Source organism: Lasioglossum baleicum, chromosome 1 (genome assembly GCF_051020765.1).
Source record: "Lasioglossum baleicum chromosome 1, iyLasBale1, whole genome shotgun sequence".
Taxonomy (NCBI): domain Eukaryota; kingdom Metazoa; phylum Arthropoda; class Insecta; order Hymenoptera; family Halictidae; genus Lasioglossum; species Lasioglossum baleicum.
The window spans coordinates 7,771,508-7,915,686 of record NC_134929.1 but is presented as its reverse complement, the minus strand read 5'-3'; the positions used below and the strand labels follow the sequence as shown (position 1 = coordinate 7,915,686).

Genomic DNA, 144,179 nt, shown 5'->3' with positions numbered 1-144,179 from the left:
ACAGTGCTGAGGACCACGAGGGTTACAACAAATCGCCTAATGCAGGTAGGTGTGCTCAAACTGCTTCGAACGTGGCCAAACAGCCTCGCACAGACACCAAGCTATAGACAAAGAGACTATACTATACTAAAATTATACTAAGTACAAGCTTTTTACGCTATATTATATTATTCTATACTGTACAAGCTTTCTGTACTATGTATATTGTATTATACTATACAAGTTTTCTACACTATATTATATTATTCTATACTATACAAGTTTTCTACACTATATTATATTATTCTATACTATACAAGCTTTCTGTACTATATTGTATTATACAAGTTATCTACACTATATGTATAATATCATACTCAGTGGCGAACTCAGAATTTAATCTTGGGAGGGGCCGAGTTGAACGGATAAAATTTTCTTTTAGCCGGAGTATGTGGCAACGGTACCCAGGGCTGTTCCACGATTTTAATTTTGGAAGCTACCAATTTTCCACTGTTCTATTTCCTTTCCTTGGGGGGGGGGGGGGGGGGGACTTGTACAAGTTTTAAAACTCTTTCAATCTCTGGCTACCACCAGAATTGGGCAAAAATTTAATCAACGATTGACGATTAAATCAATCGATTGAATCAGTCGCCAATTTTTCGACGTTTTCTTCATTTAATCAACGATTGACGATTAACTTCATTAATCGATTGAATTAATCGCCGATTTTTCGACGATTTCTTTTTTTAATCGTACACATTAATCAATCAATCATGATTAAAATGTTAATATCGATTAATGCCCAACTCTGGCTACCACAACACACATTCATTTCGATCACCCTTCCACCATAAGAAGATGGTGAGCCACGCGCAAAACAGCATCTAAGGACATCCGCCGAACGGATTGCCTAGCTAGGGAATTTTTTACCTAGATTAATGCAATCTAACAGGTCCAGCTAATAAAGCGAGAAGGAAAGAACGCCACAGGTGCGATCCTTTGCGTTCACCTTGGAGCAGCTACTCCCAGTGCAACCATAACTCAGCTTATTCCGCGACGACGCTAACTGGTAGCCGCCGCCGGGACCAACCTCAGCCGTATTTTAATGGTGCGGTAATTTAATTTCCCCGGCGAGGGAATGATTCTGAAATAAGAGAGTTCGCGAGACGGGAAACCGTTGGGGATCGACCGCGATATAATTGATACGGGATCCGTTCTGCTCACTGCGAAAAATTCGATAACCATGGGGGATGGAGGTTGACTCAGGCCAGACGTTTCCATTCAAATCGAGCAGGGTCTGGAACAGGGGTCGATCTGCTCGGGACGTATCTTGATCGGTTAAAAGTTTCGGAAACACGCGCCGAAGAAGGAAGAGCGTCTGCTGGCGAAGAGGAGAGCTGGTTATCCAGGTTCGTGGGGAGCGTAAGAAAATGAAGATCCTCGAAGGCTGGGTAAATATCGAGTGGTCTAGTCGAGTACACTTTGCATCTATAGTTAATACGAGGTCTGTTCAAAAAATCCGTGCACTGACGTCATAAAACAAAATGTGCTTTATTTAGTAATTACATGTGTGGGTCCCCTTCAAAGTACTCTCCTTCCCGACGCACACACTTATCCCTACGGTGTTTCCACTTGTTGAAACAGTCTTGGTACGCTTCTTTTGTAATATCCTTCAGCTCCTTCGTCGCATTTGCCTTAATCTCGGGAATCGTCTAAAATCTTCTTTCCTTCAAGGGTATTTTGAGTTTTGAGAACAAGAAAAGTCGCAAGGAGCAAGGTCAGGTGAGTAGGGAGGCAGGGAAGAACAGTGATTAAGTGTTTGGCCAGAAACTGACGAGTTCTGAGGGCTGAATGGCACAAATTTCGCAGCAACGCGGTGCATCTTCAATTTTTCGGTCAAAATCTCGTGACAAGATTCAACTGATATCCCACACTCTTCAGCAAGCTCCCTGATGATCAGACGTCGATTTGTCCGCACCAGGGTGTTGATTTTGTCATCGTTTGGGTCGTCAGTTGACGTGGAAGGGCGTCCAGGATGCTCATCGTCTTCGATCGACTGTCGACCATCTTTAAAACGTTCCTGCCATTTGAAACATGCCGCACGCTTCATAGCAACATCACCGTAAGCCGTGTTGAGCATAGCAAAATTTTCAGTCGCAGATTTTCCCAGTTTTACACAAAATTTCACAGCAACTCGTTGCTCCTTTAGGTCATTCATTCTGAAATCCGCTAAACGAAAAAAATTGCACTTGACTAAAAACCCAGTAGCTATTCAAAAAATGAAGATATCTGCAATCGGAAAACGGCGTTATAACCAGCTGATATGTACGAACACATCGACTCCAAGCGTATTCCCCTGGAACCAACTGAGTCCGCGCAATTCAAACAGTGCACGTATTTTTTGAACAGACCTCGTACAGTTAACGCAGGGTGGAAGTTAGTCGCCGTGGTGGAATCTCCAGTGCTAACACCGTAAAAGAAAACTGATAGAGCCGAATAGCGCAATCTCAGGCCCGGATGGAAGACTGAGAGTAGCGCGAGACGCCGGATTAGACGATCGTTTCAGCGAGATAATTATTCGGAGCAGGCTCTATGATCAAATTACGGTAATAATTGCGCCATACCCTCGGGAAACGAGACTAGGACCGTGTTCATAGAAGCGATGCGACGCGGCAGTAACATTAATCAGAAACAATTCGTTTCAACCCGGCGATAAAGTCGAACCACCCTCTAATCAAGAGCGGGAACAAGCTAGCCTTTGCTTCAAGCCGGTCCCTGCCCCGCCCCGGCGCTAACGAGTTTATCGGGAAACACGTAAGGCGGTCGATCTAATTAATTAGGCGGAACAATTTCCCACGAATATAAGGAGGGAGAGCCAAGGGACCACAATGTGTGTACGCGGCCGGCCAGACCTAGACGTCAGCCGGTCTTCTTGGACCGGCAGACCACGTGTACACACGCGCCTGATGCTGGTCGATAAATTATTCAGCAGCAGGACGAGCTGGCGACAGGCGTCGTCAGCTAATTAACCTCGTTATCGCGTGCGCACGATGGACCAGCCGTCCACTGATCGGACGTGTCCTTCTGTAGCCCATCTGGTTTGATCTTCCGCACCGAGAACCCTTTGTGGCCCTGCACACCAATACCATTCGATAATATTGAGGATCCCCAGCTGCGTTATTGTTCGTTAATACGATTACCGGTTAATCTGCATCTACGCTGAGAAACTTTTTGATTGCAAAACCACGCGGATTCTATGCAGCTTCGGAATATCTGATACAGAGAGGATTGACGACGCAAGTCTCTGCGCTTCTACGTTATATGCATCGGATTGCGTTGGGTTGTTGGAAAACATAATCTCGCTCAAAATAAAATAAGCATTTCTTCACTGTAATTAAAATGAGCAGAGTTTAAAAAGCAGAAAATAATTCCTAATGTTCGCAAATTTGGACGGTGGACAGTAGTATTGTTCTGGAATGTTAAAGCTTTTCGCAGTGCTAGAGTGGAACTCTCTCCGGAAGAGTTTATAAAAAATTATGAAAATTACACATGGAATAATCATCATTTCGTGTTTTCGTAGACGAACCTCGCGGTTAATAATTTCTTTCAAGTTCCACTTCGTACGGAATGGTTTTCCGCGTATTCGAAAAATATTTGACGTGAAAATATTTATCCGTTCGAGAGCTATCATGTCCGGCGTGATTAAGAGTGTAGTTTCCAGCTGAATAATTGTCAAACTGTAATTGATGCTTCCTGTAATGTACGGGGTAAAAAGTTTTCAAACAGCTTTCATACATTTATTCTATTATATCATACATTTATTTATTATACATTTACATAGAATTGAAATTCTACATGTAAAATGAGAAAATGTGATTTCTCCAGTACCACGCGTGGAAAAATTTTTTTTTAACATGCTACATATTATTTCCCGTAGATTGTTTCACGCTCTGATTCCAATTCTGCTCTCAAAATTTGTCTGCGACCTTAGTATTTTGCAAGAAATCGATTTTCGTGAACAAAACTAATGTGATCATTTTTTCGTTGAACAGATTCGATAACCAGATTTGAAATCAGCGTGATAAAATCTACGGAAAATGATATATGTATAGCATGTTAAAAAAAATGTCGCCTCAGAGTCACCATTTCGAATGCTAAGGGCTAATATTAGAATATACAAAAAAAAAATTGCAGTTACTGTTCCACGGACTCGGTACAACCCCGTGTGAAGGAATTCCGCGGCGACACCAGAGGCCCGCTTAATTTTCGGGTGAGGTGATACCGTTCAAACGAGGAATGGTCGATGAAACGCATGATTCGATCCGCAATGAGCCCGCCGTTCGTCGAGCGAGTTTCCGTGCTAATGGTCTGCTCGAGGATCATGAACAACGGGGATCATTAACGTGTATCTCGCGGGTGTAGAGTCATCGGGCCCGATGAACGTCGATTATTACGGGGTTGCGTGGACAGGGTGGGGGTTAGGGGTGGTAGATTAGGACGAGACTGTAAACGTAGGTGTCTTCCATTAGCTCGATGGTGTCCGCTCGCGTTACGTCGCCGGCAGCAGCGGTGTGTCCCGTCAGGACGGCCGAAATAACGAGGTTAATTAGTTCACCGTCGAGGAAGGTCTACTCGAAATCCTTCTATTACCGGCGTCAGCTGCGAATCCTATTATACCGTTGCACGGTCGTTCCGCGATTCGTCCTTCATCCTTCCTATATCCCTCGAATCGCCGACAATTAGATCACTTACCGTCGGAATATTCCGTCGACGCGCTGGTCAGGGGGCCGTCGTGCTTGGATAAACGGTCACGTCTGGTCGCGTGTCAATTCGGTAACGAATTTAATTAGCGACTCGAGGACGTTCCACCCCGTAGATCCCTCGCCCTGCATCGCGTTCGATGTCCCCCAGCCCGCGATCGCGGACAAATTCGCTTTTAAACTCGTCTAGCGCACGACTGACTTGCCGTCACCTGTGGTTGTTCTTTGACAGAGAACAATTGGGCCAATCGTAATCGGATTTTATGCATTTATAACAAGCGTGTGGCAGTCAATATTACAGTCAGTATATCAAATACTTATCTTCAACAAAATGGTAATTAAAGAATATATGCAAGCTTCCAGCTTGATTTCATTGTTTTATTTTGACTAGATAATATATGAATGGAAAATTATATATGTATATACAGTGCTGTGAATAATTATAAACTCACACTTATTTCCGGTATTTTTTCGTTATTATTTCCAAGAATCCACTAAGTAAGTTTTGCAACATTTATGATGAGCACTGTATACTATACGTATACTGTTTGAATAAATGTTGGAAACAAGAGATTGAGGAATTGAGGGATGATTATGGACAACTCTAGAAGCGAAATTGGAAAACAATTACCCCACTTAACTTTTAAAGATTAGAATATATACGAATAATAATTGAAATTTAGAGAATATAGGATACATTTTTTATTATCTAAATTATTTATTGGAGAATATAGGAAAGAAGAGACAGCTGAGAAAAAGATGCTTGCCGTATATCTTTTTAGATAGAAAACTAAGGTGAGAAAAAGAACCGTTTATTTTCGTTTAAAAATAAAAACGTCAGTTACACGAGTGGGAACATGGTCAACCACGCAAAACTCGGAAGCTACGAGGTCAGTTCGCAAAATAGAAAATAACGATTCGTAAAAAGACAGGGTCGAGGTTCACCGTGTCCGGGAACGGGAGAGGCAACCTGCAGCGTGTCGCGCGTTTAAACAGAAGTTAACCCGAGTCCGTCCAAGGAACGGGATTTTCAAACTAACATTCCAGTCGTTCGTAAAACAGCCGATGCGGTGGAACGGGAACACGCGGACGACTGTCGCTTTTCTCCGGAATAACCCAAACACCGTGACGGTGGTGGTCAGTCTGTACGAACACTTCCGCTATCATTCCCATGCAGCCTCCGCTTCCTCGTTAAAACGACACGTTTCCTCGTCTTTGCAGCTCGCGAGAAAGCTCGTGCGCGGATGTCGAACTCGCCCAACAGCACACAGACACCAAACGAAAATTTTGCTCAAAGGATTCATCGGACGAGCAAAACCGAGATAGGATTGCCCCAGCCCTTGGCTTATCGTCTTTCGGAACGAATCTCGATGATTAGACTGACTTCTCGAGTTTCAAACCCCGTTCCTCGAAAGTTTCGTCCGGCAAGAATCGCCGCTATACCGTACAGTTGGAACACGCAATTACTCTGGTCGATTGGCCCGAGCGAATTTTTATTGAATTTTAGAACTCTTCATCGATTCTTTTGAAATTCTAGCGTTCAAGTAGATATGTACTTGTACATTGGGATGTTTCGGTCTTTTATTATCAAAGAGGTTAAAAAATATTGATATATTGGTAAACATTAATTTATAGATTATCATTTTCACTGAAAATTCCACTCAATTAAAGAAAAATACTTCATTTTAATTTATCTCTTTTCCTTTTAGATCTGACTAACGAATGGCAATCGACAGTCACTTGATCAATACAATAAATTATAACACTTTTTCATTTTACTATGATTCAGTAATACATAGTCTGTAATTATTAGACTGCGGATCTTTATGCAAAATAAGAATTGTCTGCATCGATTGCAAGAAATAGAAGCCAAATTGAATGTTATTTCTTCCCTTAATGACTTCAATAGAGGAGAAATCATATATTGACATCATGAATTTGGAAAATTGTTCAACAATTTTGAATTCCATCTACCCAATTTTGCTATAAATGCATAAAGATCCGCAGTCTAGTAATTATAGTGCAATTTAGTGAAATAAAATGAAATCACTCGCGAAAAATTTGTGGATCTTCCAGACAATTTATGTACTCTGTTATGTAACAATATGTTTAAGGTAAACAGTAAACAGACATTATGATTGAACAGAATGAATTTGAACTTAATCAAACATTGTGTTGTTCACACTGTTAGAAAAGTAGCTGCTGTTTTCAATTAAATCTTTATTTCGTCAGTGTCAATCTTCGTTAGCTCGCCGAAACGCGAAGCGCGTTGCTGGGATTGAAATTTTGAAACCTTCGAAAACCACAATCGATGCAATCCATCATTTACAATATGTCGATTCCTTTACGTAAATATTTTTTCTCGGATTTAGGATGCATTTTTACATCATTCACGATATGTCGATTCCTTCTGTCCAATACTTTTGCTCTGATTTGTAATGCCTTTCATAAATTTAATGTGGAGCTATTTTGATGACAAAACGCTATCTAAACCTATTATTTCATTTCTGTATTATTTATGTTCATTATTAATGTTTAGTAGTAAAAGATTTTCTACCTGATTTGCAATCAACTGAAGTGAAATGAAAACAATATAACAGTATTTTTAAATTCTTCTAATGTTTTCAATTAATGTTTCGAATTACACCTACTCATTTTTGTCATAAATGCATACAATCCACTGTCTATTGATGTTCATTCTATTTTATTTTTTAAGAACATCGAAACAATATTAACTGATGCATTATTTGAATTTTTGGAAACTAAAGTATAGAATTTTTATTTTGGTTAAAGATCCGCCCTCTAATAACAATATTCTAGAAACATTGCAGCTCCAGAATGAATGATAAAACACTGCATTAAAAAGGGAACGAGAAAACTGTTGAATGAACAGTTTTGGTTTAAAAAATGAAGTATGAGAGTGCTTATTCAGTCTTCGAAAAAGTAGAAACGGTCAGCCACGTACAGACACGCGTTCCCCGATCCCCGTTCAATATCACGCGCGACCAGCAAACATTCAGATTCTATTGTCTCGCGAACGAAGCCGTCGCACGAATGTTGTTCTGCCTTTTCGACTGATTTTTGCATGCGAGATATAACCAGCTGTCGATCGCGATTGCTCGACCACGCTGTATATAATTTTCTTTTAAAGCGGAAATCCGAGATTCACCGAGGGAATAACGTTCCGCGGATGCGAAAATCAGAGACGCGTGCATAAAGCGAAATGTACGCTGCACCGAGTCAGATTAACCGTGAAACGAACTGTCCGGGGAATATTAAATCAAACGTGAAAAACGTTCTTCGACGGCTTCGATCTCGAAAACACCGACGAGTGGGTTTGCGAGTAGGGTTGTCAGATCTTCTATATTTGAACTGGATCTCCTATATCATATTTGAATAGCACATAATTTTTAAAAATCTTTGTTTGAATAAAAAAGTTTAAAATGTGCTGTGTACCACTAGTTGCGAGAATGATTCGCAACAGGCTCGCGATATATGACTCCTCGATGCGAATATTTCGAGAAAAGTTGCAATAGCGTAAATGCCTATAAAACAGCATTCAAACAATTTATTTAATAACATTCTTACACCTCGCAGATCCCAATAAAACTTCGTTTACTTAATTGATGGTAGTAGAAGTTGTTAAAAATTTAGTGAAAGAGTCTAAAATTTTGGCTCCTCGAGAAAATTAAGAATGTTTTTTTTAGAAAAATGTTTGCATGAATTTACTTTCAAGTTAAAATTAAAATTTACTTCCAAGTTAAGTAAAACGATTGTTAAAAATTTAGCCGAAGTGTTAAAAATTTCCTTGAGAAAATGAAGGAAAAAATATATGCGTCAAATAAAACAGTGACATATCTCTTTTTAATATACCAAGAAAATAAATAAAATAGGGGAAGAAATTCTTAGATTGATGGGAAGATTTGTTGTAGTAAAAATGAAATAAAATTGTTATTGTAGTCTAGTATAATAACGAGTTAATTGACAAGGTAACCGTTTGATAACTTTGCTGAAGATCTCCTTTAAGAAAATGGCCGAGTTATCAATTTACATCAGCGACAAGGAAACACTCTGACACAATGACGTTCCTGCACAACTATTATCAAGGAGTGGTTCCCAGATTAAGGTTCTTGTTGCGGCACGATATCGGGGAAACGTCGAAACAGTGCGCGACCGTCGTGACTCGGGAAGTAATTACAGGATAATTGTGACTGGATCGCAATTAACACCGGATATGCCGGAAATCCGTTTAATTGGTCACGTGCCTTCGGAAGTTCAGGGTCTGTCTATATCTGTCGCGAAACAATTACACTTACCACGTGGATTTCCTCTCCCAGATCGAATTATGTTATTCGTGGAAGTGGACAAGTTGGGAACCATCTTTACCCAATATTCGTCCCGGATAATGAAACTCGATGGGAGCTATTCCAATTCCGCCTTCGATTACCTGCCTCAGTATGCAGCCTACTCGAACTGGCATCTTCAGTTGATGCGGATTCATCGTTTTGCCATTAGAATGCGGATCTTTGTGTCCAATAAAAATTGTTTGCATACGGGGTCTGTCCGGAAAGTAATGCGACCACTTTTTTTTTTAAATCTACTAAACATATGGGTACAAACCTTTAAATTTCTTCAAAGTAGGATCCTTGGGCGTCGACACATTTTTTCCAGCGCGATTTCCATGCTTCGTATGCTCCCTGGAAAGCGTTATCTGGAGCCTCTCGTGTAGTACCCTCGTCGCAGCCTCGTCGAGCACTTCCAACCAAAACTTTTCCGTAGATTACGGGGAAAACAGTAAACGGTACTTCTTAGTTGGATCACAACACTTCCTCAACCCCCGTACAGTCCTGACTTGTCTCCCGCCGACTTCTTCTTGTTTCCAAAAATTAAAAATGTGCTAAAAGAATGCCATTTTGAAAGTGTGGAACGCGTCAAAGAGGCTGTGACGAAGGTACTACGAGAGGTTCCAAAAAACACCATCCAGGGAGCATACGAAGCATGGAAATCGCGCTGGAAAAAATGTGTCGACGCCCAAGGATCCTACTTTGAAAAAATTTAAAGGTTTGTACCCATATGTTTAATAGATTTTTTTTTTTAAACGTGGTTGCATTACTTTCCGGACAGACCCTGTAAATTGCAGGACACGGGAACCAAGTAGGAATTTATTTCTATTTTTAATTGCATTTTGAAGATGCAATGAAGTTGTTTCAATTTTCATATTGCTTGAAGTCGAAGACTGGTAAGTCCAAATTTTTGAAAATTTTAACAAGTAGGTTTTCACTGAAAATGGACTTGCTTCTGCACCAAAATCTTCAATTACATCAGTGTCGTCAGATGAGGGGAAGGAGCACGAATTTAGGGGAATAGTTGCCCTATCTCTCTCTCTCTCTCTCTCTCTCTCTCTCTCTCTCTCTCTCTCTCTCTTTCTCTGCCTGTACCGGACACATGCACGACAAAGACGAAGCGTGTCACGTGACCGGAATAGACACAAGCCTTGATCCGGCGACATTGAATTACACCCACCCATTTTGTCATAATCATTTCTCCAGGCACCATAGAACGAGAAATGGAGTTTGTTATTACAACGAAAGGACAGAGAGCGGAAGGAGAGCTCGCATGACTCGAATTACAGTAAGTATTAGTTGAAGGAACAATGGAAACATGAATATCAGCCTCAAGGAGAACAAATATCTTCGATATTTTATAATACAAACGAGAAATAAGATACGATCATGCATTGTGCATCGGTAATAATTATACTGCGGATTGTTATGCGAATATATATTTTTCTTATATGAATGTTAATGATGTTTCCCTTAAGAACTAGATGAAGTTGTCTGTTTTGCCTCCTTTGAAGTTGTCCTTTACTGTTGGCCAGATTTTCATGCAATCGGAACTTCTATAGAGCTTTGTTCTTTTTTATATTTTATTTGTAGAACACTGAAATTATTGATGCAGGAAATAAAAGTCTGTATTAATGCGGTTGAGCAACATCTGGCGATAGAAATGTAAATATTTGTAGTCCTGTGGTTGTAAAAAGCACGGTAAAAACGTGGAACATTTATTTGTAAAGCTCGCGAAACGAATGGGCTGTCCTTTGTCGAAAATAAACGTGACGTGCCAAATTTAGTGCAGCCACCGCTCATAATTATTCGAAAACAGAGGTTTCAACTTCAACATATTTCTTTTTCTAAAAGAACCTGTAAATTTTGTTTACAGTATTTATTTGAAATATCATTTGAAACATTCCAATTACTTACCTTAAAACGTTAATCAAGAAAATAAATTCGGTGGACGACGAAATGAAGCAATTTGATTTTTAAATTCGCATGATATGTAGCTGATTTTACAAATTCCAAAAGAGGTGAAAAATTTAGTTTATCGCCTGAAACATTCCCTAAAATAAAAACAAAATGAAAATTTGTTAAACGGTCGTCAAGGTAAAAGTTGTATCCGTCTCACAAAATATTGATCACAATAACTGTTACTCTTCGTGTGATTAGCATCGTCAGAAACACGTTCTACATCCTATATGGAAAGCGAAGAGTCCGAAATCCTCCAAAATGACTTTATCGCACACTTTCAGTGAAAATCCGAACGCCAGGAGCACGACCATAAATTCTCCTAACGGTTGCACGACCACTCGACTTCAGCTGCGTCCTCTGCCACCATTTTCGAATTTACTTGTCCCGTAGGAAGGAACTAACAAATAAAAAAAACTCGTCCAGCAAGAAATCCAATCTCATCCAATATGGCCACAAAAATTAGATAAATCACTGTTCAAATTATTTACCATCAAGTGACTTATAATAATTTGATATTTTATTGCCGGCGGAGGGTTAACCCTTAACACTAAACCAACCGAGCTTTAAACGTACATAACTGGTACATGTTTCCTTATAAAAATGACAGGATTCATATTATTTAAACTTTGTGCTGCTCATATTATAATACGTGCTACACTAGAAATATTTATATAATCAATTCTTATAAAATCATTTTTATTATCTCAATAATTGTAAATTAATCAATCGGGCCTGACCTGAACAGAATTTCTGTACAGTTCCGCTAGTATATTCTGCGATAACTGTAAACATGAAGGTTTTCAAACTGGTTTAGAACATTCGGATTGTTGAATCTTAAATTACATAGAAAAACCACATTTAATTTCGTTATTCCTTAAATAACGTTCTTCCTTTTCGACAAACAGTTCCCTGATTCAGCAATTTCTCTGCAACGCTATTAGCTGAATAGAGCAAACCATCCCTAAACAAACGCACGCATACTCAAACGATCGAGCAGCTCGAACTGTTCCAAACACCCGATTTTCATCCCTCGAAATCCCTAAATTCGCCGGTGCATTCGCGACCGAATAATCGCGAAATTACACACAGATATGGAGCGTTGATTGACAAAGAGGCAGCCGCGCGCTGGTTAATGCACGAGTGCCGGTTCACCGTGGCAAACTCGACTGCAGACATCTTAATAGGAAGTGGATAGCGGATCGGAGCGAGTCCGATGGGCTCGATTAATGGAATCGGTGCTCGCATCGGTCACTCGTGATTCGATCGGCAATTCTCGCGACGGGGGTCGTCGGCGCATAATGCGACAACGGATGGAACGGGCAACTGGCGGGCGGACGGACGAAATTCCGGTAACTCGACGTCGGTAATCGCGTCAAGAGCGTCGTGTTTTATGCGCCGCGACAGAAACGGGACGGCGAGTCGTGTCGGCGACGAATCGAGCCACGAGCTGCGAGATAGGATTACGTTACGGTTCGTCGGCCCCGAACACCCGGATGCGGAAGCTGCTGCAACCCGGCCGTCACCGTAATCTATGTTCCACCGAACTTAATCTGGACGCGTGGAAAATTGACGAGAGAGAGAGGGAGGGAGACCCGCGCCGCGCCGCGATCCGAACGCCGATTTGACCCCGATCGCCGGAAACGATCGTCCGTTATACGCGACGAATAATTACGACCCCTCCCCGGTCCCATGAATTGCGAACAGGTTTATTTCGAACCGCCATCGCGCTCGCGGCAGGCCCTTGTCGCTGAGTTCGATCTCCGACGGAACTCGTGCTGATGCACTCTGCGCCATTTTGGTCTCCCCAGCGCCCATACTTGTTCTTTTCAATGACGGCAGACGAAAATCAAAAAATTAACTTGGTTAAGGTTGCTCAAGTCGTATCCCTAAAGGAAAAAATCATATAAAACTTATCACTGTCACATCGTTCCACTTGCGCGGGTTGTTTTATCGCTCGTTTACACGAGCCCGTCTGCCCGTCACAGCTTTTATACGCGTTTAATAATCGACGTCATGTCCCACCCACAATTTTTATTGATATTATGTGGAAAACAATGGTTTTAGATTAGTTTTAGGTTGAAAGATAACCCCCTAAAATTTTAAGTCGCTAACCCTTCGTATAAGGATGATACGAGGGTAAATACCCTTAACTGTATCATTTTTTTTCTCGGTTGTTAATTAAGATATTCGGATAAAAAAAAGCGAAAATACTCGAAATTACCTCCTTCATATCATACATTTCTTTCACCGTCGTGATCAAATTATTAAGGATAGAAAAAAGTCATTCAATTTTTTAGGGACAGAACAAAGGGTTAAAACACGTTGTCGCCACCCTTGAAGTTATTCTGTCCAATTTCTACAACCACCAAGCTGAAACATAATAGGACAGTGACCTTGGGACAACCTTCGCAGAACAAAGGGTTAAACCACGTTGGCGCCACACTTGAAGTCATTCTGTACAGTTTTTACAGCCACCAAGCTCTAATAAATAGCCCGGTTCTCACTTGCCAGTTTCCAATTCCACTCCGAAGTTCATACAATATTCAACTGCCTTGTCCCCAGCGAGCTGTTACCTCCCGCCCGTGTCAGACTGCAACAATAGTCGAGCCGAGTTTACACTGTTTTTCTTTTCTTTAAGTCAAGCCTCGAACTCCCGGTTAAAGGACGTTCCAAGATTGTTTTCAGGATGTGCTTTGGAATTTTTTTCCCCGGTCGTGTCGAGAGCAGGATATTCTCGTGGAAGTTGTGGGTAGGGTAGGTTGCAGGGGGTGCGTTTAGAGCGGGTTTCACAGTTTTTGTAGGCTAATGTTGTCAAAACTGTGGTAATTAATCGCGGGGAAACCGGTTATAGTGCTTTAGTGGTAGAGGATAACTTTGGACTTAGGAGTTAGCGATTCAGTATGTAGGTGGTGCGAATTTCAGCCCTTAGAGCGAAGCAGAGCGTCTAACGAGTAATAGTTTACAGAGTCGCGGGGCGTGGGGAGCATTGTTCCCGTGGGAACTAAATTTTCTGATGTGTTGGAAACCTTTCTTTGACAAAAAAAATACACAATACAGCACAAAAAATAATATTTACTCTATCATTTTCTATGGAATGTCTCTAAAATTTCAATAATTCACAAATAAAAAAACCGATTACTTCACCATGGCAGATTTCATGTTAAAGATTGTTTGAGTGAGCCACTGCGGATCATTTTAGGCAGGCTGTGTGGATGCTATGGAGGTATATAATCACGAAATCGCTCTCCCTAATTAGAATAGAGCCCACCCCAGCGACGTGTGCATAACAGGGTCCCAAAGAGCTGTAAAAACTGTCCCGCCGAGTCTGCGACGATAGACTTCACGATCGAGCGATCGGCCTAGGGTGATCGACCTTGAGCAAGCAGTAGCTTTCGAACCCCGCGCGTTTTAACGAGGCGCTCGATCGCCAGGCTGAAAATATGGGTCAAGCATGGGGTGGCCGAGGGCGGCATTAACCCCGGGTCCCGAGGCTCGAACAGGAAAATAAAAAAAAAATAGCTTTCTTGCATCGAGTGGCCGTCGTTTCAGCAGGCGCCTCGCGCCATTCGCTACTTATCGATCGCGGCCCCGTCGAAATTGAATTAAGCTTCCGGAGCAAAAGGACGAGAAGAGCGAAGAGGAGCGAGAAAAAGGGGATGAAGGGGACGCACTGGCGGCGAAGACCGAGGAGGTCGGCGTTTGAAGGAGAAGAGAGAAAAAGAGAGACAAGACAGTCGAAAGAATCGGAACGAGAAGCCAGGACCCGGTGGCTTAGCCCGCAAAATCCGCCGCGTTGCGAGGAAGAGACCGTCTAATATCATCGACACCGAGACTTCAATTAACCACTTTACCGATTTCCCCGAGGCAAGATCGAATCGAGTAGCTTCCGTCCTGTCCCGCGCGCGAGAAGGATTCGCCAAGAGTGGTCGTCCGTCTCGAGGAATCATCCTCTTCCCGAGGAAATCTGATCGGACATCGAGCCATCCTTCATCAGCGTCTCATCGCGGAACAGTATGATTCCGTTCCCCGTAGGATATCTGCTAGAGATACATAAGTTTAGACAGGTTTCCGATGCGGACGTAATTTCTTTGCTATTTTTCAGCGCACGTTTTCTGGCTCTCAGCTCTTTATTTTTGCACGTGCGGAACAAGAAGAGCGCTGCGATATCCTCTTGCAATGCAACGGCGAGTGATGTATCATCATTCTGCAATTATGCAAATACGCAAACTGTGTGCGCCACTCCGGTGCCCTATTTGCCAACCCCGTGGGCGATCAATTCGGGATGAGCTTCAGTAAATCGTGAAAACGGCGGGGGCTATCTGAAACTGCCATTAGCGATGTTTCTCTGACGGTTTTTAAGGGACGATATTGTACCTCAAATTTTACATAAATTGTAAAATTTTTGTGGCTTGAGTTAGTTGAATGTCTGAGGAACAATCTCCCATCATTCATTTTCCCATTCGTGTATCCATTAAGCACTGAAATTTGTCGGAAGTTGAAGTTCCGTTAACCCGCCTTCATTTCTCAACGAATTCACCTATTAGTAATTGTTGCCTTATTTACATACACTAACAGATTTTTGTTTTGTAGAAGTTTTTTTTAGCTAATTGTAAGTATAGGGTATACTTTTAAGAGAAATTCACTTTTGTACCATATACGTGTTTGTAATTATTAATATTACTAAAAATAATTATTAATAGTGCGACATGTAAAATAAAAAATATAACGCCCCGTAGGATCTCCACCACATGTCTATCTCAATTGCAATGTCCCCAACCTTGTACCCATTTCTCCTCGTACACTCCTGCCACCATTCTCTTCTTTTATGCACTAGTAAAGGAAGTACATAATCAGTTAGGGTACAATGCCGGTAACCGTCCCGACGTTCCCCGTTTTACGCACGGTCTCGAACACCTCGGAGCCATCCCGAGTGATTAGCCCCCGAGCTGATCAGCGTGTGCAAGAGATGCAAATCTCTTGGCGACGCCCTGCGCCCGGATATCCCTCGCAATAATCGAGTCGCTCGCTGCCGGCAGCCATAGCGCGCACGGCACGAAGGGTCCCGGCCTGTGTGCGCCGGGAACCTGTCGTGGTCCTTTGACTACGTGGAAGGAATTTCCCTGACATAGCTGGTTATCGACGAAATGCGCAGAATGTCGAGGCACCGGTAAACTTTCGCCCGTCGTCGTTGGCGTGGGAGCCTGCGTAATAATAAAGGAGGGCGCGAAGAAAGGGGATCTCTCTCGCACGACGCTGAGAGAGAAAAGACAGGGACAAAAAGAGTAATCTTCCACTCAGCCTGGAATTTCATCGAGCGTGCGAAACACAGCCTCCTGCTGGAAGTCTGATTGATAATTCAGAAGATTGTGATTATTGAGCGTAGCGGAGTGGATCATCAAACGCCGCTAGGCCGGAGGGCTTTGTGACAGGGTCTACGAAGGATGTCTGACCCTTCCGTGCGCAACAATTGCCACTTGAAGAACCGGGGATGAAGCGAGAGAACAGATTTTTCAAGGGCGTCTTAACAATTCTTCTGTAATGGATTCTCGTATCAGTTTCAAGCCATCGCAGCATTAGCGCGTCCATTTACCGCGAGAACTTGATGGTACAATAATTTGATAAACAGATTGCACGTGTCTTGTGCAATATCTGAGTGCCCACAGTAGTTGGAAGCTAGTTATCGCAGTCAGGTGTCACCTAATTACCCAGATTTCGCTGACTGAGTGCACAAGGCTGAGAGATAGAACGAAAGATAAGTAGTACAGCAATTTAATACCACATTCATCATCGTGAATCATATTTTTCTAGTCTATGGAAGAAGATCTACGCTTAATTGGAATACAGATACAATTCGTATCCCAGGAGTCTGTGCACAATTACTATGTTTGTTGGATGGAACAAGATTGAACCAATTTACGATTCGCTGATGACCACAATGTTGTGCTTCGTGCAGCAGGATTGGTCGAGTCTACGGATTAACAACTGAAGTTTGTATGGCAAGTCAGATAGCGCAGGGATTACTACGTTTGTTGGATAAAAGAGGATCGCTTGAACTTATTTACACCTTATCCTGTAAGCTCTGTAGGGTAAAGGAGTTGTCGATGAACCATATTTGCACTACGTACAGCAGGATTGGTCGAATGTGCAGATTAACAGTTTCAGTTTGTACGGCAACTTAGATAAGGCCGGTATTAACATTTTGCATGCTCCCAATGTAGCTGAAGCTTCCCGCGGGAACCTGCGATGGTTCCCCATGGAACTTTCGAGTCAAGAATTATCCTTAAGTGCCGATGTTCTTTCGAGATTACATCATCGCCGGTAAGAAGTCTGGTAGCAGACGAAGTCCTTGTGCTAAGCTTGAAAGAATTTGTTAAATCAAACGAATACTGTAATTACAGCAAGAAGTCACTTTTTGCGCTAATTCAAAAGTGAAATTTCGCTACAATTTTATCAATAAAATCGTGCACGCCACCCAGAGACCCTCGACCAGCAAGAAGAGCTGCGATACCACAGACGTTTGGCAGAGCTCCCGCCGTTGGAAAATTAATTATGCTCACTAACAGACCGAAGCTGAAATCCGCGCGCAAAGATTGAGCCGGGAGGACGACTCGCGGGCGAGAAACTTCCGGGAGAGTTGAACTCAAACAATTCAGGGGTTCGAGGAACAGTTCCGTGAACGGCGGTAGCCGGAAAGCAACGGGGGCTGTTCTTCGCGCGCTTAAAGAGCGAGCAACTGCTCTCGTCAGAGGTGAATCCGAGCGAGGAAACGATTCGAAGGAGTGAACAGCCGGAATCTCGAGGCGCGGGGTTGATATTTCCGAAGACCGAAAACCACACGCAACGTCGATAGACGGGGGGAGCCTACACACATAACGTTCGCCTCGGATGATGGCGGCTTTACGCCGGTCTTGGCGAAATTAAAAGCGAGCAGCAGTTCCCTCCTCTGTTTTTACGGTCCGGTGGCCTCGGCTCTGCCAACGGGGAACTCTCTTTGAAGATACTACCCAGAAACCTTTCACCGAATCAAAAGGAGATCCGCCAAGTAGCCAACTTCCTCCGACTTTCGTTCTCGTTCCCGGGTTTCATTTCGCTCCGTCGAACCGAGGAATTCGTTTCCAAAGGAGCCCTGCTTCCCGAATTTCGCGTAAACTTTCGAACGAGAGACCACCTTCTCGCGAACAACGAATCCCTCTTTTTTTATCGTCGCCGATTGTCAGAGAAATGATCTATCGGAGAGAAGCTAGTGTAAATTGATCGGCTGTCCTCCAGTACGTGGTCCGATCGGGATCAGGACCAGCCATGTGATCTTGATTTTGCTTGACTATCTTTAATCCTTTGCACTCGGAGCTATTTTAACTCGGAAACTAGACACTTCTCCCGACTTGGATGTTCATTGTCCATTCACAATGATGTTTTAAATTTGGTGGGTATGAAATTGATATAATACCTCAAACCAAGGATACAATAAATTAACGAAGGTCCACTAATTATTGCATTACCCCCAAGAACTGGATGAAACCTAGGCACCCGAATAAGAACGAGCCGTGGATCCCTAACGAGGTCCCGAAAAACTATCGGGACCGTAAATCGTTCAATTTCCTGCGAGCAGTGTAGGGAGCAGACAAGGTTTTTCCGCGGTGGTGATCGACGTCGCGCCGGCCAACTCCCAGGATATCCTGAACTGCGTGTTGCCAGTCCGAAATGATAATGATGCCGGTCAAACCCGAATCTCCGAGGCCAGCCGGCCGGAGAATCGGAAGTGGATGCTGGAACTCTGCCAGATCGTAGCCGGGATTCACTTCTGGCCAGAGAGCCAGACGGTCCTGCCGAGGGAGATAGACAAACCGAATTTAGTTTCCGCGCATGCAAGGATCCTCCGGAGCCGGTTGATCGACGCCCGTCCGTTGGCCCGATATCCCGCCACCTGCTGACCCGTCAGTCCGGCCAACTTCATTTTCTCGACGAGACACGTTGACTCGACAAGACGTCCACGGATATTAATCCGCCGCGATAGGAATATGGCGGCCAGCACGGAAACTCCGCCAGCCAGTTTCTTCCCTGTGTCACGTGCAATTTCACCGGGACACCAACCTTTCTACCGAGGCAAGTTTACCGCCTCGCTCGCACTTTGTTGAACCGATGCCTCATCCGTGAGATACCGTGGCACGTGTCCGACTTCGCGGCGAGGTAGAATATGTACCTCGTTTCGTAGTCGAGCAGCTGGCTATATTGAACTTGAACGACGCGCGAAGATCTTCGGAATTGTAGACGATTAAAGGTGACTCTACTGACGATCGAATTTCTTACTCTAATTTTACGCCGCACTGTGGTAAAATGTCTAATTCTAGCTGGACAAAAATAATTATTCTCAATTATTGAAAAAATATATTATTAGACATACTGAACCAAATAATTCTAACAATTATATCTCTCATTATTTCCATTTTTTATCAATTAACGACTCGTTGAATGTTCCGAAACTGCGGTGAATTGTTGTGTTGTGCATTGAAAAATGGAAATTAAGTACATATCCAACTGATTTATATTTTCTCGTTTTAGTTTAAAACTAAAAGAAGGAAGTAAATAAAATGAACCATAATCAAAAGCGTTTTTTTATGAATGAGTTAATAAAGTAAGGTTATATTTTGACTCGAGCATAGTCAAGCTGCAATATTTTTGTATATTTTATCTATATGAATTACTTAACATTGTCGAAGAAAAATCAGCTGCTACAACCTGTTACTTAGTGAGAAATCCGATCCGATTAGATCGCTTAATTACAGTTTTAAATAAAAATGGGCTGATTAGGACCTACGAAAGTAATGAAGGACAGAGACCGCGATCGTTATCTTCGGATACCATCGGAATCTGTATCGGTTGGAAACCGTAGCAGTGATTCGGATGACGGATAATAAAGAGGAAGCATCTGCGACGGGACACCCTCTATCGCCGGCTAAACTCTGTCGTCGCTAATGACTGTTCACGGAGCACGACTCCGTGAACTTGTAGAAGCAACGCTAATAATAGAGGCGGGGATCTCGTTTGCGGAGGTCTCTCTCGTTTGAGACTCACAATCTCCGCGCCGCAAATTGGCACGCGAACGCGTCCCACCTTAAGGAGCTCTGGCTCGGCCTGTAATTTCGCGGTTTTCTGTGGACGTTCTCGGCTACTCGGTGACAGCTGCCGGAAAAGGGCGTAAGAGAATAGAGCGGGATCGCGAAAGCCCCGACGATCGTTCGAGATTGGTAATCTTGTCGCTGCGACGTGTTCTACATGCTCCGCGTACTACCGGGGCCGCTTCCTTTTCGGCTCGATGGAACTGGTTTACGAAGTTTTAAAAGGCTTTCGGAAACTGTTAGCGGCACGAGCTCCGTAGAACTTCGCCCCGCGAACTTCGTCCAACACGTGCCACTTGGCAACAAGACGCGTTTATTTATCGTTCGGTGGGTGTGGCGCGGCTGGCGATGCGTTTCCCGTGTAATTGTTGCAGCGAACTGGTCGCCTGGGACGGAATTAGCGATGATTTGTCCGCGCGAGAGAGTAATCGACCGGGAGAACACGTAATGCCCGAGAAAGTCTCCACGCAATCGACTCTATTCGATTTCTACTGGAAAAGTGTGATTCAAAGACTCGGAAGTTGTATTTGTTATTGACTCTATAAGACACCGGACCATCTTACCAATTTTTTAAAACAGATTTTCAAAGGTAACCTTTTGATGTTTGTAAAATCAACTTTTTCTCACAACTCCAGCTTAACAATCGAGAGTCGTGGCATTTTCGCTGGGATCCATAAATTAAAAGATGCGCGACGATCAAAGAGAACAACGTGGATCAAAAGGAAGGCTCTACACTGAAAGTTAGCGTCGAAAAACGACATTACTTATGGAACGCAGCCGACAGTTTGGTCCTAATGGACGTATATCGATCGGGACCGCTTGATTTCGTGTATCTCCCTCGGCATCGAAACCTGAGAAGCGTAGCAGCTTCTGACGTATCGAATGGAAAAGTTTTAATCCGCGTATAGCGTGTACCACGAAACGGAGGAAGTTCCTTTGGCTGTTCCCAGCCACAATAAGGACTGCGTCGTCGCTTTCCGGTTGCAAAGACTCGTCTCGTAGTACCGAAACTCTAGTCCCCTGCAATCGCAAGGTACACGTTACACGTTGATAACGAAGGATATCAGGATTCGGAGTTTGGGTGTCAAAGAGCACTGTAATCGGATCAAACTCGACCAACTAACAGCCACTTCGACCGCGTTTGGCTCGCGCCTGGATGGACAGGTCGATAAACAAATAGTCCGGCGTGTGAATACTATCACTAGAGGTGGCGTGAGGACCCGAGAAGTCCGGGCCGAGAATTTTATTCGGGGTCGGGACGGATTCTCGAAAATTTCGGGGTTTTCGAGACTGGAGAATCCCGGTTATTTTTTATCGGGAAAAAATAACGATGTCCTTGAAAAAACTGTGAAAAAATAACCGGACGAAAGAAATTGTTCTTCTATGATACCGTTCAAATTATGCCATAAGTATTTTTTGCGCCATTAAAAGTAAAGGAGATATTTAGGTGGCCTCCTTCGGCTGAGACACCCTGGATATTCGGGTATGTATTCCGAAATATTCGAAAATCCGACTCAAACGTTAAAGGAATTGAAATTAATCTCGTTTCGTCGATTTCAAATGATTTCCGCATAGAACGGCGAGTAACAGCTGCGGGAATTTCCGTGGAGCAGGAGCAATATCAAACTCGGCGGCCGTTGATCGGTAGTTTCCGTTTCGCGAGAGCGATCGGCACGCGAACGATCGCTAGGTTTTTGCTTCCGTCGCGTTAAACGGTCGCAGCCGATAGGCGGATTGCGGTCCTCCCGGTAGAACGGTTTTGCCTCGTGTTTAGCGGGCTCTGCGGCGGCCCGCAAACCGACGCGACAAGCGGACGAACAACCGCTAACGATGGTTAACGATCTTCAATGAAACAATGAACGACGACGAACCGTAACCCCGACTACTGCAAATTCCCCTCTTCCCTTCATCTCCCCTTCCCCTTTTCCCGTCTCTGTTCCCACCTACGCCGATCATCGATACGCGTTCGACGAGCACGATCGACGTTTTCGGACGCAACGGCGCGACCGCACGTCGACGCGACGCGTAACGGCGAGTGCAACGCGCGGCGCCGCGCCCCATAATTGAATTCGACGTGCTCGGAAATCTATTCATCCTACGCGGACGTCGACAGCTCGCGGTCATCGAACGGTCTCCGCGTAATGCTAAGTATGGATTTATAGTGGAGCAGCGAGGTGAGCTGTGCGGTGAAAAAAAAAGAAAACCAAAGAAAATACATATGTACTTTTTCATTAGTATGTGTCGAAATGTTGTCACGAATGTTGGTTTTTTTTCACCGCGCCGTTATCATCAATGCTCGCAGCTCCACTATAAATGCACCCTAAGGTATTCACGCGCAACTGCTATAAAAGGAACCGATTCAGGTATTATTTCATTTTGCAGAAATTAAAGATGAAGTTTATGAAATTTATCAACAGATTTTAACAGGTCCAACTCGTCGAGCAACTATGTATCCTTCATGGCTTGTCGAGCAATACTGGATACCAATATCACGTGACCCTGCCAGTCGAACAACAAGCATGGCGGCTGTGCCAATTGAAAGATAATATCGCTCTTATTGGAAGACCCTGTGGCGATTTGTGTATCGGGAAACCCATTAGTATCGCTTTTAATGACTACGCAACAGAAAAACAGGACACCGAAGTGAAATAAACTTTCGGGACAAACTGGTACATATTGAGATCTCGGCGTCGTCGGTGGACCGCGATTCCGTTCGCGCCGGACAGCTCCGAGCGACTCGGACAATTACGCTCGATTAATTTGGCTCAACTATTCCGGGCGAGTTAACTAAACGTATTTCGAGCAACACGTGGAATAATTCATGGTTCTATGAATTACGGAGAGGCTAATGGGCTAGAGCAATTCCGGAGTTTCGTGCGGCGCATTATCGAAATCGTCGCATCGCGCCGCCGCGTAAGAAACGTTGTGTGTACGGGTCGTTTCGCCGGAAACCGCGGCCACGATTTACGAGGCCGAACGAAAAACCGAACGACCGATGGAATTACCACCGACGAAAGTGTGAATGAGATTCGTCGAATTAGTTCGAGGAGGCAACGGTAATTGTTTCTCAGCTTTGACTTTTTTCGTTATTATTTCAATGTTCGCGATAGCCTCGGTCATTATTATTATCACTGGATTGCGGATCTTTATACAAAATACAAATTTTCTGCATTAATCGAAAGAAACTTTCTTTCGTTAGTAATCGTAGTTAGTAGAAAATCGTCCAGTAAAGTCTTAATCTAAGAAAAACCGTCGGACCCGTGCTGTTTCCTAGATCGTGTAGTTTTACTAGAGTGTAATCGCTTAAAATCTCAGGAATTATTCATCAAATAATAGTGATTTGAACCACAAGATCGAATAATAGTGATTTGAGCCTCAAGATCAAATAATAGTGATTTGAACCACAAGATCGAATAATAGTGATTTGAGCCTCAAGATCAAATAATAGTGATTTAAACCACGAGATCGAATAATAGTGTACAGTATATTGATAAGAAAAAGCAGCAAATGGAACATTTGCAACGCTTTTCTGTCGAACAAAATAATTAACAGGTTTTAGTCAGCGCAGTTAAATCGCCTCTACAATTTCATCAGCGTTCTATTACGGAAAGTGAAAGAGCTTTCCCATCAAGCCAATAAAAAGGATGTCGGACTAGTACAATCAGCGCTGAAAGCCCAGTTAAAAGTAATAATTCGAGCATTTCGTGATTAAAGGAGAGTCCATCCGGCGCGAAGCTAATTCGGAAGCCCAATCTCGTCCGACCCGATCGGCACGGACGAGGAGAACCCGGAGGATCGTCGAGGGGTTCTCCTCCGAAGATTTACGCGGCGCGAACCCGAAGTCGATCGTGTCCAAACTACCGTGCTCGACTTACGTAATTACCATCGATCGTTCTTCCGCAGAAGACCACTAATTCGAACGGTTACGACGAGGGTTCGGTCTCGCGTGTTCCCCCGCGATTTCAACGATAGCCGCCCGTCGCTGCGCGATCACGTGCCACGTCGGTTCCCCGATAAATAATTCGTTCGACCGAATTGAATTTCAGTCGAGACTCGTGCCGATCCTGCATTCGCGTTCACCGAAAAGCTTCGCGATTACGGGAATAAGGGATACGCAGTCGCTCAATGGAAAATTTATTTCCATCCCTCTCGAAACCAGTCGTCAATCCTGTTCGCGGGGAGATTCAAGCACATTTGCTAATTTACCCTGGTGAACAACGAAGTCGAAGAATCGCCGAAGCAACACACCGCAACTAGAAAATTGATCGATGTCTTGATGCGTTCCACCATGCATTTACCCCAAAAAAAGTACAGTAAATCCTCTATGAACGCATAAAAGCTGTAGCAGATAAAAGGCAGAAAAAATATCCTACGTTCGGCTCGGCCTTCGAAGCTCAAAAAAATAGCTACCCGTCTCAGATAAACGCATACAGATCCCCCCGAGGCTTATGCGTTTATGGTGACAATACCGTAATTCCAACCCAATCATGGTAAGAAGTCTCAGCAAGACAAACAGCTCTGTCTGCACGATAGCCCCAGATTTCCATAAAAGATGCCCCGACCAAAGATTCTCCGTGGATTCTGCCAATGTGCTGCAACTTTCCGCATCGCTTGTCCTCATAATCGACTTTCCGGGCTGTCTGGTGGTTTCTTTCGCGAATCTTTGACAGCATCTCGTTCGGAACGTTGATCCATATTTGGCTGACGTCTCGTGCAATGCATAACAATGACGAAACCTCATCAAAGACTGTGTCACGTGGAATCCATGGTCGGCGATGTTAAGAGGAATCCTCCTATGCGAACTTTCGTCGCTGGCGAAACTTATGAAATTCAAGACTGTGGTCCGGCAGCCTTGCCAGGAAGTTTTACCTGGTCTCGGTTTTACGGGACGAAATCGGGGCAAACGTTTGAACGTTAGGTACCCTGGAATCTTCGTGTATTCGCGAATTCCGCGCACGAAGAGCTCGTTGTAACGAGCCGGCAACTTCTTTGGCGTCCTTCATCCAGACACACAACGCTACACGGCCTGCCGTTCGACTATGTGAACCCGCGTGACGGAGCCAGCTTGTACCCGCGATTTGGACCCGCCTTTGTGACGGGGCTCGACACCGGGCTACGCTACACGGCCGACATCCGTTCTTGAACGTGATCTTCCCACTCGACGCAACCCCACGCATCACGCAACCCTCACTTGCACGTGATCTTCGACGGCAGGGCTTATCAACCCTGCGTCCGATGGGGTAGCTTCATCCCCTAGCAACTGTGCGATTTTGGACAGCGTTTGGCCCCTGCTGCGTGTTCCCGATGAAGATTGGTGGTACACTCTTCGTGGATAATTATTAAACTATCGCATTGACATGTCTGATTTTAGTGTGCGAATCTTGTGAAGCGTATTGGTCAAGAATTCGTCGAGTATTCTTTTTATATGAGAGGAAAATATTCATCTGACGACTGATTCTCATTGTAGAATTAAAATAACGATCAGTGTCAATTTTATTTTGGTCAACCTTTCGATGTGTGACGCCCTCACCGATTAACTTCATCAATCGATTGAATCAATTGCCGATATTTCAATGATTACTTTTTTAATCGTACACATTAATCAATCTTGATTAAACCTTTAATCGATTAATGCCCAACTCTGCGTGGCGGTCGGCTTTAGTTTCCAAGACAAGTGCAAAAAGCTTTTGTTCAATTTAGGTTGCAAGTAGCGTCACACATCGAAAGGCTCGCCTTATTTTGTAATAACGTATGGTGTAAAGCGAGATGTGTATTGAAATCGAACGTCAGAGCGATTTCTCATGGAAACGTCAGAAACGTAGAATAACAATTTCTCATTTGAGACCTCGATTCCAAGAAAATCGAGTTGGAAGATTCATAGGGTAAGCGTGCGATGGAATAAGCATGGGCTAACGCGCCTGTTCATGACTTACTGCTTCTACCTTCAGTACCTACGTATCCTACTAATGCAAAGAATTTTAAACTTCGTCCAACATATTTTACAAGGGATTCGCAACTTCTCGAAACGGTGTTTCTGGCAGAGAGAAGTTATTCTATGCACAGCAATATTAATCATCTGCATTCTCGCTCTCCACCTTACAACAACTTGCAACAAAGCTGCAACAAAACCGATCACACACACTTTAAATCAGTCTTCAATTTCTCTGTATGGTTAGAAGAATTAGTTTAGTGAATGACATCTAACAAATACGTTGAAAAAATGCATTTGGTCGTTATTGTGAGAAACAATAATAAAAATTTATTTTTACCAATTATTTAGCTGGGCCAATAACGACAATTTAAAAGATGTGTTTGGTCAACTCGTTTAAATTATATACGCTCCGAAAATTTCATTGAAATTGGTTAATTGGTTCACGAGTTATAAACGATCAAAAGTGGTAAAAATTGCAATTTTTCAAGATTTTTGGCCTCTTCGCCACATTTGATCGTTTATAACTCGTGAACCGATTAACCAATTTCAATGAAATTTTCGGAGCGTATATAATTTATACGAGTTGACCAAACACAACTTTCAAATTTTCGTTATTGGCCCAGCTAAAAAAGTCGTAAAAATCAATTTCCACTGTTGTTTTTCCCAATAAGGACCAAATGCATTTTTTTCAACTTATTTTTTAGATGTCATTTACTAAACTAATTCCTCTAATCTTACAGAGAAATTGAAGTCGCCTGGTCTATTCATAAAAAAGTTATTCTGATTTAAGGTGTGTGTGATCAGTTTTGCTCCTAACTGCACACTAACAAATGAACTATCATAAAATCAGTAATTTTGCATTTTTTTTACTATGTATAATCGCGTCATAAACGGAGTTTGTGTAATTGGAAATCATGCCAGCCTCGCCTGTCCCTAACAAGTATTTCGACTTACGTCTCATTAAACAGAACCTGCTGCTTCCACAAAATTTCAGTGTAAAATTTCACTTCTGGAAGTTCGCACAGACAGTTGTTCTGCGAAGAGAAACACGATTCCACGGGAAACTGCTTTTAATTTCTGCCACTTGCGCTCGAATGACATTTCCAGCAAACATTATTCTAAATTTAGTTACATTAATAAAGTCTGTATTTTCCTTGCTCGTCACTCAGCCCGCATTGTTGTGCCCATAATTATGAAACTGGTCTTAAATACTTCGCAATACATAATATAAAAGAAATAGTTGTACAAAAGTTGCATGATATATTGTGATCTAAATATTTTTTATGTGCTGAGGTCGTTTCAGAGATTTCTTTAAATGGAAAGACCTACTTTTGTACCATCAAATTCTGCCTAAAAATGTGTTAACCTTCATAATTCCTAGCTCCTAAAGATAACATTCAAAGTGTGCCAAGTCGCGAGGACCACCCTGTATAATACGCTGTGTCAGCAAGGAAAGCCTCGGATTTTCATCGAATAAAGGGACCGGAGTTTTTGCAAGTGAACGGTTATTGGGTGATCGGAAGAATATCGGATCGATCGAGCTAACGAGCACAATGGAAAAGGGGTTATTTTCAGGGCCGATAATGTTTTCGGAGATTAATCACCCTTAAGTTCACCGGGAGAGGTCGAGGTATATAATACACCGTCAGCCAGTTCGCTGCCTCCGCCGCAGTTTAATAACTCGTTCCCGGCTCAAGTAATTAAAAACAGCGTCAAATTACTACCGCTTCGTTTGCTTGTGGCTTTTTTATCGCTGTCACATCGTTCCACTTGCGCGGGTTGTTTTATCGCTCGTTTACACGAGCCCGTCTGCCCGTCACAGCTTTTATACGCGTTTAATAATCGACGTCATGTAAATTTTTAACGCCACTGCGTTCGATTGTTTTAAACAACGACGCGCGCCGTTGATTCACGAACGTGAAATTCCAGCAACGGACGTTGCTTCTCTGCTTGCACGCAATCCCCGGAGAACCGTGTCGGCCTTTCCGCGAATTTTTTGATAACGAGGTGATAACGAGGACTTTGGCTGACTCGATGAGGGCTTCCGGGCTTTCACGGTTCACTATAGCGTCTCACTGTTCAGATTTTAGACCGAGCTTTTTCAGAGAGATTGACGTAGGGTAAGATTGCTCAAGTCGTACCGCTTAAGAAAAAACCGTATAAAACCTAGGATTTATCAAATAAATAGAAATTCAATGTGTTATTCAAAACTTGTGTTAATATTGTTGTTATCTATTATAACGAAATTAGAAAATCTATATGCTTTCACGTAAAATAAACTAAATCTTTAAAAACTTACATCGGCACAAGTTAAATTTAAAAAGTAAACATAACGATTATGTAAATTCTACAGAATTCATATTTAATAAGGAACATAATTTTATTAATAATTTACTTGCAAGATTAACTACCAAACATATACAGAGAATTATAAGACAATTGAAATAAACTTACTTGATGACAGGATCTATAATGAGGCTCGTTTATGGCAGACAATAATACGTAAATCAACTTGATTGACTCAAATGTATTGTATATTTGATTGCCGTTTTATGTGCTGTTGTCGCCGTAGTTCGTTCAAAATTCAAGTGGTACGACTTGAGCACAGACACGACTTGAGCAACCTTACCCTAATTCTTTGCTAACACCATGATCCACTAAATTTGATCAAATGGTGTGCTAGATCAACTAAAATTATTTCATTGTCTCGCAGAAAATGTTCCAAACAGCTTCTGACAGTCTTGTAATCACTTTTTAGCATGCCAATGTTTTTACGATCCATCCCACACTCGTCCCAAGCGTATTACGAACATTTTTAAAGCCTCTAGAACGCGGCACAGAAGAAATTGCGACCCGCAAACAAAAGAGTAATTCGAAAAGATCACGTTCGTTATGCCCATAAAATTTTATGTTGCGATGCCGGGGTTGGTAGTGTTTGGACAGTGTCGATCATCTCGATCACCGCTATTTTTACGGCACGAAATCATTGCCGTCGCGAGCGAGCTTCTCCCAGTTTCAACATTTTTATGAGATTGACTTTCATGTCGTTTTCGCGAGTCTTCAACGAGCAGATTCGAATCCGCGATCATGGTCGCGGCTATATCATCGAGTTTACGGATTATAGCAGCGACCGCGCGCGGTATCTTCGTGGGAATTGCGAGATAACAGGAATTTCTCGAGTAGACGCGAGCCCGTGACAAGAGTACAAAGGCCGTCGATCAATTCCACGAGGAATACTCGGGCTCGCGAGGTTAGAGTGCGAAATTATGCCAGTTCTGCAAATAACGACGGATCGAGAATCCTCGAACGCCGATTTACGATTATTCGAGCAAGACTCTCGGTCCTTGTTATTTTTTCTTGTGTCGGCCGCCTTTGATCGTGCTCCTCTACACTCGAAAATGGATCTTCTATCTTTCCGGTGAAAGGAACCGACTCGGTATCATCTCGTTTCGTTTTTCGCTTCTGTTCGAGGTTACGTCTTCTCTTGAATGCGACTAACGAGGTCGTAGGAATTGTGGGAAACTTCGGTCGCATCTCACCGAAAATTACTTGCTGTCGCTTCGTGGAAATGTCTGTCACCAGGAACATCAAATCGAAAAACTGAACAAGTAATAGGAGAAATTCAATTCGACGAAATTAAAGTTGAAATATCTTTTCTCGACATACATGTATGAATACATTTTCATTAGTATACAGGGTCATCCGTTTTTAAACGGCCAAACGTTAACCAGCTGTAGAGGACCCCAAATGGAACAACTTTTACCCGTATCACTTTTTTTGTTTCGGCCTTGATTTCCAGATAATTGCAAAAACACCATCATTTTTTGAGTTTACATAAAATTAAATATCTCAGGACTCCAATGATGAATCTTGATGGTTTTTCCTTTGTTTAGTTTAAAATAAGTAGGGGCATTTTCGTATTCACCAGTAATAAGTGTGCAAAGAATTTTAATCCCACAGCGTTCAGTATTTACATAGCAGGCTGAAAATATATAAGTTCAAAAGCCAACTTTACAAAAACCAGTCTGCACTTACCCCGCTTCACCTTGTCAACAAAATTTGATCACAGGAAGGTATAGCAAAGTGAACCTCTGAATGAAGTGATTCTTTATAGGGATCAAAAGGACTCTAAAGCGAAAGATGGTCGAGAAAGAGCGAGAGAGGAGGCTGAACACGAGCAAGTAGAAAGAATGGCTCTCCCCAGCGAATCACAGATAGATCTCTACATCTGTTAGACCCAGATCCGGCTGTAATACCATGATGTATGTCGCGGTTGTCTGTGCTTGACGTAACTCGCGGCTCCAATTTGGTAAGACAGGCGTGCAAGTCGATTTCCTTCGTGCAACGTGCGCTCAGATACAACCGCGATACGTTGATGCATGGCTTCCCCTATTACCAATACCCTATTGGAAAATGGAGACGGCAGCGGTTTGCGAATTACGTAATTCGTCCCCCCCGAAAATAGAAGAAAACTCGTTGGCTCGTGAGAGGAATATCGAAGAATCCTCGCCCTCGCCTTTTTTCTCTCCCTTGACGTATCGTTCCCCCGATTCGTCAGGTGAACCAGGAATCTTTATACGAAAGGTTCGATCCGTGATCCAGGGAACGTGCAAATTAACACTTTCAGTCGTATTTAAAAAATGAAATGAGACCTCCCAAGGAGGTCGACACAATTAAATAAGTTATACTTTGATTTTATGGAACCTTTCAATGAATTCAAATCTTCTTAAAAGCATGCAAAACTTACTCTAAAAAGAACCACCGCTAGTTGGCGGATCAGCCACACCTTGCACCAACTGTAGTAAAAAGAAATAGACATTTTTAATATGGATATACATTAATAATACGTGGTTACACAGGAAAGACACTACAATGGGCAAAAATGTATACATAATTTAATTTCACTGGGAGACATTGGCACATCAGGTAATTGCAGGTTTCACTTGATCAAACATAATTCTACAAGGGAATAATTTTAATTAGCGAAAGGGGTGCATTGAAAATTTCAGTGAAAAACCCGGTCTAATCATGGTTGAATGCGTAACAAGGGGAAAAAAGCATTTAAAAGGGAAGTGGTACGATGAAGCGTTCAGGGGACGGGAAATTGAAGACACAAAGTATTGTAGAAACTCCGAGAGCCATGAACATATTTCTGCTGTACACGCTAAATACGCGAGATACGTTTCAACCCTTAACTCGCGAGCAGAAACGACGACGGCTCACGCATAATGAGCGTTAGTCCCCATTGCGCCACAGTGCCTTGAACACCTTCCATTCTGTGTAGCGTAATCCTGTGACATCCTGTTAAAGACCGTGTCGTGTTGCCGAGTCCTAATACGCACCTGGATGGCCATCGGAACGGTAATTGTGCGTTTCGAATCTCCTTGTGGATCGAATTCGAAGACACCGTACACCGCAAGCAAGTAAACCGCCCTTGCTGTTTCTTAGATCGTGTAGTTCAGGGACAGCGAGAATGAAAACACGTATACCACGGCGGTGGAGGGGATAGACAATTTTCTTAGACCCTAAAGCTCTCGGTTTCTTAAATCAAGACATTAATGCAGTTCACTTCAGCTTTTATATTTCTCCAACGCGTCAGGTCATTCGTGGATTTAGTTAATGAAGCAAATTGCTAGGAAAACAGCAGAGGATGCAAAAAGATTATAAAACAGAACTTGACACAATAACGTACAAAACAGCATTTCTACAACCTGGTTTTACTTCAATACGGTTAGGAGGGAAGCAGAAGATTCAAGGAAAACCTTTACAAAACGCGCATTTTAATATGAAATTTATGGAGGTCTCTGGAGAAAGCGCAAACAAGCGAAAATAACTGACTCGTTGGAAAAAGCGGTGCATGGAAGTGAAAATGCAGCAGAGAGAAGCACAAATGTATATTTCATAACAACGAAAACGGAACCGTTTAGCCCTCTCAACAGATGAACAAGAGATAAAGCGGAGTCTCCTATCTGAAATTAATGCGTAATACATTTTATAATATTGCGGAATACGAACAATTTTTGAATTGCACCAAAAAAGCTGTAAAACTACGAGATCCAAGTGGATATATCTCGTAGCAGAAACGGTTTTTCGTAGAATAAATAATACAAATAAAATTCGTTTGATAATGAAGGAAACTTTACCATAATTTTTGGAAGAGAACGGTTGAGTTATAAAAAGAAATTGTTGACCTTTCGACCTGGAAATTAATTTTGCTCCCTTACATCAATTTCCACCAAACCGAGGATGCAGAATCTCGACACGTAACTTCTGTATACCCTGTACAGAAGTGTCGGAAAGTGAAAATTGTTGAATGTCGCCTATTTTTCAGCCGTTGAGAAGGTAGCGAGCGTAATGTTCGCGGTGCTGTAACCTGCGGAATTTCACGGCGTTCGTGAGAGCGACATTCGAGTAACGTTTCTTGTAAGTAATTTGCTAACAGTTCGAAACGCGACGGGTTTCAGCGTGGTGTGAAGTATTAAACGCCGCGTAAAGCATTTCCGGCGTCGTTTCCCAGTGGGTCATTGCCCATTCGTTCCCGAAAACCAGCGCAGCTCGCACCTCCATTCGTTTCGTTTCCGTAAAGCCGAGTTCTGGTCGCTCCCCCCCGCCGAAAATTCAATGGAGTTTCTCCTAGTCTGCTTTTAGCCGGGCTAGAGATACCGGAGCATTAGCGTGAGTGCAGGGGGGTGGGGTTATAATGAATATGTTAAACTCGTTGGCTCCCTGGTGTCTCGGGGATCTTGGTGTTTCGCGCCGCCGGAGCTCCGTCGACTTTTGCTTGAGAACGGATCCCATTGTCTGAGCATCGGTGCACTACAAAGTGACGAGTAAGAAGAAGGCACACGCCGACATGTAAATATTACATTTTACATACAAAATTTATTACGGTCATTGTCCGGATTGCTGGCACACCCGATCAACAGTCATTGTCACGTTTAGTTCTTAATTCCGGTCTCACTTTAACTTCTAAACCGTGCTTAAATCCAAGTTTTATAATTTGTCACGCATCCCCATAGTTTTAAGGACTTTCTCCATCATAAATAACTCCGAGCGAATGCCCTAGTCCTTCACATCCTTCACATCTGGTTTTTCTCCAACTCACCAATCCTCAGGTCATCCTTGTCCCTCCATTTTCTTTCTTTATTGCAATTTCCAGCCTTCCCTCTCTTCTGTAGTTTTCCCTTTCCTTAAACACTGTCTCCCACCACTCATTTCTTGTACCCCCAAAAAGACATCTAGTCAACAGCAAAGCGTTTTTCAAAAGATCAGATTCTTCTCAACCACCGAACGAACATCACCTTACGTTGTCACACCAAACTTGTACATAATAGTTGATTATTAAAGGAGAGTTCTACATAGATAAGTGAACTGTGATTTAAAGTGTTGTACTTCACTATCAAGTCTATCAACATCATTATCAACCACAATATTCAACCAGCCCTCACGAGATTAATTTTTCGTCGAGCGCAGCGGGGTTACGATTGAACCATATATAATATTACGTATTAATATTACGTATTAACCAGATTTTCCATCGTGGAAGTGCACAGTCATTTTTAGTGTATACATAAGACCGAGTCGAGATCGAGTTGGCGTGTTTTACACTCTGTCCAGCATGCTATTTTGCATAATGAGTTTTTCAACAGCAAGAAGTGCTGACTGTCATCGCGTTAGACATCATTATTAAGTTGTTAGTCTTATAACTATACGTATGGAAGAGTCTTGCGTGAACTGTTTTTACACTTTAAAAGTGGCACGTTGCGCGGGATACAAGTACTTTGCATAAACAATTTGCTAGCAGACGTCAACACGTTCCAAACACAACATGAACTCAAGATAAACGTCAGAAATCGTTAGAAACATTGAGAAGCTAATGCAGCAGTGGTTTGAGCACAAGAAAATTACTACTCTTAAACATCCTATTTACCGTCCGAATTTATTGCCCCGTGGTTTTCTACTTTCCAGGAAACTGGTATCAAAAAATTACCAAAAACTAGCAGAAGGGTAGCAAATGTGTGTAGAATGCGGGTGAACGTGCACAGCAAGTGCACATTTTAATTTTCACAGAATTCTCAACGAGAATACAAAATTAGAGAAAAAGACTGACCCTCGTATTTCCGCGCTAGTCGTCCGACTAATAAGCGGTCGAAATTACGCGGAACGTCGCGCACAAAGTGCGACCATTTCGTCCCGCAGGACAAAAGGAATCGAGTAAGGAATTTTACCGAAAATTGGACGCGATCCAGCGGTTCTCCCGTGCCCCTTATCATGACTTAGGTGCACGCGACAGGTTGGTCTTTATTTTCGACAGCGTCGCCTCGTCGACACTTAAATTTCTATGGATCTCGGCGCTATCGATCTCGACGGGGCTGAATAATGTAGGTTCCAAACGATTGATGGCGTTTTAATCTTCTCCGGCGCTGTGTAAGGTCGCACATCTATTTTTAGTATTTTTAAGTGTTGCTCCAAAAATTGTCAAAGTACCGCGGTTTGTTGGATTGTCGAGTGTGGCTCAAAATCAGTTTTTATCACAGGAACTCCTATGTCGAGTCACACACGACATTTTAAAACAGTAGGGTGTTGTTGGCAACAGTTTGTTGTTATTTGTTAAAATAACAAATTGCGAATACATCGGACGGCAACAATTAACAGACTACGAATCACTATAATCTCGCTGCCACTCTGTATCGAGTAAATATTGTTAGTAATCCTAGTTGTAAGTGTAACTATAGCTCCGAGGACTTAGATCATGTTTTATGGCAGTGTTGTCTTTATGATTCCCGAAGAATTAAATTAGTTAATAAGTTGCGTAAAATTAAGTTTTTTTACCATTAAAAGCGGACATTTTCTTTGCTAAACCTAATGTTAAAGCCTACGAATATACCTTTCAGTTTTTAAGCGATTGCAATCTACATCTCTAGCAATTATTAATTCTGTCATTGTACACTAACTGTAAGACTAGTGTAAAAATTTTTAAAGCTGAAATAAACGTATAGGTTTCAGTGGCTTAATAAAAAAAAAAAAGATTAACAGGCTAGGCTATGCAGAGCGGTCCGCGAAGTGTTTCGCGGTGCGCCAACAACGAGCAGACGTGAAGAAGCGTCGAAGAGGAGAGAAGTTCGCGGGAGGGTAGTGCGGGAACGATCGTCGAAGGGTAGGAAAAGGGTGCGAGAGTGCAGCAGCTCGTTGTCAGGGGAAGCTTGAAAGCGAAACATCGTTCGCGAACGTAGAAACGCGAACGAAGAGAAGGAGAACCGGCGTGCGAACTCAGCTGGTCCTTCTTCCGCGAGATTTCCCTCGCACCGCTCGAATAGTGTTTCAGAACGTCATCGCAGCCACTTTGTCACCGTGTGCTCGAGGACTTTCGAGGCTGAGCGTCTCTCTCTCTCTCTCTCTCTCTCTCTCTCTCTCTCGCCGGAAGAAAGCCGGCTGCGAGCGTTCACGCGGAATTTACGGATACGTCGGAACAATTTCCCTGGGCTAAACAACACGGCAGAGGAGACCGCACCGCGCCCGGAAGATTGAATCCGGGGGAACCGCGTTTCGAAACGGAGAATAGGGTATCGAACGCTCGGAGCGTTATATTTTCGAGTCGCGACTCGATATTCAGTGGGCAGGGCCATCGGGTCGCGATCAAATTCAGTCGCAACTAAATCGACCGACTCGCGGGGACGTGCAACGACGCGAAAACATCGAACGCTGGAATCAGAAGGACATACCCGGTCGGCGGGCCACGAAAACTCGAGCCAATTCAGGACCGGGATTCGATATGCCTGCTATTTCCATCGGAATGCGCGCGTTTTCGGTTGCTCGACAATGGTCGTCCAGCGAAATGGTCTGCCTCTTGCGTGTACACCACTTCGACCGTCGAAATCCAATTTTTAATAAAGTGCCACTCTTGGCCAACTGATTTTGAAACTCGTCGTCGTTCACAATGTTTTCTGGAGAAGCTGCATTATTCATGCGCTGGGACAAATGAAGTTCGTGTAGGCTCACTCGTGAGGCGATCTTACGTATCTTTAATTGATGATCGGTGAACGTTTGGGAAGCTAATTGACTTCGAACACTGCATTATTCATGCGCTACATCGAAACGAATCAACTGAAATGTTGTGTTACATTGCTTGTCTACTTGTCTGCATTGCATTGTAGATTGCGAAGGGCCCAAAGGGCTTGCAGATTGCATAGAATCATGGTGCAAGTCCAAAGTTGTATGGTCTGAGTTAATAACATTTTTTCTCCGCGTGTATTGTGGTGAGATGACAAGAAGGTCCCTGACAGTGAAGGAAGATGGAGTGGGGACACAAGCATGTTCGTGGTGAAAAATAGATAGGTGAAATACAAAACTATGAAGAGGATAGCAGAATTATTAAAATGAGTGAAAGAAAATGTCGTCTGCCTCAATACGAGTGAGAATACGGCCCCGAAATGTTCACGTGGGATCGATGGGTTCACGGAAAACGGGAGAACGATCCAATCAGACGGTTAAAATATCAGAGACCGAACGAACGGTCGGTTTCGGTAACATCGTCAACCGAGCACGGACGCGGCACGGTTCCGCGCGCAGATGAAACGTACCAGGAGGACTAAACGATGGCGAACAAACCGAGTTAAAAGGGGCAACCCGGATTCCTCTGGAAAGGGACCGCGATCCAATTACCTCGTTTCCGGCGTTTGCCCGCCCGCGGCAACGGTCAGAACTCAGTTCAGCTTTGCAGTCAGTCGCGGCCGGATTCCGCGCGGATACCTCTCCGAATTATCTCGCGAGTACTAATCCATCCAACAAGCTGTTTCGGCTATTGTTCGGCTGGCTACCGTCCATCCAAGGTAAATACGCTGCGAGCGACCACCAAGTTCGCAAACACAGCGCGTGAGGCTCCCTCTTTTTCGATTTGTTAACGTTTGCCGAGCAATTCGTGCGTAAGATACAACCGGGGCTTCAGGGGATCGACAGAGGCGAGCTTTGTAACAAGAAGCGAGACAAACAATGAACCAACAATCTGGACATCTCAATTAGAACTCGTTGAAAGACTTGTACAAACATGCGCAAACCGACCACAACCTACAGCAAACTTTCAATTCTCCTAACTGTGATATAAAAAAAATCTCGACAATAGCGGACTCCTGTCTCTTTTGTTTTCACCGTCATAGATCGATACGTGTATTCAGACCAGGCCTGGGCAACTCTCCCTACTCCTGGGTCTTCCCCACCATACTCCTGTGGAGTGTACAAGGAGATTAGGAGTGGGGGAACCGGGAGACTGATAGTGGGAGTCGTGAAGCAACGGGGGGAAGAAACCCCGGCCTTATTTAAACGGAGTGTGAATAAGGATTGGACTGATTTGATATAAATTGATTGCAATCGACGGCGCATCGACGGAGCCTCGATCAGACATCGAGCATAGCAAGCAATCGTGCGATGCTAGCAGATGGCGAACATTATACTGTCATAACGCGCTCGAAGCTGAGGGTGCTCGGAATCTGCTCGATTTTGTACACCTCATCAGCCTGCCAGCATGAAGCGATACTTATTCGGACGCATAATTATGTTGTTCTACTGGCACAGCCTACTGTCCAAAATCGAGCATGGTTGCTTACTGGGTTTGTTCTTAAATAGGAACCAGTAGACGTTACCCAAGCCGAAAAAGAAACAAACCGAAGCAAACCGAGGCAAATCAAACAAAATTAAAGCAAACCGGATCCAGCCAGGACAAACCCGAGTTGGCTCGAGCAGGCCGCAGTTGCTCAAAATAATTGAGAGTTGTCCGGAACAGTTCGGAACAGCCGAAACTTGCTCGAAATTGCCCGCTTCGCGGAGAGTGTTGAAGCGGGACTGCAACCGGCCGAAGAGTGTCGAGCGAGAATCAGTATGCATCATAGAGAGATCAGTTATCGAGTTTATGATATATTAATATAGATTGAAGAGGGCACGTGAATATTCCTCTCGCCAAACGCGGTACATGTATCTCCTCGCTGATCTCGACCGGGGAATTTTAAGAGCTAGAAACGTATTCTGCCGACAATGTTATTACTTCCGACGGAGGACAATGTTCTGACAGTTTTAAAGGACATCAAAAGAGTTTCATTCATTCCGCGCTGCATTCCGAATGAAACGCGAGTATTCTCTCGATGGGATTAAAAGACCACGATAACGGAGAAGTTTCATATTGCGATTACGACCAGCTATAGCTGTACGGTACTACATACACGAATTCATCGACGAGTCACTGGAAAGCCAAGTTCACAGGTACATACTCCGATATCGTACATGATTTCCATAGCGATTATTAAATATTGACTGGCGGAAAGTTCGAGCAACTAGCAACGACATGAAATATTTCCACTGAAGAGGAAAGGCTTCTGCAATAACTACGCGTTTCGCCAACTTCCGCTCCGCCGTGGCTCAATAATAACCTTTTATCTGCGGAAGGTACTTTAGAGTTCTATTTTCATTCAACTTCCTCTGTAAACCAGCTACGCTCCGCTTTTTCGAAATTGAGCTCAGTTTAACCAGCAGTAAACGGTTCTGAAAAGCGCGCAACGTACATTTTACAAAGATTTTTCACCGAACGAGTTATTTAATTGTAAAGTAATACAATATACGTACGATTAAATCTGCTGTTGTCTATGTTAGTATCAAGTAATTCGCTCCCGTTTCTTGAAGAAAGAAACTTCACGAAGACAATTTTTCGTAAAAGAATGTCTCACTTTTTAGAATCAAGAACTAACATATGACCAGGTGTCTTCGCAGCTCGCGGAAAAATTGCGAGGAACTTCGCGCTACCACGGCCGGCTATGACTCATACTGATTGTTCCGCGACAATCGAGCGCCTTTGATCATCGTGAACGCAGTCCCCCGTCTCAGAATCGGAAGGCGAGACCCACTAGCAATTTATCCTCCGAGAAACAACGCTTTCCGCGCGGCTGGGCGGGCTCGAGCCGGATGGCGATTTCAAGCGTTATTAGCTTTTAAACAATTTCGATTAATTAATAAGAAGCGGTGTCGCGAACGATAATATCGTCGACTCTTTGTTCCTTTTGGTCGATCGCGCGAGGAAGTACCGTGCGTTTTCAGCGGAACAAGCAGCTCTGCAAAACAGAGTTCAATTACGAATCTGCGTCACGGGTGCTTCGACATACAGGGTGTCCCACATACCGTGGACAACCGACTCGGATACAGGGCCTAATAAATATTTCCTAGTGAAACTACATTGTCAATGTAGGTGACAAGTGAACCTATTTCTTAAGAGTTGTATAATTTAATCTATATAAATAAAAATCAAATGCTGTTCGTTGGTAAGCGCATCACTTGAGAACGGCTGGACCGATTTGGCTAATTCTTTTTTTAAAATGTTCGTATTAGTCCGAACTAGGTTATAGGATAAGAAAAATTGGAAAAGTATCACGGAAAAACTAAAAGTGCTTTTAGAATCATATTTCAATATAACAAAAAAAACGAACGACGTAGCTTTTAATCAATATTTCAATAGAACGTCGCAGCTTTTAATCAATATTTCAATAGAAATTTACATTATCGACGTCTGTCTTCATTAACGACGTTATAAACATTCGCCAGTTAGTTAATAAATAATAAATATTTCCTAATATATGCTTTTTGTTTGTTCTTTTTAGACATTTCCAAATAAAATTACAATTACACGTAATTGTAATTGGTAATTGCAATCAAAAACAAGTTTGAGCGTTCGCGTGCTGTAGTATATGGAAGAAGTAGAATCGGTAGATCACGATCAGACGCATCGCCCGACTTCTACCTTTTACGTATTCGCTGAATTTTCAAACTCGATTTACTCGAAAACAGAGCGTCGAATGAACAAATTTCATTCTTCCTTTTCGTCTCACTTTTTCGTGTAGAATTACATCCCAATCCATTGTCCACGGTACATGGGACACCCTGTATATCGTCGCTTCTGATCTTAATTGCCTTTTCAATCCCGAAATGTTCATTCGACTGACGAAATTTCAATTAAAATCATCGGCCGTTTTCCACCTCTCCCCTACCCTCCCTTGTCCGATTACCTGGAGCCGTTCTACCTATTGAAATATCCTATTCCCCGTCGAACAATACCGATCCAACCGGCCGGATATGCTTCCGATTTTACCCTCCTGCGATTCGTTCGGATCCTTTTCATCGGATCCTTTATCGGCCATGTTAGCTGCTGATGCAAGCTATGCGAGGTTAAATTATTTAACTAGTGGGCGGACCGGTTTGACCGCGGACTCATTTTAATGCGGTATCAATTCCGAAGTGACTGGCCACTGTAGCGAATAGGTATAACATGACTGCCGAACGATTTTTCCAAACAATCCGTAAAAGCAAAGTCAATGATGATAACATATGAAGGTCAACACATACATATTTAGATGTAGATTCATGGTACAAAAGAGTTGGGTCTTTCCATTTGAAGAACTCGAGCTGATGAAAAATGTAAAAAATAATTCTCAACATATTTTTTAATCAAGTTATTTATTTTTTAATTAGTTTATACCAAAAGATTCGCCGTTCGAAGACGCACAAATTGGATTTCGAAATTTGCATCTAGGCCGAATAGTTTAAGCGGTATTTTGTAAAATAGATTTTTCAACCCAAATTTTGAGGGCTACTTTAACCCCCCTTAAAAAATACGTGTCCAAAAGTTCGCATTTCCAAGAAGCGCATCAACTGATGACTACGATCGGAAGGGACAAGGGTTCGCGAAGGGCTGGAAAATAGCTCGTATATTCGGTAACGTAAAAATCTGGAGGACAAGAGGCCTATAAACGGAATCGTTAGGCCGATCGATCGCTGGTTTTACGCGCAATGCCGCGTGAAACGAGGGTATTAACGTCGGTAATCGCGGGAAGGAGCTCTCCTCCTCTCTCTCGCTCTCGCAATTTGCCTTCCCACGAGTATTCCTCGCGCAAGCGAGCACGCACCGGCCACGTTTTACAAGCGCGACCCATTTAATAATCGTGCGAGCGACGATTCGTTAACGAGGTTAACAACGGCTGGCTTGTTTTGCGCGCCCGGGCCTCCTCCAATTCCAGTCGAGAGATCGTATCGAAGAGCCGTTCGAGGCGGAAGCGAGAGACAGAAATCGAACGTCGCCGGAAGATACTAGTTTACCGAGTAGATTACGAGCTGAAATTACAGTTCTCGGCTAATCTCGGATTCTACGAATGCGCTCCGAGGAAATTATACACGGGATATTTATGTTACCTGGATAGAGATCTTTAGCTGTTCTCGTTCGTTAACCAGGGGATGCTCGGAGGTGTTGATAGGTTTAAGGTCAGCTTAACCCCCGTCTGTTCCTTTAACACCGTTTCTACCACGGTTATACCTAGACAGCGGATTTGGTGCATTTATGGCAAAAATTAGTAGGCGCAATTTAAAACAGTGAAAATATTAGAAAAATTTGAAGATACTGTTTACATATCATTTTCAAAATATTAAACATGTTAACATTTTACCTACCGGAAGCCTATTAATAGGATTTTCAATAATTATGCTGTACCAAAAGAAAGCATAGGAATGTTCTCTTCCATTGCAATCTTAAATGAAACTATTAGATGACGTTATTAGAGGGTGACTTGTTAGTTCACAATAAAAATTGCTGTGGCTATGAAGGTTCCATTAAAATTATTCAAAATTATGTAATAATCACCGGTTGGTAATCTGTTAAGAAAGAAAATAAATTTCTATTTCACTCCAACTTGTTGTAATTCACATAATAAATTTTATTTTGACTTATTTTAATGTACCACCAGTACCGACCATTCTGTATAGCCAAGGATTTATTGAATAATTTCCCTTCAATCGAGCTCTGCAGTCTCAATTTATTGAAAATTGTGAGTTTCTTTTCTAATACGTCTGCGTAAGCATGTTCATGATTCAGACGTCACGAATGTTGATACATAATCAGAAACTGTCGAAGAAACATTTATTCTGTTAATGAAGTTTACAGCTAAAGAATCGTTGCTGCCAATAACAACGAGGCAACAAAGAAATAATACTTCCATGCGGGATTGTCGGAGAGAAATGCTACATAAATGTTGCGAACAAAGTCCTTGGTACGAAATAATTGTAAGAATTTGTCGGAAAACATGGTGTCTATAGAAAGTTCGGTCAGTGTAGTTTCCAACAAGAATAAACTTCGAGCGATTGGTATTGAAATTCGAACAGATCGAACTTCATTTAGAGTCCCAGTTGGTGCCCTACAATTCTCTCATCGATATAGTGCTTGGACAGTCCAGGCCGACAACAAACGTCCGTCTGCCATGTCGCCAGCATGGAATGGGACGTTTCGATCGTCGATTCGTCAAATGGAAAACCGCGAACGCGCTTAATATTCCTCGGTTCGCGTCCTCGAATCAAGTTTCACGCTCGTACCCGCGTGCTTCGAATTGCACGATGCATCGGAACCAGTCCAGCTCTTTTCACGCTCGGTTGGCTTCCGACGGGAAAGTGTCGGACGGGTTTTCGAGTGGCTCCCGATTGCCGGCCTAAATCGCTTAGGAGATTCAGTTCTGCTCGCGCCTTGGACAGATCGTAAACAACCGTGACGCAACACACCGCCGTGACGGCATTCCGGTTTTATCGAGAGCTTTCGGGATAACGGCTGACATAATTCAGTGATCGAAAGGGAAATCACCTCTGTAAGAATTGGGCCGGCTTTATCAAGCCCGGCCGGGCCTAAAGTTTGCTATGTTCGGACACCCGGGAAGTAGAAATGCAAAATTGGTAGCTTATCGAAAAGAATCGTACTCGAGTGATTACTAGGCAGAGGATTTTAGGAGGGGTATAATTTATTAGAGCATGCAAAAGTATGTAAATCATAGAGCAGTTTTAATCATTCTCATCTAAATAATTTTAACGACAGGTAATTATATTCATCGTGGAATTCAACTGTAAAAGAGTAATCTAAGTCACTCTCGTCTAAATAATTTAAACGACATGTAATTATATTCATCGTGAAATTCAACTGTAAAAGAGTAATGTTAGCCACTCTCGTCTAAATAATTTAAACGACAGATAATTATATACATCGTGAAATTCAACTGTAAAAGAGTAATCTTACAATTAGTCACTCTCGTCTAAATAATTTAAACGGAAGGTAATATTCGTCACACCTGGAATGTCTGCGATAACGGGTCACGAATATCGTGATTTCTCGGGGTTGATCGCTCCCGGAACTTAGGGTTCCTCGAGGGCGTGATCGGACAGTCCCGAGCAGTCGTCCTTGAGCACGCAGGTGCTATATGATTTATGCTGCGACCTCGACGAATAACGGGTCATATCGTGCTCAAATATCGGAAACGTTAGCGCCCTGGCTTAGGTCCGGAGTCGCGGATAACACAAAGCGGCGTGTACGAGCAGGGGTTGCTGGTAATCAGATACTCGTGTGTTAGAACCCTCTGCGTCACGGTGGCCGAATAATATCCTGTGGACGTCCCGAGACTGCTGTGTACGCACACGTGGGTGGCTGGACACACACGGGAAAACGTTGCGGTTACATCTGGGTCTGCCTCCTACGTTGCTACTGTGTACCTGTGTTAGTTTATGTCGGAAAGTTGAAAATAATCTAGTTTGACGTCCGATACCTATGACGTCATGATGTCCGGTAAATGTGTCAATGGTGCTGGCAGATATGTACAATGTCCGGTGTGTACTTATGAATACTTGATGAATGATATCAATCGGTGCTGCATTCGAGTGGAGTGCCGATAAAAGCTCTTCAAATCACTTTGTTATCAGTGCGCTAACCTACGAGCAAGATATAAATTAAATTGGAAACAGAACCAATTGGAAATAATAATAATAATGTGTCGGGCAAAGGTATTAACCCTTTGCACTCGGAGCTATTTTAACTCGAAAATTAAACATTTCTCCCGACCTGGAATATTTCCATTCCCTATGATTTTTTCAATTTTGTGGATATGAAACTGATATACATACACTGAGGGACGAAAGTATTCGTACGCCCTTTAAAACGGAATAACTTTTTTATAATTGTACCAAACGACCTGATTTTTTATAATCAATTAGAAGCATTGGTTTACGAAATGATATGCAAGAAAGGTTTTCCAAAAATTATAATTTACAAAGGTTACATGCAAAAATAAAAAAGGTATTTTTTAAAATTCTTCTATATAAAATTTATTAATTATTTATAAAATTCTTCTAAAGCTTTTACTGTTTTAAATTGCACATACTCATTTTCGTCATAGATGCATAAAATCCGCTTTCTAGATGTAACACCTCATACAATACCTAAATGTTTAATAATTGGTTAGATTCCAACATATTCAATCATGTAATTGAACGAAGTGTTGAGCCTACCTAACTATCGGCAACATGTACACCTCAGTGTATGTTATTTTTGCTGTAGATACTGTAAACATAACGCATGATAACCGGATATTCCTGCGTTAGCGATACATCCGACTATACACAACGCAATACGAGCTGAAACAATATTTATTATAGTCATGCTGTGCATAGTTACGTATATATGAATCGTCCTGAATCAATTTACGATAATTGTGCAAATAAACTTACGATAATTCCGTGTTTGCCGAACCAACATTGGCATGAACGCTTTATTAACCTAATTATTATATTTCGTTGTGCTTCCTACATCTGTGTACACAACAAACGCATAAAATCGCAATGTATTTAGAACTACTTCGTTATTTTCAAACTGTTGGAGTTCTGTATATGTGTACAGCTATATCTCTTATCCGCCACTATAAAACAAGTACGCAGTTCCATTCAGTATCGGTACTTCATAAATTTCTTCCTGAAAACTGGATACGTATCGCGTAAAAGACGAACAGGCGAACGTTTCAACTGTTGTGTACCAAAGTCATTCTAGAAAACACGCAGAAACTGCGTTCTACTCAATTGTTAACCCTTTGCACTCGAATGGCGACTGCGAGGCGCCAGTAAAAATTTCCACACCATTATTCAAAACAGTTTCAATATTATTAAATTCGTCTGTTTTCTATAAATTGTGAAAAGCCCAACTGTTACATGAGAAAACTGGTTAAATTTCATGTGCACAATGTAAAAAGGATTAAGAATAAAAATGTTCTGGGTCGAAAGAAATGATTTTGATTTTCGAATTAAAATTGCTTCGAGAGAGTGCAAAGAGTTAACTGTGGTAATGACGTAGAAATAAATCTTCGAAAGCCTGATAATTTCATATACAATGATTTCATATGTATACATACGGCCTGTCGCGCATCAAGTTTTACCTTCTACGTTCTCCAAGGAATATTGCCATCGTGTAAAGTAATGACTACACTGCGGATTTTATGCATTTGTGACAAAAATGGGTACAGTACAGTTCAAAACAGTGGAGGTATTAAAAAGATTTAAGGCCACCAGTGTATTAGCTTCACCTTAATAAGATAATTAAAAGAAGAATGAAATGGAAATTTATGTCGGTGATTTCCATGGGACCCAAGCCGAACATAGATATCAACGCGAACTAAGAATATTAAATTCAGCTGATTTGAACTTCCCGCGTGCCAATACAACCAATTTAAAGGGACAGTCGAACAACCAATATCAAAGGTACCGCCCGGAGTGTCGTATCCCTACTCTTTGGTCATTCGGGATCCCAATGATCATGGCAGCGTTTCGCGAGCAAGAGCGGAGGGTTGGCCACGATTTTTCAGGTTTCGCGGTCGAGGGTGGAGTCGGCCCGTTTTTCCGTGTGCACGCGGGCCTGATTTATGGACAGGATGGTCGACCGCGATGGTGCATCGCGTTCAAATATCGGAAACCGGTTCATTGCACGCACAGTCGGATACGCGTTGACGTCTCGACGCGATCCACCCCCGTATCACCTCCCTCGCGGACATTATTTATGATATAATTATTTAGGAAGAACGGCCGATTTCCCACGGACAAACGCGACCACGCCGATGCTGCTGATATACGGCGGAACGGCTATTACGCGGCCGGCTAATTCGACGCGTCGCGGTCGAATGAAAAAATACGAGAGACAGCGTGGCACAGCGAGCACTCTGCCAGAGACTTTACCTGTGCAAGAGAGTGTAACAAGCACGAGGGAATTCATTGCCACGGATAAATCGCCGGCGTATAACGAATAATTAAATATTTCATCCACCGCGCTCCGCGGTATGCATTGTTGGCCGCGTAAAGTGAAGGAAGGTGAATAACAATAAACGCTCGCGGTAAGGAAGGAAAATACTGTTATTAATCGATGTGCAGAATAAAGGAAAGGTGTATGTATGTATTATTTAAATTGTGGTCCGTATAGTTGATGCGTTGAGTATAAGTGTTCAATTGAAGTTGGCCATTCTTAAGGGGTAGACTCCTTTCTCCAGGACTGCAAGGGTGCGGGATTCGCCTCCTCATTTTCAGTAGTCAAAAACGCTAGATAAGACATCGATCTAGGGAACTATCTCCCTCAAAAGTCCTATTTTTTCGTTTACGAGACGTAATTTGCATTATTCGGCAGCGCAAATTGCATTATTCGGAAGCATACAACGAATAATGCAAATTACGCCTCGTTAACGAAAAAATAGGACTTTCGAGGGAGACAGCGCCCTAGATCGATCTTTTATTTAGCGTTTTTTGCTACTGAAAACGCCGTGTTTGTATTATCGAGAAATGAGAAGGCGAATCCAACAACCTTGCAATCCAGGAAACAGGTCTACCGTCTTATTACAATGACTAGCACATCGGTGTGCATAAAAATTGCACAAACTCGGAATAACTTAGTCAAGTGACTCTGCAATTATGAACACATACAAAGATGTAACGAAGTTCAAGAAAATTTGCTGCGATAAAAATTTGACCACGCTCAATCATAATGATATGACACAATTAAGTTATTGAGTTAAGAGGAAAAAGAAACATTTCTAAAAGGTGATAGTGAACTCCAATGACGAATTAATTCGTCATCTCCGGTGGAAAGGTTAATATGAAATAAAAAAGACAAGATTGGTTGTAGCAATTGCTTTCGTGCATCGCGAAACAAAACGCATGCAGATTCCATTGGTTACACCTGTGATCGCGACGCACAACAACAGAAGTTGCCGGTTCGCACGTTCGTAACACTACGGTTCGAAGTTTCAAGTATGTATTTATTCTCGGCCGCCGACTACGGCGTGTGCTCGTGCCTCGGATAAAGAAACCATTTCTTTAATGCATTTTCTTCGGGCCACGGTATCTAGACCTCGATCGAGACCTCAAACTTTTCGAAAATGTGACTGCCGTACCAGTTTCGCCGGACAACCGGGCGTATTGTTCCGGTAAACTTGTAGCTTACTTGGCCCAGTCTTCTGTTTTATCTTCTGTAAATATTATCCACTGTAAAGCCACAAGTAATTATTAACCCTTTGCAGTTAACCCTTTTCAAACAGATCTTCACCGATCGGAAAATACAGAATCCAGATAGTATTTACACTTTGCTACACATTGTACATCCAACACGAAAAAGTTTAAATTCGCCATTATCAGGAGTTATTCGAAGTTGCTAGAAAGCCGAGAAACAAGTGACCTTGCGCGACGGCCAAGACGACCGCTTTTCAGCTCGCTCGTTAAATTTTTCTTCGCAAGAATACGCTCTGTTCGTTAGGTTCGTAAATCGAAACGAGGTCGCGTTACGGGTGTTTGTTTTTCTAAAAAGAAAAACGGTTTCAAGACTTCTCTCTCTCGCGCGCGCGCGCGGAAACGGAGCTTCGTCCCGAAATTCCGCTGACGGAATTTTCACCGCGAGGCGATGGAAACGCGCGGGGCAAACGACCCGTGAAAAAAGTTGTCGCCGGAAATAATTGCGGATTCGCGATTTCGACGTCGACTCTTGTTCTATTTTCTCCTCTTTTTAATTTTTCCCGTTCGCAGGCATTCCTGCTCCCGTTTCGCTCGATAAACAGCGCTCTAGCCCATCTCTACACGCTCGCATAATCGTTGGAACGTCGATAAAAAGAGGGACGATATACGGACTCGATGACATCGTCGCGTCACCATTAAAAAATTAGGTCGTCCCAAAAATCGCGAAATGCAAATTAAGAACATGTGTACATTTGACGTGGACGTTAAATGTTTTCAACGCGTTTACAATTTTACTTCATTCATAAAGAAAGGCTTAGCATCCATATATTGGTTAGAGTTTGTTTAAAATCTTCATCACGAGTGTAACTCGTTAAAGGGTTAAGAAATTATGCAAAACAAAAGCTTTCTGCATCAAATTGTGCAGAGCACGAGTGCGACAACATGTTTTCGCCATAAATGCATAAAATCCTCAGTCTAATAATACACAATAATGAAGATAGTAACGCTTGTCGAATAATTTCGCAAAACAAACAGAAAACGCGGAAAGGTTTAATCACCTTGATCATTATCGCACTCGTAGCGATAAGGATTACACAATGTGCGATTACGTGTTTAAGAATTCGTGCTTATCACTGTTTGTTGTGGTGGATATCTTTCCAGATATCATGCTCGATTCGGTATGCATTCGGAACGAGTTAATTCGACCGAGTAATTTATGCATGCATCCTGTGATGCTGCGAGTTAAATTGCCGAGGAGTACACAGCAGAAAATGTTCCTGATACGTTCGTTGCATCACTCGAATGTTTAACACCGCCACTCTTGTACCGTGATTATTAATATTTAGATATTATCGGGACACTGCTAATTAGGTATTCAGTGTTTACTATTTACCAACCGACTCGTATCGCGCAACTTTGCCGTTTTGAAACGCCGGAGTCCTTGTAATTCGATCGTTCAGCTTCTCGGATATTGAGAAAATATCTGTATCGAGAACTCCGTCAACGCAAGGAGCTGTATAAATTAGATTGTACGAAAAACATTAATTGTACCGTTCTCATTCAATTCTAGCGCATTCACCGAGCCATTCAACTGCAGCTTTTTGTTCGGTATACTTTGTGCTCTAACAAATTCAACTTCAATGCATTCACCTTATTTTTTATACCTTTATCAGTGTACTTTCATGTGGTTTTCATCGTTAATGGAAAATTTCTGGTCCGTAGATTTGATGAATTGATTATAGCATGAATAATCTCGAACGTAATGTAATAAAATATTGAATACAGTTTACCAATGTATTGGTTCAATACACATTACTAATGCATATAGTGTTTTAGAATGAATATATAGTGCTTTAAGATTTATTTAACAATGCTTGTACTCCGAAAATCATTGATTTAATTGATTAATGTTTCAACGTATTCGGAAATGTACATATTAGGAATCAATCAAAAGACTGTCTCGTATTCCGATTTGAAAAATATAAAAATATGCTCTTTCGCAAATATGCGAAGTGAAACTGCATTCGCATACACGCCGAAAAAAGGTACACACTCGTCGGACAAATATTTGACACGCAGAATTATCCTCGATGATCCGGGACACCTAGTCGTCTTTGCCAACAAGACCCGCAAAAACATCGACTGACATTCTGATCTGCTCTATGCGCCGTTGTGCACTATGGACAATGCACTCGTGACCTTTGCGAGAGTCGGTTAAATCTTTTAACCGATTGTGTTTTCGATCGCGAACTCTTTCAGTGAAAGACAATTTCCGCTTTCGATACCAGGAGAGCTTATTAGTATCTCTGTTGGTCCGTTTAATAATTAAAAATGTATTCTGAGTCGTTGCCTTCACTGAAGGCACTTCGAGATTGTTCAACATAGTATTATTTTTATAATCATTCGGACATAAATACCGACACTTTCAGTCGACACTGTAATAGAGAAATTAAAAAGGATGAGGTATGACAAAAATAGCAGAATAGATTTAGCGTGGATCGAATGAACTCAAGGTTAATTGAATAAGAGAAAAGTCTGAAAAGGTTACTGAAAGAAGGAGTCAAACGCGAACAAGTTAACTCGTTTTACTCGTTTAAAAGGTTATGAGGGCAACAGCCTTGCGACTGCGATGCTCCTAGCAGTTCGATGAGACAGGTGGGTCAATTGTGACCCGTACTCCGATGTCATCACAAAATAACATACATATTTAAGACTACATATTTGGAGTTTCGCTGATTGGAATAAAAGAATAATTTATTTAAACGACGAAAAAATAGTTGCCAGTGCAAAGGGTTAATTATATCTTCGATTTTAATTTAACCTTTGACTACCCGCGTCCTGAATATTCACGTAACTACTTGACACATTACCGACCGGGGAATATTGCATAATTTTGAAAAATCTATGCTACATGGCTAACCACTTTTTAATGGAACCTTCAATAGGAACATCAATTTTCATTGCGAACTAACAAGTCACCCTTAATAACGTCATCTAATAGTTTCATTTAAAATTGTAACGTAAAAGAAAATTCCTGTGCTTTCTTTTGGAACAGCATACTTATTGAAAATCCTATTATGTAATAGGATTCGGTAGGTAAAGTGTTAATAATATTGGTGTACTTTTTACGTCAGCGCGGGTGGTTAAAGGTTAAACATGCTACAAACTTTCTTTCGAGGACAACATATACAATATTTCTAAAAATCCTCCACAAAGGGTTAGCGAACAAACGCTGCTGCTCTGTAAACAAATCGTGCATTCATTTCTCGTAGATATGCAAACCGCAACGAATTCCAGAGAAGGTCATTCGCTGACAAAGTTCATTCACTGACATTTAACCCTGCAGTGCACGGAGTTTGCGAGGTCCACGAATTTGTATTGTTTCAATTCCTTCGAAATTATCTCGGAATTCCTCGATGATTTCTTGTTCGACTAGTAGTACATAGTCGGGGAAAAGCTAATTTACAAGAAATGTCTTCGAAGAAATACATTCAACATGCACATACACGGGAATTCTAAACGGGTCAGGAACGACCCGGTCCCGTGTATCTGACCTTAGCGGAACAACGAGCGAACGGGTGAATAAAGCGTATATCACGTCTAACGCGACTTATGCGACAGCCTGTGCGGTGACCTTGAACGTAGCCTGCACGTTGGAGATACATCCGCACAGAGAGAATGCATGTGTACATCGAAGGATAAAACTGGATCGTGCAAAATCGGGATGAGTACCACTGTCCCGATGATTTATTGTCCCGTTAAACAAGTACGTGCGGAATGTATTAGGAGAATGTCTTTCGTGGGATGAGACTCGCCACTCCTGCAAGTCTCATGAGAGAGAAACGAAAAACCGCTGGCATCTGTGTGACATAACCTAACGTAGGGCTCCTGTTGATCGCGTAACCCGAGATTTCGGATAGGAACAAGTCACTTCGTCAACACAATCAGCGTTGCAATTTGCGTGCTATCTCGTTTACGATTCTCGTAAAACGCGAGAGACACGCTAGTCGCCGAAGAACACGCGGCTGGTACGCGTGGTGTGGTCATTGACGCATCAGGTGTCAGTCACCTCGAAAGGGTCTCACGTGTGCGCCTTGTACGTCGATCCTCGAGATCGAGCTCTCGATGGCACGTGCCACCGATCTCACCAGTTTTCCGCTGACACGGTGTCGAGAGAGAGTGTTGCATGCGACGGGAATCAGAACGGGGAAAACTTACAGAGTTTTTCTCGCGATGGATGTGCGCGTCGTGCACGATCCTCTCTATCTCTACGCTGCTCGTTCGGTCGCTTCACACAGGCCCAGTCTCACTCCTCTTCACTCCTTTCACTGTTTCGCAACCTTGTCCGCCGATGAATCGACAGTGCACCACGTTCCGGGACAGTCACTTGTCACGAGTGCTGCGTGCAGCACCAAGAAGCAGCCAGGCTACGAGGAGCAAACCTCCAGCGGCACCCGTTACCGGCACGAACACACTGGGAAACGCGGCACGAACACGACTGCTCCGCACCGCACTACGGATCAGCTGCTACTATCGCAGCGCTGCTGCACGCAGCGGCACGCGCCTGAACTAAGCGGTGGGGGAAGGGCGGAAACGTCGAATGCGACCAACACCACCTACATCGGTGTTGATGCGCCGCGTGATCATTGGTCGAACCACCGCACCGCATCACCCAGAGAGATTTCAAACCGCGAAAGGCCTTTGATTAATTAAAGGGTGTTAGAATTACTGTGCAATTTCACGGAAACCGCGAGAGTTTTGCGAGATTTAATCGTGTCGATGCGTGCGTTTATAGGTAGCGAATATACCGAAGAATGTTGTGCAACTGTATCGCGGAGGGAGATCGAGATTTCGAAGATTTTGATCCGTTCAGAGAGATAAGAATTATCTTGAATTATATATGAAACTGCAACGTTACTTACGAATTTCGTCGTATCAATATAAATTATTACATTTAACATATATACATATATATATATAACAAACGCAGAAAATCCGAGTGTGAAATTTGTTAAATATCTTTTGAGAGGTCTTACGTTATTCGTTAAACTTCTTTGAAACGGCTTTCTGCAAATGTTTAATTACTTTATTAGTTTGCTGAGAGATGCGGTTAGATACACGTGTGGCGACATCTGTGTCGAAATGTTCAAGCTGTTATCATAGGCTTAAATGTGTATAGTAATTAATTATATACCAAAATATTTAACAATCCAAACCACCGACGAGATACTATGTGATACTATAAACGAATAAATCGTTATTCGAAATAAAATTTGCCCAACTCTGCAGCCAGTGCCGGATTAATCCAGCGCGGGGCCCGTAGCAAATGTCCACAGAGATGTAATTTGTAATCTAACGGAATTCACAGAATAAAATGTAACGGAATTCGATGTAAAGTTTGTTCGATAAGGTTTGTACAACATCTATCTTTTCACCGAATTTTTCAAAATATATCCATAAATATAGTCTCTTTTTATTTACAATATCACACATCACCGTAACCATATACATATATATCTTTTGTAACATTTTAATATTTACTTTTCGGTTGTAACATATCCAAAATTAAAGGAGTGAAATATGTTATAATACAATCAGCGCCAGCTCTTCTCATGGACAAAAGAACTTCGTTTAATACGTTCTCCAAGTTAAGTGCACCGTTTTTAGCGCCATGATATAACATGGCATATTCTCCAGAAACTTGATAAACAAACATTGGATACTCTGGATGCGAGTCTTTTGTGTGTCTAACAACATCCAAATATGCTAGACCTGGTTTTACCATCAGCATGTCAGCTCCTTCGGAAACATCTCTCGCCTATAAAAACAAGCACATGTAAAATCAGACATATTAACCCTTATCTGTCTCTCGTGTCAATTTGACAGGGTTTTCCTGAAATAAGTTGTACTGTTCTGTTATTTGTAGGTAAATTTACCCAAAACTTCGTGACTTTTATTTGTTTAACCGTTATGTAGCCAACCAATATGTGTAGATTATTTAAAACCTTTTGTATCTAACATATTTGCATACATTCTCATTTTAAGTCTATAAATTAATATATTAGCGAGCGAAGAATGGACATTCAGAGAAATGTTGTAATATATTTAAAGGGACATTAACAAATTGATGGAAGAAATGCAGTAAGTGGGTATCCGGTTGGCTACACAACGGTGAATGCGAAACAAATAACCGAAAAATCTAAGATGTAAATGTTAACTTGTCAGTTTGAATAAGAAATCATCGATAAATAACTGTTTACCTTGTTATTTCATCAATTCTTTACCACCGTATCAATTTGACACCGAGAAACAGATTCAGTACATGAAATGAGCGATGGATGAGTGTTAAAAACGCAAATGAAGTTTTAAAAACTGTGAAACAAAATACTAACAGCTGCTCTGGCTGCTAGTCCGTTGCTTCCTGGAGGTAATTGGTAACATTTTCTGTCTCCAAACTTGGGTGCCGATTGCGACGCATCTCTAAATGGACCGTAAAAGCCAGATGCAAATTTGACAGCATAAGATAACACTGCCACTTTGTTTGATAATCCAGCTTTAGCCAATTTTTGTTTTATCGCAGCTATCCTTCCATCCATCATGTCGGATGGAGCCACGATTTGTGCTCCTGTACCAAGAAATTTTATCAGTGGAAAGTTAATTATATTTAACCCTTTTGCTGAGAAGCGAATGTCCATTACAAACACTGTCTGTCACATGCCTGCAGCAACAAAAGAGTTAACGGTATAATAGATTTATTTTCAGGGGAAACAGTTTTACCAGCTGTTGCGTAAGCAAGAGCAATTTCTGCAATTCTTGATATGCTAGCTCCATTGTTTATACTTCCATCTTCGTTCAGGAGTCCACAATGACCATGAACAGTATACGGACATATACAAACATCGCATGCTATCAATAAATTTGGGAACCATTGCCGTATTAAAGGAACAGCTTGAATAATTGGATTCTTTAAGCTGTCTGCACTGCTTCCTCTAGAATCCTATAAAAAATGCACTTTTAATAGATTCATCATCAAATATTTTGTATATAGTAATTACCTTCGACAAGTGTTTTGGTACTCCAAACAATAATACCGATTGTAATCCTTTAGAAACCAGTGGATGCAACATTTTATGTAATTGATTAATGCCATACCGATAAACGCCTGGCATGCTAGCAATTGGTTCTTTAGCATCTGGCTCATCTCTAAAAGATAATAATTAAATGTGAAAAGTGTTTTCGCATAAACTTCTAACCTAGTAACAAAAATATATTGTTTTACGTTTACTCTGTTATCGATATATTAAGATTTGAATAATTAGCTTTATACATCTTACGTGATATATTTTTAATCTAATGTATATATGACCTTACTGTATTTTAATATTTTTATATAGTTGACAAAACTGCAACGAAACTGCACGCTTCTCTGATTATATATCTATAAGTAGCAAATATTTCACGTTTGCCTGTATGCATATTGCATACCCTATATGTATGTATTACAGCATGACTCCAAGCGGTAGGTTATGAATTGTACTTACGAAACGAAAATCGGATACATCAGATTGTTGACAGTAATCTCGACGTTTGGCGATTGCCATTGCCGAAGAATAGGATGAAAAATACCACTGTGAAGAGTGTGCTTCGCTACAACTTCTGACATTTTTCGTTGTTAAGTTTTGTTATAAAATCAGAGAGGAAATGAAAGTGCTCACGCCAGTCACGCTTCACCCTCGGGGTTTGGTTTGGCCGTGCCACTTTTGTCTCACATCATGTTTAGCCTGGAACAGCTCCTACATCATCTTTAGCATGGAACAGAACCTACACCATTTTTAGCAGAAAACAGAACCACCGACGGGAGTTATGGGAGTTCGTGTCACCCGACTATTTCGGTGTTCTCTTACGCCCTCTAAGATATATTCTGACTGGAGTGAGAAACAGAAGGCCATCGACATGATCTCGTCGGTGCAGAAGGCTACTGAGGAGATTCTCGTCGGTGATAAGTATTTAATCGTTAACCACAATTAACGACTAAACGAGGAGATTAATTGTTAATTGGGATTGATGATTGAAATAGAAATTTAGTCGTCAATCGTTGATTAAATTTTTGCCCAACTCTGTTTCAGACGATGTTGGTTTCAATATGAAAAGTAAAACTCAAGGACAAAAAATTCTTAGAAATATATTATTGAAGCATAATTTTAGGAAAATCAACAATTCCTATTCCAAATTTTATATGAGACACCTCAATTTGTAATTTCAAAATATTTCATAAACGAGAATTATTACCTTACACTTTTTTATACATAAATGTTCCAGGAATCGATCTGTGAGAACAGAAATATGTTGAAAAGACTTTACTGTACAAAATTAAATGGCAAGGTGGACAAGGGAGTGCTTGTCCTCATCGTTGGCAAAAGGAATTATTATAAACATTAATTAGCTAGAATCAATAAATGTCTCATAGTATTATTTTGAATAAATTAATGCGTGCGAATATTCATGGTTTAAAAGTTATTCTGTATGTCGAGTTTTATTGCCTATTTTGACGTAAAAATTAAATGGCAGAGAAATTCTCTGTTCGTCATCCTACCCACGTTACCTCAATGCATTGCGTTGCCTGGTGGCAGGTAGTTGGCAGAGAGATGGTGTTACGTTTGAACACTTCTCACTGTCCATTCCTCTTGGTGAGGACACGTCGGGTATCGGCTCTGGCCGGAGATGGGCTGCAAACATTGTACGCGCCGCGTCACCTTCGAACCGGAGCCTTCTGCTTGTTTGTCACTTTGATAGAATCAGAGCCTTCTGCCTGATTCGCCTTTGATCCCCCGTGAATCGGAGACTTCTTCTCCGATTCACACCTTTTGCTCCACAATAATTGCTCGACTTGCGTGCGTTAGTTATTAAGATTATGTAGCGTTGTTGTAAGAAAGGGAGCCAGAAGGAATATTGCATTCGTTCTGACTCCCTTTCGGGTCTCTCGTGCAGCAACCTCCTCGTGGTGAGACCTGGGCAATCGGTATTATCCTCTATTCGTAAGAACTTTTAGTGTCTTATGAATAAAGGATAATATCGAGCTAATAGCTGCACATTTAATAAATATGTTGATTTTTCAATAAATTCTATCCCTATACCTATTGTCTTCCATAACATTTTGCAATTTTACCTTCATTCAGATCAGAATATATGTATTATCCAAGTTGATTTGCCCCGGGCGTGAACAATGTCATATATCGTCTGGTTCTATTTAGGTAAAGAGACGGGATAGTATTTCGTCGGTGATAGTATTATAAGGCAATTACATGGGTAAATACTACATATAATGGGTAAATACTATATCATTCTTCTTCTACTTGACGAGTATCTCGTCGTTGGTAGAACTTTTAGCGATGTGGTATTTCAGATCACTGTAAGTTCCACGTTATCTCCGCGCCCGTCGCGCCCGCCTATCTCGTCTGTGATAGTATCTCGTCGGTGGGCTGGCAGTCTGCGGTCATCAATGTTGTCGGTTACGTATAGATGGCGCCACAGACCTTGTTTTTTCTATATATGTAGAACAAATTATTTATTTATAAATGCGTTTGATAATATATAAAATCATTTAAGGGTATCACGATAAATAACCTTAAGGAATTAAAATTAAAAACATATGTTATATTTGTTGTACAATATTTGGTTCTCGAGGCATATATATTTTCTTAGGAAGGTACCAATTTTAAATTTAAAATATGTACAATACTATCGTGTAGCACAATTTTTTATTTCTTTTTTAAACCAAATATTATGTATGGTCTTATAATAGATACTACAAATTTGTATACGTTCGATAAAGTATTTTTATGTTATTGTAGGTACAACTACACTACAAATGACAAAGAAGACAAGAGCAAACTATTCTATTCTGCTAACTCATAGCTCTTGGTATAAGTAGAATAAATAGAATAGAACCTACTGTGAAATTTTCTAGATTTAAGTGGATTAAATTGTTATCATCGACGCGATTCATAAAGTCGGCAAACTGGCAAACATTTCTATTATCATGAAAATTGTTGCTAATTCTTAGAATAGTGCAGCGAAACGTAATGACTAGACTGTGGATCTTTATTCAAAATAAAAATTGTCTGGATCTGTTGCAAGAAACAGGAACCATTCAAGAATGTTTTTCTCCCTTAACAACTTGAATAGGTTGAAATAATGTATCGATACCCATCAATTCTTCCAATATTTTTGCTTTTCTCAATTACAGCTACCCACTTTTCTCATAAATCCATAAAGTCTCTCTTCTTCTCATTTTCACTGATTATGTGATCTTGCATAAGCAAAGTTGCAAGAATTATGCAGAATGCTTTACCGAATTTAATACCTTAATATCCTAAATTCTATTGCACTGTACTGTTATTTGCTCGATAATAAATTTAGAGATAAGATCGGATACCCGAGTAGTACATTGTGCTCACGAGACAAACGGTAATACGTTCATTCATTTTTCTCGTCGCATTTCTTTGTGTTCGATGATTTATTAGTTATTTCTGGAAGATTGTGCACTGCAAATCTTGGCGCATGAACAGCTGCTTTCAGAAGGACTATAAAAGCTAGACGGTAAATGACGAACTTCTTTAGTGCTAATGTAATCACGATGAAGTTATCAATTATACTTTTGCTACTTGGTTTCGTAGATTGGTCTGTTCAAGCTGTGCAGCCACCAAGAGTTAGTACACTATTGGGGCCAGTGGTGGGTGAAGTTCGTAGGTCCAGTTTGCTCCTCAAATACGAAGCTTATGAAGGCATCCCTTATGCGCGACCACCTGTCAAAACACTACGGTTTCGAGTACGTAAATCAAACATTTATTATTCACTAGGAGATTTAGATTTACACGCGCTGTCCTTTTCTATGTACACGATCTATTTTACACTGTATTCAGTATTTAATTACACTTACAGTGATTAAAACGTTTTTATCCCCAAAAATGTGTAAGAAGAGAATAGAAAATTAATATTTTTTGTACGGCTACATGTGCCTTAATTATTAAATATTCACTACAAGCGAATAAAAATTTATTTCATTAGAACGAAACACCGTAATATTCGTATTTTTTGGACTTTGTATGATATCTGCATGCCGAGCGTGACTCGTTAATATCCGGCAAGGATTTAATAAAATACAAGCATTGATAAGAGAGAGCATGCCGTAACTAAACTGTTGATCATTATGCAAAATTGAAATATTCTGCATCGCTTGAGTATTTACCGTTTTTCATTTTATTTTATTTTCACCTATTTCTTACAGTTCAACTTTATTTCTATCCTTCATCCACTTCGTACGGTTTCATTTTATTTGATCTTCATTTGGTTATTCCATGTCTTGTTATAACTTTATCTTTTTTAATGAAGTTGTGCCATTTTTGAACTGACCAAAAGTATTATTATTTCGTAGCCCCCTAAATCAGCAAGAAGATGGCAACAGGAATTGGACGCTACGCAAAAGAGTTCCGTTTGCATGCAATATCGATCGACAGAGGATGGGTATAAAGTTGTGGGCGATGAGGATTGTTTATATTTAAATGTTTACGCGCGACAACAATTGATTACGAAGCCGACGTTGCCAGTGATGGTATGGATTCCTGGTGGTGCCTTCCAGTATTCTAGTGGTAACGAAGTGTCCGAGACTCGATTAATGAATCGTAATATTGTTCTGGTCACTATCAACTACCGATTGGGCCCATTTGGTAAGCTTAGTGTCTCGAATAATAATTGCAACACGCGTGAATCGAACAGGAATTTACTTCTCACTTTAATAGTTTCAATATGTTATGTGTAGACTGCGGATTTTTATGCAAAATAAAAATGATAATTTATTTCGTCCCTTAATGATTTTGTGGCATTAAAATCAACATTACAATATTCTTAAATTTTGCTCATCTTTCACTGTTGTATGCAATTTGACCCAACTAATTTCATGAATGCATAAAAATCTGCACTCTATATTTTCTAATTCTTTGAATCTGTTTCATCCTCTCAGAAATGCATACTATGATCCGCAGTCTACAAAGATCGTTTCCGAAATTAATAAAAGATGTTCGAATGTGTATCGAAAAATGATAAAAGAAATTTTCTTAAGGATTTCTTAGCACTGGTGATCGAATTGTTCCGGGAAATATGGGACTGAAGGATCAGAGGATGGCTTTGCGATGGGTGTCGGACAATATTGGATTTTTCGGTGGAGATCCTAGGAGTGTCACTATCTTTGGCGTGGATGCTGGTGCTGCAAGTGTCCACTATCATTACATGTCACCTCTTAGCGCTGGACTCTTCCATAGTACGTCGCTGTAATACAAAGTTCATAGTAAGCTTCTAAAGAAACTTTCATTTGTGTTTTTATTGCGTAGGAGGAATATCGATAAGTGGTGTTGCACTCGATCCCTGGCCACAAACCAAACGGGCACCAGAGAAGGCTAAACAATTAGGTGCTCTACTTGATTGTCCCACAAGCTCATCAGATAAATTGGTGGAATGCTTGCGTGACCGACCGGCGCGAAATATATCAGAAACTGTTGCTCACTTTTTGGTAGAGTTCATAAAAATTTACACTATCTCCTTTTACACGAAACAACTTAGCCATTTTTTAGAGGCTTATAACTCGGCACTGGAGGCAGATGGAGCGATGTAATTTCGCACACTTGTTAAATGCTATCATGTCTCAATATTGACAAAACATTAATTTTCCAACATTAGTAGGTTCCGAGATATAGGGCCTGAAAAATCGCAAAGGGTTAATTGACAATGGACAAATGAATTGTATCATTCCATGAAAATAAGCAAAGTGAACATATTTTTCTAATTCCAGGGTTGGTTGTCCAATCCCATAGCACCCTTCGGCCCAGTAGTCGAGCGACAAAAGTGTCCGCGTCCGTTCATCAATGCTTCCCCCATAGAAATCATGAATAGAGGCGATCTGCTGGATGTCCCATGGATCTCCGGCGTCGTTACCGAGGAGGGCCTGTTTCCTGGAGCAGGTGATTTTATCTCCGCGACGAAACTCGTAATCTTATCTCACTCTGAACGTAAAAAAGGCGTCTTGCTTTCGCAGAATTCGTGGCGAATGACGTTTTGTTGGAACAGCTGAATGACAATTGGCTATATATCGCACCGTATTTACTGAATTACAACGACACGGTACCGCTTAATCAGCAAAACAAAGTGGCGGAACTAGTTCGCGAACACTATCTGCAATCGAAACAGATCTCCAGCGACAATGTGGAGCCTTTGATTCGCATGATCGGCGACAGGCTGTTCGCAGTTAACTTCGAAAAAGCTGCGAAACTGCAGGCGAAAGTTAATAAAAGCCCGGTGTGGACTTACTATTACTCGTACAGAGCTGCACGCAGCGTGAGCGAGTCGATTAGCCAGTCGACTAAAGATTTTGGTATTTGTTTTCGCAATATCTTACCGATTTACCTCTCGTTCCTTAATCTTTTAGAGGAATTTAAACGATTCATTGGGAATTTAAAGACCTCGGTGCAAAAATCGAATTCTGTGTAGAACTTGGTAACATTCCATGTAGAATTTCAATGTGTATAATTTTACTGAAAAATGGACTTGCCTGGTTCTTGCACTGAGGTCCTTAATTTTTGTCTGTTTAGATTTTTACAGGCTTAGATCATTTTTTAATATATACTCTTTTAAATATCCTGTAGATGTATGTTCTCAGGTATCATTATTTCTTATTCTTTGATTAGGTGTTTGCCATGGTGACGATGTTGCCCTTGTCCTTGATCCAGTATTGTCAAACACTAAAAAGTTGCTGGATACAATGATGCAGAATAATCTGATTGATTTGTACACTTCGTTTGCAATTAAGGGGTACGTGAAATGCTCTATTTAGTTTTCAAGGGTTTCTTTTGCAATTACATTTAAATTAACATTTGAATTAACATTCAATTCTTTTTATTCGAACGTTTCAGTACACCGAAAGTTGGACTTTCTAAATGGACGCAACTGGATGCTAGTAGCGAAAAATTCAGTTATTTGAGAATAGGGAGAAAGGGTCTACTACCATTGGATACACGTATGGATTCGAGCAACAACTTTGCAGAATCCAGTTTCTGGAGCACAATTGATTTTGATGAGAACTAACTGTAATACTCTTTATCTAAAATTAAATTTTTTTTTGAGATTGTAGATTTAAAAAAGCATTAAATGCTTGCAGTTTTGAGTAATTTATTCTCGTAAGTTCAGAAAATAACTCCTGCATATCATATTTCATTTTTAAATTTCGTTGGAGTCTTATGATTCGATTATCGCGATCATCAATATTATCTAAATTATTTATACTTTTGTGGCACTTATACCAGGGTGTCTCAGACCACCCCTACCACCCATTTATAATCTAGAAAATAGTTTATTTTCAAAAATTCAAAGTGTTTCTTTTATAAATCAGATGTGCTGTATCAAATGGTGATATTTTTAACTTCCGGTTTCGGCCGGAAATAGGTGATTGAGACCGGAAGTTACATTTTTTAATTGGAACATGATATTTTTTATTACGGATTCGGATTCTATGCGATAAAACAAGAAACTTTTGTCTGAAACATTTTTTCAAGAAATCTTAGTTTATCTGTACGGGGCTAGGAAAAATTATTTTATACTTTTTAATCCGTTTTAAAAACGTGGTATATTAAAAATTCTTTTCACTTAAATAATTATCGAATAAAAGAGTTCCACAGCCCGCAGACTTGTATTCCCGTTTACGCGGCGAAGGGAGAGCAGGAATTAGAAGGGATATGCATGGCTTTGACATACAAAATCGTTTATTCATATAAAAGGACACTTTATACTAGCACGTACTGTCAAAAAACTAGCCTACTTCCATACAGTCGGTACCACCGAGAATATTCCCGGCTCGCTCGTTTCTTCGTGTATCACATATTATTATTATACGCGTCAAACGATAACGGATTATGTTGAGAATAAAAAAAAAGGGGGGGTGGGGCGGGATAACTCTTACTGTGTTTGTAGATCGAACATTAAGGATACAGGAAAGAGAAGAAAAATTCGGAGAAAGAGAAGAAAGAAAAAAAAACGGAAGAAAAGAAAATCGTCTGAAAAAGAAAAATCCATCACGAGCATCGAGTATATTCGCGTACTGAGCGCCATATTGGATTCGCTATTCACAGCATGATCAATTTTAATCCGCTCAGCTCTCCCGCGGTTCAGTATTAAATTATATTCGTCGGTGGACACTGTTTGCCCGAAGACTATTGGCATCAGATGAAAATTGGTCATTCTGTGCATAAATATTACATTACGTTCATGTATATATTTATATTAATATATTATATTTATATAAAGTATGTTGTCTTTATATAAATATTATATCTCGTATGAAGTCGCGTATGGATCGCCGTGTTGACGAAGTCGGATGGGTTTCGTCAACACAGCGCCCACTTGTGGTGATCGTCGTTAATTAATTACATGCATCCTATGTATTCACCATAATTAATACATCTTACGCTAGTGTTACATGTATATCATATAAACGTAGCGGCGTAACATTCCGATACTCGATTACTTTCAGTACACTATCGCTATGAGTGGTTTTTGCGGATTAATTACGATATAAATATTTTTTTAGGCTCTCGACTAAATTGCCGGCATCGTTAGCCTGGGAAGAACCGATTCGATTAAGTAAGTACCTTAATCACGATCCAGTCGATCGAATGGAAGTGCGCGATTAACGGGGGTTGTGTTCGTGGTTTTGTGATTCGCGAATCCGGGGGAAGCCCTTTCGTGTGCGTTGGTAACTAGAATGTAACAGCGTTGGATTTGCCAAGAATATGCCATTTCGAAGGAAACTGTTTTGGAAAGAATTTGCCGCGTCTCCGCGTACGGTTCTGAGCATATCCGAGTTATCTCGGGGGTGATGAGGGTGGTAAATATACAAAGGCGTTCAGGGGCGGGTAGGGACGGGGGCACAGAGCAAAGTCACTGTGTCAACGGTAAAAAATAGACTATAAATGCTTCTGTAAAATCATCCTCGAGAAAGTTTATCTCTCGATCGAACGGTCTCGGAGGCCACCAACCGATTTGGCAAGCGAGGATCGATCGAAAATCGAAATGTTAAAGCTTCTCCTCTAAAAACAAAAGACAGATACGAGAACGGGATCGAACGGTGTTTCCAAGAAACGTTTCATCAGCTTTATTATCGACGTGGGTGTACGCAAAAAAAAAAGAAAAAGAGAAAAATGGATCCTCGAGACAGTGACGGGTAACAATATGGCCGCTTGTATCACGATCGAGTCGCCGTCGTGTTTCGTATGCAATTGTCACGGTTTCGTTATCGTTCTCCGCGCGATTTATCGCGTTTTATCGCCGTCGTCGTAAAGTCTCGTCCGCGAGGAGAGACACGGTGGTTGTGTTACAAAGAAAAAAAAAATATAGAAGAAAAAAGAACGGTGAGAAAAAAGGTGAGGAGGCTGTCCTCGGTGCTATCTGGAAGACAGCGGTTGGGCTCGTCGTCGTCATCCGAATCATAAATACAGACAGTATGCGCAGTATTTCGTGCGACGATAATACGGTTTCGATTCGATTACACCTAGAAAAAGAAAAACGTGTGTACGGGGGCCCCCGTTTATTCTCCGTCTGGTGTCCCGAAGTCTCGAAGCGTGACGTTTTCTTCGCACCCGCCCCCGTTTTCACGGCTTCTCGCCCGTCCCCGTCCCCCGGGAAGTGTGCGTGTACTCGACATGGCGGATAGTATATCAGATTAATTGACTGTTTCACTGATAACTCCGGGGTGTCGTGGGTGCGCTCTGGCGGGTACACCGGATCAATTATGATAATCCGATCGGACTCGGCACGCGACACTTCGAGACTGGAGGAACAACGGGCGTGGGCCCACGATGATCGCGTACAGTTTACACCTTTCGTACGAACGCGTCGAACATCGTTTTCCAAGTAATTAATTATTAGGAGGGTACAGTGCATATAAAGAATCGTATAAATGTATATATTTATATTTATATATATATTTGTGTGTATATATATATAATGACGCCAGCTCGCCGGAGAAGCAATTTCGCGATTGGTCCTCCGCGCGAGCCGCTGTTTGAGCTTTGAGATACGCGTACCTTTCGTCGTGTCTTTTCTTTCTTTCTTTCTCTCTGTGCTTTCTTTCTCTGTTCTCTTTTGTTTTTCTCTCGTGTCTTCACCGCGTTTCGCTTATTCCTCTTCCCAACTCTCTATCAACATATAAATGTATCATGCACACAACACGCACGCACGCGCACCCGAACGCGATCAAGTTTATTGCACGGGGATAATTATTATATCGGTCGCGATAAGAGCGATTTCGTTCGTCGCGCGAGCAACGCAGGAAGACGATCGCTGGAAGAAAATATAGCCAGCTCGAGGAAGCAAGGTGAAGTGAAAAACACGTGGAGAGTAAAAACGACCGACGGCCAGAGAACGGTCTGGATCTGCGTCGATCGCGCGACGGATCGCCGTGGATCGTCGCTGTTCCGAGTTTCCGAGCAGCGGCGTTATAAGAGCAACGAAAATTCTCCGGACGCTTGGGCACGCTCGATCGTACGAGGGAATCGAGCGGAGTCTTGCTCCTCCTCTTCTTTTCTCTCTCTCTCTGCTCATTTCAAAAGACCACTTCGCCGATTCTCCCTCGCACGATCGCGGGCTGCTGTTACAACGTCCACTGCGCGTGCGGGAAATCGTCGTGAAATTGTTCGACCTGTACCAATCGCATATTTTTTTCTCCGTTTTCCCACCGTGGTTTTATCCTTTTGGTTCGCCGGGACCGATTTGCGTACCGTTTGTTTTACCCTTCACCAATTTATGTTTTTTTTCCTTTTTTATCGTTCGTCTACGCGTTATAAATCCTAATGACGATTTCCCCGGGGGGCAGCGAAACTCTGAACGACGACGATCGTGGCCGAAATCGGCGCCGATTCGCTGCCACGAAACGAAAGTAGTGCCGCTGTTTCTTTCAGCACTGACGAAGGCACAGTCATAAGTCTCGTACGTTCGGCAACAATTTTCCCATTCATTTTCCTCTTTCTCCCCCGCGACCGTCGTTTCTACTCGTACAAAAAAATGGCGTGGGACACGTGGAACTATCACGAAATATTCTTCACTATCCCGTCTCCCGTTCCACCGGTTCCTTTCGTTCCGTCACACGTTTGGCACCAGAAACGAGCCTCGCAGCTAAATTCCATTATCTTTTTTCGTTTTTCCTCATTTTTTCTTTTTTTTACAAAGTTCCTTTCTTCCGTTTCACCGGCCCGATCGACATACTTCTCGCTCACTCGCTCTCTCTCTCTCGCTCTCTCTTTCTCGCGTGCTCTATCCTTATTTCCTATCTCTCTTTCCTCCCTCCTGCTTGTTTCTTTCTTTATATAACATAATATAATATTATAATATAAACGTTTACGTTTTGGCCACTCAGTTCGTGTTCGCCGAAGCACAATTATTGTCTGTGATCCTGCGACATTTCGATAGTTTAGAATATTCGTTTAAATTCACTTTTATACAACACTGCTCCTCCTCTAGGCTTCTTCCTCGTGTCTACTCTTCGTCGGCAGATCCCCGGGATCGTGTTCGCCGGCTCATCTCCTCCTTCTGCTTGTGGCTGCTGCGATCATCTGCCTCAGCATCGGCTCCGCGCTGCACACCAGCGGCTCGCACTTCATGTTTCCATCGCCTCCGCAACTGAAATTCGAAGGTCAATTAATCGTCCGCCTTTCCCAGCTTCCGGAGAATTCACGGAGACAGATTGGATTAAACAATTTAGATTAAGGATGTGTTCTGGAGGTACAACGGGAGACAAAAGTACAAGAAATTCGAAATCCATCAATATATTGGCAATGAAAGTCTCATTCATGAGTATATTTTGCATTTAAAAAATAGATTAATTTAAAAAGCTTTCGTTTAATTAGTGAATTTCATGTTATATTTATTTTTTAATCAAATTGTCTTCATATTATAAAAATATTGTAAGTGACTTTTATGAATAATTGTACCCTCTTATTTGAACCACAAGATAATAAATACGACAAATAACAATGGCAACACGATAAATTTGACGTTTTGTAACAGTTTATAATTTTTTTGCTCTGTAACTGTTTAGTGAATCCTAATAAATTTTGAACATAATTAAATACATAATTTTTACTACATATAATTAAAAAAACTGGAGTTTCTAGTTGCGTTTTTTCAAGGTTTAAATAGGGTTTGAAGTGGAATTTTATGAATTCTCCATAAGAAGACGTGTTAAAACACTTTGGTAATTGCATTAATTTAGTAGGAATTATATCTTGTCAAATTTTCAAAAATTTTGTTGCGTTTTTATATACCTCCAGAACATCCTTAAATGTTTAATCTCATCAGAAACCATGGTATGAAACAGGAGGAACGTGTAACTAACATCGCCCATAATCAATAAATTATTGATTCAGTTAGGTTGAATTGAAATAACGTTCAATTTTCAAGCTATTCACAAATTGCTGTTGCGTTTTAAGTGCTTAAAGCTCAATAAAAATCAGTCTCAGGAATCTCTCAGCTTTAGAGTCTAAAGTCTAAGGTATTGAGAAGTGCAGTTAGATTGAACACAACCAACTAAGTCTTGCTAATTACCACAAGTACTTAAGGCTCAATAAAAATCAGTCTGAAAAGTTTCCAAGCTATTGACAAGTGCATTTAGATTGCGATCAGACACAAGTGCCTGAAGGACAACAAAAATCAATCCCAGGAATTTCTAAGGTATTGAGAAGTGCAGTTAGATTGAACACAAGCAACTAAGTCTTGCTAATTACACACAAGTACTTATGGCTCAATAAAAATCAGTCTGAAAAGTCTCCAAGTTATTGACAAGTGCATTTACATTACGATCAGACACAAGTGCCTAAAGAACAACAAAAATTAGTCTCAGGAATTTCTAAGGAATCGACAAGTGCAGTAACATTGAACACAACTGACTAAATCTCCCTAATCTCGCGGAGTCTCTGATTAAAAATCCGGGCCAACTTACGTGCACTGAAGACAAGGTCCGGATGCGGACCTAATGACTTCTCCAACGCGGTACGCTTTCCCGCGGATTTGACAACCGCTTCGTTTCGCGGCTCCCTTGTACGCGTGAGCGTGGAAGTGTGGAGGTAACGTGGTGGTAGTGGTAGTCGTGGTTGTGGTGATGTTCAGCGATGTGGCCATCGAGACAGGACACTCGTATCTTGGGCAACAGAAGCCGCTGATTGGTTCTTCGTGGCAGCCGCGAATCGGTGGCGGGCAACTCTGTTGGAGGCAGATAATGTCGCTTCTAAAGCAGAAGCAGAAGTCGCATGGGTCTTCTCTGGGTATCTGTTGCGCTGATACATAGACTTTGCCGCCGTATCGGCAGGTGCCCGGTCCATAAATATCCTCTTCGCCTGGATCTGGCTCGTCGGGGTACTCCGGAAGCCAGGGAGTCGTTGGCATCTCAGGAATTATTGGCTCTGCGGTGATCTTATGATCCGGAGCTTCCGTGGACGGTTCAGCTGGCAGTTCCGGTGTTTCCGCTGGCAGTTCCGGTGTTTCTGCTGGCGGTTCCGGTGTTTCTTGTGGCGGTTCCGGTGTTTCCGCAGCTACTGGAGTTACTCCGGGTTCTGTGACGGGTTGGGGTTCCTCTGGTGCCTGGCTCGGCGTAACTTCCTGCGTTGGAAGTTCCGGCTCTTCAGGCGTTGCTGGAGCTTCCGTACCTTCGGCCGGCGACGGTTTTTCTCCAGGAGAAGGTGTTTCCTCGGGTACAGCTGCGGGCGTGCTTGGTTCTTCTAACTTTTCTTCAGTAACTGAAGGTTTGGATGGCTGCTCTTCTCCTGGAGAAGGTTCAGTCACACTAATATCCTTAATCAGAGGTGTTTGCGTAGTCTGTGGCGTCTCTTCTTCTGGCCGTGGTGTCTCTTCTTCTGCAGGAACGACCGCTGGTCCCTCGGTTTCCGGTTCAAAACCGCCTTCTTGCGGCGCTCCAGTCGGTTCTTTTGGTTCTGTCTTCTCGGTCGCTTCCGGTTCAACCGCCTCAGGTGCTTGGGTAGGCTGGCCAACTTCAGTACTCTCGCCAGGAAGTTCTTTCTCTGGTATTGCAGCGGTAGTTGCCTCGCCTTCCGCTGGAATTTCCTTCTCGGGAACTCCTTCGGTTGGAGCAATCTTTACAGGAGCTTCAGTCGATGGTGTCTCCTCAGGAATTTCCGTTGCTTCTTTCTCAGCAGGGGTTGACGGTATCTCTTTCTCTGGCAGTTGGGGTTCTGGTGTTTCAGGTGCGGGACCTTCAGTCGGCTTCACTGGTTCTTCAGGAAGCTCTTGTCCTGCTTCGGTTGGAATCTGTTTCAATGGTGTCTCGGTTGGACTAACCTCAGGCGCCTCTGAAGCAGGTTCAGTCACCTCTGGAGCCTCAGCAGCCGGAGTAGCCGGTTCTTCTAATGGTTTGCCTGTTTCTTTCTCGACTGGTGCTTCCGAAGCAACTTCCGTAGGTTGAGATGTTTGAGGCACGCCTTCCTCCGATGGTTTCGTAACTTCTTCAGTTGGACTAACTTCACCTGGAGCAGCTGTAACCTTCTCTTCAGTCACACCCTCAGCCTCGGTGACAGGTTTCTGTTCTTCCGCTTCCGGTTCGGGCGATATCGAGGAACCTTCCGGTGCCGGCGTTGAACCAGTTTCTGCAGCAGGAGATGTAGCTTCGCTAGCTTGTTCTGGTTTAGCTTCGGTAACAGCCTCGGTTGCCACGGTAGGTGTTACACCCTCTTCGACAATTGGTTTCTGAGTTTCCTCTTCAGGCTTTTGTTCCGCTTCAACTGGTGCAATGGTTTCTTGTTTGATTGGTGGTTCAGTTCCTTCTCGGAGGCCAGGAAGTGCCGTCGCTTGTCCTTCCGATACTTGTTCCGGAGCTGGTGTTTCTGTGACTACTTTCTCGGATGGTGTTTGCTCTTCGATTGGACCAGCAGCTGCTTCGGTAGTTGGTTGCTCCTGGACACCTTCAGTGGGCACAGTCGCTTCCTCGGCAGGTTGTTTGGTTCCTTCATCAGGTAGACTAGGTGCAGGGACTTCTTTCGTAGTGACAGCTTCGGGGGCAGCAGTTGTTTCTTGAGGTACGATTGCTGGTGTGATTTCCTCTACGACAGGCGAGACCGGCTCAGAAGTTTGTTCCTCCACAGATGGAGCCTTCTCGGTCTGCTGTTCCTCGGGTACAGGTCCTGGAGCAGCTTCTTCCTTTTCTGTCGTTGCTTGAGGTTCAGCGGGGTGTTCAGTTTCAGCTTTAGCAGCCTCAGTAGAACTTGGTACCTGTTCCTCGGGTAACTTCTCTGGTTGTTGCGTGGACACTTCCGTAGGCTCTTCGACACCTTCCGTAGTTCCTTTAGCTCCGCCTTCAGTCACAGATGGTTCTTTGGTTTGCTCCTCCTCGGAAGGCACCGCAGGCTGTGCGATTTCCGTTGGTTTCGTTTGCTCTTCTTCAGATGGAACTGGTTTCTCGGTAGCTTCGGTACTGAGTGGCTCTTCCTTGACTACACCAGGAGTAGTGGCTTCTTCGGATACAGGGGCTTTCGTGGATGTTGCTTCTTCTTCAGGCTTAATTGCAGGTTCAGTAGTTTGCGCTTCTTCTCCTGTTTTCACACCTGGCGTATAATCTTGAACAGTTGGAGATGGTCCTTCGGTTTCAGCCTCAGCTGGTCGAGCAGTCTGTAATTCGCCTTCTGGTGTCGGTTGTTCAGGTTGTTCTTCTTCAGCTGGCTTAACTTCCTCGGCTGGTTTAGCTTCTTCAGCTGGTGTAGCTTGTTCGGCTGGTGTAGCTTGTTCAGTTGGCTTAGCTTCTTCAGCTGGCGTAGCTTGTTCAGTTGGCTTAGCTTCTTCAGCTGGCGTAGCTTGTTCAGTTGGCTTAGCTTCTTCAGCTGGCTTCGCTTCTTCAGCTGGACTAGGTTCTTCCACAACAGGTTTCTCAGGTTGCGCCTCTAATTCAGGAGTAGTTTCTTCCACTGTGGTCACCGGCGGTTGAGCCTCTTCCGTTGCACTCGATACCTCAGGTTCTTTGCTCACACCTTCCTCAGGGACTGCGGAAGAAACAGTGGCTTCCTCACCCGTCACAGGTTTCTGCTCTTCTTCTGACGGTTCTTCACCGGCTGGTTTCACAGTGGTAGGTGCAGCCTCTTTCACAGTTCCTGCGGATGTTTGTTCCTCCTGAACAGTCTCGGTTGTAACAGCTACCGGTTCTTCGCTGGAAATCGTTTCCTCCAGACCTTCTATTGGTTGTTCAGTGGACGGTACCTTAGTTACTTCCTGTTCTTCGACAATAGGTACCACTGGCGTTTCTTTCGGTAGCTCTGAAGGAGCCTGACTAGAAACCTCTATTTGAGGAGCCTCGGTGCCAGCAGGTTCTTCTTCGGATACTTTAGCAGGTTCGGTAGCCGGTTGTGCGGTTTCAGTTTCGACAGGCTTAGGTGTAGTTTGAGCTTCCTCCTTTACTCCAGGTACAGTTGTTTCCTCCTGTTCCTTCGCTCCCTCGACAGGTGCCTTTGTCACCTCCTGGATCGGGGCTTCTGTTTCGTATTTAGGCGTTTCAGGTTCGACCCTGTGGCTACCGGACTCCAGTGTCCCAGGTGGTGTCGAATCGCAAGTGTACATTGGACAGCAAGTGTCTTTTCCAGCGTGCATCGGCATGCAGTTGGACAGTTGGCTCGGCGGCGGAGGACACTCAACAAGATCGCACTGTATAATGCTGCTGATGCAACGACACTTAAGTTGGCAGGGATTTGCGGGAGGAACGGCAGAGTTGTTGCTGTAAGACTGTCCTTCCACGAGACAGTTGCCTTCTCCTGGAATTTCTGCTGGTCTAGCCGTTGGGTATTCCTGAGTCGCTTCTTCTTGAGGCATCTCGGCAGCCATCGTAGACTGTTCGACCTGTTCGGTAGTTTCTTTTGGTGACACTGCGGGTTGTGGTGTGGGTTCTCCTTCCGGTTTACCTGGTTCCAAAGTAGGTACCTCCGGAACCTTCTCTTCACCTGGTGCTTGCGTTTCCTTCTCGGTTGGAAGTTGGATCGTGGTAGCTTCTTTCGGAGTTCCTTCTGTCGCAGCTTCTTCGGGAACGGGAGCCTTCGATCCTTCAACCGGCAACGCGGCTGCTTCCGTCGATGCTTCAGGACCTGCTTCAGTGGAAGGCTCTTCAGCCTTCTGTGGTGCTTCACCTTTGGTTGATTCTTCTGGTAAAGCAGCTGCCGTTGTAGTTTCGCCTGGTACTTCTGGTTTCTGAGTAATTTCTTTTGGAAGTTGAGTTGCTTCATATTCCGGAGTTGTTTTCGCAGCTTCAGTGGACTCTTCAGAGGGGATAGGAGCTTCGCTGAGTTTCACTTCTGGGGCAGCAGTGTGCGCTTCTTCAGTGGGCGAAACTGTTCCTTCAGCAATGGCCGTGGAAGATTCAGGTATTCCCTTTGAGATTTCAGTTGACGTTTCAGGTTCTTTAGGTACAGCTGGGCTAGCCGTTTCTTCCGCGATGGGAGCTTCCGTAGGTGCCGTAGGTTCTACACCTTCAGATGGCTGTTCAGCAGATGGACCTTCCGTGGAAATCTCCTGAGGTGTAATTTCGCTTGGCTTCTCATGTTCCGCAGGCTGCTCAGTGGGTCCTTCCTCAACCGATTTCTCAGTTGGTTTCTGTTCTGGGACTGTTGCTTCTTCCGAAGGAGGTTGCTCACTCGGCTTCTCTTCCTCAATCGAGGGTTTCGTTGGCTCACCTTCTGAGACAGATTTCTCAGTTGGTTTCTCTTCTTCAGGCTTTTCTTTTTCAAACGGACCTTCAGTCGGTTTTTCTTGTTCTACAGGCTTTTCAGATGGCTCTACTTCAGCCTTAGTTACTTCCTCTTCTGCCATGGGCATTTCAGTTGCCAACTTTTCTTCAATGGGTTTTTGTCCTTTGATAGGTTGTTCAGTTGCTTGTCCTTCCTCTAGTACCTTTTCAGTTGGCGTCTCTTCTGTGGGAACTTTACCTTCTTCAAGTGGTGCTCCTTCGGTACTCGCTTCAGTTGGCTTTTCTTTCTCAACAGGAAGTTCTTCTGTAGGTTCTTCAGATGATATAGGTGCTTCCACGGGTTCCTCAGTTGGCTTCTCTGCCTCAGCAGGTCCTTCCGATGGTTTCTCGACCTCAGCAGGTCCTTCCGATGGTTTCTCGACCTCAGCAGGTCCTTCCGTTGGTTTCTCTGCCTCAGCTGGTCCTTCCGACGGTTTCTCGGCCTCAGCAGGCCCTTCCGTTGGCTTCTCGGCCTCAGAAGGTCCTTCCGACGGTTTCTCGGCTTCAGCAGGTCCTTCCGTTGGTTTCTCTGCCTCAGCAGGTCCTTCCGTTGGTTTCTCTGCCTCAGCAGGTCCTTCCGTTGGTTTCTCGGCCTCAGCAGGTCCTTCCGTTGGTTTCTCGGCTTCAGCAGGTCCTTCCGTTGGTTTCTCTTCCTCAGATGGTCCTTCGGTTGGTTTCTCTACCTCAGCAGGTCCTTCTGTTGGTTTCTCGGTTTCCGCAGGTCCTTCCGTCGGTTTCTCGGCCTCAGCAAGTTCTTCCGTTGGTTTCTCGGCTTCTGCAGGTCCTTCCGTCGGTTTCTCTGCCTCAGCAGGTCCTTCCGTCGGTTTCTCTGCCTCAGCAGGTCCTTCCGTCGGTTTCTCGGCCTCAGCAAGTCCTTTCGTTGGTTTCTCTGCCTCAGCAGGTCCTTCCGTCGGTTTCTCTGCTTCAGCAGGTCCTTCCGTCGGTTTCTCGGCTTCCGCAGGTCCTTCCGTCGGTTTCTCGGCTTCCGCAGGTCCTTCCGTTGGTTTCGCTGGCTCAGCAGGTCCTTCCGTTGGTTTCTCGGCTTCCGCAGGTCCTTCTGTTGGTTTCTCGGCCTCAGCAGGTCCTTCCGTCGGTTTTTCTGCCTCAGCAGGTCCTTCCGTCGGTTTCTCTACCTCAGTAAGTCCTTCCGTTGGTTTCTCGGCCTCAGAAGGTTCTTCCGTTGGTTTCTCGGCTGCCGCAGGTCCTTCCGTTGGATTCTCGGCCTCAGCAGGTCCTTCCGTCGGTTTCTCTGCCTCAGGAGGTCCTTCCGTCGGTTTCTCAGCCTCGGCAGGTCCTTCCGATGGTTTCTCGGCTTCTGCAGGTCCTTCCGTTGGTTTCTCTGCCTCAGCAGGTCCTTCCGTCGGTTTCGCTGCCTCAGTAGGTCCTTCCGTTGGTTTCTCTGCCGCAGTAGGTCCTTCCGTCGGTTTCTCTGCCTCAGTAGGTCCTTCCGTTGGTTTCTCTGCCTCAGCAGGTCCTTCCGTTGGCTTCTCAGCCTCAGTAGGTCCTTCCGTTGGTTTCTCGGCCTCAGTAGGTCCTTCAAATGGTTCCTCTACCTCAGAAGGTCCTTCCGACGGTTTCTCGGCTTCAGCAGGTCCTTCCGTTGGTTTCTCGGCCTCAGCAGGTCCTTCCGTCGGTTTCTCTGCCTCAGAAGGTCCTTCCGTCGGTTTCTCAGCCTCGGCAGGTCCTTCCGATGGTTTCTCGGCTTCTGCAGGTCCTTCCGTTGGTCTCTCTGCCTCAGCAGGTCCTTCCGTTGGTTTCTCGGCCTCAGAAGGTCCTTCCGTCGGTTTCTCTAACTCAGAAGGTCCTTCCGTCGGTTTCTCTACCTCAGTAGGTCCTTCCGTTGGTATCTCTGCCTCAGCAGGTCCTTCCGTTGGTTTCTCTGCCTCAGTAGGTCCTTCCGTCGGTTTCTCCGCCTCAGTAGGTCCTTCCGTCGGTTTCTCCGCCTCAGCAGGCTCTTCAACTGGTTTCTCCTCTTTCTCGGGCTTCTCGGTCTTCTGTTCTTCAGTCGGAGTCTGTGTTGGAGCGGGCATCTCACTGACTAGTTCTCCTTCCGTAGGCTTCTCAGTTGGCGTCTCTTCTTCAAGAGATGGCTTCTGAGTGCCTTCCGGTACCTCTTTCGGCAACTCTTCAGGTGGCTTCACACCCTCTTTGTCCTCCTTTCGTTCAGAAATTGGAGGTTTGACTGGTTTTTGTTCCTCGAGCGGTGCTTGGGTCTCCTGTTCGCCTGCTACAGTAACCGACTCCTCGGTCAATGGCACTTCTACTAGTGGTCCTTCAGTATGAGCTTCTTCTTTCATTGGCTTCTCCGTCTTCTGTTCCTCTTCAATGCCAATAGTGGATGGTTCTTTGATTAGTGGTCCCTCAGTCTGCTCGACAGACGGTTGCTCGGAAGATTCCTCTTCCGTCGGTTTCGTTTCTTCAACCACAGCTACTGTCGGATGAACTTCCACCATCAGAGTGCCCTCCGTTGACTTCTCACCCTTCTCCGCTTCCTCAGGCCCTGGCGATGTCTCAACTTCCGGAGCTGCTGTTTCCTTTGGAATCTCTTCAGCAACAGGTTCCTCGCTTGCTTCTTCGCTGACTGGCAGTTGTGAGGTACTCTCCGCTTCACCTTCCGCAGCCTTGACAGTAGATATAGGTTGCTCCTCCTCAGGAATGGGCTTCTCAGTCACTTGTCCTTCAGGTACCTTTTCTCCAGTAAACGGTTTCTCGGTCACTGGACCTTCAGGTATCTCCTCGCCAGTTACTGGTTTTTCAGTCGCTGGAGGTACAGGTGCCTCTTCGCCAGGTTTCTCAGTCAGTGGTCGTTCAGGTTCCTCTCCCTCGCTCACAGGTTCCTCTCCTGGAATTTGACTAGCTTCTGTAGGTACTTCAACGTGTGGAGCTTCAGTGGTTTGAGCCAACGTGGCTTCAGCGGCTCCCTTACCCTCCGTTACTGCTTCCTGCGTGGCGGGTTGTTCCGTTGGCTGTTCCTCAGCAACAGGTGCTGGTGTTTCAGATGGGTGTTGAACTACTTCCTCTTCCTCACTCGATCCAGGCTTAGGTCGTTCCGCTTCCTCACTAGACCCGCCGACTTCCTCAGATGATGTTTCCTCAGATCCTTCGAAGGTAAGTCCCTTCGTTGGCAGTTCTTTCTCGATGGAACTCTCCTTCAACGACGGAACTTCGGACGAAGCCTCCGTGCTGACTTCCTCCGGTGTAGTTGGTTTTATAGGTTCTTGAGTCTGTTGAGGTTCTTCAGTCTCTGGACCTGGGATCATCTCGGTAACTTGTGGAACTTCTGGAGTCTCTGGTTTCTTCGGTTCTTCACTCACCGGAACTGTAGCTGCCGCTTCCTCCGGCGTTTGGCTTGTTTCTTCCTTAGCAGGTGGCAGGTACGTGGTCGGAGCCTTCTCTGGAGCTTCAGTAACCAGGCTACCAGGCACGTGGAATTCTGGAGGCTTCATATCAACATAGCCCTCCGTTACCTGCATTTCAGGAACAGCTTCCGTGGCCTCAGCAGTGGTTCCAGGTACGCGTTCCGTGACAGGAATGCCGGTTGGACCTTGTGTCGGTATTTCAGGGGCTCCTTCCTCTTCCAAAATCTTCTCCGTTACAGCTGGTTCTTCAACAGCGGGACCTTCGGTCGGAATCATGTCCTCCTTCTTAGGAACTATTCCAGGCATCTCGGACACTCTGTGATCGTGCACTTCCAGTTCTGGTTTCTTTTCAGGCACTCCTTCCGTAACTTGTTCCTCAGGTTGCTCAGGTGAGATGCTTGGTTCAGTGCCCTCGACACTGACTACTGGCGACACTGTTTCTTGGCCTTCTTTGCTAGGTGCTGCTTCCGTGCTTGCTGTTTCTGCTTCAGGCTTCTCTGTAGGTACTTCTGCAGCTGGTGCAGCCTCTTCTTTCGGTTTACCTTCGACCGGTGCCTCAGTAGTTACTTTCTGTTCTGGTTCAAATGTCGAGGGTCCTTCCGTACCTTTAACTCCTTCCGTCACTTGCTCTTCGCCCTCTGTAGACACTTCAGGAATGGTTTCAGGGGTTACTGTCTTCTCTTGACCTGGCGCTTCCGCTGCTTCCGTTGGTTTTGGAGCTTCTTCAGTGACACTCGGTTCTAATCCTTCCGATGGTTTCACCTCCTCTCCTGGTTTCTCAGTTGCTTCTTTCGGCGCTCCTTCGGTCTGTTCCTGTTCAGGTATAGCTGCCGCAGTTGGTTGCACTTCTTCAAGTTTCTCTCCCGGTGCAGTCGTTCCTGGTTCTACTGGAAGTGCTTCCGTGGTAGCTTCCTCTTCTGGCTTTCCAGTTGCCTTTGCACCTGCCTCTTCCAAGGCCGGCGCTTCCGTAGCTTGACCTTCAGCTTCGACAGGTTCAGTCGGTTTAGCAGCTGGGCTCGATTCCGTCGAAGCAAGAGGAGATTCGGTGCTAACTTCCTCCTTCAATGTTACCTCAGAAGCTGGAGTAGCTTCTGCGGGTGGAGTGATCTCTTGAGGCGCTTCTTTCGGTGCTTCGGTAGCCGGCGCAGCTTCGGTAGCCGGCGCAGCTTCGGTGCTTCCCTCTTTGTGATCCTGTGGAATCGCGTTATCGAAACCTGGGAATGTTTCCTCCGTTGTCTCGGGAGTTTCAGGCTTCTTTCCTTCTTCCTCTGCACTTGGCACTGTCGCTTCCGGAATGGCTACCTCGGAGGATTCTTCGGTACCTGGGAGCGGAGTGAGTTCACCTTCTGGGCCGCCTTCGTCTTCTGTAAAGGGGAAAGGTTGATAGAGATGTTGATCGAGTTTGATTTGTTAGGTGTTCGGAAAAGTGGTGAAAGTTCTTACCGCATTCGTAGGTTTCCGGACAGCATTTTCCTTCTGGCGGCGGCAAAGCAGTGCAGTTCTTTCCGTGCGTCTGCATGGGAGTACCACAATTCTGTACGGCGCAAGCGATGTCGCCTCGGAAGCAGTAGCAATGCTGACAAGGCTGCGTAGAGTAGATCAGGTCACCGTCCTCGTAGACCTTGCCCTCGTGGTAACACTGCGGCGACGCGCCAGGCGCCATTGTCGTGGTCATGATCAAGCCAGTCGTTGGTTCAACCGTCGTTGCGAGTTCCTCGTCGTATTCTGTTTAAAATGTATCCATTGTCAACCAATCCCGTTTATTGAAAACATTGGAAACGTTACTGTTTACTGATTATGATAATCCTGTAAAAAATTCTTGTAGGTGCTTACCGCAATTGTACTTGACTGGACAGCACACACCGGGTTGATACACTGGCTTGCACCCAGCCACGCGCAGAGTGCACTCTTGCATCACGCAGGTGGTCCTGTTCCGGATGCAGTAGCACAGCTCGCAAGGATTCTGAGGATCGGTCGGCAATTGTGCACCGTCCGCGTAGAATCGATTCTCAACGTTGCAGCCATAGTTATCACGGAAGCCGACCGCTGTAGGACCGGAACCGGAAATCGCTGGCACAGTGGTCGTCGATGTCAACAGTTGCACCGGCACTTCTGGACAGGTGATCACGGGACAACACTGATCGGGACGCTTCTCCACGGTGCAATCTTGGCCGATCGCTTTCGTGAACGGGCAGACCCTCAGGTAACACATCAGCATCTGATTGTGACACGTGCAGTTCAAACATGGCTCGTTCGTCACGATTCTGTCGCCCTCGTCGTAGTGCTGGAAGTTGTAGTAGCATCCGGCTGGTGCTGCGTGAGATCGAACGATTATTAGAAACGGGTTTTTCTACGGTTTTCATTGCGATGTTGAAATAGCACGGCATGACGATGATTAACCTCTTAGCTAGGGGCAAACTAAACGCGGAGTGCGCAGAAACTTCATCAGAGGAAACCAGAAATTTTTAACTTTTTTAAATGTAATCCTGTAGATTTTGACGAGAAAATTTCGAAAATCTAAGTTTTAATTTAAAATTGTGATGCGTGTTTAAAGTTCAGGGATTTTGATCGTTTTCGACAGGCAAGGGCGCCGCCAAGCACTCGGTGGTGTCGGTAAGGTAGAGCGGCTATAATTGACTTGGACACATTTTAATATAATTTAATTCGGAAAATATGAATAATTTGATAGGAATAGATATTTCTAGAGTTAATAGTACACGGGATAAACAAGTGGGCAACGGTAGTAGTGTGTCGTAGCCAAGAGGTAAATAAAATACGAAAAATCGTGTTCTATGGTGCATTTCCTGATTTCTCAACATTTTTCATTTCTCGAGAATTCTCTAGAATTTTTAATGAAATTAAAAAATATTGTAAAACTTACGATATTTAGAATATCGTTGACAATATTTATCGAAAGCGCAGAAAACATTAACTCAATGTTTATTCCTGTCCAATATATTTCACAATTCCTCCCCCCCCCCGACCAAATGCATTTTTTCAACTTATTTATTACACGTCATTTACTAAACTAATTCTTCTAGCCTTGCAGAGAAATTGAAGTCGTTTGGTCCATTCATATAAAAGTTATTCTGATTTGTTGTTGTATGTATTTGTTCATTTCCGAAAATATATTATAAAATAAATGAGATTCATAAGAATTTTCCAAGATTTAAATTTCTCGAGAAATACTGCAATTTCTCGAGAAATGAGAAATAACCAATTACAAAGTTTCTCGAAGAGGAACACTAGGTGCATTTTTATGTATTATTTATATAACCGATTGGAAATTGTTCTTCCTGTTCTACAATGATTAAAGCCAGCGTGTAACTACATCTCGGCTTCTTTTATGTATAAAATAATGTTTCGCGATTAAATTGCTGATTTTACAAATGTATAAACTCTGCAGATTTAATTAAAAACAATATACTCGACTCGGATTAAAATACAGTGCAATTTTATGTTTTTCAAATGTCTTAATAAATTTTGACCACTAATTGGATAGATATGCGACTTCTAAAAATTCATTCGATTTAATGCAATCTAATCGCGAATCCTGTAACAGCAAAATCATCGTTACGAAACAACGGTAATTTAAAGTTCGCGAAGCGAACGATTCTTCTACATTTTGAACGAAAGAAACGCACTAGAGGACACGCAGGTAATAGCGTACAGAGTATAATAGGTCCGTTAATTAGTTTCAACAAGCAAGAAAGTTAATGAGATAGGTTTTACGATTGAATAGGAGGCGAAACAGTAAGGTGTAAACACGGTTTACAATTGAAATCTTTATGGCGCGATAATCAGCTGCCGCTGACGTTGTTACTATTCATCGAAAGAATTGATTGGTTGTCTCCTGAGCATTGTCGAGACAGCAAGTGTCGTTCGATACAATTAACATTGCGCCAATAGCGTGTATGTGAATTGACGCAGTGCAATAAAAGTTCGCATATCATCAGCATACGTACCTCCATTGTATTCCGCTATTAATGTGCTATCGTGGTCGTATAGTGGAGCTGTAACAGAAAGGAAAGTCATTTTATTATTACACCGGTCTGCGTTTATTGTTGCGCATTCTATTGTTAATATTTACAAGTTCAATTTTCCCATCCTGTTCGACTGGTACTTTATTTACGTAAACTTCATTGTTGTATTGCGTATGACTAGACTGCCGATCTATATGCAGTTTTTTCAATCATTTTATTAAGTCGAAAATAATGTATTGATATTCTCAATATAATTTTAATGTAATGGCATAATTTGTAGCATGTTTGTAATTTTCATAAATCTTCTAGTACCATTTATAAAGATGTATTTTGCTTTAATTGAACCACCAAATTTTATTGTCAATGTGAATCAATACCAATTTGCTCTAACAAAGCTCTACTTATTTTCAGATTACATGTAGGACGATGTTTGTAATAATTGGATCGTTTACTTTAAAAGTTGTGCATGTCCATTTTTTTTTATTTCGAGAAAATTAAATGTTAGCATATTAGTCAATTTAAAAAGATAAATTAATTATGTCAAGCCTGGCAATGTTTCTACCAATTTATCAATATGTAATTTGATTATATACATTTCTTTTAGGCGAATTTCACTAAAATAATATATATTTACGGGCTGTAAATGGACTTACACCATTTTCATAATTAGACAATTGTAAAAGTCATTTAATCTCAATTATGAAAAATTAAATATCACTTCATTTCTTTTATTGACCAATTTTAAATTGAACAAAGCATTGACATTCTTTAAAAATAAAAAGTTTACACTAATTTAAATAATCACAAATTATGTGATATCCCATTTCTTTTTTAAATGTACTTGCACCACTTTCAAAACAAACGGTCCAATTAATGAAATTATTTTTATCAAAATTAATTGAGCCTCAAATTAGGGATGAAGAACGGCAGGGGGAGAAATAGAAATGATTACAGATTGCCCCAACAAATTTCCCACAAGATTTGTCAATAACAAAACATTTAGCACTCAACAAATCCGTCGAAATTGATAAATCAGAGTCGCTCGCGTTTCATTGTCAGCGAAACCAATACCGATTGCAGCGGAACGGTGGCCGCGCGACGCGAGAGTAATCTGGGGAACTCCATTTCCCATGAAATTCGTAGGGAAACGAGTCGTGTCTCTCCGGGTACATGCAGTTTATCATAGTAATTACCGGCGGGATGCGTTTGTCCGGAGGGTGAACCGGCCTTAACAACGGAGTGAGTCAAAGCGTCATATGGCGCGAGCGTGCGTGGGCGAATTCTCGTTAACACCCTCGCCCCCAGTCGAACGAATTGTATGCCGAGTGCGCACAGAATACAGAATTCTCTCCTGGGTTCCTATGTACCGTGTCTATATGTATATTTCGTGTTCCCTTTACCCGCAGACGACGACGACGACGACGACACGCGGACGCCCCGTGGAAAACGTTGCTGGAGCCCCTTTCCTTACGCAAGTCGTTTTCGCAATTTCTTTCGGATTGAAAGTGCTCCGGAGAGTTCGATTGTTCCTGAAACACGACACACGACACCCTCCGCGCGATATCCAGCCATTCTTCCGACACGCACAATAACGCTCCTCTCTGTTCGCCGATAGGATCCTGTCCCTACTTTCTGCCTCCTGTCCCGAGAACTTCTTTCCACGTTTTCTTAATCAACGCTGCAAACTTTTACACGAGCGACCGAGACTACTTTATCTGACGGTGATAATGACTTCATTATGCTGCTTTTATTACCCGAATTTGTTGAATATAACCGTGTAAACCGAAAGGTAAATTAACACATCGACAATCGCCAGATTTTATGCATCTATTCCAGAAGAAGTTAAGAATGTTGTTACACTATTTTTGATTTGATGATATCATTAAGAGATATCATTTAGATTCGATTTCTGCTTCTCCTAGTCTACCAATCACCAATTAACTCTAATTGTATTACGTGGGTGTAATTCTAAACAGGTGAAGGATTAAAAGAATTTAGGAATATCGACACATAGTTTACTACTTAACAATGGAGAATAAATTCATGCAATCTTGATATCTGCGTGAATAGTGCGGATAGTAAATTTTATATTAGAATTTCAGAATAATTGACACTCTTCCCGTGTGGAAATAGTTTCAAAAAAGATTAATAATATGTGATGCTATTTATTGTACGGAATATTCACTGACGATAATTATTATTAGAATTTTCAAAAAATGCTAGGACATGAAATATGACAGAGTTTTGTACGATTTTAATTTACTTCAGATCTAGATAGGATACTGCCACGGAAAATAAGATACTACGTCCACTTTCTTAAAATTCGTCTACAAAACTTGAAAATTGTATAAACATCCGCAGTGTAATGGTAATATTAACGGTTTGTGTTCCGAATGAGTCGCTTTTGGAGAACGAAGCGAATAACGATGCACCCGGTGCGCACAGGATGTCCAGGGCGTACAAATTTGGGAAAGGGTATGTGGTCTTCATTCGGAAACTTTTTGCTTGGACTTTTTTCTTCGAAAACCGACCAGGAACTCCTTGAAATGCACAAAACGTATCCGCGCACGGATACGTGCATTGCGAGGCGAAGGATTCGAATGTCCGATGTAATACGTTCATTGAATGGACAGACCCAGCAGATTTATTACAAGACAGCGAAGATGCGTAGCAAATCTTTTCTTCGGCTTTACAACGTGATTTTTCAGAGTGATACGGGACTGTTTCTATTCGACAGGATAATGTTAAAGCGAATTTAACCATGTTGTTACATTGTTTACGACGTATTAAATTATATCAATAAAAGTAGTGAATCTTCAATTAGCTTCTGTCCCATACAATTGACTCGGAAAGTTTCTATTTTGCACGAAGGTTCTCGGCCCGATAATTAGGCTTGAATCTATTCTTAGTCGTACTTAATAAAGCTTCACCTTCGCGGAAAAAACGTCGAAAAAATCGGTTTTTATTTTTTTTAATAACGGCGCACCAAACCAAAAAATCTGAAAAAATTCATGAACAATACCTATAACAACATACCTGTAAAAATATAGTTACTTTGAGCCTCTGGATCGGCGCAAAGGGTGGCCATTTCGAAACTTCTTAAATATATGAATACTAAAGGTCCATGTTATGGTTGTTATTATTTGGTTTTTCAAAATTCGTCAATTTGACAGAATTATAACAAGAAATGATTAATTCCGTTATTTCTTGTCACCCTGTATATGTATACAAGATATACATATAGATATATGTATATGTATATGTATATGTATATGTATATGTATACATATATACCCTCGAATCAGCATTCCACGTCGCGGAGCACGCAGCCGACGGCGATGGCGGTGGCGGTGGCGGGCGGTAGTTTCCAGCGAATTGAATTGTACTGGGAAGGCTTAGAGCGGGGCCCGTGAATGGAAGGGCCCATCGTGTCTCCCTTGAGGAGAGAGAGTCCCACGAAGAGAGGTCCCGGAGCCGCGTGCCTCCACGTTACATGGGCCCAGGCACGTACGTACGTGTAACTCGGCTCCTCCACCGAGACGATTCTTGTCTTGCGCGGTGCCTGTGCTAAATTATTGCAGCGGGCCGGGTCGGGCCGGGCTTTATCGAGGTGTCGGTGAGCCGCGCGTGATTACAATCTCGGATCACGTGAAATTTACGCGAGTCCTCGACCCACCACTTTTTTTATCGCTCTCAGACCCGTTACCTGACGTCGTCGTCGTCGCGAGACACGCCAGCGCAACAGGTGCGAAGAAACATCATTTTTCTCCTTGCCGTTCTCGTTTTTGCCGGTGAACGTCCGCTCTTGCGAACAGTTAAGCCGCTTTTTCTCGATCGATGAGCAAATCGGAAGAAATTGACAGGTGTAACGGTATCGTGCTCCACGACGATGCCTCGCTCTCCGTTGGCATGCTGCGCAGCTCGGCGAGTATCGCGCAGAATCTCTGTTGCTGCTCGATCATTGAATTCCAGCGGCAATTAATCAGCAGCTAGTAACCCAGACGCGGGCTTATCGCCGGCAACAATAAACGAGATCTCGCCTCGAGGGTAAAAATGGCCTGTGCAATTTGCATGAACGGTAATCGAGGTCAAGTCGCTGTTGCATCTCTCGTCGGGGAGTGATTATGTAAGTCAATGTTCTTCGATTACCGGTGCCCTTTCCTCGTCGCTCCGGCCTTCGTTGGCTCGCCTCTTTCTCCCTCGCTTTCAGCAGGCAAACGAGAGAGGGAGTGTGACAGAGATGGAGGAGGAAACGAGAGGCTGGATCCGTGAGATGCTGAGGAGGGAGAAGGAGACGGAGGAGAGCGAGAGCAAAGGCATCGCGTTATGAAATCATTCCCGGCGGCCTTGCCTCGCGAAAGTTCATTACCATCAACCGCACACGCTCCGATGAGCAGCTGGCTCCCGGCTCCGCGACGCGTATCGCGTGCACGAAATTCTGCACTGCGAGTCCTCCAAGGTCGCGGTTAACCGGCGCACCGCAACACAACCACCGTCGTGGAATCCGCGACCATGAAAAACCTTGATGGGATAATTTTGTCTCTCGCTAAGCCCGATGAAAAGGCTCGTTACCACGGGGTCGCGGGGTTCCGAGGAACCCTTAACCCGCGAGAGCTACCTGCGGGTAGCCGAAGATTGATCCTCCAGAACGCGGCTTTGACGGTGAGGACTTTTCTACCCTATTCGAAATGAACCCCTTGCACTATCTCTAACAACCTCTTTGTCGTTCGCAATTTCTTGCAACAAACGAGTTTATTGCGTGTGTCGATGTGCATTTTAATGGAATTTTTGTCAGAATAAAAACGGAATTTGTTTTTGGCTCTTGTTCATCGTAATCCGTGCGAACTGACTATTTCAAAAAGTTAATCAGAAATCGATAGAAAGATTTGAAGATCACTGAAATGGCTAGCTTTATATCTCTATAGTTTGTAAACTTTTGTATGCGAGTAGTGCACCACTGACTTAAAAAATTATCTGTTTTGTGGGTGCTTGGGGGTCGGTGGTCCGCATAGTATTTTTTCTGGTATGTCGAAGTACATTCATGTCAAATTTGATTTGATTTGCTTTAAAATACGGCAGAACCTTTCCTCCAACCTAATACATAGACATTTTTACAGTACATTTAACTAGAGATTTTATAGAGAACTCCTCAAAAGAATTAAGGGATCACTTGTGCGAACCCGAAAAATTGGTCCCACTTTACGTGATCATAACTCCGTCAAAAATTGCCGTATCGATATCGTTAAACAATGGTTTGAAGGCCTGAAACCTCCAGTTTCAGATGCTCTGTTTCAAATTGTTGCTATCGATTTCAAAATCGATTTCTTGCAAAATCCTGACAAATCGTAGACAAATTTTGAGACCAGATTTGAAATCAGGGTAAAAAAATCTACGGGAAATGATATATAGCATGTTAAAAAAAAATGTTTTCCGCGCGTGGTATTGGAAAAACCACATTTTCTTGAAATTGTGAAAGTTTAACGGATACGTTTAACGATGCAAATTGCATCGAAAGTTCGAATTCCATCAATCAAGGTTTGAACTTGTTTGCGAGGTACTTGATCCCATCCCTACATAGCACGCTTTATCCGCTACAAAAGGCGTCTAAACAACTCGGATAAGGTACATATAACGCAGACTCATTCCGAGCGTCACTACCGAGCATTTCACGGCCAATGTCTAACCGTCTTATCGGCCATTGTCAATACAAGATGTCATTCCGAGGCGTGTTCGCGCTACCTAGGAGACAACGATTGCGCGAATGATAAACGGTTATCGTCGGGAACAGAGCGTGGAAAACTGAACTGCTCGAACGAGGATCGGCAAGTATCGCCGTTCATGGACTACCAGCAGTCAATGTCAATGTCATTGGTATCGAGGCATGTTACGTGGAGAGAAGTTGACCGACCGGTTCTGGCGTAACACGCAACCGTGTAACGCGCGCGTGTGTGTGCGTGACCGCAACGGCTGCAACGCGACGCCACTATTTCGAGGACAATCATAAATTAATTTCTATTTTCAATCGAGTTCATTGCCGCCCGCTCTGCCGTTACGGGATACTTTCTAGCGTTGATCGATCAACCGCTGAAGTCACTGTTCAACGATCGAAACGACGACAGCTGGAAATCCTTATCTGGTGGTGAAATGGCGGAGCTTTTATAGCGCTGGTAGAATGTGGACGCTTCGCGGAAAACGAGATACGTGTAATGCATTCACATCAAACCACTCTTACATTATCCTGGAAATTGTGATCCGAAGTTATGAACACTTCACACGTGCACGCGGATCGTTAATTGTTGTCGACTATTTTCATCTGTTCCGCTTCTTGAAACATTTGTTCGGGAACAAAATGTGTTTTACTTTCCAAGAATAATATTTTTGTTGCAGAATTGATTTTTAAAAAGCTTTAACAGACTATATTTTTTGAAATATTTGTTGTGGAAGAACATATGTTTTATTATTATGTAGAATCTGTGCAACGCGGAATTTCAGCAGGGCCTGACGCATCGATGAAACACTTTATCATACTCTTACGCATCGATCTGACCTAAGTACAGATATATCATCCTGTCATAATCAATAATGGTCTGTTCAGCTAGTTGGCTCACCGGTGTGTCACTTCATTATAACCGATAAAAACCTAGAAAAAACATTATTCACCTGTAGCCGTCGTACGATAATTAATGAAACACGCGATGCGGAGCATGATGAACCTACGACTATCTGATCGCAATTAATAGAAGATTATCAATCTACGGTTCTCTACATCCTGCCATGTCCACGCGAAAGAAAAATCATCCGAGTGCTCGCTTCTCAATCACATCTCATTACAGAAATGCCTCTTAAAACGATGAAAATAGAAACACGATAGACAGCCTGGAGGTTATTGAACGTGATGAAACATGTTAGCGTACCTGCGATCGATATTCCACCGTGAGAACTTGATCGTTCGTGTTCGAAACGATATCCGGACGTTAGGGCACGTCAAATGTAAGACTACCTAATTTTCTTTAATTTACAAGGATCCCAACAGTCCATAAAAATCAAATAGGAATATAATGAATCATAAAAACAGTTATTTCTTAATAACAATCGAATCTTTTAATTTTTGTTGGAGGAGGATCACAAGAACACTAAAATGTCATTTATCCTAATAAATGTTAAATGCTTTCGGCGCAACGGTTCGATCGTTTATTACTAATTATGAAGCAATTTTGCTAATTATCAAACAAAATCCAAACTAGGATCGAAACGTTGATTTTGTTTGATAATTAGTAAAATTGCTGCATAATTGCTGCAGAACCGTTGCGTTGCGCCGAAAGCATTTAACATTTATTAACAGCAAATACGATCGATAGAAGAAACATATTTATCCTAATAGTTGGAAACAGGTATTTCTTAATAACAATCGGATCTGTAATTTTTCTGAATAAAAATTACATTCAAACGTTTATCTATAACAATCTAAATAATCAAAATCAAAATCGTGAGAACCGAGAATCGTGTTCGACTCAATAAAATGGTTCAAACAAGAAATAAACAACATCTTGCAATTAATGAGGATAATGTTTATAGCGCATAAAAATCCGCATAATAACTGCATAATGATACACTGCTCGTGTGATTCGTTTTGCCCGTGACTGCCGTGAGTTTCGCAGCCAGCTATCTTATCAGCCATTACGTTACACGCATTTACACTTTCCAGGAGACAAGGAGTGCGCGAATGATAGCCGGCGCTTTGTCAGAGGATTCTCGTGCACCGGTTCAGCAGCCTGCGAACCCGAAGACGCGTTTCTCAGGGAAGGGATGCTGGGATTCCGTGGTTGCGCAACGGCTGCCAGGAATTAACACGATTATTTAAACCGTGTCACGGCAGAGTTGCACCCACGCGTTCCGTTATACCCTTCGTCGGTTGACCGCCGCTGACCTCGCCACCTCTGCAAAGTAGTCTAGAAAGCGAAGAGAAGGATGGCAGAGAGGAGGGAAGAGAGGAAAGAACAGAAAGAGGAACACGCGAGTTCTCTCCCCGTCGCGGGTACACAACACCAGTCGCAACGGATCCTTCCTGCGCCCCCCTCCCGGCTTTACGAGCTTCCCTATCCTACCTTCGCCCATTTATCCTCGTTTACCGGCTGTTTCCTTCGTTAAACGGATTTTCCCATGCGTTCGGTAAATAGAATACGGAAAAAGCTTGTTATGATTCACTGTTCGAGCCACCTTCTATCTCGTCCCTCTGACGATTTCAGCGACCCGCCGTAAAACATCGCGGTCGAACCCTTTCCTAATCGAGTGAACCGTCATTCATTGCAATTAGCCTGCGCATCTTTACGCAAAATTAAAATTGTACAAAGCAGAAATTAAATGAAATTATATTTTCTTCCTTGAATTTTCCTCATGTCTTTACAGTTTCGTATCGGACCTATTCATTTTTATTGTATGTAAATACATGAAATCCGCAGTCTAGTGATTAGAATGCACTTATAACAAACCATATAATATAAGTCATATAATAATGTATATAAAAATTGTCATATAATCAATACACATCAACAATTTTATGTTTTATCCAATACTTTGAGTCAATGTCGGCAGATGAGGGGAGACAGCACGAATCGAGGGGAAAAGTTACCCCATAAGACAAGAACAGCTGTGGGAGAGAGCCAAATCAGGAGAGAATTTTTAGTGGGTATGGGCCAGATACATTCGAGAGTACCGTGTCGTTCCCTTCTTCAAAGTGCGTAAATGCATTTTCTCCCTAACAGTCCTTAAACTTTAAATAAAGAAAAAAGAAAGGAGGAAAAGTTACCCCCTCTCTGCCAGTACCGGGACCACGACAGAGACGAAACTCGTCACGTGGTCGCGCCGCGGAAGCGTGGGGAATAACATCGTAGAAGGGGAAGGTAGAGTGGGGGACAAGTCTTGATCTGCTGTAAGTCCATAAGAAACGATCTAAGGACACTTCGATAATGTCGCCTGTTAGAATGATCGTGAGCGTGACGGAGGGGAGAATGCGACACAGGAATTTTCCATGTTATTTCAAGGTCTCCACGGTGACAGAGAATAATATAAGGATTCGAATGTCCTGAGGTGGAAAGGAAATAATGCCAGTCCTGTGCACGCACAGGCCAATTCATTCTTCAACATTTTATACAGCATGTTCGCTACGAGCGTCACACATTTGCGACGATCACGATTTTCTATTCAACGCGGAGAAAATCAACGTAACGAATTATTGAACACCGTTCCCGTTGTTTTTAATTATTCAAATTATTAAGAGAGGAAACACATTCGACCTATCTCTCAGAATTGATCCAGACAGTTTTCATTTTGTGTAAAGATCCGCTGTCTGATTACACCGTACAATATTGTACTCAATATTTATAGCTATTCTGAATGATTTTCATATTTTTCAAAAATCCAGCAATTAATACAACATCGCGAAAAAATTGTAGAAATTTCCAAATCGAGCTCGAACTTTTGCAATCATCTAACACTACAGGTTAGCGTAGACTAGCACGGTAAAAATTAACATTAGCTCCCCAGGTGTACGGAATAAATTACTCTTCCGCGACCGAAGAGAACAATGTCCTCCGATTTTGGCAGTTTCGAGCGTGGGTTCGAGCAGGGTTACGTAAGGGACGATAAAAAATAAGGCGTTAGGAAAACCAACTAATTATGCCGGAGTGTTTGCACGACCACGGTGTGCCCGTGTACCCTCGCTAATGGGACTCGGACCGCTACGTTTACTTTACCGCTCCTTTACACGTCCCGAATTTTAAGCACCGTCCGAATTTAGCGACCACGTGCTTGCCAGCCGACGACGCAACGGCGAGACGACCAACGATCCTCTACAAATTCACGGCCGACGTTAGATCAATCAATTATTACTATAACCAGCGACGATGAACATCCGCAAACACCGTCCGAGACTCTCGTAGCGAGCAAATAAACGCTACACGGTTTGCACAGCCGTTTGATGGGCGAGCAGCGCGGACCGAACAGGAATATTAACTCGATTTTAATTACGCGGGATCAGTGTACTGTAATTAATTCCTCGAAAATGAAATACTGCTATTAGAGTTGAATCGATTTTGCTACTTCTCCGGCGAGCTTGTTGATGTGCGGACAGCGGGGCTGTTTTTCGATGTTGACGCCGTTGGAAATTATTTATTTAATCGAGAGTTGTTCGTTTTGTTATATTGTGTTGAAATAAAACTAGGTGACTTTGTGTTGCGAAGATATTTCTGTGCTTTGAAATTCGAAGGTCTGGCTCAAAGTCTGGATCCTTTTAATATATTTTATATATTTATAGTTACAAGTAGATTACATTATTGTATAAATGAGTTCTCACGTGTTTCTTACTAGTTGCACCATATAAAAAGCAGCTGAAAAATATTGTTTGAAATAATCGTTCAAACGATGATTCCTAAATTATCTTATTGGAAGTGACTTGTTTATTTTTTATTGAAATTGGCATTGCCATTTAAAAATTTGTGGAGAAATTCTCAACTGTGCGTCGAAAGTTTTTTGAAATCTTGTAAATCATTATCTCGATGATTAATTCGAACAGTACTTGTAATAATGATTTTTGTCAGTTTTCATCGCTTTTATCATTTTTGAAAATGTGATAACTACATTGCGGATTTAGTGTATTTAGAACAAATTAAGGGGGAGATGTCGTCGAGACGGAAATACCGAGAGTCGAGATACCGGGACCTCGATTGGTCCCACTAACATATTCGACAGTGTCAGGAAGTGTTGGAGTGGTATCGACAAGGACCAACATGGCTCGGCTGGAGCGACACTCGAAGATAACGACACTTTGGCCGGCATTAAGGCATAAATATGGAACGTCCCGTGGGTCAGGTGCGACGACATGGACCGTAAGTGGACAACGGTGAGGTACGCGGTCAGTGACATCCCGATGGGCAGGCCACCTCTTCAGGGCTTACAGGTTTGACCAGAATTCACAGCATCACGTGGATGCAGGCAAGTACAGGAACCGCTATTCGTGCAGCTGTGTGACGGCCGGGGACGCGGATTTTTTTCTCTTTCGTCAGCGATCCGTAGTCTTCCGCGAGAATTTCGAAATCTGGTTCTGCCATCCCGTGGGGCGAAAGAAATCGATTGTCTGACAAGTTTTTGCTCGGCCGTGCACGCCTTCCGTGTCTCTCGATCGGGAATTGTCGACAATTTAAAGAACGGCCGTTCAATTTACGCTTGAAACCGATCTGTTTCACCGAATTTAGTGTTCCTCGGAGTTCACCGGTCTGACTGTCGGAACTTATTCTACTGATTTCACGGGCGCGAGGACATTTTAAGCTTTCGTTCCTCGGTAATTGCTCAATGAAAATCTTTATTTAACGCTGGAATGCTCAGGAGAAAGTTCTACGTGCGAAATAGAGTTTTTAAAATGGTTTCTATTATTATGTCCGACGATTTTGTCCTATTTCTTAAACAACTGATAAATATCTTTAAAAAAATCACTGTCTGTCTACATCTTTACCATGTTAAAATATATTTCAACCAAACAATAATGTCTGTACTTAAAACAATACGGCAGACATTTTTCTACCCAGCTGAGAATTTCAACTATCATAAAGTACCTCAATGAGCACAACAGTATGGTTCTTTATTATTTGCTGACAATGAGCGAGGAAGTAATGATGCCTGATTTAATAAAAAGGTGGCAAAGAGAAACCGAGCCGAGTAAAATTGCGTTTCTGCGTTAAAGGAATGGACCGACTCTTCCTTTCGCACAACGGCTTCTTCCGGCTGCAAAAGTTATTCCGATCTCGTTTCACGGTCCCCGGAGTCTTCGGCAGGCACGGCCGGGGAATAATTTCGAGTAAATCGTTCCCGGGCAAGAAGCGTTTATGTTTGATGCTGGCGGGTTGCGTGCTCGAACGAAGGCTCGCGCCCGTTTTTCTCGAGGTTGTTTCAGCGCGGCGAGAACATCGCGATCCGTTCTCCGAATGCAAACCGTTTGTCGAACACGTCGAAGAAAACCGAGTCGCTCGAAAGGGAAACCTGGCGCAAGAAGAGCCTCTCGAAGACTGTTCTCCCGCGAGGGACAAGTTCGCCTAGCGAGATGTGCCACGAAAAAAGAACCAGGCGAGAAACCCGAAGAATTCAACCGTGCCTCCTCGACGTTTATCCACACCTGTTGTTCGGTGAATTAGCAGCGGCCAATTGACGTGGGGGGGGGGGGGGGGAGGCACCGGCACACGGTGGGGGACAAAAAAATGGCGCATCTCCGATCGGCACTCATCGACGATGCAACGTTTTTGCACGTCCACGCTTTTCGAGGTAGCCGGTCGTTCCGCGAATCATTCCGCGCCCTGTAGGCCGAACGGGATCGATTCCAAATTGGCGTTGATGCAACCCGAGTCCGGAAAGCAATTACTGGAAGCGACGTCCGGTCGCGGATTTTTCGAATTTAACCGACCACGCTCGCGTTACTCGATTTTTGAAACGTCCAGACGAGAATTTTCGCTGGTGTTCCACTTATTCATTTTTTTGTTATTACTCCGTCAAATCCGCGGTCCACTGATCAAATTTAGAAGCAAAAAATAGCTTGAGCGTTCTAGGAACACTAACAGTTCCACAATTAGTGAAAAGAAAGATAGTCTGTATTAATTGCAAGATGTAGGAGCTACACAGACATTTATTTCATCCTTCGTTGTTTGTGAAGTACATTTTTAACTTATTCCATCGTATAGATTAATTGAAAACATTATCACACGACTGAAGCCGAAATAACAATCTAAACAGTCAATATCTTATTCAATAAATGAATAAAATTTTTCATACTTGTACTAAACAATCACGAGAAGCTCCACTAAATTCTCACAATCTCGTATTTTCGCGTTTGTATTCACCAAGAACCGAAGAACGTGTTCCAACGGGAAAGAACCACACGATTCAACCTGATAATTAACTAACAACCTAATTAAGAAAGTGATCTACGTAATTAATTCACAAAACATTCCTAAAACCTGTGTTTGTCTTGAATTAATTTATACGATTTATATCGTACACGTATCTCGAATGAATTCTGTCGATTAGAATGCGTAACGAGATACTAATAACGTAATTAAAAGGTCGGAACGGGGATAGGAGTGCCGAGTCGGTAGATTTGAACCGTTCGTCGCATATTAATTGTGTTTTACCGTTTCGCAATCGGACCTTCAGGTATCTAGAATCCGAGGATAAGCTGCTGTGTAGAATATTCGGTTACAGGAGCCAGTTTCCGTATGCAGTGATTTACCGGTCGTTTCCCATGAACCTGACCTCGGGGATTCGTGTGACGCAATCGTGATGCAGGTGAAAGTAGCCACAGCCTTTCCGAACGATTTCCGACGCGACTCGTCACATCGTGGCTCATGCAGAGACGACTAATCGGTGTCGATCGTTGTTCGATCGATCGAAACCGACGGGGGATCGAGGATACACGTAATCCGAAACCGGCTCGACGCAAACGGAAGAAGAGGCTTCCACGATACCTTGAAGAGCGTGGCTCGTGATGGAGAGGAGACCGCCGCTCTGGAACGAACCTAGAGCCGTCGAAGAACGAATATGGTGTGCCAGGTCCATGGGAAAGCACCATGGGCCCCCGGGAGGATGCCAAAGGTGAACATTATGAGGTAAGACTACTATTCCGCTCGGGGAGCAGGAAGGACAAAGATAGGTTCGATGTCCTGACGGGACCTGGCCAACTCATTCGGATATCGGCCGAGTATGGCAGCCATTGTTCTAACTTCAGGCAGTGTTCGAACAATTGCGTATGTAATTTGAAACACGTTCTTCGTACCTTAACGGGGGAACCTTGTGTAAAATTAAATTTTTTAGCATTTTTTTGCTTAAATTGATAGGATGTTTCCTCAGAAATAGGATAGAAAAGTTAGAAAGTGATCCGAGGTGTTCTTGTACGTTATTTTCAAAATAAAGTGGGGTCCTTCGGTTCCTTTTTAATCTGACTGTGTTAAAACCTATACTAGTGTACAGAGAAAGACCTGTTCTGTGGCCCTGGATGCCATTTTCAAGCCGCCAATGTACCTCAAATTTTAAATCTATCTATGCATTACATTTTTCAACAAAAATTCCTGAAAAACAGGCCATTTACGTAAGGTACCAAATTACGTAGCAACTTCAATGCCTGGATAAACGACATCGTTTCTAGTTATGGGAAACTATGACAAATTTAAGATGTTCTCTCGTGCTTATTGACTAAAGAAAGTCAACTAATTTGTTCTTTATAATAATATATTTAATTCTTTTAGTCGTGTATGTACTTCAATCTTTTTCTAAGTTATTCAATGGCAATATCGACAGGTCAGAACAATATTTTCGAACATTAACAAAGTCAAAATAATTTAATGTATACATAAATTTAAAATATCAGATGATTACTTACGTTCGTGCCCAATTTAAAAATAAAGTTCAATTCTTAAATTTTAAAGAATGCAGCTTTATTAATCAATTATATATAATTATAGATATTAATCGATTATATTATATAATTTTCTTTTTTACACTCCGTCGTGCAGTACAGTTTGTGGCATCCGTGAAAATCACGGTCACGAACTTATGAAATCATCTAATAAAACAAGAGTTTTTAAATGAGCGTCCATAATATAGTAGGAACACGGTTTTCTGCGAGAGCAGATTTTTGTCTCGGTCCCAGAAGGCCGTAGCTCGGATTAGGAATCGAAATCTGCCGAAGGGCAGGCATTGTGATGCCGGCAGGCTCGTGGAATGGTTCTTTTTTCCTCAGAGAAACGTACACAGAGAATGGGAGGTCTATCCGAGAGGAACGTTCTTCCTCGTCGAGACTACTTTTTCATGCAATCTCACGTACACCTGTTTGCTGCCAAATGAGTTACGTTTCGACGCGTCGGGCGTGTTAGATCGTTCGGAGAAAGATAAAACTATCGCGGTTTGGAAACAGGTTCCTATCTGAGAAAAGTAACATCGACGGATTCGCTGTAGAGACTCACCAGAATTAGTTTGCGATGCCAGTAGAACAGTCAGACAGAGTATAATCCCGGGTCGATAGGGCCCGGCGCTCAAGGCCGACATGTCGGCACACTTCTTCCGTTTCCTGAAACCAGAAAAATCTGCCGTTAGCTAATTTCACCTAACTGTATCGTTCGAAGTACGAGACTGAATAAAGTCGGTGACCGCTCTATTCTCGATAGCGAAAACCACGGCTAAAAATAATGTCTTCGCAGGACAAACGTTCACAGCAAAACGAGTTTCGGACGACCAGATTTGGACAAATACGTTCGTCAGACACTATTCTTAGATATTCGTCGCTGGAAATGGCACCAGTTTCAAATTGTAAGTTCGACGTCCTGTGAACGCGACGCTGTTAACCAAAGTAATTTAAATTATATGTTAAAGATACGGAATAACATTTGATTCCGTTCTCTTATGTCAAAAATAGAGCTTTTCAATTCTTAAACGATGCGATCTTAAAGAGTTTCCTTTTTAGTTTTAATAATTACTCTTCAATGCGTGCGATCTTTCTTCAATCTCAAATTGAAAAATATACTCATTACTAGACTGCGGATCTTTATGCAAAATAAAAAATGTTTGCATTGATTGCGAGACACAGGAGTCAAATAACAATTTCATTCTTTTTCTAATTATCTTATCAAGGTAAAAGTAATACACTGATGACCTTAAATATTTTTAATACCTCCACTGTTTTAAATTTGTATGTTTAAAAAAAATCCGCAGTCTACTCATTACTAGATTGCGGATCTTCATGCAAAATATAAATATTTTGCAACGCTGGTGGGTAGCAGTTTTTTTTAACTTGAACACATCGTAACAATATATTTTTTATAATCATTTTTGGTAGAAAATTTCTTCATAAATGCATAGACATCCGCAGTCTGCGCATTACAAATGCACAAAATCAAATGAAGATGACAAAATCATACAAAATGAAGAATCTGAAGACAAGGAAAATCTCGGTTGAATGAACGAGTGATCGGAATCCAATTCCGAACGGTAGCCGGCGAGGATATTGGTCATCGCTCGATCGCGTTTTCTATTATTACCGTCGCGTCTGTGAACCTGCAAAGTGTAACAAGCCATTGCGCGCCCTCCGCTGAATATTAAGGCAACGTTTATCCTGTCACGTGGCATTCTAGTGTAACAGTCCTGCTGACAGTTGGACGTGCGGTAACTGCGATTTGGCCGCGAGCCAGTCGCATACCTTCGCACTTTGACCGGCGAATTCTCGTGATATTTCTTCGGGGTATGCAGGTCGTCGTGACTGGCGAGCGAGCACGTGTAATTCGGCGTGAAGTGAAATGTGAAAGTGTTGAAACCCTCTTACCCCATACCGGAACCGACCTTCCCTTAAAATTATTGTTATTCGCCATATTTCCACAATTGGAATTTCCACGGTTGGAATATATCTTGAAGGAGGTTAAGTTGCGTTAAAGAATTCATAGTTAAAAACTGTGATGTCTCCTGAGTTTAGGCGAAGGTGTGCTCACATTCAGCCCGGCACTATATCACAGTGGCTGCACGATAAAAAGACAGTGTCAGAAGTTTCTTATCAACTTCCACGGTCCATTACAGACCCGAAAAGTTTCCCAGAGTCGGAGCATAGTGTGCCAAGCGTGTAATGGATAAGCTGGTCGAATCGGCAGGTAGGAATTCGTGAAAGGGTGAATCGAAGGAAGGAAGAACCCCGGGGCTGGGGAAACGAATTACGTATGTTAGAAACGAAACTTCATAGATCTATCTCGGGGGAGGGGAGGGAGGTCGGCGGGGTTCCGGAGGAGCAAAAAGAGGAATCGACAGGAAGAGAAGGTGGACTTTGGTGAAGCCGGCGGCATACCAGTCGCGACAGCGGCTTAATACAAAGGGCCACCGAGATAAAAGAGCGTGGGCAGTTTCTCTTCTACCCGTCGACTTCATCTCTCCCCGTGCGTCGTCCGGTGCTTCCTTCCCAGCTGCGTCTCATTGTGATCGAGTGGAAGGAACGCGGCTCGTGACACCTAAGCCGGTCTCTTGCGCAAGTGTGTGTGTGTGTACGCGTGCGTGTACGTGGTGTAGGACCAGAGACGATATCCCTTCGTTCAGGGATCGAAGCCTGTTGTAAACGCCACTTTGCAGATACGCGATCGGTAATGGATTCGCGGCCGGATGAGTTTCCTCCAGTGTTTTCGCTCGCGGCAGGAATCGAGGGATAGAATCTCGCGGGCCCTCGAACCCGGCGAAAACCTACGTGTCATTGCGTATTCAGGATACGGCCCATTGAACCGAGGAATTCGGTGAATGGGTATGAACGCGCATTGACAAGTACGCCAGCCTCGGCTCGGCTCGGCTCGACCCGGCCCGACTCGCTCAAGTATTCGCTGCCGAGAGAGGAACGTAGCCGCCACTCGACGAACAGCGGAGGCGGCAGAATTCGCGGGATATGAAGGTCAGCCTTCTGGAATTCGCTACTCGAGCTCTCTCGCCTCCTTCTTGCTACACTCCTGGACAAAATGATATAGTGCTAGCTTCAATTTCGCGGAAACTACCCCTGGCAACAATTATTCCATCACAGTCTATCATTGCTATATTCAATGTGGGAAATGGTTCCAAGGGCGTGATCAACCCCTCGTGTTTAAAACATTTTTCTCCGCGTGGCAAAAATTATTCGATCACGCTCTATCATTTTAACTGTACATTCAATGTAGAAAATGATTCCAAAGGGGTGTGATCTTCCCCGAACATTTTTGTCGATCGCCATCTTCGTCGTTAGAAATAATTGCTAAAAGTACCCCAATGCTTTTAGATATTTCCTAGAACATTTTTCTTCTACTTGTCCAGCGTATCATGTTTTGAACTTTCCAGATAGTTTCCGAGGAACTAATAGATACATTTTATAAGAGGATAATTAATAGAAGTGTCATCATTTTGTCCAGGAGTGTACCTTGCCGATCGAGAATGCTTTTGCTTTCAAGCTCGAAGATTACCGGCACCGAGCGATCGGAAATGCTTGCAGGAACACGAGGCTGCAAATCTTCCTTGCATCGCTCGAATATTTGTGCCTCGAATACCTGGTCGCGATTTTTTGAAGTTCTTCACTTCGCGAGAGGGTTCGGTGTACTCGACGGGAACAGATTCTACGGAAGTTCGGCGCAAATCTTAATTATTTAGAGTATTCGTGACTTCGAGGTGTGGCTCGGCTTCTCGAATTCCTAGTCGGGATTTTTTGAAGTTCTTCAGCTTCGCGATGGTTCCGCGTCTAAATTGTTAGGAAGTTCCGTGCAAATCTTACTTATCTGTACAGTTCGTTAGAGAAATATCCTCTATTTTCTAAATTCTAATTATTATTCTTATATTTTCTAATTTTACCACGTTTTTATTAGCTCGCTTTCTTGTCTGTCTGTCTGTTTGTTCGGTACAAATTTAAAATTTAAGTGGGGCATTTGTTTTCCAAGTTGGTTTCTAGAGCTGTCCATAATTTTAACTATTTATTCAAATAGAATATGTATACATTAAACTTTGCATTCAATCAAATCAAGATGCTTGTATTCTTTAATTACCATTTTGTTGAAGACAAGTAAGTGTCCGATGATTTATGGGCGAGAGTGTACAAGCATGTGATAAATAAATATTCCAGTTCGCAACAATGTGAGCCAGCAATCAATGTCCCAAGAAGCGAGAATGTTCCAGAACAAAATGGCAGATGATGGGCTATCTACGGGGTAAAATTTCGATTTGGTGGATGACAGGGTTGGCAATCGGACGACGACGGTATCGGCACGTGAAATCGGTAGTATTAGGTTGCGGCAGAGCCGTATCGAGAGCGCAAGTGAAATTAGTCGCGGTTCGACGAGCCGCGGCCACAACCGGGTCCTGCAACGAACGAAAGTAACGCGACTTGCGACGAATCAGGGTAAATCGAGGCACGGTGGATGCCCGGCGCAGGATCCCGAAGAAAGGGAAACACGGCCGGCATGACAGGGGGGGACCAGAAAGGAACGGGTTGAAGCGTGACCGATACCCGTTCGCCTCCTCCGCTAAAAACGACGCTCGCATTCTCATTCACAACGCGTAGTACAGGCGTGTCGTTTTCTGGCTTGTCGTAACGGCGTCCGAGCCGGTGTTAACGAACACGCTTGCGCGCGCGTGAGAATGCGATAATAGTACTGGAATCCGTTCGGTCCCGAGGGACACCGACAACAGACGACACCGCCGCACAGTATCCCGAATGGCCATTTTGGACGGAAAAAAAATCATGTCAGAAAATAGATATAACTTTCCTATGTTCTTCTTTGGGAATGTTTACCGAGTCTAATTGTACTCAGAATAATTCATTTAACACTAAAACTACCATCACCGGTCAAAATCACCGGTTCCAGATATTTTATTTTACGATTATTTATATAATAAAAATAATTTCCTAAGAAGTGATTGTATAGATATCTCTCCTCCGTCCTTAGAATCTTTATGCTTCCACATGCGTGATATTTTATATTAACATAAGTCAATTTACATTAATGTTCACCAAGTTGCGTATGAAAGTTTTAAACGATGGAAGTATTGGTATTTTTAAATTCACTTAATCGGTGTACTGCTTCGAATTGCACTTGCTCACTTCTATCATAAACGCATCGAGTAATAATATAATAATATCCAAGCGTTTTTTTCATACGAACGTCGTTAAATTAATGAATGCATTTAAACGTTTCTGAGCTACGTTTCCTCTCCATTAATTTTCTCCATCAGTAACAAACTGCTTCCTTCATTAAGATTGTCACAAATAATCGGAAGAAACGAGCGCAATATACATAACATCGGAACGAAGTAATTTCTGGCAGGAAAACAAATTCTTACCGATTTAATAAACGCGCCAGGAAAATTGTACGATTGCTTTAATTACGTCAAGATAACACGTGAAAGATAATGTATACATACAGCTAACCGATCGTAAGTATCACGATTATTAATATTTGTAACGGCACAGGAGTTAAGATAGCATCGAAACACATCGAAATGAAAAACCGTGTTTATCGTTCATTATCCGTGTTCGTAAATCTTCACAGCTCGGATCAATTCTCGCGATGTATCTTCGCTAATGTAACACGGTGACGCTGCTGGACATTAAAACCTTTTATGATAAATCAATATTGATACGAATCAGAAACCCGAGACCGGCATTTGCATAAGGTAAATGGCTCGCGGAGCTGACGCCCGTTTACAGCCGCTGTTCTGAATTGATATCTGCACATTATAGACACCCATTTATCAATGTGGAACACTAACGAAAACAGGTGTAATTTCATTAATACGAGCGTTGGAAGATTTTTAAGCTGTAAATAAAATTAACATGTTTCTCGAACCGTCTCCGCGTTCCTTTAATACCTGCTATATTATTCATCTATGAACTGATTTTTCCAGATTTAAACAAGATGTATAGAACCTCGCTATAACCATTTGCATAAACTGACGACTTTCAAGTTGTAAATGACGGTCCTTCTAGCCCATCTACACAGAATTCTTATTGTTTCTTTAGGGTGGATTTATAGTGGAGCTGCGAGCATCGATGATAGCGGCGCGGTGAAAAGAAACCAACATTCGTGACAACATTTCGACACATACTAATGAAAAAGTACATATGTATTTTCATTGTTTTTCTTTTTTTTTCACCGCACAGCTCACCTCGCTGCTCCACTATAAATCCACACTAAGACTCTAATAAGGTGGAGTAGGGTAATTGGTTATTTTCATTATAATATGAACGAAATTTCTCTAGCTTGTATTTATTAATGTAGTATAAGTTAGTATGAACTATTCTACATAGGTGTCGCCCAAGAATAAAGGTGTTTTCCTCGCTTAAATCAACCAATGCCAAACAGTCACGTGCGAGGTACACGTACAACTTTGAGGTTATCCTGAACGTGCAATAGTTTACAAGTTATTAATATATTCTGCGTTGTTATTTTAGGTAAATACAACAAATATTCATGTAGGTTTACATTAAATAAACCGTTTTTGTTGTATTTTTTAAAATTTACTGAGAAAAACACTAAGATGATCTTGCCCCGTACATATTACTACACGGGGCAAGTGCGTACTATCACGGTGGGGTAAGTCCGTACTGTATGGATAACTATAAAACTAAACAATATAATTTAATGCAATAAGAAGCATTTTGTAGCAGGCTTGATAATGATTCTTTTCTTGGCCCGTAGCACTTGAAACTTGTCCTTCGCGACAAAATTGAAAAATAATTTCGAGTGTGTAAAGAGTTAACCGAGCAGTTTCTATTGCAACGAGGATGTTCGATGTTGTGATAATAAACGCGACCAGCACCACGAGCAAGCGCTCGATAAACAGCGCGACGAAGGGCGTTATGATTCTCATTATTCCGAGTCTCGTGTGAACGTCTGCGATCGGCTAACAAGCCGATTACCATTGCGAAATGTATAATAGCTGGTCGCGGCCGGGGCGTTATCGTTTGGATCGGCGAGGGTTTCCCGGGACTACCGGTGCATCGTCCAGGTAAATTGGATTCTAACCGCGGAATTTATTAGCCGATCGGATAAGAGGACAGTTAGAAACCGCAGTTCGAGACAACAGTCCGATAACGATCGTCGAACCTCTCCCATCGGGGATAACAGCTGTTCGCGCGATAATTGCGGCCGCATAGAGAGAGAGAGAGAGGAGTTTGGCTGTGAAGAGTAGTGGAAGGTGCATACACACAGGTAGGTGCACCCACAGGTCCGGTGAAATGGGGTGCCGGTGCCGGAGGTTCCGTTAGAGCCCGGAGGCTGCGTTCGTTCACCATTACCGTGGAACGCGGAATATGATTACCTTCACCTGGGAACAGACTTGAGCCCGGTATCCCCTCCGGTGTAGGAGAAGAGACCGTGGGCGAAGCTTCCATGTGGATCCGGTGTCCCGATTCGTTGTCGATGCTACGACGATGTTCCACGATTATCTCGAGGAGACCTCGCGGAGAGTGGGACCTCAAGGGGGGAAACGGTCCCCTGTGTCAGCGGGCCGTGAGATCGGGACCGTTGCCGGCTCCGATTCTACGTATTATCACGTTTTTAACTATCGAAGCCGTTGATATCTTCCACAGATCATTTTGACATTCGAGAAAAATTTCAGAAATCACATTGGATTTTTTGGACCTCGTGAACAGGAGGATATCGTTTCGATAGTTATGAAGACATGGAGCACTATGGTGCAATGGGCCCAACTCTGTACCTTCTATGAAATGGGAATTAAAAATGTTTGTAGAAAAATAACCCGTATTTTCAAACAATTCCACTCAAATAAATGTAATGGATCAGTTGGACTTTTAATTGGTAGTTAGCTGAGAGAATGTTTCAGATGAGTAGAACTCATAGATTCTTAATCTCCATCTGGAGAGTAGCTGAAGAGAGTGGGACCTCAAGGGGGAAACGGTCCCCCGTGTCAGCGGGCCGTGAGATCGGGACCGTAACCGGCACCGATTCTACGTTAACGACAAACGAGCCAATACCGGCGGGGGCCACAGAGCCCATTTACGCGTGCAGCTAATTCGATTTCGCGTTGCGTGTTATGCAAATCGATGATCCGAAGCGACGACTTGCTCGGCGCGGTTGCGTGCACCTAGCCAACACCAGCGTCGTCGACTTCTTCTTCTTCTTCTTCTTATTCGTGGACGATGGCCACGGAACTGGTCGGGAAATGTTGCGCGATAAAACCACCTCGATCGTTCGTATCTACTAATTGGAACACCGACAATAATTCAACCAGCCAATCCCGAAGGGTTATACTCTTTATCGCTTCCCGTCCGCGTTTTATGCTAATCGAAGATTCCTCCGCGCATCGCCCGCACTCCGCCCCGGATGAGCGTTTTTCAAGGACTCTCTTTATCGCCGAAGCCATTTCTAGTTTTTACTCGGGAAGGTGTAAACCGCGTCTTCTGGACGTCGCGCTCCCAACGTTTCCGAAGAGCTGCTCACGAGGAAAATGAACAAGTGTGGCCAAGTGAATTTAGACTATCAATAAATTAGCGCAGAATCCTCGATTATTGTAGACGTTGAAACTAACTACTGCAAACAATTTTGCTTTTGCGAGATCCGCATTCTGCCGATGAGTATAGTGGAACTAGCTTATCTTCTGGTCCACTGCTCACCGATCAGAAAGCTGAGCTAGTTCTAATACATATATTAGGGAAGCACAAGTACACTGCCGTAGATAAATCTCACCGGACACTTACTTATCTTCAACAAAATGGTAATTAAAGAATACAAGCTTCCAGCATGATTTTATTGTTGCATTTTGATCAAATGTAGCTATTACACGATAATATTTGAATGCGAAATTAAATATAGCCATATACTGTTTGGATAAATGTTGAAAGAAAGAGATTGAGAAATTGCGGGATGATCGTGGACAGCTCTAGAAACCAAATTGGAATTTAAATTTCTCTACATTAGAAGAAATTAGTGAGTACCATTTTTATTTCATAATATATACTAACGAGCATTACTGATTCAACACACTTTAAATCAGAATAACTTTTTTATGAATGGACCAAACGACTTTAATTTCTCTGTAAGGCTAGAACAATTAGTTTTGTAAATGACGTCTAAAAAATATTTTGAAAAAATGCATTTGGTCGGAATCGCGAAAAAAATAGTAAAAATTGATTTTTACTACTTTTTTGGCTGGGTCAATAACGAAAATTTAAAAGGTGCGTTTGGTCATCTCGCATAAATTATATACGCTCCGAAAATTTCATTGAAATTGGTTCATTGGTTTACGAGTTATAAACGATCAAAAATGGTAAAAATTGCAATTTTTCAAGATTTCTGGCCTTTTTACCACTTTTGATCGATTATAACTCGTGATCCAATTAACCAATTTCAATGAAATTTTCAGAGCGTATATAATTTATACGAGTTGACCAAACAAATCTTTGAAATTTTCGGCCCAGCTAAAAAAGTAGTGAAAATCAACTTTTACTATTTTTTTTCGCAATTCCGACCAAATGCATTTTTTCAAAATATTTTTTAGACGTCATTTACTAAACTAATTCTTCTAGCCTTACAGAGAAATTAAAGTCGTTTGGTCCATTCATAAAAAAGTTATTCTGATTTAAAATGTGTTGAATCAGTTATGCTTGATACTGTAGGTCCTGTAATAACGAAACATCGTCTGCATCCAAAATTTGACTTATGGACGGGAGTGTATGTCCTTTGGCCCCTGATGAAGCCAGCTACTGCTTGAAAAACGTAGCTCCACACCCGAAAGCGTGAAAACTGTGCGTTGCAAGACCATGAAAGTTTGAAGCCTCCGGTACTTCGTGTAAACCGTTTAACAGCGGTGTTGGTCGGTTGACAGGACTCGCGGCGGTCATTTCCGACTTGGTAATGCCCCCGAACGTACCCGGTATCGTTCCCGATCGTCCAATCACTAACGGACCCATCCGCCTCACCTAAAAGGCAGAGAGCGGACCCGTCGACGCGCGATGCTTCATCTTACCCCGGTGCGGTGGACAAGGCGAGATTCCGCGCGGCCGAGCCACTCGATAATTGACAACCGGGACTATCTTAAATCCTACACACCGAAGCGAGCCTGGATGGCCAGCTTCGGCTGTGATGCCCATAATGCGTCCTTGGGAACCTGCTCGGATCGGGCAGCTCGCTTCCTACATTAGCCCGCGAAGAGAGCCCCGCGGATAATTATTCACTCCGATCGCATCGTAATTGCTTCCAAAAGTGTCTTCGGATAAGATCATCGATGGGATCTTTATTCAGAAGCGTCGTTAGTTTAAGAGGAGCCGTTTTGTACTTAACGGTGCGATCATTATGAGACGGAAGCCGCGTTGTGAACACCGGCCGTGCAGCCCGTTCGGAATTCTAATAGTTTGAACCTTTGGCTGAGGATTATGACGCAGATCCATCAGACCGTTCGGGAAGATGAAACCTTTATCAAGAAGTTGGGAACGAAGATCGGCGAAACTCGTCTTTCTTTATCCGAGGGGAATGCTCTGCAGCAGTTAGGCCATTTTATGCTTCTTGCTCGAATAGCAGTTCGTTGCTGATTCATCGTTTGCGGCGCGAATGGTCTGTTTTTAATAAATTCGAATCATTACCTCCATCTTGAAGTAATATGTTCAATAAACTGTAATGAAAATTGCCGCCTAAGAATTTGAAAGGATTCCCCGCTCTTGCTAATGTTAAAATACAGTAAATTATTCAGAAGCAGTACCGTTTTCACGATCGTCAACCTAAACGATCGCGCAAGTGCCGAAGTTGCCTCTCGGGGTCATCTTCTTCGTTAAAAACGAAGATAAAGAACTTTAACCTTTGCGATAGGAAAATCATTTAATGCCAGGAGGCTCGAAAAATTCGCGACAAGCTCGTGCACGTGACAGAAGAATCCTCGTCGAGGCGAGTCGAACGTAGGATCGTGATCCGCACGTTTCAGTTTATGGGCGGCAACGGGTTCAAAGGTCACGGGATCAGCGCGAAGGTGGACACTCGGAGGAGGTGAGGCTGGTAAATGACGTTATGCAAATTGCCGTGCAAACTGCGATGTCCCGTGACCCTGCTACCATTAGCCTCCCCCAGTAGCCGATACCTTCCCAGCCTTGTCCTGGGAATTGCGTTATTATTTACTGGAATTAGCATTATGATGTTTCCTCTTGTCAGTCGTCCACGCTCTGAATCTCCGTTGTCCCGAGAAGGAGTTTGGCCCATGGAGAAAAGCACTTGTCTCATCCGCGAACGAGGACTTCCGCATGCCGGGTGCTGAACAGTTCAGGACTAGTCCCCGCGGCCACACGACAGGTTGACGGCCAGCGGCTCGTTACGCGATCATCAGCGAGTAATCTCCGCGCGAAAGGAGCCGTTCGCCTCGCGAACCGTGTTTCATCTGTTTCGCGGGGTTCCGAGGCTCTGAGAACCTTCTCCGGTTGGAAATTAGCTGCTACCATCGCCTACTACCAGCCAGCTGAAAGACGATCCTTGTGCTTGGCGAGGAACGCTCGATCCTTCGAACGTTCGAGAGATCTTTCGTACCGGTCGAATATTAACCGGATTTTCTATTGTACAACAGCACAGTTGTTCCTATCCAGCAGGACCGAGTGCCAGTTCGAGGAGACGTGTCTGACACTCTGTCTGCATCGCCTATTCTACTTAAACCTTTCTCGACAGCGCGAACGATGAATATGCAAATAGGGCTGACTTGCATTGGATAATCTATTATCATCGCTGGACTGCGGATATTTATGCGGAATAAAAAGTGTCTCCATTCATTGCGAGAAATAAGAAACGATGTTTCTTATTTATATTATTTATTTTGATTCCTTAATCATTTTAATAAATTGAAGATAATAATGTGCTCAAATTCTTTTGATCTCATCGTTTTAAATCTTTTTCATTCAAATATTGAATTTTTAAATTTCAAATTTTAAATATTCCTGTGGACACTTTTCTAACTGTGTTTGGAAATTAATTGTTACTGCGATATATCGGAGAACATGAGCTTTTATTTTTCTAGTTTTGGTTTCCTTAACCCGGCGTTGGTAAGGTGGGAAAATCTATCGTAAGTGGTAAGGTGGGGCCTCACAGACCCACCGAAATAATATATTGTATTCTATAGAAACAAATACCTTTTTCATAAATATAAGATTAGAGGTATTGCTTAAGAGGCTTGTAATTTATCAGAGTAAAAACGCAGATCCACGAAATTACATTTTTATTATTCAAAAATACGTAACAACTGTCACGCGTTGTTACAATGTTACAATCAACCTAAAATCTCCGGGGTCTGTGAGACCCCACCTAACTAACGCCGGGTTAATTAAATGACTTTGATTGCGTTCGAATTTTCGGCAGTAACTTGCCAGTAGTTGCTTCGACGGGGTTGAATCGAGACGGGTGAGAAACGTAGCAGGATATACTTTGATTCTAGAATATCCAATCTACGGTAAACTTCCACTTTCGTAAACATTCCCAGTCATGCGAAGCGCGAGTGGTCTCCAGGGGTGAGAGGATGCAGCACGATTCGTTACAGTCAGAATCATTTCGAACAGACGCAATTCCCTTGGGTAGGCTACGTCAAGATTGGGAGGAAATGGTGCGTGCTATAGGCCGGTTAATCTAGTACCGCGCGATTATTCAAGAAAGTAGAGTCAGTTCGCGGGACGTCGCTTGTAATCGTGCAGGGGATAGGTGATTATCGTCGGGGAGCGAGATTGAGCAATTTATCTGGTTTGGATCGTCCTGAAGGATGCGAGCTGGATGGGGGAGGAAACCCTTAATCGAGTCGATAACGTTCTATCGGCCGACCGACGTGGTTTATGGGAACGTATTAGCCAATGACGGAGTGAAACGCGTGAAATTCATACGCGGCGTCTTCGGAAATCTCGTGAAACCGACGCGGCGGTGTTTCTGGGGGGAGAGAGAGAGAGAGAGAGAGAGAGAGAGAGAAAAAAAAGGGAAAAGAAGGAACGAGAAAACCGGTCGATCGGTTCGGTCGGGGCGAATTCCAGGGAATCACCGAGTGAAACGCGATTTGCCGGTGCGAGCCGACCAAATATGGCGGAGAGGGTAGCTCTGCTCGGCTCCTCGGCCTGGTGGATTCAGGTGAAGACGAGGAGTCGGGAGGTTTATCCTCGACCCCACGTAATTCTAGCTCAGGTAGATCTATAAATAGAGGGCCGTGTACATGATGCCGACCTGTTGCACGAGCACCCTCGTGTGAACGCCGAGGCCCTGAGTAATCGAACCCCGTTGTTCCCGACGAGTATCTTCTGCGAGAGCCGCGCGCGGTGCCGCCGCCGCCGCCTCACGTTCCATCGTTTCATCGTGCCCAAAAGCATTCGCCGACTCTTCGAGAGGTCATTAGGCGTAATGAATACCCGATAGCCCCTTAACCCGCAATATAATCACCACAAGCAGTTCTAAACACGGCCGGAGCGCGCTCGAATCGCTTTGCCTCGCCTCGCTTGCCTCGCCGTGCTAATGATTCCGACGGCAATATCCGACGTATCCGCGCGGCTCAGAGTTACGCCGACTATTCCCGATGTTATATTGCCGCGTTACCGATTTTTCTCGAAATCTTGCTACACCGCGGAATCACCCCGCCTAAGCCCTCGCTACGCTAACTCCGATGTCTGCGCGCTAGGGGGACCTAAGGATTTCACTGATCGGATCACTCTAACCACTCCGTGCGTTATTTCTGTATTTTCTAAAACTGTTGGGTTGGCAAATAAGTTCGTTGTCAACCCAATATATTGATCGGATCTACACACATCATATTGTAATTATTAAATCTATGGTCCATGACTGAAGACTTTTCAGTGGAGCCATCAATCTGAGTTTCAATTGTGAATCGACAAGTTATCTCCTGTAATATCATCTAACAAATTGATCCGGAAATTAAATTTATTGTACATATATTAGGTTGGCAAGAATGGTCAAAAGAATGGTCACTGAACGAGGTTAGAATGTTACAATACAAAGAATTACGAAGCAAAATGTCGCGAATTTAGTTGTCAACCTAATATGTACCTAAATGTGTATTCTGTAATATGTATCCTATTTCTAAGTTATTAAAACGATTGAAGAAAGAAACACATTTCCATCTCCTGTATTATAGACCAACGCAGACAACCATTTTGCATAAAGATCCGCAGTCGGCTTATTAGCCGGTCCAGTGAAGTTCAGTCAAGCAGAAAGAAGTTTTTGTTTAGGTAGAGTTAAATTTCCGCCGTGCGGTTACGCTAAGCGTCTATTCATCTTCTTAAGAGACAAGCCTAGTTAGCTGGAACGACGTTGATAAATTCCAAAGTATCGAAATGGCAGCGCGACGAATCGCAACGGGGGCCGAAGTATTATCATATTCATGACGAGAGAAAGAGAGAGAGAGAGAGCTCCGGTCGTTATTAATAACGTTACGTGGCACGTAAGCGGTACAAAAGGCCGAACTCGTTGACCACACGGCAATGACACATTACGTCAAGTATGCGAATCAGGTAGGGCCCAATTCACGGGCGAGGTTAATCGTTTCCCCCGTAATGACTGCCATCATCCGATTTTTCTGATGGGGTACCGTTCGGGCCGCGCCGAGGCGAAGGTAGACCGAAGGAGTCCATCAGGGTATTCAAAGTCCCCCCCATTTATCTTGCCCATCCTTCGAGTGGTGCGTCGCCGATTGAAACGTCCCCTCTGTGTCGATCGATCGTTCGATCGCTCAGCAGCACGTAATAACGAGTATTACCGCAAGATGCGGCGATTCCCCTGGTATTATAATATCTCGCTGGAAGATCGCATCGGGGCCGGGTGCCCAACAGCCTCGAGATGAGAGAGATACTCATCCCTTTTCCCCCTTCGTATACCACTTCTACTCTCCCCCCCCCCTCCCTTTAGGGCCCACTCCGTTGCTCGCGTTCCCCGTGGTAAACGTTTTTTCCCCCGACGCGGGTACATGCGTGCAAAAATTGTTCCGCGTAATGCCACTGCCATTAGAGAGCGCTGCTCCGGCGCATTCATTACGGTGATTATTAAATTCGAGCGATTTGCTCGTGGCACGATCGGATTTTTCAAAGAGCCCGAGAGCTCGTTTCACGGTCCGCGAGAGGAATTCGCTCGGTTTCGGTTTCTTTCGGCGAGAGGGAAATTTCAGCTTATGCGGTCGGGATTCCGTCGGTTTCGATTTTTGCGGTCGGCCTGGACGCGATTTTTAATACCAGCGTCGGCGGTCTAGCAGACTGCGGATTTCTATGAAGAATAAAAATGTTTTCATTGATTGGAGAACACAGGAGCCGAATAGAAATCGTATTCTTCTTTTAATGATCCTATTAACCCTTTGCAGTCGCAGCTATTTTAACCCTTTGCACTCGAATGGCGAGTCTGAGGCGCTACTAAAAGTTGTCCATACCATTATTCAAAACGGTTTTAACATTCTTCAATTTGTCTGTATTCTATAAATTGTAAAAAGCTCAACTTTTATATAAGAAAACAGGTTCAATTTCATGTGCACAATGTAGAGAAGATTACATAGAACAAAAATGATCAGGGTTGAAACGAATGTCTTGATTTTGGAGTTCAAATTGCTTCGAGCGCAAAGGGTTAATTTGATAATTAAACATTCGGGAATATTTCAAAATTGATTACGCAAAATTTGAAGACAGCTGTGGAAAATATCAGATACAAGTTAATTCTGTATGAAAGTCTGTATATTATTTGGCTCATCTTAACAACAAATGTCCGCACAAATTCATTCAGCAATATTTTGCTTCAACGTGCACTATCGCAAGAAACATACGTCGGATCAGAGACGTCATCATACATCAAGGGAAGTATACTTCCCTGGCACAACTCAATTGATTCGAGCCTGAAAACTTGAAATTCCCGCATCCCCGGTCACGCTAATGGAAAATTAGCGGAAGAAACGAACGATTTGCCTGGGGGTTCGTTAGGTTCAATCTAGGAAGGCGCCGCGAGGTATGAACGTTATCCAGGAGCGAAGTCCGGCTGCCGAACAGCCTTTCGTCGTACAATTAACTCGATATTATTACCTGGCGCATAACTCGACCATAAGTTACTCGCATTCTTCGCTTGGCTCTCTCTGTGCATATATATATATCTGCCTTGTGCATCTCCCGAAAGGTAATAAAACCGTAATTCCATCTTGCAGCCCGGTGTCGTTCACCTTCTCTCACGGAGGAGGGTTCCCGCCTCCATTTCCATTCCTACGGTGTTTCGTGTGTCTTGAGTGGAACAAGCTTTTCCCTCCGGGAAACACCGTGGAAAAATTCACGTGGAACGACGACGAAACGGTTTCCGCTTCGGCTCTCGATATTATTATTTTCCCTTTCCGTTCCCGTGCAAGTTTTTTTTATGGCGGAAGTCGCCTCTTATCTAATTTCGACAGCGCCACACGGTTCCCTCTCCGACAGAGAACCCTCCCTGGCGGTCCCTGTCGCGTCGGCAACCAGTTTACACGATCTATTAACGCCTTTGCCGATTTCTGTCCTCGGTTTTCCCTCATCGACAAAGGCTGCTGTTAGCAATTTCGTAGTCTCCGCCGACTTCGGTTCGCCTGTGTGATCAGCGTTAAAGCAAGGCGAGAAAGGGTAGAGAAGAGGTGGAGGGAAGAACGTTAGAAGCCGCAATAAAAGCGGGTCTCTCCCTTTTTTGTTTGACGAGAGCCTTTTCCACCGCGTCTTTCACGTTCCCAAGGCTCTCCTGCTTCCCCCGGCCAACTCTCAGGGCAAACTCGCCTTTGCTGCCGAGTTTCCGGCGAGAAGTGCCCTAGCTCGTGTAAACACGAACCCAGGGGCCCTGGGAATGCAACGCGTCGTTCCACGGATAATCCGTAAGTGGCTGTTTTGTGTCTGGCTGGCGTGTCGTGTCTATTCAACTCGCGAGCCCGCGTTCCTGAGGTACGCACCGGCCAGGAACGCATTAGCGTTCGTCCGGACAAAACGCTGCACGGTTTATGATGTGGACCGTACTCTCCGATCTTTTCAACTTCGGCTCGCAGTGTATCTTCTACCAGGAGTTCTCCGAGTTACGTCATGCCACGAGTGACAGGTGGAAAAACGATAGGTGTGGTGTATTCGACTTCGAAGTCTGACGGATCCATTTTTGTTACATATGTGGTTGAATCTGCTTCTCTGAGATCAACGTTGTTCTTATTGGACTCGATGCAAATAGTTAAAGCAATGAAAAAATTGACGATGCTTAATGATACTTGCAGCTTTATTTATTCATTTCTTTTTATGAGGTCTTGTAGCGCCTTTTAGAGACCTGCAGAATTAGAATGAAGTTGGAACGTTTGGAAAACTGAAGTTTGTCGTACACGATGCAGCTACTGTGATCAAGCGAAACTTTAAACTCGAATTCCCGAAGCACAAGAACCAAGAAACACGAACTAAGTGTACGCTGCAGATCGTCCGCAAGCTGGAAGGTCCGCGCCGCGCCGGTATCATCTGCGCGCTCCGGTTTACTCGTTGTTCAGCGTAATCTCAGGGATTCTTGGTTCGATCGCGCCTCTCCCTGTAATCTCTGGCTAGGGACCGTTTCCCGGATGGTTGCGATTCGAGACGCGGTAATTGGAAAATTAATTTTGCCACAAAGTAGAGAAGAGAATCGCGGTGCTGGCTCGCGGAACAGGTTTCTGGCCTGGAGCCGCGGCGCGGCGCCATCTTCGTCTATGCAAGATCGTCATAGACGAGCGCTAATCCAATTACGCGTTCTTTCCATCCCGGAACGTTCGACGCGATACCGCGAGAGAGGCAATTTGGATTAGCTGGTCGATCGTCGAGGCAATTTGCACGGAATTAAAATGGCCTCCGATCGAGGGAAGCGTTGAGAAGCTGGGATATATCTTTTGCTCCCTCGGCCGGGGTAATCGGCCCCGACGGATGATTGCGCGACAGGTGTAGCCGGAGTGTCGCGATCGCGATCCTCGTACGAGTACCGGACTGGTCCTCGGCGATCACGAAGCGTCGTCGGGGCGTTACGATCGCTCGGTTGCCTATCAGATCGCCTAATAACAGGAAAGCGTACAGCGATCGCGGTAATTAAAACACACCATGTTGTAATCTTCAGTCCATTAAAGCCCATCAATTACGGCGTCGCGCTCTTCCCTCAACCAGAGCCCATCGAACAGCGAATCTTGCTCGGGCTATGCATAATTCAGATCGTGTCTCGCGATAATGGTCCCCGGGAACCGTCCACTGGAATCGATAGGTTCCTGGAAAGGGATTCTGCGTGATTTAAGGGTTCGCCGCCTATCCCTCCCCCCACCTTCTCCTCCGTTCGTTCACGGTTCTCGATTAAAATTTTTTGCCGGCTGTTTCGGAGATGCGGGATCTAGTGCTCGTTTTTGCCGACCGCCAGGACCCACGATGTATAACCGATCCTCTATTATGTCGGACCGATCTCCAGGAAATTAATTAAACGGAAATGTCAGAGATCCAGCCGTCGCGCGGCCTGTCCGATACGCTCCCAGTTCCACAGTTGCTCGATCTTCGTTGGTGGTATTAATCTGCGGAGCCGCAGGTATTTTTAGAAGCTTGAAGAAATCATTCCATACCCTTTCAAAGAATACTTCTTGGCCTTAGTCTTCTATCTTCTCTTCGTTTTCAGAAACAAAGACAATAAAGAATATCACCCAACATTTTTAAAATTCCTGATTCAATTCGAAAGAACTGGTTCTAGTGTTAATACAGTACTCTGCTAGTGAGCGAGCACGATTAGTAGACCGTGGATCTGATCAGGTTCTAAGATTAAAAGAGATAATCTCTAATGGAACGAGAATCCATCTGTAACATTTTTAGAGACGCTTCAAACTGAATGAACGCGATGTGAACGATGAATGTTACAAGGTAGAGAGACTCGGAGTGTATTAGCGGTTCGATGGGTTCCTTTACGGTGGCTGGAAGGCCATCCTTTGGAAGAATGGCTTTTTCCCAGCGGAGCGCCTTGGGAAAAGGGAAAAGAACTGGTTTTACGGGCGACAACGGTGGCTTATCGGGGGCTCTGCGAAAAGCGAGCGCGAAATTTCTCAGGAATCCTGAGCGTGGAGGATTCACCGCCCATTCCGTGCCCGGCCCGATGTCATTACCCCCGCCGCGGCATCGACGTTCGGATTTATAACGCTACTTAAGCTCTTCCTTACGCTCATCGGACGTAAAGAAGAGGCGTAACGTCGACTCGAGCAGGGTAATGCTTCCACATGACGTAATATTTTACGTTTCCGCTGGATGTTTCTCAACTTCCTCGGACATGGTACCACCCCTTGGCGCATAAAGGGGAGCTATTTAGCCCCGGATCGTCGGGGCGAAATAAAGCAGCCCGTAATTGCTTCCTGAAGCAGCTCCGACGAAAGTACGTCTGATTATTTCTCGATCATTTATCTTTGACCGCTTTATGGCGCATCGAGATACTCGAGAATCTCTCTCTCTCTCTCTCTCTCTCTCTCTCTCTCTCTCTCTCTGTCTGAAGCCGGCTTCCGTTATCGTGTAGCGCTTCCTTCTTTTTCCCTTCTTTCGCCGCGGCGCGTTATTATTGGCACATGTGGTCAGTTACGATCTAAGGAGCGCCGGATATTGTCCGTTACGGGGAGCACCGGTGATTAATTATTATGCAAACTAGCGGTATCCGCGTTCTTCGTCCTTTAAACCGCGTCGAAGATGCCGCGCCGGCTCGCATCTCGCCGCGGCCTAATGGCACGTCTTTAGAGCGCCGCCGGGACATTCGAAAGAAATGGCCCCAACGACGCAGACTGACATTCCTCGGGAGAGGCGAGCGCAGAACGTTCCGAGAACTCTTTCTTGGTCAATTGCCGGCCCGGCCGCCTCGTGCCCCGCTGCTTTTATCGCGCTGGAATTACGAAAATGGTAACAAACGCGTCCCCCGATCGGTCCTCATGGAAATCGTTCCAGCAGTGAGCCATCTAAGGCGGTAATCTTAACCCTTTGCATTTAAGTAGTGTTTCGGAGCGCCACTAATAATTCTTATACCGTTATTCAATAAACTACTAAACGTATTTAATATTTTGACCCTTTGCACTCGAAGCAATTTGAATTCCAATATCAAGATATTTGTGTTTAAACCCAGATCATTTTTGTTCTATGTAATCTTTTTTACGTTGCGCACATCAGAATATCAGAATACAGACAAATTTAATAATGTTAAAACTGTTTTGAATAATGGTATGGCAATTTTTAGTGGCTCCTCAGACTCGCCATTCGAGTGCAAGGGGTTAATAAACTACTGAAAGTGTTGTGCGAGGTATTATATCAGTTTTGTATCGATAAAATTAAGAAAATCATATGAAATGGAAATATTTCATTTCCAGATGTTGATTGTAATAACGGCAAGTCTGTCGATAAAGTAGGTGCAAACAATTATCATCTGAACAGATAGTTGTAGTGACACCTGTTGTGTACTACTGCGTGTTGTGTATACTCTGAACAATGTATCTAATACAGTCTCTGTACGACCGCACAACCAGAAGGTCTTATATACAAGTATCAGATTAAATTGTTATATTAAAACCAGTCTATACATATATTCCTACTCTGCTCATACCCAGTAAAAGTAATACTGTTATTACAACAGATAAAATTCAACAGGTTATGGGCCCAGGTCCAAAGAAAAGTAAAAAAGGTAAAAACTAAAAACTAACCTAATACTAAGAGCTGTCGAAAAGTCTAAGCAAAATTAAAATCAAGTAAAAAATAATAAAGAGCAGTAATAAGTAAAACTGTAGGAAAGTGAAAAAATTAATAAGGCTAACAAGTTAAACCATAAGTGTTCTGTTCGAAATTCAAATACACGTGGTCGTGAAACAAAAGTGAAAATGGCTGCCAGAAACGGTTATAATGAAGCAGATCATATAGAAAAACTGAAGGACGAAACCAACTTTCAGTTCTGGAAATTCCAAGTGACGATTCTGTTTAAGTCGCAAAACATACTCGATGTAGCGACTGGGAAAATTGTGCCAGCAAACGATTGGAACGAGCAAAAGAAGCTAGACTGGGAACTTAAGGATGCAAAAGCGCAAAAAGTTATCATACTTTCAAGTGAGAAAAAACCGCAAATGCATCTCCTGCATTGTAAAACCTCAATGGAAATGTTCAAGAAATTAACGGCCATATACGGAAAAGATACGGAACAAATGAAATGTACATTGCTGCAAGAATTCTTTAACTGTACTTTCGAAAAAGGAAGCGATATATCGACTCACGTGAGTACTCTTGAAAATTTAGCTCATCGATTAAATTCATTGGATCAAACAATAGACGATACAATGTTAATAACAAAAATATTAGCTACTCTTCCTGTTCAGTTCAAACATTTCGCAAGCGCGTGGGATTCGACGCCATTGGCCGAAAGGACCTTGACGAATTTAATAACAAGGTTACAGCTAGAAGAAAACAGAAACAAACAAAAGGACGATTCGCCCGACAATGTTGCCTTTAAAGCTTCTGTTAGAAGGTGTTTCAAATGCAATGGTTTTAACCATTTGGCTAAGTATTGCAGGTCAACAGAACGTAATCGCAACGAAAGAGGATATAAGGAGAAATCTTTCGAATCGGCGAGTGACCAATCATCACAAAGATGCGGAATCTGTAAGAAATCTAACCACTTAGAGAGAGACTGTTACTTTAGAAAGAATAAAAATGTATCAACTGCTAGACGTACTCAAGACAAGGTATGTTTCTACGTTAATAAAAACAATGACTGTGAAAATAAATGGGTAGTTGACTCAGGTGCATCGAACCACATGATTAACAACATTAATCTTCTAAGTGATGTAAAAACTGTAGAGTCCGAAATATCTACTGCAAAAAAGTCGGTAACAATGAAGGCCAAAGCAACAGGGCAAGTAATAACTGAAAATTGCACACTAAACAATGTAATACTGATTCCAGAACTCACGAAAAATTTATTGTCTGTAAATGCAATCACTCAAAACAATGGAAAGGTTGTGTTCACCAAGGACAAAGTAGAGATTTCAAAAAATAATACAACGGTACTTGAAGGATCTCGAGGACAGAATGGACTATATGCAATCGATTTCAATAAAACAAACAAAACTACAAGTTTGCTAACATTGCAAAACGAGACCTTACTATGGCACCGAAAACTTGGGCATTTGAGCGGAGCAAACATGAAGAAATTGGAAAAATTAAGTAAAGGTATGAACTCAATGTCTATATCTACTAATAACCTAGAAACATGTGACATATGCATGAGAGCGAAACAAACGCGAAAACCGTTTAATACGGAGAGAAACAGAGCCTCAAAACCATTGGAAATCATACATTCCGACGTGTGTGGACCGATAGAACCACCTACCTGGGACGGGATGAGATATTTTGTAACAATTCTCGATGACTTCACGCATTTCACAGCTGTATTTCCCATCAAAGGAAAATATGAGGTAACAGAAACAATTAAATACTATTTAAATCAATGTAAAACTAAATGGGGAAAACAAGTAACAAAGCTGCGGTGTGACAATGGTAGAGAATTTGCAAATAAAGATCTAGAACAATGGTGTAAAAACAATGGAACTGTATTAGATTTTACGATACCTTATTCTCCACAGCTAAACGGCAAAGCCGAAAGGTTGAACCGGACAATTATGGAAAAAGCAAGAGCTCTTTTGCTGGATTCCGGATTAAACAAAGAGATGTGGGGAGAAGCTGTAAGAACAGCAGTTTATTTGTTAAACAGAAGTCCTACCACCACGAGTGATAAAACGCCAGCGGAAAATTGGCATGGAACAATTCCTAACCTGGATAATTTACAAATCTTCGGATGTAACGCCTATGCAAAAAAAAAACTTGGACGACTAAAAAAATTAGATGAAAGGAGTACTAAATATGTTATGGTTGGCTACTCCACTTGCGGATATCGCTTATGGGATGAACAAAATAGAAAAATAACACTAGCACGAGATGTAATCTTTAACAATGAGAATAAAGAAGAACAAGAAAACAATGAAAGTAAAATATCAAAGGTAATGATTAGAATAGAAGACAGTAAAACAGACGAACATCAAACAGAGAATACAGAAGAAAATCAAGAAGAAGAAAACTCGGAAGAGACAGACAGATCAGAAAACTCTGAAGAGACAGGCAGATTAGAAAACTCGGAAGAAAACGAAACATCTGTAAATGAGGATGAAGATATACAAAATACTGATCAAGATCGACAAGAAATGCCAAGAAGAAGTGAAAGACAAAGAAATCTACCAGAAAGACTTGGAGAGTACTATGTACATCTAACGTACAAGGAAGCAATCTATGGAGAAGATGCAGAAAAATGGAAAGCTGCAATCGAAGAGGAAAAGTCATCCTTAAAAAAAAATAAAACATGGATTGAGGTAGATCCTAATCACATATCAGACAAAAAGATTTTGAGTGCAAGATGGATATTCAAAATAAAGGATGATGGAAGACACAGGGCACGTTTAGTAGTCAGAGGATGTGAACAACAAAAAGGAGTTGACTTCAACGAAACCTATAGTCCTGTGCTACATGCAAATCTTTTCAGACTGTTAATGGCCTTATCTGTTTTAGGAAATTACAAAATTCTGAAATTTGATATAAAAACTGCGTTCCTGTATGGACACTTAGATGAGGAAGTCTATATAAAGTTACCAGAAGGATTCGGAAACACAAACAAATTCTGTAAGTTGCAAAAAGCTTTGTACGGACTGAAACAAGCTCCAATAAATTGGAATCAACGTTTCAAATCATTTGTAAAACAAAACGGGCTAGATCCGATTCCTTCAGACCAATGTATTTTCAAATCAAAGGGAGGTCATTTGATATTGGCAATATACGTAGACGACGGAATAATACTAAGTAAAAATACTAAATATTTGAATCAAATTAAAGAAAAACTGTCAAAAGAATTTGAGGTAAAATTTTTTGGCTCTTTTGAAAATTTCTTAGGTGTTAATATAACTAGAAATAATACTTCGTTAATATTAGATCAAAGTAAATTTGTTGAAAAAGTATTAACAGAATATGGAATGGAAAATTCAAAGGCTGTTTCCACTCCTATAGTAAGTATTCATACGAATACTAATTTAAATGATGAAACATCAGATACTCGTTTTCCTTATAGAGAATTAGTTGGTAATTTACAATATCTAACGTCGAAAACTCGACCGGACATCGCGTTCGCTGTCAATTACGTAAGCAGATTCGTAGACAAACCAACAAACCTAGATATAAGTAATATAAAACGCATTCTCAGATATTTACAGGGAACTAAAAACATTGGTATTCAGTTTTCAAAACAAAACGCTCAACGAGAAAATGAATTAATTGGCTACAGCGATTCGGACTTTGCTGGTGACGTATCCACAAGAAAGAGTACTACTGGCTTTGTCATATTTTATGGAAATGGACCTATCAGCTGGTGCTCCCACAAACAATCCATAGTTGCACTGTCAACCACCGAATCCGAATACATCGCTGCTGCAGAATGTTGTAGAGAACTTACATACCTAAAAACTGTGTTAGAAACTTTAACTAATTCAAAGGTAAAGGCTACACTATTAACAGACAATCAGAGCGCTTTGAGCCTAATTAAAAACGGAATAATTCATAAAAGAAGCAAGCATATTGATGTACGATTTCAATTTATCAGCGAAAAATATAATGAAGGGACTATTGACATAGAATACTGTCCATCTGAAAAACAGTTAGCTGATCTACTAACTAAACCCTTAAGCAATGTAAAATTTAAAGAATTTAAGAATAGTTTACAATATACTATGTAGAAACAAGCATTAATTAACAGCGCTCATGAATCAATGATGTGTATTACTCAGTTTGGTTTATTGTTCTTGTGACTACATATGTTAAAAGCTATAGACAAGGCAATTCAGTAATATTTTTTGGTTTCTAAAAGAAATAATATTCAATCTATGTTGTAATTATAGAAATAAAAAATTAATAAATCTCTTAGACAAACTTACCGTTAAGAGGAAGTGTTGATTGTAATAACGGCAAGTCTGTCGATAAAGTAGGTGCAAACAATTATCATCTGAACAGATAGTTGTAGTGACACCTGTTGTGTACTACTGCGTGTTGTGTATACTCTGAACAATGTATCTAATACAGTCTCTGTACGACCGCACAACCAGAAGGTCTTATATACAAGTATCAGATTAAATTGTTATATTAAAACCAGTCTATACATATATTCCTACTCTGCTCATACCCAGTAAAAGTAATACTGTTATTACAACAGATAAAATTCAACACCAGAAGAAAAATTCTCCGTATGCAAAGGGTTAATATACTATTTTTGAAACGTTTTATCAAGTGTATCAGAGTCACGAAGACTATCTTCTGGTTAGGGGCCGAAACAAGACACGTTTACCCTATCGAGGCCGGGATGATCTATCGGAGACGATACAGTCGGGGATTATAGTTAATGTCCTCTATTACCAGTCTCCCAGGTGAACAGTTTAGAGCGTCGCCTATGTAAATGGCCACTTAAGTCAGCGGCGTGGCGAGTGTCTCGGAACTTGTACGAGTTCGACGAAGTAGCGGAAACGAGTTATCGAACCTCAATTCTAGCACCGATAAGGAGAACATCTACCAGAAAGTGACATCGTAATTAACCAGACTCGTTCTATAATGCTCAACGAAGCTAAGATGTGAAGTATCGGGGATTTTATTGTTAAATGTACTCTGAAGCGACGCCGAAGAAGATGGACGCGCTGGCTGCTAGTCTAAGAGGATGACAAAGCCCAGCTTACCGAGAGTTATACATAAGGAATGCGTAACATCCTACGATTCCGGAATGTCGATTGGTCGAGGTGGATTACAGTCGAGTCTCGAGGGCCTCTTAACGCCTTTTCCAAGCTTGGGCGTGTAGCAACGCGAGGAGATAAACGCGTCGAAAACACGAATAGCTGAGCAATTTTCCTTCTCTAATCTCGGACGGTCTCGCATAGTTCTTTGAATTCTCAAAATTTTTTATATTAAATCATCTCGTGAGTATTGGAACCTTTTCTTTTTGGAATATCAAGATTGTGCAACGTGCTGAAGACTTATGACAACGACCCAGCATCTCTTTGGTAAAATCACGTAGTCCAGAGCACACATTATGATGTATCAACGGGGGACATGCACTAGCATGGTTAACCACTAATCACAGTCCGGATAGTGTATCCAGCAACAGGCCAGAATTTGATGCAAACACGGGGACGCGGATCGCGCGTGTACAAACAGGGAATAATTAGAATGATAATGGAAGCGTGCCCTTCGCGGTGTTCAGTCCAGCCGGTGGAAGCAGCAGACTGACTTCAGTCGGTTCTTTGTCTTGTTTGCACATCGGGAAACCCTCGAAGTTACTGCATCGCCGCACTGTATGTTTGCCGTACGTTTACATGGAAAGCTTGAAATACCGAGTTTACTTTGGGCGCGGCGTTTCGTGGCCGGTGACCGTCTTCGAACCTTCAAGTTCAAGGCACCCAGTGCCACTTAGCGGGACAATGTTGAGGGTAAACAGCCGGCCGGATTGGTCGGTTGTTCCCTTCAGCGTGGGAAACACGAAAAAATCTCTTGGCTTTTCAAGCTTCGAGCCTCGACTTCTGCTGGAACGCGCACCGTCAGCACACGGAAAATGGGATGAGGGTGCAAAGAGTGGGATGAGGTTGCAAAGAGTGGGATGAGGTTGCAAACAGGGGACTGATCTCATCGCTTTGAAATTTCAACCTTCTCACTGACGATTTTGTAGAAATTTCATCAATTGGGCAAGCCAAGAATGAAGACAATCTCGACCTCCCAATCTTAGAGTCATTCTCCCCAGGATGAATTTTTAAAAATTTTGTTCCTTCGTAATTATGTATACTTTATTTACATTGGCAGGATGAGGTTCCAAAAAGTGGCATGAGGTTGCAAAGAATCGACTGATCACATCACCTCGAAATTTCAACCTCTTCACCGACGAATTTTGTGGAAATTTGATCAATTGGACAAGCCAAGAATGAAGATAATCTCGACCTCCCCATCTTGGAGTCAATCTTTTAAGGATGAATTAAAAAAAATTTTGTTTCTTCGTAATTAGGTATACTTCTTGGACATTGGCGGCTTTCGTCCATTGAAAGCTTGAATTTTCTTTACGAAAGATTTATTGCATATTATAAATTCAATTTTTGTGACATCAATGAAACTGAAATACCGTGCGGTGTCCTTTAAGGGATCTATTTCGAGAATAATCGGAAAGTTTGCTTCCGAACCTCGCGAAGAGTTTCATCCCCGGCCACACGAGGTGTTAATGGAGTCGTTGAGAATTGGAGATATAAGTACAAAGACTGAGGATGAACCTGAGGAAGTGGAACCTGCCGTCTTCCCCGGCAATATCGGTTGTCCAGCGTCACATCGGGTGACGAATCAGGAAATGACGGGGGCAGTTGATCGAGTCGCGCGTGTTCGAACAACCCGTCACCTTCGTCTTGGCGATTCCCCGTAAGGTCGGGGTGAAGGAACCTTAATGACTGGATATGCCGAGAGGACGAGAGAGAAAGAGAGACAGTGAGTTAAAGAAACGGTGATCCTGTCCTCCCTGGAACAGGCTATGCGCACCTGTGTCGAGCTTTACCGAAGTAACGTGCCCGATCCCTTAGCGAGTCACGATGGCCAGTCTTCTTGTACAAGGTTTTCAGATCGACGCGACATCCCGACTAGGAAACCAGTACAAGGAAGTATCGGACGATAGCTGGAAGAGCTTGCGCTCCTGGGAAGTAGCTACGACGAATGTACATGAGATTTCGCGGAATCGAACGTGACTCGTCGAGTTTTGCCGTCATCGGAACCCTCAGGACCATTATTGTCCCTGTGTACGCGTCGCCAGCCTCGTCGAATAACTCCCGAATCATTTTACATAAATGTTCTTCCGTTCGAATCCGTTCAGAAACCTTCGCCACGGTACCACCACCCTTCGACTGCCTAACTCGATTGTTTGACAGGTAAATTATTTGAAAAATTGTAAAAAATACAGCAGCCAAATAGTCTCATCGTATTTTTAATAATTTCAGTAAAATGAAAATATAGTACAGTTCTCTGTTTTAAAATCCATCTACTTAGATCGTAGATTCTCTTGATCGTGCAATGAAAAATTTAATATGTAATGTTATATTATAGCCCGAGTAGGGTAAGTTGTATTTTTTCAAGTTCTGGAATTATAAATGAAGAAGAATTGCACACAATTTAATGGAGAACAGTATCATTCATAGAACCATTTCGAAAAAGTTTCATATGGAGAAGTGACACGCAGTTTAAACGTTGACACGTTAATTTGTCACCCATGCTCCTAATCCTGACAGCGTGATAATAAAGAAAGATATTGTTGCTATCTCAACAATGTATCAGAATGGACTCCGACTATATCCCCGGACATTTCGACGGTGAATGAGTGTCACAAAAGAGGTGAGACCTAAGAGGACCATTATATCCTGCTGGTCCAGGTGTCAGGAGAATGACCGCGACAGGTATCCTGGATGATTAATACCCGACCATTCCCGGCTAGTTTGAATAATTTTCACTGTGATGGAGCACTATATGGCTGTGGTATCGGTGACACGACGCAAAGAAAACGAGAATGCACGAACTGGCGAGACATCGTTGTTCCGGTGGCCCCCTATAAATAAGCGGCGAGCTTGATGATCAATATTCGTACGTCCGGTTGGTCGAACGATCCGACGGGATATTCCTAATTGAATTTCATAAGAAGTAAATATTTCGATATACGTCCGTGCACGATACCACCTACGCTTTCAATGTCACGTAGATTTTTCCTGGCGAACGTGGGTGGATGTTGGACGAGTCAATGAAACTGCGAAAGCGAAGTTGTCGAGGTTTTGAACATTAAATGCGAGAAAGTTGATGTTGAAAGCACAATATCCGATGTCCACAAGTTTGTGAAACCAATTTGATTTTATCATACAATTTACAATATTTTTGATTTTTCTTTATTTAATATTTTTGATTTTCTTACATAGTGAAGACAGTTAAATAGATCGTGAAAAGACGTGATCTCAGGAATTTTTCCGGAGAAAATTAGTGGACCTCTTAAAAAATAACAGGTGAAATAAAACAAAAAGGTGAACATCCTTTTAACACGTGAAGTGTCCTATACCAACCCGAACGTTTGCACAAAATCAAAATAATTGGCGAAACTAGAATGATCACAACATTGATCACAACTTCTACATCATAAAAATCCTAATAAAGTTCAATATACTCGAATGCGTCATAATAAAAACGACTTTCTAATCCTGGTCAATTCAATTTATTCGAGCGTATCACAAATAGAAGCGAGTCCCTAATCTTGACTAACAATCATTGACATGTCAGTTGACATGCTAAAATACGACTTCGTTTCAGCAGACGAACGAAATCGATTTTCCACGAAGTACGACGTTCCAGCATCGAAATTGATCAGAAAAATCTAGCATACATATCGTTACAAAAATCTGGTTCGATTTTTCCGAGGCACAGAAGAATTCGTAGCTGACAAGAGGAAGGTACAGTTACGTCGCGTCGCGGAGATTCGCAAAACTTAATATTTCCAGTCACGGTAGCGGAAATAACAGTAACCAGGATCTATTCTACTGACCCGAACGGTTCCCACGAACTCAATAAAGAATCTTTTTAATATCTTCACACGGGGTCTGAGGAATCCTTGAAAAAAAAGAGTAACGTTATCAGCATCTCATTGTTACCGGGGCTTGGAGAGAGGGGCGAGTGAAAGAGAGAGAGAGAAAGAGAGCCGTTGAAATGGCATACCGTGGCGGCGGCTAGGCTCACGATCCGAATAATGTCGGTCGGTGTATCCGAAGGAGGCAACCGGAGGTGTTAGTGGACTATAAAGAAAAGCAGAAGAAAGGTCGGCTCGTGCACGAGCCACACAGCGGGACACTGTTGTCCCCGTGGCCCAGGTGCAGGGCCACCCTCGTGTCCCCCTTCGTGTCCCCCCCACCCTTGTGTGTTACCTCTCTCACAGGTAAGAAGGTAAGAAGCAGAAGCCACACGGGGCAGAAAAGGTTACTCTTCGAGGTGGTGGACCGGTAAAGATCGACTCCTTGGCCCCCGAGGACAAGGCTCACGGGAAATAATGTGGCGACGGTGAACCGGATGCGAGCTTTGCGAACCACGAACGAGGACCGTCCACAGCTCAACGTATACGGACCCAAGCGCAGTTGTCTTACCCCGTGTAAGAACCAGATACGATCTCCATCGACTTCTGCCGCCCATTGGGGCCCACCTTCGGGACAGGTTCATGCGACGACAAAACCTGTCGACGCTCCCGACACGTCAGCCTTGAAAGGATGATAATCGCCGCTAAGGACACTCACGAAACCGACGGCGTCGTTAGACAATCGCCGCTGGTAATCGATACCTTATAAATGGTATCGTCCCCCTCCCCCCGGATAGTCAAACCCTCTCTTGATCCCCGCGCAATTGTAATTAAGTTTTACGGCCATGGCCTGTCGATGCCGAGATAGTTGCCAGACACTTTGCCGGTTCACGATCTATAATAACATCCCTCGCACCGGTAGTCTTTCTTTCGGGCAGAACTCCTCACTGCAGGCTGATCCTAACGGACGGGTTAAGTAGCTACTATCGTTCGGTCAGGAAAGGAATCGGACACCCACCGGACGCGAAGTTAGTGTCACTTTTCGGGGTTAATATCTGAGTCACGATTGGCAACCGTTGGACGTCAGGGTTTATGCGCCGGGTTCACGCCGGGGGACCATAAATCTTTATTGCACGCGTTCGTAGGGTACGGTACTGGGGAGCGTTGTGCATCTGTGGTTTGCCAAAATGGCTGGAAAGTCTCCACATCCTATTAAGGCGGTAGTATACCCTCGGATTGTAACTAGAAAGGGACTAGAATCTTACGAGATTTTGGGTCGAAAATATGGGTCCGGTACTTAACGTTGTTTGACCTTATTTGAGCAAATTTTGGGCTGGGTGAGGGCTCATTCTAAAGAGGAAGGTTGAACGCAGTGCGCTCTGGTCATCAAAGCAGTCAAAAAGTCTTTTAGAGACAGAAAAATGCATTGAAATCTGCGGGTTTTTTCCCTAGATTTTTACTCTACCTTGGGCCCTCATATTATTAGATATAAACATAATTTCGTTAAAATCATGACCAGAGCGCACTGCACCTAACCTTCCTCTTTAGAATGAGCCCTCACCCAGCCCATAATTTGCTCGAATAAGGTCAAACAACCGAAGCGCGCAAACCCATATTTCGACATGGTTTCGACCCAAAATCTAGTAAGATTCTAGTCCCTTTCTAGTTACAATCCAGGGTGTACTAGCCCCTTCAGTATACAATTCTGATCGTTTACTCGAATGTTGTCGAATGTTAAAAATGTACCTTTCCACACTTCAAAACCATTGAAGCGACAGACAAATTTTTATTCGATTCCAGAACTTTGCAATTAACGCGGATTAATCGAATAATTCAGTTACACCTTGCAACTCCTTTCGGAACCCCGGGTCTCCAGTTAGCCCGGCAGCAAATTTTACGGTTTCCCACGGACCCTAAGCGAATCGAAGCCCTAGCAATCGGAGGCAATCTGCGAGACCCGGGTCGAAGCTTCATCTCGATATTCCTGGGAGACCGAGGGTCGCGTCGCCTTAATACAGTAAACGACAGGCGGCCGGTGTCGATCTCGGAAAAGTAAGGAAACTCGGCGGGCCGGCAAGGTGAAACGAAGGTAAAACGACAACTACGTCGAAGCCCGCGAAGGGAGGATCTCGATGGAAACGGGGAGAACCAGTCGTTGGATCGAACCGGGGGAAAGGAAACTTCTCTGGCTGGAAACGAGCGAGGTGGAGCACACAGTCTGTTACTATCTTATTACAAGCCTCCGCAAATGGTCTTCATCAAGGTAAGACCGTGTTCCAGCAGCCCGACGCGCTTCCTTCTTCTTCTTTTCTTTCGTATCTTCCCTGTAACCCCTTCCTCCCGGGGCCCGTCCCTTTCGTATAGCACTCTCCCATTTTTTCCAGGTGATTCCTACACCGTCAGCTCTCCGAAGAGAGTGTGAGAAGATAGGATAGAGAAGAAGAGGTGGATGACTTTCGTTCGTGGTGGTCGGCAAACTGGACAGAGGATAGGTCTGGCGACGAAGGAGATGAGAACGAAAGAGAGGTCGTTTCGACGTTATTAATCTCGGAATGGCCGTCACGCGCGACGACGCGACGCGACGACGGTCATGGTGGTTTCGTCGTAGTGCATCAGGATGGATAGATAGGGGAGCACCATGACTTCCAGAGTTCATTCTTCATGGTCGAGTGACTTTTGCGTATATACAATGTATACGAACCAGCGGACGATTAACGATCGTACCTTCGTTGCGCTCGTTAAGCGACAGTTCCTTTTTCTTTTTCGAGATGAGCGAGCCCCTCGGGGGTGGGGGGAATCGAGAGGTGACCACCAGTTGGACGATGAAGAGGAGAGAGCCGGAGGAAGAAGAGGAGGAGAAGGAGATGAAACTGGTACACACCGAGATCATCCCCTTGGCCGAAGACGAATGATCCGGACCCCAAGCTGGATACATTATCGCTCGTGTGTGCGAGCACAGACTGCAGCACGAGCACGGGGCGACACTTTCGTAGAATCGTGGATCGAGTCCGTGACGACGATGGCGATCTGGAAGAGGTCCTCGAGCCAAGGTCGTACGACTAATAATAACTCGCTGGCCAGGAATCGATTTCCATCACGGCCAGACCCGATACAGACCACGTAGGACGACCATTTCGCCCTAGTCCTACGCGATCTATCGATACAACCGTCGCGTCGATTCGACGATCGATCGGTTGCCCGATCGGGATCCACCTTATTTCACGGCTTGCGAAACGCGTGGGATTCGTGGGCGTGCCGGGTGACAGCGAAAGTTGGACCACTCTATTGCTTCATTCTCTAACTGTATCGAGTTATGGTGCCACTCCGGGCCCACGAATATAATCGAATGATCTTTGCGCAATCCCCGAGCAATATACACGTGGAACTTACGGCAACAATTATAAATAGAGGCGAAAGTGGAGCAGATCGTTTGACGAAAGTCCTCGTGTTGATTATTCATCGCCAGTTTAGCGAATTGATTAACTTTTAATGCGATCTCCATTTTGTCTGTTACGAAGTGTCTATAGTTCGAGGGCTCAGAAGGCAATTAGTGTAAGTCGAATTTGCACTCGAAATCAACCCCGGTAGTCCAGGCAACGAAAAGTTGTAGAGGGAAATGGAAGGAACACAATTTTTAACTTTGGGTCTTTGTTTGGACTAGTGAGGAGGTAAACATACTAAAAGTCGCCACTTCGAGAAGGGTCCCCTTTTTCGGTTTCCCGCGTATATCTCGGAAACTATGCGTCCCAGCGATAAGACCATTCCATACAACATTAAAGCTGACAAAATGTGCCACAGGATTGATTCGATTCAGTTTTTCGCTATCTAGCATAGTTTCCGAGATATCCGCGCTCAAAGTTCACTAAACAAAAAACGTGAGGCAAAAATTTCTTTTTCACAATTAGTGAACTTTGAGCTCGGATATCTTGGAGACTATGCGAGATAGCGAAAAACTGAATGCAATGAATCTTGTAGCACATTTTGTCAACTTTAATTTTGTATGGAATGGTATTCTCGCTAGGACACATAGTTTCCGAGATATAAGCGGAAAACCGAAAAAGGTGACTTCTACGTGGCCCCCTGTATAGGGAGTAGGGACTTTTAGTATGTTTACCTCCTAACTAGTCCAAACACAGTCCCAAAGTTAAAAATTGTGTTCCTTCCATTTCCCTCTACGCCCCCCTTATGAGAATTCATTGACTGGACTACGGGTCCGTGCTGTTTCTTAGATCGTGCAGTTCCCGTTTTCTTAGCTCAAGACTCTACTGTATCTCTTGGCTGCTGTTTCTCTCAATTAATATACAAAATCTGTAGTTGGTGTAAAGACAAGGAACTGCAACAAGGAAAAAATTCTCCGTGCATAGCACTGTTGTGTTTAGCAAGTAATTACGCGGTATGGAGTTAACTTCACCTTGATCGACGTCTCTCGAAGTGAAGAAGATAGGTAGAGATTGACAAGGTAAACTAATGAAATGCGTAATGGCCGTCGATCAGGGGATATTTATCGCACCGAGGAATTCCATTGGATTTATCGAAAATGGAACGTGATCGGGCAACCGTGCACCGCCGCGGCCGTTATATAATTTTCAATTAGCTCGGTGATTTTTTTTCCTCGATTCTCTCGCGCGAATAATCGTGAGAGAATCCCGACAACAATCGTAGGAAGTGGTGGGTAGGGTATGGTCAGGCACGGGTACGAAGATCCACGGGCATGAGAGTACCAATGATCACGGGGATTTCCTATGTGTCAACGGTTCCGCTCTATTTTTTTTCTGACGGACCGTGGAACTCCGCTGGCCATAATAAACCAACAGAAAACGAGACCTGTCTTTGAATGGTTCGACGTTTAACATTTTCTATTACATTTGCATTCCATTGTATCGATAGTTTCGAGTATAATTGTTCCGTGTAAGAGAACACCGTGGAAGATATATGCATAGGTGTAATTCGAACGAGCCGCGTCGGGTCTCGGGTGAGACAGCGCGCGAGAGAGGAAGAGAGAAAAAGAGAAGCGTACACTCTTCTCGAGAGGATCGTTCCTCGAGATCGTCTAATGGCGTTAAAGCAGAAACTAAGCACCGGTTAGAAAATTTACCGTTACGAGAGGGGGCCGATTACCATTCGAGATTAGTTCGCGGGCCTGAGATCGCGTCTATATCTGCCCGTAGATGTTACACGCTCCTTTTTCCCGTGCGTTCGAGATTAAAACGGCCTGGCTCGCGTGCGTTTCATCAACGGTAAAGTTCCATCAATTCGCCCGGAATTTGTATCTGCCACGGCCGCACGATATCGTATCGCGCTGCGTTCCCCTCCCTCCCCTCCCTCCCTCCTTGTTCGACCAGTTCGTAAATCGCTGTACCCGACGATCCACCTTCGCCAGGAATTAACCATAAATTGTGCAATCGGACGGAATTCAAATTACGCCCCGTTAGCCGGCCACGGACTCTCCTTTGCCAATTCCCGGACGCGATAACAGTAAGAGCGACAGGATTATCAGGGCTACCAGCCGCGCACTATGCCCTGCCCAGTTTCACAAAATGCCAGACCCGTTTGTCGAATGAATTCATTAGCCGGCGACATACCTACCGCGAAATAAAAAACGTTATTTAAATTTAAAGTGTTATTTGCTACGGTCCTTGAAATTGTTCGATCGATAAATCCGCATTTCTTGTAGCGCGTACTTCCGATGAAATTGAAAAACCACCAGCATTTTTTCATTTGTCACGGAGAACGTCTGAACTCTTGTATTCTACATTCAATTTATTTAATTATTTCATGTGCACAATGTAAAACAGATTAGGTACAACAAAATTGATCTGGGTTGGAACAAATATCATGATATTGGAATTCAAATTGCTTCGAGTGCAAAGGGTTAATTCTTGTTATCATTAAACATAAACACTAAAAATTACTGTGCTACTTCACGAGAATAACAAGATTCATTTAGACTTTTGCAGGAAGCAGCTCGTACATTTTACGTGACAGTAAGTCAACGGTAAATGTACAAGAAAAACAGATTAAAACGGCTCCCATAAAATACACATATCCAACCGGTTTGAACAATTCATTGGTCGCGAAGCAACTGCCAAAAACTCCCTGGTCAGACGTACAGTTACGTCCACTTTTTGTGGACCGTCCAGTACGGCCGAAGCTTCCTTAATATTCCGTTAAATCGGCGTTCGAATGACGTCACGAGAAATCCCCGAATCACCGTGGCTGTTGCGTCGAACAGTTTCGCGTGCCCGCGAAAAAGTCACGAGGCTGAAATCACGATCTCATTTCTCATTAACCGAACACCGTACGGCCTCGAGCGAGCCCACGATGAGCCCGAAGAACAGTACGAACGAACGGCCGCCGGTTGATCTGATCGCCTTTAATTCGCTGTATAATGTTACGCGCTATTGTACTTAATTCCGCTGGCTGTTACGGTACCAGCTTCTCCAGAACACCCTGTGTGTGCCGGCGGAGATTCTTTTATTGCTAACTATAATAAATAACCGCGCAGCCGCCTTCGAGGGTACGCCGAATATGGAAGGATTCGCCGGGAATTGAATCGCGGTCGTCCTAGCGGAACGCTTCGATCCTCCGGCCTGCGATATTGCCTCCTGTTCTGTCGTGTATCTGGATCGAGAGCAGCCGAAATAGCTTCGAGAATTCTTAACTTCGAGGGACATCCAACTGTACATTCGACATCTGCGGAAACATCCAAGCTCGAAGACTAAATTCAATTGATTGTTCCGCGGTACTGAGACCGTTTAAATTACAGCAGTGGACAAAAGTTTAAGGACGCTCTAAAAAGTCGATAACTATTTTAATATTGTACTATATTATTTGTACTTCTTTGGGAAGCTAGAGCAATTAGTACACTACAGGATGTGAAAAGAAATTTTTTCAAAAATTGCGATTGATCGGAATTGTTGAAAAAATATTATACTAAAAGTTGCATTTTTAATTTTTTTATGTGGGCCTATATTGAAAATTTTGCGTTCTGTTGTTACACCTAGCGATACAGTACCATTTTGAAATCCTCTTCAAGATAAACTCAATTTAAAAAAATGTTATACTAAATCTTGAAATATACAGTGGTCAAGTACACTTGAAATATAAGGAACCTTCATTTCATTGTTGTTAACCTGCTATTTCTACGAGGAGTGTCTAACGCTCAAAAGATGCTATAAAATGGCACAAAGAAATATGTATACTAACTAGACCGCAGACCTCACTTAAAAACATGATCTGTATGAACTGCGACAAGCAAGAGTTAAAAATTTGAGGTCATAAAACAGGCTCCACATTTTTCTAATAAACGAACAAATCTCGCAGTCTCGCAATTACATCGAGCTTCGACAAAATTAAATAGACTGAATTTCTAACAAAAATGGGTGGATGAGATATAAACATCGTAACAAATTTCTACGTAACAATTGTTTGCAATCAGTATTTTTATAAATTCGCCGAATCCGGCTCCTGCGTTTGACCGATTATCGACGCTCGGAGAGTTACCGAATGGCGCCGCGCCGGTGTTACAAAAGGGAACGACAGGGGCCATTACACGGCTTAATAAAACGGCAATCTGTTACCGGTTACCGGATTATTTCGGTGAATAAACGGCGAACGTCGCGTGCACGACCCGCCTTCTTTGTCCGCTGGACGCAGAAAGAATGTCCGAGGGACGAGGAAACAGAAAAGGAGAGGAAGAGACAGAGAGAGGAAAAAAGAGACGAATAGGTCACCGACCGACCGGTTGTCACTGACAATTCCGTCGAGCGACAGGTATGCCTACATTATTAGAGGGAACTAGGCCAATAGTGCAGGTTCACTAAACCACCGTAGACTGGATTACACCTTTAATTTCGTTCGTTCCGGGACCGGGCCCCAAAAATATTTCAGGTCACCAGTGCTCTGACCGAATTACACGAGAACTGTGTCTCGTGCGCGCTTATTGTTATTCATCCGCGAAGGGTTCTCTTTGTTACGTATTTTACTTTTCTTTGGGACTTTGTTCGCCTTCGAGACCCGATGAATCAGCCAGCTGATTCAACGAGGACCGCACAATACGGCGGAAGACCGACATTTTGTGTTTCTTCGGCTTGAAAGCGTCGGGTTTGAATAATAATCGCGGGCTTCGTGCAGAAACAGCTGCAGCGATACTGCTTTAGAACAGTATCGGAACGCAGTCCAGTATTTTATAAATTTTTGCTGAAGGTTATCCTATCAGTAATGAAGTTTTCCATGATTTTGTAAAATGAAGAAATTTTATGATTTCGTGAAATGCAAGAAATTTTATAATTTTGTAAAATGTAGGAAATTTTATGATTTTGTGAAATGTAAGAAATTTTATGATTTTGTGAAATGTAAGAAATTTTATGATTTTGTGAAATGTAAGAAATTTTATGATTTTGTAAAATGAAGAAATTTTATGTTTTCGTGAAATGTAAGAAATTTTATAATTTTGTGAAATGTAAGAAATTTTATGATTTTGTGAAATGTAAGAAAATGATTTTATAAAATGTAAGAAATTTTATGATTTTGTAAAATGTAAGAAATTTTATGATTTTGTGAAATGTAGGAAATTTTATTATTTTGTTATTTACAACCTATTAAAATTATTAAGAGAAGGAATCATACTTGATTATAATTGATTGATTAATTATATTGATTATAATTGATGCAGACAATTTTTATTTCGCGTAAAAATCCGCAATCTACTAATGAAAAATTACGCGCGCGTATTTAGAACTCTGCCCAATCTGAAGTTATAAAGTTATAAAGCTATTCTAATTGAAGAAATGGTCCTAGAAAAGACAACTTCGACCGTGATTTATACAAGGATGAGGTGTTTGTTCAAAAAATAGTTTTTCCGCCGTCGGAGGGGTTTGTTAATGAATACATAGATGACGATCGTAATGCGAACGAAATCGAGTCGGTCGATTAACGTTCTGGAACCCGTTCGTGCGCTCGTGCAATACGTGCGACGAGTCCAAAGCTCGTTGCTCCGAGGAGATTCGTGCGCGCATTGAAATTCCCTCCGATCTCGGCCGGGCAGAGTAGCCGATTTTTATCGAGAACACGACTGGTTACCGTGCAGAGCTCATAAACCGCATTCGACATCGGGGCACGGGCAACCACGTAAGGAATACGAAGTATCACAAGGTAAACCCATTCGTGGTATTTCAATCGCCTGGACAGAAACCGTTCGAAACCCGTTCGGACTTCGGACCGTACGCAACGAGGCTCTCTTGTAAAACCGTGCCGCGTGTGTTCCTCGACGACCGTCGCGTGTCCACTACATGATCGTCAAAATACTCTATGTTTATTTAAAACTATACCACGATACCAACATCACAGAATCGATAGAAAATCAGCAACTACTTCTCTTAAAACTGTTTAATTCTTTTTTAATCATTTATATTTTTAATTGTATCACTTTTACTTTTCGTGATGGTTCAATTCAGGGCATTCGGGTTATGGTACCATTTTAACCAGAATGGTCAACTTCAAATTCTGACTACTTTTAGTAATTTACTTGAATTTTGTATTGCTCTGTCAATGCACGTGATGGTTGAATTAAATTCAATGTTGAAACGAAGCTAACTGTATTTAGATTGTGGTACCATTTTGTTAAAATGGTAATTTGAGGTACCTTAAATATATGAAGTACCAAAAAGCTTCAATTTTAAGAATCTGATTGCTAAATCAATTTTTCTATTAATGTCTGCATTCGAAGCAAATCATTGGTGTACTACATCCGAGAAAATAAAGAGAACAATAACCTGAGATCTAAATGGGACAAATATAAAAATACTTCTGGTGCAACCTCCTTAAAAATGTATTAAAACTGTCTCCAAGAATAGACTCCAATGCCTACTCTATTCTATAATTTCAGACAGTATTGAACAACTGGGACGTCACAGGTAATTTCCAATGAAAATCTGTAACGACCGAAGAGTACTCCTGACACGCGTCGACGATTACTATCGAACTGCTTCCTCGAAGTTGCACCGGCTCGTAGAGTAATCCGTGAAACCGACGTAAAATCGATATTCTTTCGTTTTTCGTGACGGCTCGTGGCACTTGCTTCTCGACGAGATTATCGAACGTTTCTATTCCGGTGTTCATCCTCGAGTCAACGACCGAACTCTTCGAATTCTGTACGGTACGGTTCTCGTTCATTCACGTCCTGCGAATCGTATCCGAATTCCGAGATAATCGTGGGAGGAACGTACACGAATGTGTGCTTCGAAGATTCGGCGTTCGTGTCGCCACGAAACCGTGACGTTGAATTAGCACTCGACGCAAGAGGAACGCGTGCCCGGAATATTAGAAACGTTATCGACGGTACCGCAAACTCCGTGCGAATGGCACCACCCCGATGCCTAGGCAACCAGTTTCGAAGAATTGGTATTCTATTCCGACGCTATCTTGTATAGCAAATGCCACCTTAAGCTGTCACGCAAGCTTTTATCAATATTTAACACGTTGATTGGCGGCCGAACATCTTCCCACGGGAGCCGAACGCAAGATGCTACGTGATGGAAAAGTCATTGTACGATTCTTTATCATTGAATCGTCTATATCCCATTCTCATTGTCCGAGGAAATGCAAAGTTTCTGTTGGATACAAATTTATTTCTTCTCTTAATCATTTTAATCAACTGGATCGAATATTGTGATTTTCTAATGCGTTCACTGCACCATTTTTCTTGTAAATGCATAAACAAAGAATCGTATTAAACTTAAAACTCGTCTACACATCGACATCTTTAGAAGTACGCATATAATTCCTAAATGTATCATTTAATTATGTACATAACAAAATATCAGTACATATTGTTCATTGTCTTCATTACTTAACGTTATGCTTATAACTGGACTGCGGATCTTTATGCATTTTTAGCAAAATTGAGCAGATGAAATTGAAAATTGTAGGAAAATTTTTAAAATTGAAGATGTCAATATATGATTTCTCATCTATTAAAATTATCGAGGGACGAAATAACATTCTGTTTGGTTCCTATTCCTTGCAATCGATACAGACAGTTTTTATTTTGCATAAAGATCCACAGTCTAATTATAACTAATGTTCTCACATAACCTCAAAACCTAAACAATATACAATGAAGTAACCACATGATTAAAGTATGTAAAGTCCTTAATAATTGTGTTTCATTAAAATAATTATTTGTCAGGTAAATTGTTTGGTTACTTTCCGATATGTGAACGACTGTATCCAACATGGCGGACGATGTGGATCGTTATAGACGACCGGGAAAGAAATGCTCGTTTCTAATGACGGAAAATTCGCCGAAGCGTAAGAGGAAATCCGTCAGGATCATTGGAATTTTGTCGACCGTCAACGTTTACCGGGAATGAATAATTGATCGGTTTTTTTCGGGCTGCCCCGATATACGGTGAATACAGAATTTCACGGGTCGATGGGCCGAGACTCCGTGCTCGATATTTTTAATAGCTCTTTTCCAATAGCGGCCGGGCCGGTGTCCGACGAGGAAGTCTTCCTTTTTGAAACGTTATGTGGCACGTCGATGGAACGAACCCTCTCTTTTGATACACGATGGGTTTTAAATAGTCCGACGCTCAAAAGGTACACCTTCGTACCGCGACAGAGGTGTAACGGGTCACGTTCGTTGACACCTTTTGACACAATGATCAGCATGCTTCAGATTCTAAGCTTTCACGGAAATTCTGATGCTCAACACCGTTCGTATTCATGCAAATGCAAAATTCTACGAGGTAGTTTGTATAAACCGTTATCTATAACTATTATCTGAACTGATCTATTATCTATAGACAGCGGATTTTACGCATTTCTGACAAAAATGAGTAGTTTTTTATGTTATTTTAAACCTATTCAACATATTAAGAAAGAAAATAAATGTCTATTTTACTCCAGTATGTTGCAAATAAGGTAGAAAATTTATATTTTGCATAAAACTCCGCTGTCTAATTATCTATATGGAAAGTTAAAGAATTATACGCAGTACGAACTCAATTATCGTCCCGCATAATTCGAGTCACCGGCTGGGACATTCGAATAAAGAGAAAATAAACGAAACGTGGAATACATTAAATCCATAAATCTCTGTCCGAGATTCCGGATCTGGGAATCCGAATAACGCGATAAAACTGGAGTCCTTCCGTGAAGGTATTCAAAACTCGTCGGCAAGATGGCGTGACGTTATCGCTGACGAAGACAGATACGCGGCCGAGCAAACAGCGGCAGATTAATTCTTCCCATTAAGCAAAGATTAATAACGAATTCCAGAACTTGAAGTCCACTGTTAACTATCGTTTGAATTTTGAACAGCGTCTCGTCATTCAAACTACAACCTGTCGATCCAAATTGCAGGGAATTTGAGACAGACGAGGGAAATTCGGGGAACGATTAAGGTTTTCAACGCGCCGCGCCGCGCCGGTGCGGTCGAAGTCGCTCCGTTTAGGCCGAGAAGAGGCGGTCACGCGACTCGAATTCGTGTCATCTCTCGGTTTTTACCGTTCCGTGTGGGCCTACGTGATTCAAAACGGTTGCTCGAGCGAGGAACCGAACGCGAAGAGTCGCGGACACGCACATATTGTAACACCACGACGAATTTCTTGCCCAACGAGATCCCCCTGAAGCCTGTACTTTCACTGCGATAATGCGGCGCCGGTTTATATTTTTGGTCGGCGGATTCACGAAATCGTCGACGCTAATCGGCCGGCTCCTGCATGCATCGTTTGCTCGCCGAGCAACTTTTCAGGAACGAACGGATCCGCTGCGGGGAATCCCCTGCACGCCATTGCCGATCGCGTGTCGTGCCAAGAAGTTGTGCGACACCGTTTTCAGGCCTCGTGGAATCGAACTAACTCTGCCCGCGATAAGCCTCTGCTCAAACAAAAATTAAACGAACGGAAGAAAAATGCCGGAACACGACTTTGCTACTCTGGAATTGCTGAAGTTCTAGTTTCAATTTAATCATTGGAACAGCGTGTTCTTTGCCATGATCTCTAGCTATTTTTCAATGAATTCTGGTGTACTTTTAGTAGCATCAGTTAGTTTGAAGGTGCATAATGAACATCTTTATGCAAAAGAAAAATTGTCTGAGTGAAATGTGATCTTCTTCCATTAATAATTTGAAAAATTCTTTGTCTTGCTGCTGCTTCAGCTAACCATTATTGTCATAAGTGCATCAAATCCACAGTATACTTATGAAGATGATGAGGTTCATGAAGATCCTACGAATATGTCCACAGATTATATTATAGTAATTGCGGTACATTACTTGAACTAATTTTTATAGAATGTAGACATATAAACAAAAGTAAAGTAAGAGCGAATACCAGATTCTTTCATAGTCATTCGTGTACAGAAACAAGAGGTTCGAAAGATTCAATGTATTTTTCGAAATATGCCGTGACCGATCCGAAGTCGCTCTTCGCTTTTTCCAGTATTTGAGATTCGCGTCGTTCCTAACGAAGGCGACCGAGAAGTTATGTAAAAATCTGTCCCCTTTCTTCCGCGATGGATCGCAATCGAGCGTCGGATCGATTCTCCACGGTGATTGCTCGCGGTTCGCGTGCCTCTCGGGGATCCGCTTCTTACTTACACTCCATTACTTTATTTCATTTTCGTCGTCGCCGCGCGTCTAACGAGCCACCGAGCTTCCCCGCAGCTGTTGTCCGTCGAAGCACACGGCCAGAAGACGGTCTCGGTAATTAGCGTTTAGTAATTAGCAATTAGCCGGGTGAACCGTATGCAAGAAGCCGGGTAATCAGCGTATTGTGCGCAAGGATGAAGGAAATACGCATGCAAATGGGGGCCGGTGGTAACGATGGAGCAGAACCTGTCTCGCGTTTCCAGACGTTTTCTTTCCAATGATAAACCATTCCACTTTGGAATCGGTGGCTAAAGGCTACGCGAAAACGTACCGAAGCTTATTACACACTGCTGGACGGGTAATTCCACGTAACAAATCGAGAATGAGTGTCCTTGAGCGAATCGTGTCTGCGGACCTTCAAACTCGATTTCTAGCCGCCGCCGATGCTCGGACCTGCGGGACTCCGGTACCATTTTCTTCGAAATACACGGAAATTCTACTATAATCGTATTATAAATTTTTGTAGATACAGTTAGCATTGACAAGAGTAATTTCTTGGCTCCGTAGACGTTAAACTTTGAGAAACCCTTTCCTCACCGCTTAAGGATCATCCGAAAGGAAATCATTGCGATCGGACAAGCGAATTCCGGTGTGACAGAAATTTCCACGGATCAAGAAAGTCGATCACTATGCTTTCTAGCGTGGAATCAGCGCCTCGTTGAGAGCTCGCCGACGTCTAGCTCGAGGAGAGCGCCAAGTTTCTGCCACTTCGCAAGACTTCCGACAAAACGCGGCAGGGTTATCGACTCCTGGCGCGCATTCCTTGCCGCGTGAAATAGAAACACCGGGTTCGCCGGGATAATTAACGGTCGCATAATTAATTGGTCGTGGCGACTGCGAGCGCGGCGCGTAGGTGTGCTCGCGCGGCGTTGATTAGAAAAGCGCGGCGTTTCCTGGCGAGGGTGATTCCAGCACACACGCTCGTCGACGTCGTGTGATCATAGATCGTAATGCAATCGCGACTTCTCCACGGTACTTCGACCGTGACAAATTCGTTCTCCCTCTCTTCTGTTCTGTTCTCTCGGCGCGCGAGAGAGCACTGGCCCTCCGCGGCGTCGCGTAGCGTCGCGGCGAAGGGAACGACTGAGCGAGGAACAACCACCCCGGATAGATCCCCGGATCGCACGATGTTACCTCGTCGTTCTGTCAGGCGAAAGAATTCGATTCACCGCGGGAGTTCGACGCTCGATCAGGCGCGCGTCAGCCGTCCCCGTGTCGGAGGAACGGTTCGCGGCTTCTTGCGGGATACAAAGGGGGTCTCCAACGGGCCCCGGAGGCTCACATTTCTCGGCGTTCTTCGTGGGCCCGGTCGCTCACGGGAACGATCCATTATTCCCGGTCCCTCGGATGCCTTTCTGACTCATTATGTCGGCGCGCGTCCCGCCGCGGACCCTGCTTTATATTCCGGCTCCGGACCAGTCACGGGAAAATCGATACAATTTCGGCTGTTCGCCTTTGTTTGGAACGATCGAGGATCGGGGATCGAGACTCGCGCATAGCTAGCCAGACTCACGAACAATTTTTTCCCCGTTCGTCGAAGACGCGTCCTATTCTTTGCTTCCCGTTCAGCGATTTCCGAATACACGGTCGTTACCGATACTCTCTTGTTGGTATTCAGACACTGTCTCTTAATTGTACGAAACGTTCGTGCCGCGGCCGACTAGCCATCGCGGGGCCGCAAGTCGACACGCATACCTATTGTACACCGCCTTGAATTATTTAGGCCCGGGCCCTCCTCTTTGACTCGGTTTCTCGGGCCCCGATCGGTCCATCTTCGCATGACCGACGCGCTAACGATCCTCCAGCGACCGATTCTCGATCCCGTATCCACTAAACGCGTTTCGTTTCGGAGTCGAAGCCTCGAAGTACCGCGGAACGCGTAACAGGTGTAAGTCCGAGGGAACGGTTACGGCACGCGGTTTAATCGACGGTCCGCGTAGGACCTCCTCTCTCTCTCTCTCTCTCTCTCTTTCTCCCCTTGCACATAGTTTCCGATGAGAGAACACTTTCAGATCGAGGTGTATCCCGCGGCGAGGCACATATAGTCACAGTCCATAAAATCCACGGGGACTAACGGCGCGGAGGCGCAACAGAGAAGAAGAAGAAGAACGGCAACGTGCACCGTGCAACAGAATCACTGATCTTGATCACTTGGTATCACCAGTATACGAGCGTGCGTGCGGTGCGTGCGTGCGTTCGTGCGCGTCACTAGTCCACCTTCGTATTCAAAGATTCACCGGGGCATAGCAGAGGTATCCTCACTGGTTTTCGTTATGGGACTTACCTATCCAGGATGGTCGTCGACGATGGACGACCCTGATGATCCTCTCTCCAACGACGTGCTCTCTCCAGCGGGTCACACTGGATCGGTCGCGGCTCGATCGGGCGAGAGAAATTGGACGAACGGACAAAAAAGAAGTAACGTACACCCGTGTCGCGGATCGTTTTCCGTCTCCTCACACTTCGAGAATTTGGTCGATCGGTCGTGATTCCTTAATCCCCCCCGCGGCAAAAACTAATCGAGATCGGTGGGACGGTACACCGAAAACGATCTTTTTAGTCTGTCCGGCTCCTCTCTCGCACCCTCATAGATGGTGGTGCGAGGTTCAGAGCGTGTGTACTGTCTGTTAAACTCCGTTCGGTATGTATATGTATCCCAGAGTCCCTTCTCGTTTCTCTCTCTCTCTTTCTCTCTGTCTCTCTTTCTGTCCCGTCCCCTGAAAATTCACCGCGACACCGCACCGAACAGAAGTGAACTACTCGTGCGCCGCCGGTTCACGGTACCTTAAATACCTTGGCAGCCGCGCCACCGCCGCCTCCGCCGCCGCAGCACGCCACCGCCACCACCGATGTGCGTCGTGCGGCCCCCTACCTCAAACCCGCCCCACGCCGCGCGCGCCGATTGGCGAGGGAGAGGAGCCGATGTGTGCCCGCCGGCTACACCGGACCATGCTCTCTTCCTCTCCTGTCATCCTCTCCCCCTCCTCTCTTTCTCTCTTTCTCGTACGCTCATCTTCTTCCCCTCCTCTCCGCCCTTCTCTCTCTCTCTCTTTCTCCCCCGTTCCTTCCCTCCCTCCCTTCCACACCCCGCGCGGTTCTCTCTTTCCGATCTTCTCCCTTTTCCATCTTCCTCTTTCTCGCTAACCTCTTCGCTCTCCTCCGGTAATTCAACCACCGACCGTGCGTCCGCAGGACTCTCCGCGGGCTTCTTCTTCTTCTTCTTCTTCTTCGTCTTGTGCACGCTGTCTCGCGTGCGTGCGTGTGTTTTTTCCCCATTTTTGCGAGACCGTTTCGTCGCCAGGAATCCGAGACGGGAATTTGTAGGACGCGTCGTCGGTATTAGGTTCGATACGTTCCGACGACGATTCATTCCGGCCGTTGTTCTATCGGTCCGGAGAGTTCTTAGAGGGTCGGTTCGGATCAGGACGAGGAAGAGTTACGTAGAGAGCCGGTGCGAGAGCCCGATCCGATGCGCAATCGACGATGCGCCGCAGACCCCCGGAGAGCCCGAGAGGCCCTAGCCGAGCAGGAGGCGCGCATTCGCGCTCCGTACGTCGGTGCGTGCGCATCCGTTTTCCAGAACGGGTTCGCTGGATCTCTTGGTCTTCGACGAAGCTGTTCGCGGCAGGACGATCGAGCTACGAGATCCTCGCTCGATCCTCCCTTGTGATTCCGAAACCCCTTTGCCGCTACGCGTTTATATTCTACGGTTACAGTGATTAGAACTTCTTTGTCGTACAGAATCTTTTTTTCAAAGGAAAATTTATGTCTATTCACCGGTATTGTAGTCCTTCTCGGGTCGATATGTGTATACATCGGAGCCAGAGATTGTGCACGACATTCTTTCTTAATGGTTAGACACGTTTATAAATATATGACGCTCCATGAATTTAGACTCTCATGTGTTTAGACAGATGTTAGACCAGAAATATCTGCAACAATTTTACGGTGCAAGGGGTTAGGTCGTTGCTGCTTATTCTACTTTGTCGAATTTTCGATGTTGAAACGTCGGATCCTGGTGTCTGTCTCCTTCGGAGGAAAGTGCATTGCGCAGGGTAGCCTACGGGTACACGTTCTCGATCATGATTCATTTGCGGCGTGTCCTACGCCCCGGGACAATGTCGAAATTATGTTAAGGTCTATCCGGCACCTCGAGATGCTTGTCCGCTGGATTGGCAAATATGCCGTTGCTCGCCTAATTCGCTGACTCACTATCGGGCACCGCGTCGATGGACGCACGGTGGGACACACGATTCCATGGATCTCCAGGCGAATCGAAACGAGCTTGGCTTTCTCGGAACGCCACCGGTCAGGGTCCATTCCTCAGAACCTTCGGTCACTGATGGATCGATCTCTGTTAGGGGAATTTGCTTGTTCGCTTCCTAGTTTTAACCTGTACTACGGGACGCTGCTCTCTCTGTGGCCTTCGGGAATTTCCTAGGACCGTTTGTTCCTCGTTTCGAAGTCTGTCGAAAGCGATAGAAAAATGGCCATCTATGAAATTTGGTAGTTTCAATGTACTTTCTACTTTAATTCAGCTTGATTGGGGGGAGTGGTTAATAATTGTAATGAAAACTAATTATTCGACCGCGGATTTTATGCATTTATGACAAAGATGAGTTGGTGAATATTAATTTATTAGGCAAGCTTATTTAAATTATATTGAAGAAAGAATATCGGTTCTATTTGGCTCATGTTCTTTGTAATTGATGTAAACAGTTTTCATTAACCGACTTCGTTTTGCATAAAGATCCGCAGTCTACTAATTATAGTCGACGTTTTTATATTCTATAGAGTAATTCTCTAGTTTGTTAATAAGTGACACGAAAACGTTGAAGATAACGAATTTATGTTACGGTTCAGAAATTAGATTTTTATTTTCATTTCTCCACGACGAGCTTCTTCGTCATTTTTATTAACTTGTGTAACATATTTAGTAATCAATGAAGTTTGATGATGTCAAATGAGTTTTTCAAACTGCGTTGATTCTTTAAGAAAATCCTTGTACACTAGATTTTCTTCAACAATTATGTACATTTTCTGAAAATACCACGGAACCATTTTATGGTCACACACAGACTACCATTTTGTACAATACGTACAGTCTGTATAACAACAATTTTCCGAATGGAACAGTATAGTATTAATTTTCCACATACATTTATAAATTTAACTTGGGCTAAAATTGTGGAACGAAAATTATGATACTGAAGATTTATTATAAATCTACAGATTAGAATAGAACAATCATATTCAAATTGTTATTCGACACACACTAAGTGCATACAGCTACTGATCAAACTAATGAAGAGCAACGTCACCACCACAAGAACAATTCTCATTATCTTTCTACATTAAATCATGCAAATCGTAGGTAAAATAATCAACCTAATTCCATACGGCAACAAATTAATCAAGAGAGCAACGTCACCACCGCAAAAACAATTCTCATTATCGTTCTACATTAAATCACGCGAATCATCGTGATTGGAAAGCGAGGCGGATGATTCATCTACCGAAGAAGCGATTTCGAACGAGAAAATCCCCGTTTCGAAATGCCAGGGCGTAGCCGGCGCGCCAGGTTCGACGGCTTCGATTTCATCGTTAATCTCGTCCTGTATGAATCGGCTTTCACGATCCCGAGGGAAGCCACTTGACACCTCCATCTTCTCGATTCCACGCGTCGCGGCCACGCACATCCGAAAGGAGGAGGCTGCGTGCAGGTCTTCTAATATATTCGCGACGCGAGGAAGTCCATCGGACGGTGGTGGTGGTGGCTGGCTGGCGAAGAAGAGGTTGTACCTGCGGCCGTAAAGCAACGTCGCGTAGGATCTCTTCTGGGCCGGTGTCCCGTGGATATTCGAGACGTCGTTTCCAGCTGGGTTCACCTTGGTTCGGTTTAGTTCACCGGGCAGATGGAGCGGGGAGGAGAGAGAATTCGGTTCAGCGAACCGCGGCGAGCCGACGTAACTCTTACCTGGCGTGTTCGTTTGCTCGCATTGCCGCGGAATCGGTGCCATTGACACTGACATAATCACGCGACGCCCCCCCCGTCGGGGAATCCAGAAATCCGGTGAACAAATGGTGTTCCGCGGGAGATCATCCCGAAAATCAGAGAACACGAGCTAGAAAGAGAGGAGACAGTGTCTTGAAGACTCGGCGAACTTGACCTGGATCAGCGCTCTTCAGGTCTCACTGTTAAGGCGGTAGTATACCCTCGGATTGTAACTAGAAACCAACTAGAATCTTACTAGATTTTGGGTCGTGGTAGAGTTTGGGTTCATGGGTTTGCGATATTTCGCTTAATGTCCTTGTACGAGCAAATTTTGGGCTGGGCGAGAGCTCATTCGAAAGAGAAAGGTTCGCCGCATGGTGCTCTGGTCATCCCATCAGTCAAAAAAGAGTTTTAGAGACAGAAAAATACATTGAAATCTGCGGGATTTTTTCTCGATTTTTTCCCCAGGAGGAGAGACAGTGTCTTGGACAAGACTCGGTGAACTTGATCTGGATCGGCACTCTTCAGGTCTCACTGTTAGGGTTTTCAGGTGTAAGCCCTGGTGGAATTTCAGTTAGCTTTATCCAGCGATCGAAGACATGCTGATACTGGTGTCTGCTATTTTCTGGTTTATTACTCACCGATCAAAAAACATTTCTAATTGGTCAGCTAACTGAAGGGAGGGAAGATCTAACTGCAGAAAGCCTCAAATCTCTCAGGAAGAATCTAGTAAAATATCTAGTTGAGAAGTAACCATGCCCAGAAACTCAGGAAAGCGATTTAGGATTCTGGTCCTGAAGAGGACACTTCTTTCGTTCGTAGG

The 144,179-nt window shown here is 43.3% G+C and overlaps 3 protein-coding genes across 5 annotated transcripts; 1 reads left to right on the top strand and 2 right to left on the bottom strand.

Moving 5' to 3' along the window:
- Positions 1-52,499: 52,499 nt before the first annotated feature.
- On the bottom strand, positions 52,500-55,201 carry Pbgs (Porphobilinogen synthase). 2 transcript variants are annotated; one of them, XM_076437354.1, is made up of 5 exons: positions 54,773-54,909; positions 54,457-54,604; positions 54,179-54,398; positions 53,794-54,026; positions 52,500-53,219 (listed from the first exon to the last, which is right to left on the bottom strand). In XM_076437354.1, exons 2-5 carry the CDS (start codon positions 54,568-54,570, stop codon positions 52,932-52,934), a joined length of 855 nt encoding a protein of 284 aa, XP_076293469.1. In that variant the 5' UTR covers positions 54,571-54,604; positions 54,773-54,909; the 3' UTR covers positions 52,500-52,931. The 2 variants fall into 2 exon arrangements, with proteins under 2 accessions (XP_076293469.1, XP_076293461.1); XM_076437346.1 differs by lacking the exon at positions 54,773-54,909 and adding an exon at positions 54,943-55,201 and having other exon boundaries at positions 52,502-53,219.
- A 2,818-nt stretch (positions 55,202-58,019) lies between these two features.
- Est-6 (venom carboxylesterase-6) lies at positions 58,020-61,535 on the top strand. Its single transcript, XM_076435424.1, has 8 exons — positions 58,020-58,229; positions 58,836-59,127; positions 59,520-59,717; positions 59,788-59,966; positions 60,246-60,414; positions 60,489-60,824; positions 61,138-61,261; positions 61,363-61,535. The coding sequence occupies exons 1-8, from the start codon at positions 58,038-58,040 to the stop codon at positions 61,532-61,534; spliced, it is 1,662 nt and encodes a 553-aa protein (XP_076291539.1). The 5' UTR covers positions 58,020-58,037; the 3' UTR covers position 61,535.
- A 2,850-nt stretch (positions 61,536-64,385) lies between these two features.
- LOC143214378 (uncharacterized) lies at positions 64,386-140,154 on the bottom strand. 2 transcript variants are annotated; one of them, XM_076435381.1, is made up of 8 exons: positions 139,646-140,154; positions 94,548-94,651; positions 79,531-79,578; positions 77,399-77,878; positions 77,009-77,290; positions 72,598-76,929; positions 67,437-72,567; positions 64,386-66,118 (listed from the first exon to the last, which is right to left on the bottom strand). In XM_076435381.1, exons 2-8 carry the CDS (start codon positions 94,627-94,629, stop codon positions 66,016-66,018), a joined length of 10,458 nt encoding a protein of 3,485 aa, XP_076291496.1. In that variant the 5' UTR covers positions 94,630-94,651; positions 139,646-140,154; the 3' UTR covers positions 64,386-66,015. The 2 variants fall into 2 exon arrangements, with proteins under 2 accessions (XP_076291496.1, XP_076291485.1); XM_076435370.1 differs by having other exon boundaries at positions 67,437-76,929.
- Positions 140,155-144,179: the final 4,025 nt, after the last annotated feature.

Coding starts and splice junctions, on each gene's coding strand:
- Pbgs (XM_076437346.1), bottom strand. CDS start 55,064: ATGTCAGAAGTTGTAGCGAAGCACACTCTTCACAGTGGTATTTTTCAT. Junction 54,399..54,456: donor TACCAAAACACTTGTCGAAG/GTAATTACTATA, acceptor CATTTTTTATAG/GATTCTAGAGGAAGCAGTGC. Junction 54,027..54,178: donor TCTTGCTTACGCAACAGCTG/GTAAAACTGTTT, acceptor TTCTTGGTACAG/GAGCACAAATCGTGGCTCCA.
- Est-6 (XM_076435424.1), top strand. CDS start 58,038: ATGAAGTTATCAATTATACTTTTGCTACTTGGTTTCGTAGATTGGTCT. Junction 59,128..59,519: donor CTACCGATTGGGCCCATTTG/GTAAGCTTAGTG, acceptor AATTTTCTTAAG/GATTTCTTAGCACTGGTGAT. Junction 60,825..61,137: donor CCAGTCGACTAAAGATTTTG/GTATTTGTTTTC, acceptor TTCTTTGATTAG/GTGTTTGCCATGGTGACGAT.
- LOC143214378 (XM_076435370.1), bottom strand. CDS start 94,629: ATGTCGGCCTTGAGCGCCGGGCCCTATCGACCCGGGATTATACTCTGT. Junction 76,930..77,008: donor TCCGGAAACCTACGAATGCG/GTAAGAACTTTC, acceptor TCCCCTTTACAG/AAGACGAAGGCGGCCCAGAA. Junction 66,119..67,436: donor GGACCTTGTCTTCAGTGCAC/GTAAGTTGGCCC, acceptor TTCGAATTTCAG/TTGCGGAGGCGATGGAAACA.